Source organism: Sorghum bicolor, chromosome 5, assembly GCF_000003195.3.
Source record: "Sorghum bicolor cultivar BTx623 chromosome 5, Sorghum_bicolor_NCBIv3, whole genome shotgun sequence".
Classification (NCBI taxonomy): domain Eukaryota; kingdom Viridiplantae; phylum Streptophyta; class Magnoliopsida; order Poales; family Poaceae; genus Sorghum; species Sorghum bicolor.
The window spans coordinates 2,188,405-2,296,654 of record NC_012874.2 but is presented as its reverse complement, the minus strand read 5'-3'; the positions used below and the strand labels follow the sequence as shown (position 1 = coordinate 2,296,654).

General features: G+C 42.4%; 15 protein-coding genes and 1 long non-coding RNA gene across 23 annotated transcripts; 11 read left to right on the top strand and 5 right to left on the bottom strand.

The window, feature by feature from the left end:
• Window positions 719-3,951, top strand: LOC8083777 (dual specificity protein phosphatase 12). Its single transcript, XM_021460736.1, has 6 exons — window positions 719-1,237; window positions 1,627-1,679; window positions 1,768-1,832; window positions 1,922-2,000; window positions 2,809-3,105; window positions 3,398-3,951. Exons 1-6 carry the CDS (start codon window positions 822-824, stop codon window positions 3,550-3,552), a joined length of 1,065 nt encoding a protein of 354 aa, XP_021316411.1. The 5' UTR covers window positions 719-821; the 3' UTR covers window positions 3,553-3,951.
• LOC8083078 (splicing factor U2AF-associated protein 2) lies at window positions 4,559-9,459 on the top strand. Its single transcript, XM_002450176.2, has 13 exons — window positions 4,559-4,851; window positions 5,111-5,239; window positions 5,331-5,512; window positions 6,337-6,546; window positions 6,636-6,728; window positions 6,872-6,910; window positions 7,493-7,582; window positions 7,664-7,766; window positions 7,851-7,931; window positions 8,034-8,110; window positions 8,283-8,363; window positions 8,599-8,690; window positions 9,009-9,459. Exons 1-13 carry the CDS (start codon window positions 4,746-4,748, stop codon window positions 9,133-9,135), a joined length of 1,410 nt encoding a protein of 469 aa, XP_002450221.1. The 5' UTR covers window positions 4,559-4,745; the 3' UTR covers window positions 9,136-9,459.
• Window positions 13,747-16,044, top strand: LOC8069271. The gene is made up of 3 exons (XM_002450175.2): window positions 13,747-14,070; window positions 14,686-14,761; window positions 15,809-16,044. Exons 1-2 carry the CDS (start codon window positions 13,948-13,950, stop codon window positions 14,749-14,751), a joined length of 189 nt encoding a protein of 62 aa, XP_002450220.1. The 5' UTR covers window positions 13,747-13,947; the 3' UTR covers window positions 14,752-14,761; window positions 15,809-16,044.
• On the bottom strand, window positions 15,040-17,739 carry LOC8069270 (calcium-dependent protein kinase 25). 2 transcript variants are annotated; one of them, XM_021461353.1, is made up of 7 exons: window positions 16,719-17,739; window positions 16,495-16,610; window positions 16,236-16,403; window positions 16,002-16,129; window positions 15,801-15,900; window positions 15,477-15,586; window positions 15,040-15,355 (listed from the first exon to the last, which is right to left on the bottom strand). In XM_021461353.1, the coding sequence occupies exons 1-6, from the start codon at window positions 17,722-17,724 to the stop codon at window positions 15,488-15,490; spliced, it is 1,617 nt and encodes a 538-aa protein (XP_021317028.1). In that variant the 5' UTR covers window positions 17,725-17,739; the 3' UTR covers window positions 15,040-15,355; window positions 15,477-15,487. The 2 variants fall into 2 exon arrangements, with proteins under 2 accessions (XP_021317028.1, XP_002448943.1); XM_002448898.2 differs by lacking the exon at window positions 15,040-15,355 and having other exon boundaries at window positions 15,392-15,586.
• On the bottom strand, window positions 20,108-22,757 carry LOC8083077 (L-aminoadipate-semialdehyde dehydrogenase-phosphopantetheinyl transferase). Its single transcript, XM_002448897.2, has 5 exons — window positions 22,280-22,757; window positions 21,995-22,127; window positions 21,621-21,859; window positions 20,906-21,077; window positions 20,108-20,760 (listed from the first exon to the last, which is right to left on the bottom strand). Exons 1-5 carry the CDS (start codon window positions 22,405-22,407, stop codon window positions 20,602-20,604), a joined length of 831 nt encoding a protein of 276 aa, XP_002448942.1. The 5' UTR covers window positions 22,408-22,757; the 3' UTR covers window positions 20,108-20,601.
• LOC8083076 (cytochrome b-c1 complex subunit 9) lies at window positions 25,988-29,252 on the top strand. The gene is made up of 3 exons (XM_002450174.2): window positions 25,988-26,148; window positions 26,270-26,317; window positions 28,954-29,252. Exons 1-3 carry the CDS (start codon window positions 26,056-26,058, stop codon window positions 29,002-29,004), a joined length of 192 nt encoding a protein of 63 aa, XP_002450219.1. The 5' UTR covers window positions 25,988-26,055; the 3' UTR covers window positions 29,005-29,252.
• LOC8083074 (protein ZINC INDUCED FACILITATOR-LIKE 1) lies at window positions 36,260-42,433 on the top strand. The gene is made up of 17 exons (XM_021460992.1): window positions 36,260-36,587; window positions 37,870-37,910; window positions 38,122-38,182; window positions 38,264-38,366; window positions 38,460-38,562; window positions 38,636-38,689; window positions 38,778-38,840; window positions 38,913-38,962; window positions 39,047-39,122; window positions 39,646-39,846; window positions 40,401-40,488; window positions 41,172-41,257; window positions 41,344-41,451; window positions 41,556-41,600; window positions 41,709-41,797; window positions 41,956-41,999; window positions 42,090-42,433. Exons 1-17 carry the CDS (start codon window positions 36,434-36,436, stop codon window positions 42,188-42,190), a joined length of 1,467 nt encoding a protein of 488 aa, XP_021316667.1. The 5' UTR covers window positions 36,260-36,433; the 3' UTR covers window positions 42,191-42,433.
• Window positions 51,189-59,336, top strand: LOC110435661 (protein ZINC INDUCED FACILITATOR-LIKE 1-like). 2 transcript variants are annotated; one of them, XM_021461480.1, is made up of 17 exons: window positions 51,189-51,729; window positions 55,271-55,311; window positions 55,487-55,547; window positions 55,658-55,760; window positions 55,885-55,987; window positions 56,076-56,129; window positions 56,213-56,275; window positions 56,378-56,427; window positions 56,507-56,582; window positions 56,688-56,888; window positions 57,112-57,199; window positions 57,464-57,549; window positions 57,632-57,739; window positions 58,093-58,137; window positions 58,233-58,321; window positions 58,749-58,792; window positions 58,904-59,336. In XM_021461480.1, exons 1-17 carry the CDS (start codon window positions 51,477-51,479, stop codon window positions 59,005-59,007), a joined length of 1,569 nt encoding a protein of 522 aa, XP_021317155.1. In that variant the 5' UTR covers window positions 51,189-51,476; the 3' UTR covers window positions 59,008-59,336. The 2 variants fall into 2 exon arrangements, with proteins under 2 accessions (XP_021317155.1, XP_021317156.1); XM_021461481.1 differs by lacking the exon at window positions 51,189-51,729 and adding an exon at window positions 53,341-53,974 and having other exon boundaries at window positions 58,904-59,313.
• On the top strand, window positions 59,223-67,961 carry LOC110435630. The gene is made up of 4 exons (XM_021461384.1): window positions 59,223-59,249; window positions 65,974-66,174; window positions 67,374-67,574; window positions 67,914-67,961. The coding sequence occupies exons 1-4, from the start codon at window positions 59,223-59,225 to the stop codon at window positions 67,959-67,961; spliced, it is 477 nt and encodes a 158-aa protein (XP_021317059.1).
• LOC8083073 (protein ZINC INDUCED FACILITATOR-LIKE 1) lies at window positions 68,491-73,353 on the top strand. Of its 2 annotated transcripts, XM_021460859.1 has the most exons (18): window positions 68,494-68,936; window positions 69,468-69,508; window positions 69,654-69,714; window positions 69,882-69,984; window positions 70,174-70,276; window positions 70,415-70,468; window positions 70,586-70,648; window positions 70,729-70,778; window positions 70,871-70,946; window positions 71,192-71,362; window positions 71,443-71,530; window positions 71,691-71,776; window positions 71,907-72,014; window positions 72,224-72,268; window positions 72,427-72,515; window positions 72,741-72,784; window positions 72,931-73,142; window positions 73,183-73,353. In XM_021460859.1, the coding sequence occupies exons 1-17, from the start codon at window positions 68,792-68,794 to the stop codon at window positions 73,029-73,031; spliced, it is 1,428 nt and encodes a 475-aa protein (XP_021316534.1). In that variant the 5' UTR covers window positions 68,494-68,791; the 3' UTR covers window positions 73,032-73,142; window positions 73,183-73,353. The 2 variants fall into 2 exon arrangements, with proteins under 2 accessions (XP_021316535.1, XP_021316534.1); XM_021460860.1 differs by lacking the exons at window positions 70,729-70,778; window positions 70,871-70,946 and having other exon boundaries at window positions 68,491-68,936.
• LOC8069268 lies at window positions 76,521-82,638 on the top strand. Of its 2 annotated transcripts, XR_002453599.1 has the most exons (6): window positions 77,149-79,478; window positions 80,086-81,419; window positions 81,540-81,596; window positions 81,779-81,885; window positions 81,975-82,053; window positions 82,456-82,638. XR_002453599.1 is itself a non-coding variant. In XM_021461750.1 (2 exons), exons 1-2 carry the CDS (start codon window positions 76,851-76,853, stop codon window positions 80,185-80,187), a joined length of 357 nt encoding a protein of 118 aa, XP_021317425.1. In that variant the 5' UTR covers window positions 76,521-76,850; the 3' UTR covers window positions 80,188-80,649. The 2 variants fall into 2 exon arrangements, 1 of the variants encoding a protein (XP_021317425.1); XM_021461750.1 differs by lacking the exons at window positions 77,149-79,478; window positions 81,540-81,596; window positions 81,779-81,885; window positions 81,975-82,053; window positions 82,456-82,638 and adding an exon at window positions 76,521-77,105 and having other exon boundaries at window positions 80,086-80,649.
• Window positions 87,265-89,025, bottom strand: LOC8083072 (zinc finger CCCH domain-containing protein 18). Its single transcript, XM_021461379.1, has one exon. It carries the CDS (start codon window positions 89,023-89,025, stop codon window positions 87,265-87,267), a length of 1,761 nt encoding a protein of 586 aa, XP_021317054.1.
• Window positions 89,064-91,740, top strand: LOC8083071 (glutamate-rich WD repeat-containing protein 1). The gene is made up of 9 exons (XM_021461378.1): window positions 89,064-89,162; window positions 89,550-89,618; window positions 89,690-89,717; window positions 89,899-90,002; window positions 90,087-90,226; window positions 90,316-90,388; window positions 90,837-90,949; window positions 91,058-91,175; window positions 91,330-91,740. The coding sequence occupies exons 1-9, from the start codon at window positions 89,064-89,066 to the stop codon at window positions 91,483-91,485; spliced, it is 900 nt and encodes a 299-aa protein (XP_021317053.1). The 3' UTR covers window positions 91,486-91,740.
• Window positions 94,264-94,881, bottom strand: LOC110435574. Its single transcript, XR_002453332.1, has 2 exons — window positions 94,709-94,881; window positions 94,264-94,544 (listed from the first exon to the last, which is right to left on the bottom strand). It is a non-coding gene; the product is annotated as an uncharacterized LOC110435574 (long non-coding RNA).
• LOC8083070 (neo-calmodulin) lies at window positions 94,543-95,621 on the top strand. Its single transcript, XM_002450168.2, has 3 exons — window positions 94,543-94,767; window positions 94,912-95,287; window positions 95,393-95,621. The coding sequence occupies exons 1-3, from the start codon at window positions 94,683-94,685 to the stop codon at window positions 95,472-95,474; spliced, it is 543 nt and encodes a 180-aa protein (XP_002450213.1). The 5' UTR covers window positions 94,543-94,682; the 3' UTR covers window positions 95,475-95,621.
• Window positions 95,615-101,165, bottom strand: LOC110435572 (CBL-interacting protein kinase 32). Of its 4 annotated transcripts, none has more exons than XM_021461244.1 (15): window positions 100,786-101,165; window positions 99,360-99,606; window positions 99,060-99,122; window positions 98,840-98,911; window positions 98,594-98,701; window positions 98,427-98,507; window positions 98,201-98,254; window positions 97,991-98,116; window positions 97,819-97,908; window positions 97,233-97,355; window positions 97,027-97,137; window positions 96,631-96,744; window positions 96,457-96,513; window positions 96,299-96,373; window positions 95,615-96,077 (listed from the first exon to the last, which is right to left on the bottom strand). In XM_021461244.1, exons 2-15 carry the CDS (start codon window positions 99,528-99,530, stop codon window positions 96,000-96,002), a joined length of 1,323 nt encoding a protein of 440 aa, XP_021316919.1. In that variant the 5' UTR covers window positions 99,531-99,606; window positions 100,786-101,165; the 3' UTR covers window positions 95,615-95,999. The 4 variants fall into 4 exon arrangements, with proteins under 4 accessions (XP_021316919.1, XP_021316921.1, XP_021316920.1 ...); XM_021461246.1 differs by having other exon boundaries at window positions 99,360-99,601; XM_021461245.1 differs by having other exon boundaries at window positions 99,360-99,550.

Sequence of the window (108,250 nt, the reverse complement as noted above, 5' to 3'; positions counted from 1 at the left end):
CATATATCTTGATATTCAACCATAGAATGAGATATTTGCTGGTACATACCTTACCTCGTAGGAGGTAAGAGTTTCAACAAATCATAGCCTGAGTAACTAAAATATTAAAAAAATGAAAATCATGATCAACAATTAAAGAAACAAATCATCCTAAGATCATGTTTGTCATGCAGCGCCCCTGCCTGTTTTGCGGCCTTAGGTCGCGTGCAGGTGAGAAACAGTATGTCACCTAAGCACTTAGCCTCTTACCCCTGCATCGTGTAATATATTGTATTTTAGCGTTTAAAATTTATTTTCAAATATAATAAATTTTAGAGGAGAAAACTTACTTTTATATTAACATTTTCTATTTATCAATCAATCACCTTTAATCATATAGCGTCTTATTAGGAAATAAAACAAGTTCTCATGAAAACATCATCATAATTGTCGAAACACCTAACCCTACCGCCGTTGTGCGGTCTTTATCTTTGGCAGTAGCATGTGAGTTCTTTTTTTTCACTTGTTGTTTTCAACATGATCGACTGTGTTTATTTCGCTATGACTGTTTGCAGGCTGTAGCTATATGTTTACAGTGTAATCCAGTTCATTTTTACGGCCAAAGCAGCAGCTGCAGGAAGCGCAAGCGCCTAAATCATGTGCACGCAGTAATTTGGGGGTTGGGTTAATGATAATCACGATTGAAGTTAGGGGTTATACGGTAAAAACAAAAAACAAAATGATTCTTTGAAAAAGAAAAACTAGGTCTTCCACTCTTCCTCCACTCGGCAGATTTCACTGACTCCCACCGGCGGTCTCCGCCTCCTCCGCCGGCCGCCGCCATGCCGCACCTCGTCCGCGAGCGGCTCTACTTCGGCGACATCAAAGACGCCATCGCCGCCCTCACGGAGTCGTCCCCCACGCCGCACTTCACCCACGTCCTCTCCGTGGTCAGCTCCGCCTCCATCTCCTTCATCACCGACTGCCGCCCAGGCCCCTCGATTCCCACCGAGGAGGTCCGCCGCGTCGTCGCCGGCGAGAAGGGCGCGCCGCCGACCGCAGCCGTGGCCCCCGGGACGCTGATGCGGGTGGTGGAGCGCGCGGGCCAGGGGCTGCGGGTCACGCGCATGGCCGTGCCGCTGCGGGACACCGAGGAGGAGGACCTGCTCGACCGCCTCGAGCCCTGCCTTGATTTCATCGATGAGGGCAGGAAGGTCGGGAATGTGCTCGTACATTGCTTTGCTGGGGTGTCGAGGAGGTAGGCGTCTGCAGCGTTGTCATTTTCGATTTATTTTTTGGATGAAGTTAGGATTTATATTTCGGAACAGTCATGTTTAGCAATGGAATTAGGTTCGGCATGTGGTAGTGATAACATAGCAGTACAAATGTCGGAATGTGGTTTGCTCATTTGCAGATATGAAATTTGACCAAACCAATTGGTGTAAACTGAATGTACTGAATGTTTGTGACACAAACCGCTTTGAGTAGGCTGCTGCCTGCTTGACATTTGAGAATCAGAATTGGACTTACCCATGTAGCGTTTCTATCTAGTAAATTGATTTGCACAAACCTGTTCACTTGTAATACTGTCAACTCCTTTTTGCATCTTTGTGTATTTATTCATAATTTATTTCAAACTTACTGCAGTGCTTCCATCATTGTTGCTTACCTTATGAGATCAGAACAGAAATCTCTTGAAGGTCTGAACTCTCTTTTCCTGGAAAGAGAACATGTATCTTTTCATCTCCTGTACTTGAATTTTACTCATGTTGCCTTTTTTCTTCGCAGATGCATTAGAAGCTTTGAAGGAGATTTCAGAGTCGGCATGCCCGAACGATGGCTTTCTTGACCAGGTGAGATTTGCTCATGAGCTGCTGGCAGCAATGCAGCATATGAACTTCTGTAGTGTTTGTTGCTTAGCTGAACATTCTGTGCCCTGCAGCTGAAATTATTTGAAGAAATGGGCTTCAAAGTTGACACTTCAAGTCCTTTGTACAAGAAATTCCGCTTAAAAGTGTTAGGTTAGTCCTGATCCATTTTGTTTAGAGTGGTGTTTACTAGTTCTCTAGTTGCCGTGACAGAGTAAATAGGCCTTCCAGTTTCCACGGGGTATTCTCTATGTTTTATTTGTTTGATCCCTCCTTGACTACTCTCACTGAAAATAGTGTCAGTTTGCCCATGTGTGGTTTAGGTAGACCAATAGACCAATACATGCTTTCAAAAGTAAACTTGTTGACACTGAATCATGAAATGTCTTCCTCGTGTATTTCAATGGTGCACAAGTGGCAGTCGATATAAAATCAGTTTGTGTTCTGATACCTTTAGATTGAAAGCATGTTCTTCCAGAGCGATCCCTGATTCATGCTGCAGAGCATTCAAATGTTTTTTTCCTTGATAATTTGTCTTGTTACCAACGAACTTCTACCTGCACTTATGTATCAATATGAAGTGCTGTACGGTTAGGATTTTGTATATGTAGCTGCACCTGAAATGAATAAAAATGTGTTTCAGTATTTTTTTTCCTCTCTAAATAGTTGAGATCAGTCTTAATCTGTTAGAAGTTTGAGCATTCAACAATACTATCAGGTCATCAAATAAATTTGGTCATTAGTAAATAATAATCCTTATTCATTATGAGGCAGTAGTACGCTTGGTGCATCTTTTACCATGTAATTTTTCTTATTACGTTATTCCTTATAGATCTGTTTGCTGCATTGTTATGAGCGTGTGAGGACATTCTTGATTTAATGCAAGTACAAAAGTACCTCTAGTTTCAATTTATTTCAACAAACATGTATTCTGTAACCTAGCTTGTGTTTTCTCTTGCAGGTCAATCCTACAAATTTGGGGAGAAAATAAGCAGCTATATGTTTGAAGATGACCCTGGCCTTTCTCCACAGTCTGGCTCTTGTCAAGATTCTTCAAAGGTTGAGCAACGTAAAACAGCTTACCGCTGCAGGAAATGCAGGAGAGTTATTGCTGTAGAGGACAATGTTGTAAGTCATGTTCCTGGTGAGGGTGAATCTTGCTTTGATTGGAACCGAAGGAAGAGTGGTCATCCATACAACAACAAAGAACAAGATTGCTCATCTTTGTTCGTTGAACCTCTGAAATGGATGACTCCAGGTAGGCTGTTGTTATTACCTTCCTCGGGAATATGAATCTGTATGGCCTATGAAATAGCTATTTGTGTTGCGAAAAAAACATATCATAGAAGCCTTGCACATATGGTTGTTTCCCATTGAATAATATTCTACACCTAGGGTGTAGAATAGCGTTGCCGTGTGTGTGTATATATATATATACTTGATGTTTGAGCAGTTGTACACCTGTTTGGTCTTAGTTGCGCGATTTTATTGCCCCATCCTTTTGTTAACTAAACCTTACACGGTTTCACCTGCCTTTGTTCACCAAGCAGTAGAAGACGGTGCTTTGGAAGGAAAGCTATCATGCATCCACTGCGGAGCTCGGTTGGGATACTTCAACTGGGCAGGAATACAGTGCAACTGTGGCAGCTGGGTTACTCCTGCCTTCCAAATTGTTAAGAGCAAAGTTGATATCAGCACCATCTAGACCTCGGGTATAGGACCCTCCCCTACCATCAACAACTTTGAGAGACGAGGAGCATGGCACTACTGGCGCCTGTCGGCTTAATATTTTGTGTACAATATGAACTATACAGAATACAATGAAGCAGCGTCTTGTATGTTTTTCCATTGCTGATCAGAAGCTGTGTGCAGCGAACACCGTGTATTAGGGATTTGCTGATGTAACAAGTTGCCGTGATGTCGGTGATCTATATGGCTGGAAATGGATCGAATATAATTTGAGCAGAGAAAGGCACACGAACTAGTGCATTCAAATGCGTGCCCAATATGAATAGTATTTCATTCCTTTTTCAAGGTGCACATGTATCTTATTAAGATTCAAACTTTTTGTGATATGCAACCACCTAGTCTAACAGTTCTCAGATTTCCTTACTACCTTCGTTTTGTTGGATTCATTTCTCATTCTTTAATGTACTGAACTATGATCATGAGTTTATTTTCATGCATCAAATTTAAAACCCGTCTAGCAGCGCAATATGCACACAGATTTTTTCTATTTGAAAACATCTGAGTATTTTGGTAAAAAAAAAGAAGTACTCCCTTTATCCAAAAAAAAGAGTCTAGTTCTAGATTTCAACTAAGTCAAATTTGTTTAAGTTTAACTAAGTATATGCTCCGTGAAAAGTAGTATCATTATTTATGTTTTATCTACTATTATTTAAATGTATTCCATGGTTAATTTGACTATACTTATCTCATATTTTTATAAATGTTAGTATTATAATTTTCTTTTGTAAATTTAGTCATATTTAAAATTGTTTGACCTTACTGAAAAACAAGGATTGCATTTTTTTTATACGGAGGATGCTACAAAAGGTCGGTGTACAATGCAGATTTGACTTGTCAACAAAAAAAAAATGCAGATTTGAAAACGGAAATATAAATAGTGCAGGCGTGCAGATATCGGTAACAGAATGAACCCTAGCCATTGGATCGCGAGGGTCGGGGCCATCTGAGCCGTCCAGATAGGTACTTCTCGAGCCTTCGCCGAGACGGCGAGACCCGCCGTGCTCCCGGCTCCCGCCGCGCCCCTCTCCGGCCACCCGCCCCCGCATTCCTCCCCCGCCGCCCGCGCCGGTTTCCATGAACTAGCACCCCCTTCCTTCGCCAAGTACCCAGACGCTTCCTCCTCCCCCTTCTCTTCCGGCTTGGGTGCCCATGGAGACCAGCGGTGCGGCCGCCGTCGCCGCCACCGAGGTGGGCTGGTACGTGCTCGGCCCGAACCAGGAGAGCGTCGGACCCTACGCGCTCGCTGAGCTTCAAGGTGACTGTTTCCTTCACCCTCCTAGCAATTTAGTGCGTTTCGAGTTCTGAGTTTTCTCTGTGAGGTCGGCCTTAGGGTTCAGTCTGTCCTGAAAATCAAGCTTCTTGCCCGTTTTATTCTTGTTTTCTCTGAAGTTTAATAATCGGGTTGGGTATCTCGCCAAGAGGATTTCGTTTCCACTCTTTTCAAGGTGAATAATTGTGTTCCTTCTTTTCCCCAAATAATATTCTGAATGAAACAAATGTTGCTCCCATTGCAGAACATTTTGCAAACGGTTATCTCAATGAGAGCACGATGCTCTGGGCAGAAGGGAGGAAGGAATGGATGCCACTCTCGTCCATCCCTGAGTTACAATCTGCAGTCACATCAAAGGATCAATCTAAACAAGGTTATATGTTATTGCCTTGTAGTCTTGTATTGTACCTGTAATGGAAATTTTGTAAGGTTTTCTTATCATTCATTGAACTTATTATGTGCAGATGCTCCAGATGTTGATGATGATTTTGAGAAATTTCAGAAGGAGGTTACCGAAGCCGAGGCAGATGTGGACCAGCAAGATGATGAGCGGCCAGCAACCCCGCCGGATGGGGAGGAAGAATTTACTGATGATGATGGCACCATTTACAAATGGGACCGTACTTTGAGGGCATGGGTTCCTCAAGTAAGTACTGATAATCTGTCTTTTCCTTCCCTAGATAAATAAACTGCTTAGATCCATCAGTTGATTGCATGACTTTTCACCATGAATTCATGACAGTCTCCTGGCTTAGAGCCTTGATCTTCTGTACTTTCTTTATGAATTATCAGTGTAGATCATCTAATAAAAACTAGTATCAGATGTGTATTGTGTAGACTTACATATCATTTCTTCAATTTATCTGTTAATATGTGGTACAACAGACTAATGGAAAGTATCACCCGCCACATAGTAAACTCAGAAGTTCTTGTTAACTTATTTAACATTTGAAGCATTGTACTAGTTTGGAAATTTATGCTTGGAGAACCTTTAGTATTCTCACTCATGTGAGATTTGCAAGAGCTTTAATTGACCTGAGCTCTGTTCTTTACTGTCTCATAGCCTTGAGGACTGAAACCATCTATTCATATAAATCAACCTTTCTTTATTCTCGAGCTTACTATCTCATTGGTTTCTTGCGTATGACCATGATACTTGTAGTTTGCTGAACATTGAAGACACCAATGGGTGTGTTAGTTTTCACCTTTTTTGGAAGTTTTAATACAAGAAAAAAACAACTATGTTTGTCCCACCAAATACTAAGTTGTGGTTTTGTTGCTAATGTACTTAGCATTGCTTTGATCTATTGGTTATGTTGGCAATAATAATGGTATATACATTGGGAGTTATCCATTACATTTCATGTTCCGCTGTATTCTTTTGAGGAAAAACTCGCCTTCTTAATACTGTTTTCCTCTCATCATTTTTTACAACAATTTTCTCTTCCTGTATCCTGTATGTCTTTATAGAATGATGCATCTGGTAGCAAGGAAAATTATGCTGTTGAAGAGATGACTTTTGCACTTGAGGAAGAAGTATTTCAGGCACCAGATATCCTGGGTCCTTCTGCACTAGAAGAAATCAACACTCTATCTGAAAGCAAAAACAAGGGATCAGATAAAGCAGAAACAAGAGGAGACAAGAAGCGGAAATCTTCTGAGAAGCCAGCTGAGAAAAAGGTATAGTTTCCAAGTCATTCTTGGAGTTCTTTATAAGTTTGTGCATGTTAATTCTAGTCTTCATGTAACCTATTGAACTTCTGTGGTAGGAAGCTAACAAACCTCCAGAAAGTTGGTTTGATCTCAAAGTCAACACACATGTCTATGTAACTGGTTTGCCTGATGATGTCACGGCTGAGGAGGTAAATTGCTTCTATCAACTAATTCTACATTTCATTTCTCTTATGGAGATCATTTTGTTCAATGATCATGTAACAAATTCTTAATTAATTGGTTATTTAAAAATTACTTGTTCTGAACTTCTGATGCTGGATTTCTTTTGCAGATTGTGGAGGTATTTTCCAAGTGTGGAATAATAAAGGAGGTATGCTTTTACTCTGCTGTGTTGCAGAGAAAATTGTTGTGTTGTATCATTCATTCTTGATGTTGTTTTGATATTTTTCACCGTGAAAAGAATTAGTTTTTTCAGTATTTGGACTAATATATAGTTGCCATCTGAGAATGTAACTAATTGGAATACTGGCAAAGGAACTTTGTAATTTAACTTATCAGAATCTTGGGACCTTGGAACTTGGATTAATCATGTCACTGCTGTTCATTATTGCAAACTGTTCAACTCAGCAATTATGTATTTTACTGTCGAACCAAGCATTTAACGAATTTCAGTTGTCCTTGCAGCATGCATTGTACTAGATATTGGTACAGCTTTCCATTGGCCGTCATAGATGGATAATATTAATTGTTGAAATGTTGTGGATGCCTTAAATAAACTGAAAAAATACAATATTTATGTGATATTTTATTTCGAGTAGGTATTGCTTTATTAGTAATATGTTATATATGTTATAAAAGCATATGGCTTGTGCTGTGGCAGTTATATTTCTTTCCTGAACTTTGATGCATTTAGACACCTTTAAATGCTGATAAATGATAATTCATAATACAGGACCCAGAGACTAAAAAGCCACGGGTGAAGATCTATACTGATAAGGAAACCGGCAGGAAGAAGGGTGATGCGTTGGTGACATATTTCAAGGTATCACCTTGTTAACTTGCTCAGATTATTTGGACTCATTATGCATTTCTTTTGACGTGCCTTCTTTTTCCAATGATTTAGGAGCCTTCTGTAGCTTTAGCGGTTCAATTGTTGGATGGGACATCATTCCGTCCTGGTGTTAAGATTCCTATGTCTGTAAGTCCAGCCAAATTTGAGCAGAAAGGTATTGTTTCATGATACTAAAACCAAATACTCTATGTGCCATCAGCTACAAAACTTGTCACTGATGCCATCACATGTGTTTCAGGTGATGTTTTCATTTCAAAGAAAACTGACAAGCAAAAGAAAAGGAAGATCAAAAAGGTCGAAGACAAAATGCTTGGATGGGGTAATTTGGATTGCTGTTTTTTGGTAGTTGTTGTAAATAATGTAGCTGATTCAAGAATTGGGTCTAATTTCATTTGTTTTCTTGATAATTTCCTCTAACTAGGTGGGCATGATGATAAGAAGCTGATGATTCCTACTACAGTAATTTTACGGCACATGTTCACTCCTGCAGAATTGAGAGTAAGTAGCTGAAATATGCTTGATGCCTCCTGTAATATGTGCTCTTTTGATCTGAGACAGCACTTAATTGTACTTGGTTGCATACTGGATCATTCAGATTGTTCATATGAGGTTCATGCTTCATAGCAACTATATTTTCATTCCTATTGGATTAACGAAGAATATCCTGCAGGCTGATGAAGAGCTTCTTTCTGAGCTTGAGACTGATGTTAGAGAGGAATGCATCAAGTTCGGTCCAGTGGATAATGTCAAGGTACACCTAATCCCAGATATACAGCTTTTTTGTAAATTTGTCTAGAAAACAGATTTGACCAGCTGTTTCCAAAACAAACTTTTCATCATTTCAATAATAATTACGAGGTGCATATTTTAAAATTAAGCCAAATCAGCATGGATCAGCCATAATTTCCTTAACTGTTCCTGTTGCTGTTTTCCACTAACCTGCTGCAGTTACATTGATTAATGTGCTTGTTGTTTTCTGCATGCAGGTTTGTGAAAATCATCCACAAGGTGTTGTATTGGTGAAATTCAAAGATAGGAAAGATGCTGCCAAATGCATAGAGAAGATGAATGGCAGATGGTAAGTCAACAACTCAACACACACGATTCTTTCCCCCTTTTGTTTCTGATGTGGCGATGTTAGCGGGGAGGCTGAAATGGAATTTTTGGCTCACAACCTTGCACTTTTTGTCTGTTTCCAGCACAAACCATTTGTTATATCATTTCTTCATTGGCTTTCCTGTGAAATGTTGCGGAAAACTTGTCTGATTAGAGATGCCGAGTTGCCCTCGGAATTGTGCATGTTTGCTTGTCTACACGTAGAAGATTAATTATCTAGCATTTATGCACCATGATCGATCTGTTCTGATAGCATTTGTCCTCATTTCTTACCTTGCAGGTTTGCTGGGCGGCAAATCCATGCGAGCGAAGATGATGGCTCTGTTAACCATACTCTTATCCGTGACTACGATGCAGAGGTGTCAAGACTGGATCGGTTTGGAGAAGAGTTAGAAGAGTCAACATAGACGATATACACCTGGGATTGCTGCCTTGTGTGATAAGATAGCAGCAGTAGTTTTGTGTTTTACCTCATTCATAGGTTGGGTCTTTCCACTCCTAATTGACATCAGAAAAAGAAAAGTTATTCGTTATCAGTTATCAGCCATGAGCACGCCGTTTGTTGTTGCAAGACTGCAACTTAAAGAGATGCATTATTTCCCTAACATGTAACACCTGCTAGTAAGTACGTTTGCAATGCTCGTCATATCTAGCAAAGTAGCATCACACTGCTTTGTCAAAGATTGGCGTTTAATGAATGAGAAGTTCATTCAGATACCCCTCCCTATAAAGTGTCAGCATTTTTGTCCGAAATGTGGAAATTTTTATATTGTGCATAAACCACTACTAGCTAGTGCATTGCCTTACAGTCTAACCGAGAATCTGAAATCTGAAATTCCAATATGGCTGAAGTAGTTCCGTCAGCTTGACTGCAACAATTAAGCGACTTCCATCCAGACTCCAAAAGAGAGAAACGGCTGGGATATGTGTATCATACATATGCATATAGCATATACTCATATGTGCTAATGTTAGTTCAGCAGTAGCGCACGGAAATCTTTGTTCTGCATTTTTATTGCTAGTAACAAATATTGTCCGTGCGTTGCAATAGAAGAAAAAAAAACTATATTAATAAAAAAATGAAGACACATATATTATATTCTAAACTATAATTAATTTATAACAAAACATGGCAGAAATTTTATTTTTAGGTAGACGAAGCCGCCGATGTGGTCCTGAGGTGACCTGCATGCAACCAGAGAACACTATCTCAAACTAATTAAATTTGGAGTTGGTCAGCGTAATTCTAGCACAACCCTCCCTTGAAAAGAATGGTTGAGGCCCTCTCTCTCTCCCTCTATTTATATATATATATGTAGAGAGAGATCTACAGTCACACACACTTGCAGACGACGGAAGTTGTAGATACATCAAAGATGATGATGAGGTCGACTAATGCAATTTGCCTCGTTGCATTCATCGTCGTCGCCGCCGCTGCCACCTTGACGACGACGACGACAGAAGCAGCGGCGGCGTCTCCGGCGGCGGCGGAGTTCCTCCAAGGTCGGTGCAGCCCTAGCGTGATGCCAAAGGTGATCGCGCGGCACTGCTACGACTCCCTCCTGCCGGAGGCCGGGAGCTTCAACGGCAGCAGCATCAGGGTCATCGGCGCCGCCACGGAGCTCATGGTGGCCAACTTCCGGTCCTTGCTCGCCGAGCTGCGGAAGCTCAACGGCACCAAGCAGTACAAGCTGGGCAAGTGCGCGGAGCAGGCCGCGGAGTTCGAGCCGGGCCCCGGCAAGAAGGAGCCCGAGAAGCTTGCCAAGATCAGGGCCCTGGCCGCCATGGGCGACGACAACAAGGTGGAGTACGTGTACGACATCTCTTCGTGGATGGACGAGATGGACATGAAGTTCTCCCGGGACTGCCAGCCGGAGATGAAGGCCGTCCCCGACGCCGACAAGCTGCTGCCCACCAAGGCTGTCATGTACCCATCCATACTCGTCGTCCAGGGTCTCGTCAGCGGCTACACGCCTCCCCGCTCCGAAATGACGTATCCATAAATCGTCGTCGTCGACGTCTCATGCATCCATATATGGTCCACACAGTCACAACTTGATTAATCTCTGTTGAGTACTGTTTCACAGTTAATAACTTGTTACTGTAACAAATAAGTGAAACAAACGTTTGCTATTTATTTATTTATTTATTTATTTATTCCCTGTTTGGTTTGAGGAATGTTAATTTGGTATCTATTATTATTAGTTTTTTACTTCTCATATTTATATTTACTTTGTGGAATAGAATGAGTCACGTTCGCCTCTATATATATAGTTTTGAGGGCCTACTGTAAGCCCTTTATGGACTATCTTTTAATTTTGTAATATATATGACTAGCAAATATATATATGTAAGTCTCAACGGAGTCTAATATATATAAAAATCGGATTCCGTATGGTCACCAGATATGAGTTGTTTTAACTCGAGCACGGATCATATGAGTCCATGTTACATGAGATACGTACAACGACCCAATATATATTTTAATCGGTCTCGTATTCATTATCAATTTAGTTATAGATTTATTTAGATATTATAAATCTATAACTAAGTTATACATAATTCAATGAGTATAAAATTTATACTACAATTCAAATATACAATAATTAGACCATCATAAAAATTTCATCATCATTTTTGCCTCCCCAATCCCAAATATAATCGTCGATCATCTCATGCATGGTCCATGGTCACAACTCACAACATGCCATTCTTTTTTTTAAAAAAAAATGCTTCATGTACGTTCCCCTGCAGGGGCGGATCTAGAGTAGTAACATGGGGGTACAGCTGTCCCCCCAAATTTTTTTGAAAAACATCTAGTATATATATCCTTTAATAGCATATACATGTATGATACATTGTTATATATAATTGCTAGTCTGTTCAGCCCATACAACAATCTTAACACTTTACATTCACAACTATTTTATCACCATTTAGTGATCTAATTATGTTATGTCCATGTTGATGAACTATATCGTTTTCGTCCGTATCTCCACGATTAAAATCCTAGATCCACATGTTCCCGTGTCCACCCTTCGATGGAGGTTATGTTACTACTTGTGCCGTTAATTGAATTTAGAATAAACAATGAAATAACCAAATATCCTGTTGGAACAAGATATTGGGTATTTCTAGCTTTCCTTCCTTCAAAAATTCCTATAAGAGATTGAACTTCAAGAGCAGCTTGTTGGTCTAAAGGAAAGTTGTGAGCAATGAGCATTAGGTTTGTGCAGTGGCGGACCCAGAAACGGACCAAGAGGGGGGCTAAATAATATAGCTAAAACTTTTTTTTGCTCGCTCAATCCAGTACACTAATAAATATAGCTAAAATTGATAATTTAATATTGATTTAAAGTGCTCAAAAGTAAATATTCATAGAATAAACATAGAAAAATACCAAATACATGAAGTCTTTCACTAAAAAGAAAAATTGTTAAACATTTTTTGAGCCCAAGAGGGGGGCTGCAGCCACCCCAACCCCCCCCCCCCCCCCCTTGAGTCCGCCAATGGGTTTGTGCATTACCTCCATACCAAAGATTATCATGGTTGATGATGTCAACCCAAGTATTAATAATATGATCTTGGCTATCAACTACAAATTATTTGAAATTGAAACCATTTATTTAGAGTGAATGCCATAGTACTAATACTAAGCAGTCAACCAGATCCAGTGGCGAAGCTACATTATAGCTTGTGGGTGCAAATGCACCCACAAAAATTTTAAAAATCACTACTAAAATCATTTTTTTCATCATAGTTGTTGCTTATATTTTTACATATAAGACAAGTGCATCATCCCTTAAATTGCTTTAGCTTCGCCACCGACCAGATCCCTACTACGCCAAGCAGCCAATTAAGAAGTGAGTAATTTCCCCAACGATATGATGTGCAACATAATCTCTGTCGTTGAGTGTCACAATTAATAATAACTTGCTACCGTTACAAATAAAGGAGTATGTATGTTCTCCGTTGTGTGAAACGAGTATTGGTATCCAATCATTTTGTGTTTGTTTTGAGAAATGGGTGGTCTATTCTTATTTTTTTCACTCCTCGATCGTATCCTATCTATAATTTTATATTTACTTTGTGGAATAGAATGAGTCAGGTCCATCTCTGTAGTTTTGAGGGCCTAAGGACGACCTGTAAGATCTTAATTTAACTATCTTTTAATTTTGTACTCTTTTCATTCTAAATTATGAGTCGTTTTGAGTTTTTTTAGTAAATTAGTTTTGCTATGTATCTAAATATAACGTATGTTTACATACATAACAAAATTTGTGTAAAAAAAAAGTAAAAGTAACTTATAATTTGAAACTAACAAATATACTTGTACGTTACAACTGGATCCAATATATAGAGACACTATAAGAAATTTGAGGATCTATGATGCTTTTTCTGTGATGATGAGTCAATTCGTCAACACGTCATTCTGTTTTATGATGACTTATTGACTTTCATGAGCTGTTTTAGTTTAAGCTAATTATAAAGTTCTACTCTATTATATATTTTTTAAAAAATAATATTTTTTTAGAGTTGAAGCAGGATCCTCTGCCAAATGACCCTCTGTTCCTCAATGTCGTGTTCGCATGGCCCCGATGCAAGTTCCTGCCTCCCGTTACCTTTTGTCGAGACACTCTGAACCAGTGGCAGAGCCAGCCGAAAAATATATATGGGGTGGAGAGACAACAAACTAAACAATAATAAAAAAATTAGTCATGTGCCATATTTATACTGGAAACATATAATTAGAGCAAAGGAAAGTACTTAATTGTAATATATAAAAAAAATGGACTATTGGTACCTCTCTTAAAGAAAATTAAACAATATTTGTGCTAAAAAATAAAAAAAACAGTATATCAAATCTCAAAAAAAAAAAGCAACCTGGCGTCCTGGCCAATTAAAAAATAGCACTCGGCCTGTTGGGCGAGTCCGTCATGGGCAAGCAACCTAACGCGGCCCGGCCCACGTATTGGCAGTTCTGGGAAGCCCAAAACAATAAACTGCACTCGTCTTCAACCTCTGTCTGACTGGCCCGCCCTTCTCGCTCCGCCGTGCGACGGTGCCCAGCCCCAGCGCCAGGACCGTCCGCGCTCCGCCGCCGCCTCGTCTGCGGGTCCGGTCCTCGAGCCGTTCACGGCGCCTTTCCTTGGCGAGCCAGCCGTCTGTCTGGTGGTCTTGGCCCGACGAAGGGCGAGGAGGGAGGGAGTGAGAGCGAGATGCCGCACCGAGCGCGCCCGATGACGGGGCTGCTGGTGTTCATGGGCGTCAACCTCGCGCTCTTCAACACCATCAGCCCCGTCTACGACTTCGTCTGCTTCCACCCCTACTGGGAACGAAGGGTACCAGACGAGCCCCACCCTTTCTCCTTTCTCCTCACCCTCCCCCATCGCAGAGCTCAGTGCTTTAGGCGTTAGCCTTTAATCCTCCTTTACTTTACTAGTCGCAATACTTATATTCTCGCTGCCGAGCAATGCTTGATGCCACGGCTTTAATTGGCCGCACTCGCTGATCCATGTTGTATGGGGGCGTGTGCGTCATCTGTTTGCAGGAATGTCTGTGTGGCCAGGGAGGGGGCTGTGCCTTTGCAGTCTTTTCCCTGGATTAGGATTAACATTACCTTGCGTTTCTTAATTTCAGACCAAGAGCATTTGTGTAGATTTAAGTGGATTTGTGGTCTTCTGTTCCGTTTCCAGTTGCAAATGTGTGTGTCACCAACTGTTTGCTGAAATGCCTAGCTTGGGATGAAAAATGATACTATCCATAGTTTGCACGTTATTTGAAACTATAGCTCTGTACGTTCCAATGATCATACTTCAGGAGTTCTTGTGATATTTCTATCGGGATTCAGAACAATACCATTTTGTGGACACCTTTGTTCATCTGTGTACTCATTTCTTGATTTGATGTATGCATGTTATAGATTAAGTCATTTAACTTCGTGTTCAACTATATAGAGAGAACGCCGCCGAAGGGAACTTGAAGGTCTGCAAGCGAAGGGTTCTCTAGAAACTACTGACTGAATTCTCCTAGGTAAGAACAAGCTTCCCAGTTCCTCTGTTCCATATTTTTATTCATTCTGCCACATGCAAGAAACATGTTCTTGTGAAATAATTAAACTTAGAAGTTATTACCTCTTCCCTGCCACCATATAGACCATTCTTTTTTTTTTCCAGTGGTTGTCTTAAGTATGAAGATGTTCCTTGTACAATCTGTGGAAGTGCTCACAGCAGTAGCCTTTTTTTATATAGAAAGAAAGATTCCCCCCAATTGTATCTTGTGATGATTTGAGATCTGTTTTGACCATTCTATTTTTTTCTCTTATTTTTATTGTTTAATAAATTGACATCATTATGTGTTCTGTCATATGGTTACCTTATCAGTAGATCTCGTTGCATGTTGTTCCCTCAAATGTGTCTTCTATTTTTGTGCAAGGACAATGAGAATAATACATGCCAGCAGTAGCCTTCTGTAATATGCACTTGCTGAATCGTCATCCTATTGTTCTGTCTCTAGCAGTAGTACGTCAAGCTTCTGTTTGGTTCAGGACTTCCAGACTGATTAGCATGCATCATGCACTCGTCCATGTCTTTCTCAGTTCCTAAGTATGCATAGCATCCAGATTCCCTGCAATCAATAGCACAATGTACACAACCATCCATGAACTCATTCGCAAAAAGTAACTCCATTGCATTTGTGGATAGATGTACAAATTTGCTTGTTTTGAGCTGCTATACACATTACACACTTGCTGTTTCACTATAGGACTACGTCTCGCCTCTTCTTGTTCATTGGGTCAGCACCTGCTGTCCCTTTCCTCATCATTGCCACAAACTCCGAATAATCTATCCTTCCATCCTACATGTGCAAAAGTAAACATAAGTCTTTTGATTTAATAAGAAACTAAAAACACATATGCTCAGTACGAGGAACAATTAATCATGACAAGTTAGCCATTTGATATAGTGGATTCTATTTTTCTAACACCGCCACCTCACGAGTTGATAATGCTGCTGTGGTTTCTATAGTTTATTATATGTCAACTAAAATTTACATAATATTTGTTCCTTACATTGTCAGAGTCGGCATCTGAGATGACCTCTTTGATTTTGTCGGCGTCATACAGCCCTTGCTCCTTCAAGGCGTGCTCAAGCTCTTCTTTAGTGATGTACCTGTGAGATAAATGAATATATTATATGTGTTCTCTGATATATATGTTGTCCAGAATTGAGGTACCAGCTACCAGCTGTATCATTTTAACCATTCAACTTACCCGCTGTTGTCCTTGTCGAAATACTGGAATGCTGTGTAAAGGTGCTCCTCTCTGTCCAATTTGTTCATGTGCACTGTTGCGGTGACGAACTCGTCGTAGTCAATTAACCCGTTGCCATCAGCATCAGCCTGGAATTATATAAAACATTTCAAAACAGAGATATTGAGATTACCTCTTCACTTTGAGAGAATCACTTTTTTTTTAAAAAAAAAAGTCTGTACTCTGGAAACTCACTGCTTCCATTAGTTTCTCCATTTCACTGTCTGACAGCTTGGGTCCATGCTTTGCCAACCCGTGCTTGAGTTCGTCAAGCGTAATGGTCCCACTATTATCCTTGTCAATGTTCTTGAACATCTCCTTCAGCCCTGTGATCTCCTCTTCAGATAGGCACCCAGCTATGATCTACATTAGTTCATCAAAGGGCATAATGAAAATTTTTCCTTGTATACAAGCATTGTTGTTGAGAAGTTCTCCATTCTTATCAGATATGTACCCTCAATGCCGCTTTCTTGAACTGGTTCATGGCCCTGAACTGCTTGAGCCTGCCGAGAACAACATTATCAAGCGGCGTATCAGGTGCATCGCCATCTTCTTTGATCCATGGGTGATCTACAAGGTTTTTTTCAAATCCGCGTGTTGAGGCCAGCCACAATTATTGATCATGCATATTATGTCCATCTTCTATGATTGATTGGTGGTAACGATGTGGCTACTTACTGAGGACCTGGAACGCCGTAAGGCGCTCCTTAGGGTTGATGTTGAGCATCTTCTTGACGAGATCCTTGGCTCCCTGCGAGATGTGCGGCCATGGCTCGCTGGAGAGGTCGAGCTGGCCTCGCAGGATGGCGGTGAAGATGCCGTTCTCGTTCTCTGCCCAGAAGGGAGGCACGCCGGCGAGGAAGATGTAGAGCATGACGCCGACGCTCCAGATGTCGGCCTCCGGGCCGTACTTCCTCTTGAGCACCTCGGGGGCGATGTAGTAGGCGCTGCCGACGATGTCCCTGAGCATCTCGCCTTCCTTGAAGAAGACGGAGAGGCCGAAGTCGGTGGCCTTGAGCGGCGCGTCCTCGTCCTTGCTGAGCAGCAGGAAGTTCTCGGGCTTGATGTCCCTGTGCATCACCCCCATGGCGTGGCAGGTGTGCACGATCCGCACGATGGTCCGCAGCAGCGCCGCCGCGCCCCGCTCCGTGTACTGCCCTCTGGCGATGATGCGGTCGAAGAGCTCGCCGCCGGCGCAGAGCTCCATCACCAGGTGCACGCTCTGCTTGTCCTCGTACGCGCCCCGCAGCGCCACCACGTTCGGCTGCCCGGAGAGGTGGTGCATGATCTGCACCTCCCGACGCACGTCGTCCACGTCCTCCTTGGTCGCCAGCTTCCGCTTCGCGATCGTCTTGCACGCCAGCTTCTCGCCGCTCGCCCTGTGCGTGCACAGGTGCGTCACGCCGAACTGCCCGCGACCCAGCTCCTTCCCCATCGAGTGGGTGTCGCGAACGTCCTCCATGGGACGACCAAGCACAGGGCCAACGGCCGCCGCCGTCGCCGGTTTGCCGCCGCCGGTGGGCGAGGCCGGCTTCGTCGTGCCGCCGCCAGCCGCCGCGGACGACGAGGACGGACGTTCGTTGTTCGCGGACGACGCGCTGCGGCTTGCCGCCTGCGCCTTTGGTGCCGACTCGGCGGCGGCGGCGGCGGCCTCTCCGGTGCCCTTGGAGCAGCACTGGCCCATGGCTGCTGCTGCGGCGGGGAACGCGTGCTGCCGCCTGCTCCGACGGAGGGCAGGCAGCCACGGACATGAACGGCAAGAGATTTTTTTTTTTTTTTTTTTTTTTGCCTAGTTTGGAGATGCATGGTATTTTGCGTTACGATAGAAACAAAAAAAAAGGTTTCGAGTTTTTCAAGGGTAGGGAGGGAATGGCGGGAAAGAAGAGCAGATTAATTGGGGTGTCTCTTCTCTTGAGTCTTGATGACAGATATAGGGCTGCCTGCTGTTTCTGGCAAAATTGATCAACAGCACACAGCACAGCATTTTCAAAGTGTTTGTAGGTGTCAGCAGAAACAACTTCGAGTATTTGCAAACATCTGGACTACAAGTCAAACAGAAGTTTCTGCAAATTTTGCATGTTGCTGCATTTTTTTTTCATTGGCAGACTGAATTCGTTCTAAAACCTCCTCTTCATCTCTGTCAAACCTCTACAGATGGTACTCCTCTCATTTACAAGAGAAATTCCAATTTTCTGCATTCTTACGATAACATATACATAGAATAAGAATGAACAATATATATAGGAAAAATGAAGAAGCTCCCCTCGGCCCTCTCGCTCTATGTCCGTGCCTCACTGGGAGTCGTTCAGCCGCTGCTTTCTGTGTTTGCTCCTGCTCTGCCCCTCGCGCCATGTCCGTGCCCATCGAGTCAAGAGTCATTCTGCTGCTCCTTTACATTTTGCATGATCCTAGACTCCTAGAGTCAATAGTCATTCTGACTTTTGTTGCCATTCTACGTAGTCACTAGTCAGCCTGTTTTTTTTTTTCTTTCTTTCTAGGATGTTCTGATTTACGTCAAGAGAAAAAGATATCTAAGATCGTTCGTCACACGTACAATCATGTGTAGGCATTATTGGAAGTCCAATTAAGAGCTAAAATAATACTCAAGCCTAGGAATTTATTATCAAAATTGTAATTTATGATTAGTGCATCCATTTGTAATGTATGAGATGAATGGAGCAACATTGCACAAAATAAAGTATATTAGGAAAAATAAAAGGACAAAAAAGAGGCAAAGTAACATTAATAATATGCCATGTTGTATATGTAACATTGGATTTCTTTGGGACAAAAATTGTAAACATGGTAATATGTTGATGTTGTATGTCTATAACTTTCCTTTTGTCACACAAATGTACATCAATAAACCTTTATTTTTGCAGTTGATGAACACTGATCTGACAACTGAAAATGACCAGAGTAATTAACTAGTGCTAGTTCATCAAAACTTTTCAAAATTACTAGATTATGTAGCTAAATAGTACAAGTTCATTATTACAACGTCTATCATGGAACACCAAAGGCCCCAAGCTCCCATTTCTGTAACTGGAATGATACCTTTTTTTTAGCTATTCATGATGAACAAGGCAAAGATTCTATGTATGTAATGTTGTTTTATATTAGGAAAAAGAATTCCAAGGACATACTAATAGAACTTTTCATTTGGTATTATTGTGGTAGATTATTGTAGATTTGGAGAATGCTAATTACTCTTTTAACATAAAAGTTGTTCCACTTTTAACATAAAAGTTGTTCCACTATCCACAAAGTGAAAATTTCTTTTTTTTTTTCTCGAACACGCATGAGAACTGTGTATCATAGTCATAAGTAGACCCAAACCCACCTACTACTACTTCATGAACACAAAGTGAAAGTTTCCTCTGGAATAGGCAGCACAATATGTAAGGCCTTGTTTAGTTCGCGAATTTTTTTTTAGCTTTGGTTTGTATTTGACAATTATTGTCAAATCACGGACTAACTAGGTTCAAAAGATTTGTCTTACAAATTATAGACAAATTGTGCAATTAGTTTTTATTTTCGTCTATATTTAATTTCATGCATATGTCCAAAGATTCTATGTGACGGGTGGAAACTAAACTAGGCCTAATTGTTCCTCCACATTGACTAGATAGAACAATTTTTTGTGGCTTCTTACTATATCCTTTAGATGACCTTTTGCTAGATGTAGGTGTCTACAACATCCACTGGTTATGGTGATTAAATAAGCTTCACAAGACCACAAATGGTATGGTGTTGTCCATTCTCTATGCGTCACAAACACAAATTTGGGTTGACCAAAAAAAATACCTTTTTTGCAAACATAGTTGAATCCTAAATCTGCTCTTTCTCATAATCAAGTTACCCCAAACAGCCCACCCGAAATTTTGGGTTTAGACAAATATACAGATCATCACCAACAACTCCCCACTTCTCTCTCAAACCTTCCCCTCTCTAACTTGGATGACGAGAGATGGATGGAGAGCTAAGCAGATGAATTTTTGCATAGTTTGGATATGGTTTTGGTTGGTTTGTAAAAAGAAATGTTTTTGGGTCAAGGGTGGCAAGACTGATCAACTGACAACTGCACTTCATTATGAGCAGACTGAATTCATCGTAAAATAGACCTCCGCTGTCACTCATATTCATGTGTGTCAAATCTCTAAAGATGGTATATTGCTCTCATTTACAAGAGAAATTCCCTTTTTTTGTCAACGTATGGCACGCCAATGTCTATCCCCATGGCACTACATGACTGGAGGAATGGAGAGTAGGCCTACAAGGTCCTCCCAAGCCAATAGAAAGACCTCGTGCTCCTGGTATGGTCTTCTGTCATAGAAAACCAAAGGCTACAACACCACTTTCTGTAATAGAAGAGATGCATCTTCCCTAATTTTCATGATGAAGCTGTAAAACAAGACCTTCCATGGTTGACATGTGGCTGTATATTAGATTATTAGGAGCCTGGAGTGCTGGGAACATATTCAGACATCTATTATATGGTCCTGCTGTTGTAGGTGACTGTAGATGTCAAGAATGCCTGATACCTGTTAGCCAATTACCCCTATGATGATTGTGTAAGCTGTTCCACTGTACGCAAAGTAAAAGCTTCTTCTGGACTATATAGTGCAGAAGATAACTGTTTCTCTGCAATAATCACATTGGACAATGTTTTCTTGAAGCTGTTTATACCATCCTCTGGATGCCCTTTTGCTATAGATGCCTGCAATTTCCATTAGTGGATGGTTAGTAAATAAGCAGCCCTGAGAACAAAACTGGACAGAGTATCCATTCTCTATGCTTGAAATATACTTTTAGAACTATATATACTCTGTGTGTTAAGTTGATGTTACTATATCGATACATACCAAGTGTGTTTCATCAAGTTTGAAAAGCCAGAATCTCCATTTCTTAGACACTTCACCATCAATACAAATGGAAATGTTAGTCCAGTCTTCATGGTGGAATTCAAGTCGACGCAACCCAAACCCAATGCCAGCACCTACGGCTTTGACAAATGCTTCTTTGAGACACCAATACCTATAAAGAACAGAGTAATGCACATACTGAATTTGAAGTAACACCGAACGTCATCATTAATATTGACATGATATTCACACAATAAGTTAATAATCTCATCTGAAAATTAGATGGCATCATGCTTAGCGCTGAAAGTACAGGTATAATTTTTTTGGTAAACAGAGAACTATTGCTTTAAAGATCGGGGGTGGGGGGTGGGGGGGGGGGGGAGGTTTCTTCCAACTTTTTCTGATGTAGTTCAGATAATTGAATGAGGAGCCGTGTAAGAGGTACACTTTATTGGCAAAAAACAACGCAAATGCAAATTTGAAGCCACAGGTACCTCAACTGATTTGCAACATCAGGAATATTTAAGCTAGTTATGAAGAAATTTTAGAAATAGTACAGTACTTTTGTCATTATCGATATGGCATGGATGATTCCCAGGATCCACAGATAAGATGCTTTAGCTCCCAACACATGCGAAGCAATATACCATGACTGAACTGCTGATTCTGAATGCATATGTCATCTACCAATAAATCCCTGAACGAAACATAGTACCTGTAGAACTCTGTCAGCACATCCCTGGGAGTGCCAGCACCAACGATGCAGTTCCACTCATGGTCAGTGAGGTACGACGAGAAGTTGCTGACAAACTCGGTGGCGGTTTCTCCATGGGGCTCGGAAACAGATACAATATCAAGGCCAACAAGGTAAAGCTGTTCTGATGCAATGCCGACATAGTCTCCCTGGTGCGAGGTGCTGAAGTTGAAGTTCGGGAAGTCTGAACAATTATTCTTCTGCAAGATGAATCAATCCAGGAGTAGGTCAGTGGCAGGATACAACCGGCCAGAGTACCAGATAGAAACCTGCAAAGTTGATGATGATTGCATATATGATGGAATTAAGGAGAATTTGAAAGACAGTGTGCATACTAGGTACGGTTTCCCCTCGGCTGTGCGGCATATGTTGATCTGGTGGAACGGGATGTGGAGAAGATGGTGCACGAGCGAGTACTGCAGCAGACGACTGACGAGCGCCCGCTTCCTGTCGTCCTCTTTCACGAACCTGCAAGCGCACGCCTGAAACGAGCTCAATTCGATGCCAAGCTAACTGCATCGTGTGCAAATTGGTGGCGCGAGCAACAGTGAAGTTTTGAAGCTCCGATCATCAGTGGAGTTGAGGACGGACAGGTTATGGGGGGGCAGCAGGTACGGTACCTGGAGATGGCGGGGCGCTCGTGCGGCGGCAGGAGGGCGGCTGCAGCGTCGAACTGGGCGGAGGAGGGGCGCCAGCTGCTGATGTCGACGAGCCACCGCCGCACCCCGCTCTTCCCCTCCGCCGTCATCCCCCACCCCTAAGACCGAGAGCGGAAGAATCGTGAAACGCCGGAGGACCTCCTGTCGGCTTCGCCGGACCGGACCGCGCCGCCGCGATCTCGCCGGCCTTCCGCGCCGCGGCTGAAGCTGACGCCGTCTGGTCCAGCTCCCTGCCGCGCGACCTGGCCCCGCCCGCCGACGGTGAGCTCCCCGACGACCCCACAGATCAAGATGGCGCTCTTCAGCCAGCCCCCGCCTCGCCGGAGTCCGTCGGCGGAAGGACGAATGTCACGATTCCATGCGCGAGCCGGCCGAGCATGCCTGGTGGGACCGTGGGAGTGGATAGGAGGGGCAAAAGGGACTTTTTGTCTTTGTTGCCATTGTAATCTGTTTTGTGTCGCCGGAAGGATGATTAAAAAACACAATTTCTTTGTTTTTTAGCAACACTTGTTGTTTCAAGCTAAATCTATAAATTATTTAGTAGTGTTTTTCTTTCATAATAATTAGTGAACAGTAGCCAAACGAGCTGATAAAAAAAGAAAAAAGTGTTTTTCTAATCATCCTTCTCATAACACAAAAATAGTTTACAACAACATCAGCATACTCACACATATATGATTACACATGCCCGGTCTGTCAACATGCACCCAAACTTGTCTGCATCATTATAAACAAGTTACGGCTATCGACAGGAGTTTGAGATTCGGGTTTGTCCGGTCTAGGCCTTGTTTAGTTCTCAAAAAATTTTGCAAAATTTTTCAGATTCTTTGTCACATCGAATCTTTAGACGTATGTATGGAGTATTAAATATAGACAGAAAAAAAAAACTAATTGCACAGTTTGGTCGGAATTGACGAGGCGAATCTTTTGAGCCTAGTTAGTCCATGATTGGATAATATTTGTCAAATACAAACGAAAGTGCTATATTGTCGATTTCTCAAAATTTTTTAAAACTAAACAAGGCCTGACACAAATGAAACTGAAAACAAGTATTGATGACTAACTTCCCAGAATTAACAATTGAAGCCAAAACTGAAAATCAGAATACCGCTAGGTCAGTTGTGCTCAGTTTTTAAAAATGTGCCCTATCCTAATCCTAATTCTAAGGAGGAAATTGGTCGTAAAATATCGGACAACAAGTCTATATGTGATGAGTTTATCTCTTCTCTACTACTCAGACTTTGTTACATATATTGGCAGACGTAGACTCCAAATATGAGGACACATGTTACATTTGAGATATGGCGATGTCGTACAATTACTTGCCACCTTGTGCCATTGGCACTATTTTGATATGCGATAGTGAAGCCGCATTAGGAGAAATAATATTCCTTGTTCATTCTCCAGTCTTGTGCGGTGGAAAGAATCATCAATATCGCAAGACGCTTGACATGTTTTATTAATTCTCATGATGGATGGGTGAGAATCTATTTTGAATGTGTTCCAAACAAGACTTTGTTTTATCGGTAATGATTGAGGACGGGCGTCCGTCCACGCCGGACGGACCGCGCGCCCACTCTGCCCCTTTTCTTTTCTGCTGAATGTGCTCCATCCGCATGCAGTGCATCCTTATCCACTCGACTCTACTCTTTCTCTTAAAATAACAGCAGCCGCCTTCCTTCCACGAACTCCAGAGGATTCAACCTAGCCTGGTGCGATGCCCTCTCCCACACTCTGCCCACGCATGTTGCCCTTCCACCCTCGCTGATGCGTGCGATGCCCTTCCCCACCCCAAGCGCGGCGCCCTCCAACCCCCAACGAGTCAAGGCGCGGTGTCCTTCCCTCGCCCCAGTGTCTCCCCTGCCGTCCTCCCTCTCCCCCAGCACCCTCCCCCAGCACAACATCCTCCCCTGGCATGGCATCCTCTCCCACCAGAAGCCGCTGAACCTAGCGCGGCACTCTTCCCCACCCTCGCTCGGCATCCTCCCTAGTCCTGGTGGCATCATCTCTCACACTCTGTGACCCGAGCTCCCCCTATCCTGGTGGCCATGGTGCTCCCCACGTCAAGCTCGCTCTCTCTCTCTCTCTCTCTCCATGTTGCAATTCTATGTTTCAGTTGTTTCAATAGCTTCAGAGACATGTTGAAGTTGAATCATACGGATGTTGCAAAAGTAGATCGGGGGATGTTGCACTTGTTGCATATGTTGCAATCGTTTAAGAGTCATGTTGCAGTAGTATGTTTCGAGTGTTTCAGATATTTCAGCGGTAATGTTTCATTTGTGTTTTCCGAATGCATGTTGCAATTGTGTTTATTTGATATTGCAGATGTTCTACACATATGTTTGCATGTGTTCTATTCGAATGTTGCATATGGTAGCAATGGATTTTCAAGTGTGTTTCAGGTGTGTTTTCTAAGTGTTTCATAAGCGTGTTTCAAGTGTTTCAGCTACTTTTAGGCTATGTTGCAACTATTAAGTTTGGATGTTTCAAAATTAGATCGGTTTCTTCTTCCACCTTGTGCTGCGTCATCTCTTCTGGAGCCGGCAGGGCATCCGTACGGACGAGGGATGGGCGATGGACGCGATGAGCGAGCCGGCAGGGCATCTGTACGGAACGAGGGATGAGCGGTGGACGCATTGGATGAGCCAGCATGGCGTCCGTACAGACAAGGGATGGACGGTGGGTGCGATGGGCGAGCCAGCAGGGCGTCCGTACGAATGAAGGATGGGCGGTGGACGACGTGATGGGCGAGCCAGGGCGACAAGGGATGGTCGATGGGCGTGGTTGCGTGCGGTGCGGGTTTTTTTTATTGAAAAGCGTACGCTCGCGATTGAAGTGGGTGCGGGCAAACAGAAGTCGCGTCCGGTCACGTCCGGACGCAGGACTAGAGCCGGACGTCCGGGCGCTAGACTTGCCGTTGTTTTATTGCAATTGATGCTGCCAAAAAATTGGTTCGTGATAGGAAAGCTTAAAATTCTTCTACAGCAACATGAATCAATCTAGATAATAGCAGGATTTCCACATATGGTCGAAGTAGAATTCGACAAGGGACTCTATTTAGCACAATCCAAATTCACTCGTTTTTAGGTACAACGTAACTCAACTTCTAATTGTACGAGTCCTTTCAGTCAAAAAAATTGTACCAGTCTTGTATACCACCGCTATCCTAAAGAGAATGCAATTTTTTTTGCGAACGGAAAGATAATGCAATTCTAATTGCATTCTTGATTAAAATGTCTCAAGTTTAATAGAATATTAAGGTATAACACCAAATTATATTATAAAAATATATTTATTCCAATGGAATATATTTAGTATGATAAATCTTATTATTTTTTATGAATTTAGTCAAATCTGATATACTTTAATATGGTGTTATTCTAGAATTTCATGTTTTTTTTAGAGAGAGAGTACAATGACATGTACAACCCTGGCCTTTATCAACTTAAGTTTTATTATAACTAACTTAGGTTAATATTCAAGACTTCAATCAAACAGTTAGATACACATTATATAAAATTATTACTATTTAATAAATTAAATAAATACATATATTTTGCTATAAAGATAGAAAAAAAAAGAACTGGATGGGCCACTGGGTTCGGCCCAAAAGAAAGGAATCCTTATTATTAAATCAAGAAGGGGAAATATATAAAAACAAGACTTCTCCGAATCCGTCTCCGCCTCTCCCCTCGCTCGTTCTCCCCGTCTACGACCCGCCGCCGCCGCCGCTCGCCATGGGCCTCCTCGACGCGCTCTACCGCGTGGTGATGCGCCGCAACGCCGTCTACGTCACCTTCGTTGTCGCCGGCGCCTTCGCGGGCGAGCGGGTGCGCCCTCCCTCCCTCCCTTCCTCCCCCTCTCCTCCGACCCCCAGATCCCAGATCTGCCATTCCGTCTCCCCCAAAGGGTTGTCTCTTTGATTCCTAATCGGTTGTCTGTCGTTTGCAGGCGGTGGACTACGGCGTTCACAAGATCTGGGACATGAACAACCTCGGGGTAACATTTCTCTCCCCAGCTTCCCTTTCGCGTTGCTTTTCCATTCTTATCAATTTGTTGCAATTGTCATCAACCAATTAGTGAAAGGAAATCTAGGTTGTTCTGATGATTGAAACATCTGTTTGTTGTGATCTGTTCTGGATTAAGGTCGCTTGCGAGAGAATGTCAATCGTTATCTGTGCTCGATTAGGTGGCCTGATCGCATTTTGTCCTTGTCCCTTTTGGAGTGCCGTCCTCTCCTGTCACCCATCCGGCTGAATCTCCAATCCTGGACTGGAGAATACACCTGGTTGTGGTCTCCTTTTTTTCTCAACTAGGATTGTCCTGATGCCACAGATTTTAGATGTGATGATGCGGCATTGGTTGCCTTTATATATGGGCTTGTCTACGCAGATGAGTGACTACTTTGTTTAGTAGGTAGCGATGCTTGGAAGATATTGTGCTCATTTTCCATTTATCATGACACGGTTTTCCTTGATGAGCACATGCATGTAATCATATTTATTTGGCTCTCAGCAGTCACATACTGTCTATAAGTTATTTTTATTTTACAGTACAGAAAAGTGCTTTGGTACGACGAATTGAGCATCTACACGATGTGTTCTTTTTTGTCATTAGTTATTTAGGTCTCGAACAACCTTTCGGAATTAGCACTGTCACCACCACTTTCATTTATGTCTCAGTGTGTGTAGAGCACCTGCTTTCCAATAGCTTTTAAAGAGCAAGGCAAAGAATAGAGCATTGAGACTTGCTAGAAATGTGCATATTGTGTTTTTGTTGGTCTTGATTTCTTGTTTCTGTAGAGATTTTATCTCGTCATAATATGTGCAGAATGTGATGTAATGCAAGAATAGAACATTGGAATTTGCTAGACATGTACATATTGTGTTTTTGTTGTTCTTGATTTCTCATTTCTGTAGAGATTTCATCTTGTCGTAATATGTGCAGACTGTGATGTAATAATTTTGACAAACAACTGGAGTTACTTATTGCTTGACACTCAGTGGAAAACAGTTCAACACTATGAGTGCTAATTTTGAGTAGACCCCTTACAGATAAATTGATAAAATATGCATTTTCTAGAGTAAAAAATATTTAGCAGATGCCTGTTGTTTAGTCTCGAGTAATCTAACAATTATATTACAAGCATAATGTTTTTTAACGAAGTTACTTGAATAGCTAATGCAAATGGAGCAACACAGCCACACAGGGTCCTGATCTTGTTCAGTGATTGATGGCATAACACTTATCGTTGTATTTATCCTTAGAAGAAAGGATCCGGACTGATAATTTAAAATAGACATGTGTCACAGAAAAATGTGGATGTACTGATTTCTGAATCATCTTCATGGATTCAGACTTGACATGTGTTGGCATAAATCAGAAAGCTGGATTGCTCAATGTTTGGTTTGTTTGTAGTCTAAATTTGCATCTAATACATATAGTGCATCGTATTATTTTGGTTGAGGAGCCTTGCAGAGTTCTTTTCATTAGCAATCAGCCACTGCAGGCTGCATGCCTTTAGTTTCTATGTATGGTGCATAAGAAAGTTAGGCTGCACAATATGATAGTGCAATAAGCTGTTTACAGTTAGCTTTTAGAGAGCAGGGAATGGAGCACTGAGATTATCTAGACATGTACATAATTGTGTTTGTTGTCTTGGTTTCTGATTTCTGTAGATACTACATACTCGTAATATATGCGGAGTATGATGTAATAATGTTCTGCCAAACAACTGGGGTTACTTATTGCCTGACAGTGGAAAATAGTATGATTCATTGTTTCCAACATTACTAGGACATGTGTTTTGCTATTAACATCGATTTCAAAATATTCTATGACAATTTCTTTGTAGATCACATAGCACATAGGTAGTGATCATGACTATTTTATGTTGATGGAGTTATTTTGCTGTACAAATTATTGCTAGGCCTGGATAACTTGTAGCCCTTGCTTGCTTATTTAATTGATTGTAATGTGCAACAGGAAAGTTTTTAGCAGACTGGATGTTCTCAATTTGTACAGCAATTTGTCAATATACCAGTCTGAAGTCTGAACAGCATATATATAAAGATAACTGGAGTAGAACCCATTAAGACATCATATGCAGTGAAGATATACTCAGCATCTTGTTTAGCTCTGAAAGCTGACCTAACAAATATACTAGGAGCATAATGGTTTTTAACACAGAACTTGAATAGCTAACCTCAATGGAGCAACACCTGGTCTTGTTCAGTTATTGAATAATTTCTGTTCCACTCTTTACACCTAACAGAAAGGACATACAAACCAGACATATTTGACTGAAAAAAAATATGGGTTAACAGATTTCCAAATCTTCATGACCATCATGCTATTTCAGCTGATGAACATGGTAGGTTTCTTGTTATTTGTAATCAGCACTAATTGCTGATAGGATGCATGGCTTCTATTTCTTTGTGTGGTGAATAAATAAAAGTGTGTGTAGACATTTTCTTCTGTGTTTTGATTTGAAACCAAACCAGAAGCTGGCCTCAATGTTACTTATGTTTTCCAGCTGCATATATATAAAACTAAACTCTAAAGACCCCTCATTTGTTCACTTTACAATTGTTCGGGATTCTTGGCTGACGATTTTTTGTTGTATGGAATTTCAGAAAAGGTACGAAGACATACCAGTTTTGGGGCAGAGGCCAGCCGAAGAATGATAAATTTTGGTCGCCATTTAGCTCTGGTTTAACAGTTTCATTTTGGCGCAATAATAAGCGATGTAAACTTCTTACTCAGCTCCTGAGAGCTGCTTCTCATTCATTTACTCTGAAGATGCTGTGTGTGGATTTCGTGGTGCATGGCAGAAACCTGTTATATAGAGCATGCAAATACCTCTGGAGGATTCCTTTGTTATGTTTTTTCCCAGTTCCGCAAAAATGCGACATTATCCTTGTTTTAGTTTTAATCATGATCCGGAGCACGTACCCTGCCCTTCCAAAATAACAGTATAGCAGAAATTAGATAAAAACTCTGTTCACTTGTCCTATAAGCTGTATTTTTTTTGCTAGCTAATAATATTTTTCTATTATAATAAATCAGCGAAGTACTATAACTTTTCTCATAATAAATAACCATGACTTTTCTAACAATAAATCATGCCACTACGTCTGTTTAAAGATGCAACGTATTACACCATTTTATCTTCACTCCCCGTTTAAGTTAAGATAATCTTCACTCCGTCCGTTTAAATAAAGATAATATTTGTGTCGATGAAAATAAGATAATATTACATGCGACGTATACTACATTAAATCTAGACTAGAAGGCTAGTTTTTTCTCTCTTTTTTTCAAAAAAAAAAAAGGAAAGGAGAAGGGAATTTCTTGCTGCAAAAGAATAGGAAGAAATCTCGGAGTGGCAGCTAAGCATGTATCCCATGATTTTCACTTTTTTTCTGTTTTCATACACTCGTGTAGTTTTTTTTTTTTCTGTTTTCATACACTCGTGTAGTACTCGTCAGTATGAACGACCGAACAACTCTGTTTTCACACACTCGTGTAGTATGAACGAGTGAACAATGTTCCCCTAAAAAAGTCAAAAATATATGAGGGTATATCTAATATGTCCCATCAATTATTTTTTTTAAAAAATATGTACCATTAATTAAAATTATTAAAACCAATGGCAAATTATATTATTTTTAATATTAATCAGACTATATAAATTGTAATTTAATCGATTTCTATATAACTAGTGACGGCATTGATTTAAAATGGAGAATCATGTCACTTTTATTTAGTTAATATATATGAACAATGAATAATAATATTAACTTTAACATTAAATAAGAATATATAAACAAAAAATAATTAGTGTTTATTATATATCTAATGACATTAGTTTAATTTGGCTAGTTATGTTAGTGTTCAATAACATATATATTCCACTAAAATACATATACACATAGATAGATACAGAAAATCCACCATATCACGATTAAAATTCACTTGCCGTTTAATTTGGGAGCACCCAGCACGTAACGATACGACGCAATAAAGTCGGTTGGCGGGGAGGGATGGAGTTGGATCGGGATTCGATCGGGAGTTGTTCGGCATCCACACGCACACACACGCTTGCGGCGCGCGAAACCTCGCTGATGCGCCCGCGCAACCCTTTGCCCTACTCTTGCGCCGCCATATAAGCCAAGCCACCGCACTACCCACCCACAAGAAGCAAGAACCCAACCCACCACCCCGACACAAGAAACCCTAGCTAGCTAGCTAGCTACTCGAGTCCAGCGAGGAGAGAGCGCGCGGCGGGCGCGGCCACTCCACCGCGCTCCCCACCCCACTTCGACTCGATCCGATCGATGTCCAATCCCTCGCTGCCGATAGTACCCATGGCGGCGGCCACCGCCTCTCCCCTCCGGCGCCGCGCCCGCGATCACCCGGACGACGACGTGGAGGATGCCCTAGAGCTAGAGGCGGAGGGCCAACTGCGCGGGCACGAGTCCTTCGACTCCGACAGTACCCAGGACGACGACTACGCGCCCGAGGCCCGTCGTCTTCGTCTGCAGCACCACCGCTCCCCTCCCCGCCGCCGCCCCCGCCTCCAGGAGCTAGACGCGCTCGACATCCTCCTCTTGGGCCCCTCCCTGCTGCTGTCACCCACGCCGTCGGTCGAGTGCGAATCCGACGCGACGCTCAGCGACAACGACCACCACCACGGCCGTGTCGGCGGCGGCGGCGGAGGCAACGCCACCGGTTCCAGTTCCAGCGCGGCGGGGAACTCGTCGTCAGCCGCTGCCGCTGCCGCTGCTGCGGACGCGGTCGGTCGGGGCTGGGACGCCACCGGCAAGCGAGGATGGAAGGCTGGGGGCCGCCACCGCCGCCGGAGGGTGGTGCTATCTGATTCGGATTCTGATCTGAACACGATCTCCTCCAAGGGCGAAGGCCAGGCCGGGACTACCGCCAGCAGCAGCAGCTTGCAGGCCGCCCCCACCGCCGTCCACCACCAGCAGCCACCGCCGCCGCCTCTGCAGCAGCAAGCAGCTCAGCGGGCGACGGAGTACACGTGCAAGGTGTGCGGCAAGTCGTACGCGACCAACCAGGCCCTGGGCGGCCACGCGGCCGGGCACAAGAACAAGCAGAGGCGGGCCGCGTCCATCGCCGCCGCATTTCCTTTTCCTCTCGGCCGCGGTGGCGCAGGCGGCAAGGCGGACGAGCCGCACGAGTGCCGTAAGTGCGGCAAGGTGTTCGCCTCGGGGGTGGCGCTCGGCGGCCACATGAGGGTGCACTACACCGGGCCCCCGATCGTGCCCGCCAGGAAGAACAAGAAGAGGTGCCTCGCGCCGCCACCGCCCGCGGAGGGAGACATCGCGGTCGCGGCGCCACCGGTGGGACTCTCGCTCGCGCTGTCGATCAAGACGGACGAAGAGTCGCCCTCGACGCCGCCTGATGCGCCGGCCGGAGCTGCTGTTCGAGCGGTGCGTCTCTTTGGCATTGATGTCAGCCCGCAAGTGCAGCAGGCGCCATTGCCATTGCAGCAGCAACAGCAGGGCTCCCGCGGCACGTCGACGGAGGGTTCTTCGTCCACGGTTCAGCAACAACATTAGACTGTCATAGTATAGTGCAAAGGAAGGATCTCGTGTGGGGTCTCTCCCTTTTCTTAAGCTAGGAAGGTTTAAGTTTGTTCGGATAGTTATAGTAATTGGCAATTTGGCATATCACATTCGGTTTCTTGGTTTGGTATATGTAATCGCATGAGAAATTTTGTACTATTTTTGATTTGGTAGATAGATATATATAGATACCATGCTTAGCAGATATAGATAGAAAGTTCTGATGATACACATATCTTTAGTATATCCCAAATGAATTAAGAACCTCTACTTTAATTTGTACTACTGCTCAAGATAGACGAGAGGAAGTTTGCCTTTCAACTTTTTCAGATGTAATCATTCAACTATCTGAATGAGAAGTTGTGCGAGAGGCATACATTGCCCTATCTTGTCTGGGTGATTCAAGAACAAACTCATAGCTAGTCTGCGTTTTTATTCAGTATATATTCACGCGTACCTGTACACAGTACACACCCAATAAATCAAGCTCCGAGTTTGAAGTTTGGACAGAAACTGGTGCAGCATGCATGTCACAAGCCCACAACGCAACGGAAATGGCTGATTTGCATGGTTTGTGACGTACAACTGTACAAGATCGCCACCAGCTCCGAGTAGCGATCTTGTTCTCGCCTTGGGCTGGGCCAGTTCGGTACGTCCATGCGACAAACACGGGAGAAGGGGTGGTGTAGGTGGGCTGGGCCAAATTTAGGTGTTGGGGTAGGTTTAGGCCCGTCGTCTGCGTTTGAATTTATCCAAACTCAACATACCACATCACTACACTTGCAACTGAAATTTGGAACGGTTAACTTAAAAGACGACTTAAATCACATCACTTGACTTGGCCACATCTTTCACTAGCAACCGCATCAGGCATGGCATGAACCGTCTCGGGTTTTCAGGTCAAGCCACCTATGGGCCCCCTCAAACAGACGGCAGCAGCAAAAAGAACATAGACATGAGCCTATAATTGGAACCCAGACTAAATAAAGGATAAAGCAATGCAAATTATTGATGATTGTTTACAGATATCGTCTAGCAGCTTTCAAGTTATTAACACCAACAATATCCACTGATCGAAACATGCACATCGGAGGACTAATGACACAATAGAAACAAACATATGATGGGGGGCTGAATTAGGTAGCAGCAAATAAATGGATCAAATATAGCTCATTTCCATTATTACCTATATGTCCTGAAGATCAGCACATCGGTGAGAAGGGAAATGTCAACAGCAAATAAACCAATGAGCAAAACTGCTAGTAGTACAAATAAATACAGAAGCATAAGACGATCGAACAAGTACTCAAGTATCTTCCATCCAGGGAATGAACAAGAACGATGGAAAAGGTCATATACACCACTGATAAAAAAAAATATATATATGCATCACCGTGAACATGACTTGTGCAATCTGCACCAATGCCAACATTGTGCTAACTATACATCAGAATTAATAGCACAACAGAAACAAACATAAGATGCGTCCTGAACATGTAGCAGATGTCTCCAATCCAACTCATGCCACTCAGAAGGGAAAAATGGCAGCAAGTCAGCAACAGATGTAAACCATCGAACAAAGTTACAGTAGTGGTAAGACAGACTAGGCAGCCGCACCCGCACCACTCCAGGGAATGGACAAGAATGACCGAAAAGGTCATACACGCACACGCCCCTGATCAAAATATGCGTCACTTGAAAACAGGGCTGCAATCTGCACTAACCGTGCCGTGCGTGCATCCAACAAGGCCTAATGTCCGGATGACACCAGCGCAAATATCTTCGTGAGTGCAGTCTGCAGAGCAATTAAATAATTAATGACTACAATATATAAGCAAGAGGAGGGTGTCGATTTTTTCAGAAGACAAAGTGTACCTCATTATTAGCTATATCTCCCTTCTCCGTACTTCCCATTCTTTGCATCGCCAAGATAGCTCCTCGCTGCTATCTTCTACTACAAGTCGACATGAAGTGTCCATTTCCGGCAGCCAGCCTGTGATGCTAGGACAGGACCAAATTCTCAGAACCTCGAGGGAGACAAGGCTTCGCAGATCTGCAGGAAGTAACTGGAGGTTTGGGTAGCACCCAAAATGGAGCCATTGGAGGGAGGTGAGCAGAAGGAGCGCTCTCTCCTGTTCCTTCGTTAGGCTTACCATCAGGCTAGTTTCTTTTCCTTTGAGTACTAGGCATCGTAAAGACGTGAGCTGTTTGCAGAGAGGCATGGTAAGGACAGATGCGTCCCCAATCTCAAGGTCTGTTGCAATAAAAGCTGTATCCATGGAGGTAAGCCAGAGGAGGCATCTATCCATGAAGGACGTCAGGTTTGTAATAGACTGGAAGCCCTCGATCAAAGCAAGCGACTCACAAATCACAATCTCTAATTCCTAACTGTGTCAGTGCTTGCAGTATCCCAGCTGTAGAGATGTCAATTCTGGACTATCCCATACTACCAGTTCAGTTATGGCAGGGAGACAGGAAAGCAGACGGGACAGGACATTGTTTGGTAACTGATGGAGGAAGCAGTCCAATCTGATCTGCATCCTGTTCTTGCTCCTGTAGCTTTGGATCCCGATCCCATGCAGCAGAGCTCGGACGGTGAAGTCGACGAGGCAGCGCCGCACCCCCGCTCTCCTCCTCCTCCTCCTCCTCCTCCTCCTCCTGCGTCGATTAACTCCCAGTCCCAGCATGGAGGTCGCCTAGAATGGATTACCCTACTCACGGACGGTGGCGCGGCGCCCTCCGGCGAGCGGCGCCATTGACGTCCTGGTTGGGCTTGACATGCCAGGCCCATCTCCTCGTGAAGAAACATAGTAGATAGGGTAGAGTCGTGGGCCTGGCCCAATTCCTGGCAGGCCGGTTGTTCGGTGCGGGCCGTGGGCCTCGATTCCACGATGATGGTGTATGGGAGGAAGAAGTCCACTTTACGTCCCTCAACTTTCTCAAAAGTCTGATTTTCATCCCTGAACTTCAAAATCGGGTAAAATACATCCCTCAATTTTTGAAACCATGCATATTACGTCCCTGACATGGCTATGAGCGGTTTTGAAGGCAGTTTTGTTTTTTTTTATTTTTATTTATTTTGGCTGAATATTTGTAAAATTATAGTAAATCACATAAAATTCATAAAATAGTAAATCTGATTTTGTTGGACTCCAGATAAGTAGATCTACATAGTGAACATATAATATAGTATGCTTTAGTACAAAATTTTTATTGTAGCTTTAGATCTGTGTTTTTCTATAATTAATTAGAATAATTCATAGCTATAGTTTGTGTGGTCTAATTGTGGTGATTTTTTTATGTTAGACTAATTATTATATGTTTAAACTATGGTAAAAATTTCATACTCATTAGATCATGTATAACTTAGTTATAGATTTATTATAATTTAACAAGCATAAACCTAAATAAATCTATAACTAAGTAATACGTGATTCAATGAGTATAAAATTTTTACTATAACTCAAACATAGAATAATTAGCTCACCATATAAATTTCATCACAATTGGACCATAGAAAATGTAGCTATAATTAGTCTAATTAATTACAGAAAAACATAGATCTAAAGATGCATCAAAAAGATTTGTACTAGAACATACTATATTATATATTCAATGTGTAGATCTACTGATGTAAAGTCCAACAAAATTGAGTTTTTTATTTTATGATTTTTATGTGATTTATTGTGATTTTTCAAAAAATTCAGCCAAAATAAATAAAAAGAAAAAGGTAAAACCGCTTTCAAAACCAGGTCAAGGATGTAATGTGCACAGTTTAAAAGTTGAGGGATGTATTTTGTCCGGTTTTAAAGTTCAGGGACGAAAATTAGACTTTCGCGAAAGTTGAGGGACGTAAAGTAGACTTTTTCCTGTATGGGATATCCCTCGCAGTTGAACCGAGCCTGATTTGATTCTTGATAAATGAACTCGTTCCTGAAACTGAGTTAACGGGCTGAACTCAACAGATGCCAGGAGAGATTATCCAATCCCATTTCTTTTGAGGCTAGGTCAGTGATATTCCACTCTCAATTTACCAGACTTTTAAATTAAATATCTCAAATCTCAATTTACCAAGCTTTTAAATTATGAGGGTCAGTCCCAGATCCACCCCTGCCCGATCACGGTTGCTGACGAGCTTTTGTGAACTCTTTCTCAATTAAACTACTCTCTCTGAGACGCTGACCAAACTCTGTCGACGATGACAAGGGTCATTCATTAACAACAACAACAACAACAACAACAATACCATTCTATATACTAGTATGTGCAGATGAGACAACAAGTGCGACACACGGCCTCTGCATCCATTCGTCGTGGCTCCTGCAAATTAAAATTAAAATTCCTCTGCTGTCTGCTCCATTCCTGACGCTGACGTCGTGAACCCGTGACGGAATCGCTTTGGCAGCCCAACCAATCTCCTCTTGCTCCTGGCTAGCGAGTACGTTGTTGCGTGCGTTGACTTGCATTGGCGGCTCTGCTCCTCCTCCTCCTCTCTTGTCTTCTGTCTGTGAAGAGCGGCCGGCGGCCAATGGAGAGCGGCGTCACGTCGCCATTGCTGCCGCAGGAGGAGAAGGTGTACCACCGGGGCTGCCCTGGCTGTGCAAACGACCGGAGGAAGGAGCTCCAGGAGGGCTTGCCGTACAAGGAGTTCTTGTACGTCTGGATCATCTGCCTCGCCACTTGTAAGCAGCTTCTCTCTGTCCTGACCTCCCTGTACCCTATGCGCATGTCTCTTGGTTTGGTGTTGTTGTATGAAAGCTTCTGCTTGTTTTTCTGCGCCCATGACTGTCTAATTTGGGGGTGATAAGATATTATTCAGGAATGATCTAACTTTCCGGCAGATAAACCCAACTCTACTGATAGCAAGACAAAACTTCAAAGCTGAGTGCCAAATGCTGTTGCTAAGGGCTAAATTAGCTTGGTTTGTAGCAGTTTTGCTACTCTTGTTCTTCGTTTTTTTTTCCTTTGTTCCCTAGAGTGCCCGTGTGCACTTTGTACCCGGTTTCTTTTCCCTCCTCCTTGCTTTAGTCTTGTTAGCTAATGACTGTTTTTAGCTCCAGCTTTTAATAAATACCTGTAGGGGTGCAAACCCTCAGTAAGAAAAAACACACTGCAACAGCATAATCCGGGCAGTTGCCCATATAAGAGCGGCATCTTCACCGGGTAGTAGCACTATAGTACCAAGCTAAGGGCCCCTGCTTTACATAAGTCAGGGGTGTACTTTGCTGTACATGCACAATGACATGTAGACTCATTTGTCAACATGTGGACTCATTTATCTGGATGTGTTTAGGTAGTCTCCTAAAAATGCTAACATTGAAAGGTGCTAGAGTTTTATGGCAGTTTCATGAAGGAATGATTCTTAGTCATGAAAATTTATGCACAAACTCTCTAAAATCTACTTAAACACCAAAATATCAGTATTCACTATAAGAAATATCTTAGGACACACGCCAACTCATTTCAGAGGACAGGGAAAAAAAAAGGTTGCCTCCGTTAGTGCATAGGGACGCACAAGCAACACCTGCATCTATAAAAGGATTTTTAAAGACAAGGGACTAAAGAACCTCGCCTCTAAAAATCGATGCGGGCCTCTTCATCCACCCGTCTCTGAAAATATCCCACACCATTTATATTAACTAACCCTATCCCTTTTTAGAGAGTTTTATGGATAACTGAAATAAAGGTGCATGCACTTCCTCTTGCTTGTACATAAACTTTCTTTCTCTATCTTAATTGAAAGGCAGAGCTTCTGCCATTGTGTTCAAAAAAATAAAGGTGCACTGAAAGCTGCTGGAATTAGCCTTAGTGGATAAAATTAATATATAGCCATAAGCAGATATTGATCTGGAAGCAACGTTGTATTTTATAATTCTGAATATGCAGCTTATTGTATTCTTTTTGCACACATATATATAATTGCATATTTAATACTTCATATTTCCCCTGCCTATAATTTGTCAGCTCTACCGGTGTCATCATTATTCCCCTTCTTGTATTTCATGGTACGTATTTCATTCATCGTGTCCTCTTACCCTAATAACTAAATATATTTTTTCCGTTACTCAACAGTTATTGCTAATAACTAATATTACATAGCACTTGATCTGTAAATAGATTATTCGATCCGTTCGTGTTTTATCATACACATATACATGCACAGGTGCACATATTTGAAACATTTTTTGGCTAACAAGTTTATCACTTAATTACTAGATAAGAGACTTGCATGTTGCAAAAAGAACAGAAGACATTGGATTCTATGCCGGATTTGTGGGTTAGTCCGCATAGTTGTCGTTTCTCATTTGAGATGGTAGTATATGTGGTGTTTTGAAAAAAAATTTATGGATATTTTCAGGTGCTTCATTTATGCTTGGTAGATGCTTGACTTCAACTGTGTGGGGAATAGCAGCAGATCGGTTTGGGAGGAAGCCAATTGCCATACTTAGTGTTTTCTCTGTGTTAGTAAAAGAAATTGCTTTTACCACTATTGATCAAAGTGTTATTTTTTTCCTTTATTGTGATCCTCTAACTGAATTCTTGTTAATATTTAGGGTCATATTCAATACTTTATTTGGTCTTAGTACTAATTATTGGATGGCAATAGCTACAAGATTTCTCCTTGGTGCTTTAAATGGTTTGCTTGGGCCAATTAAGGTATTGTGAATTGAGATTTTGTTTCATGTGAGATGTATTGCACAACTAATATACTTTATTGTAAATTTCACAGGCTTACTCTATCGAAGTTTGCAGACCTGAACATGAAGCATTGGGAATATCACTTGTAAACAAAAGACTACACTGATGAAATCTCAACTTTTCTTGTTCTATTTATATTTTTTTATTCTAAAGTTCACTCCTTGTCACTTCAGGTCGGCACAGCTTGGGGAATAGGTCTGATCATTGGGCCTGCTTTAGGAGGCTACCTTGCACTGGTATAATAGATATCCAATAAGTTTAGGCTATGACAATTGGAAATGCATTATGACCTAATTATATTATGACAGCCTGCAGAAAAATTTCCAAAAGTATTTTCGCCTGACTCATTCTTCGGGAGGTATTCTTTCTTCAGTGAAGACTTTATTATATTGTGTAGTATACTTGATTTCTAGAATACTTACATTCAATAAAAACTTAACAGGTTCCCGTACTTTTTGCCATGCTTATGCACCTCACTCTTTGCTACTGTTGTTCTTGTGAGCTGCATATGGATGCCGGTACGTGAAATTGCATTAGTTAGAGATATTAGCTTTGGAATTAGAAATGTACTTAATGAAGGCTATTTACTGACCTTAGTGTAGCTTACTGATCAATCTACAACTTGTACATGAAGTTACAAACAAACTTATCTATTGTAGTTACAAATGATTTCATCTTACATTCATGATCAATCACAGTACAATGATCTATCTATCCAGATTACATAGAAAAACATTATTAGCTAACGCTATGCCTCCTTTAACTTTCATAAAAGGTCCTAACAATTCGAATTAGCCTCCTTGCAAAATAAGTAAGGATAAGAGTGTCTAGAAATTTCCTTCTCTAGACCTCACATTGTGTAGAAGATATCTGGCAGAAGCTGCATCCGTTTTTTCTAATAAAATGTAAACTGAAGTAAAGCCTAAACAATGAGCTAAGGGAAAATCACGTTTTAAAATATTTCATTTGTATGATGTGACCTTTTGTCCCTCAGTTTCATTCTTCCTCATTCTATAGTAAATTATCTTGGATGTATTTTAGGAGACATTACACAAGCACAAAGTTCACCAGAATGAAAGTAAAAATGATGAAGCTTTGGAGGCCCACCAGAGTGACTACAAAGAGAAGGATGAACAAATTTCAAGTTTGGATGGCAAGAAGAGTTTATTCAAGAATTGGCCCTTTATGTCATCCTTAATTACTTATTGTATATTTTCCTTTCATGATATGGCTTATTCAGAGGTACTATTCTCGATCTCTTTCTTATTGTTTTCTGGTACTAAAATGTGATGGCTAATTATGCATTCACAAAACATGTGCTAAATGTACAATATAATTACTAGGCACAGATAAAATGTGTGTAAACTAACATGATGCAGATAGATATCAACTTAGTATACAAAATATGATGTGTTCTTACTAGTACAATTATCTTTGGATGGCTACATTCACTATGGATATATGTAGTTAACTTTGGATGATTATGAAATTAATTGAACTCTTGAACCTTTTTTAGTAGCTTATAAGGCCCTGGGAGGGTTTCTTTCTTCTTAATATATTGATATGCAGCCCTCCTACGTGTTAAAAAAAAACAATTTTGAAGACACAGTACTAAGATGCAACTAGTATATGTCCCGGCCCAAGACCTTATCTCAAAAAACTTCTAGGCGCAAGAAAATTTGACTTGTGGTGTGCTGATAAATCTACTATATTAATACTACAATACATGTAATAATAAGCAAACCTTAGATTTTGTCAGTAGTTAGAGTATTGATATCATTTGAAATCAATTCCAGGTGTTCTCTTTATGGACTGAAAGTGATAAGAAGTATGGTGGGCTCAGTTTATCGTCTGAGGCTGTAGGTCAAGTGCTCTCAATTACAGGTAACATTTCTTTTACTTAGGGTGCATTTGGATCTGGATAGGATTTTACAATCCAAGAATAAAAACCAGAGTCCAATCAAAACAAGGAGGCTTCTAGGAGATTCTATTGTATGTTCACATAATCCAAAGCAATAATCCATTGTCCTCTCTTCATGAGCTTCTTGGGGATTGTAGTATGAGAATAGACGATTTTACCCCTGATTCAACCTTTGACTGCGTACATCATGTTGAAGGAGCCATGGGTATTTTAGACATTTTGCTTGTACAGTGTCAAAAATATAATATGAGAATCTAAACAAACTATATTATTACTATTTAGAATCCGGGTTCTCAAAATCTTTGTCTAGTATCCGGATTTTAACAACCCATTGAGTTTCCAAACGGGGCCTGAGTACATTCACCAGCCTTGCTAGTGTGATGTTCTCTATGTACTTACCAGTCAAACTTAAGTTGCTAGGAAATAATAGACCTCAACATTTCCGGCCTACCCCGCTGGGCCAGGCCCAGCCCGAAGGACCTTGCTGGATAACAGCAGCCCGAGCCCAGCCCATAACTCCAGCCCAACACAGCCCGTGGGTCTAGTTATCGCTTTTTCCTGTCATTTACACCTTACTTTTTTCTATTTGTTTTATACGTGTATCAGTACTGACAAATTGCAGTATTTTTGGCCCTTGCATTTCCAGGTGTCAGTCTTCTTATATATCAACTCACTGTATATCCTCGTACTAATAAAATTCTTGGACCTATCAAGACGTCTCGAGTTGCAGCTGTGAGTAAAAAACTGCTAGTATTCAGCTGCAGCTATGCTCTGTCTTGTGCCTGCATGTCCTAACTAAGCTGTGCCTGAACTTGCAGACTCTGTGCATACTTATTCTCTTTGGGTATCCCTACATGACATATCTGTCAGGAACTGGACTATCCATCATTTTGAATATTGCATCGATCTTGAAAATCAATCTTGCTGTGAGTATTTTTCCTTTCTCCATCACCTTGACAGATTCCATATAACTTGGAGAGCACCTAGGGATCTTTATGTTTATATTTTCATCCATGATATGTTGTATCAGGCTACCATCATTTCGAGCAGTTTCATCCTTCAGAATAATGCTGTGGTATGTCCTCATAAGTTAAGATGAACTGAACACGCCAATCTATAAAAATGACTGGTGCAAGAATTATGTAGCTGACTGATGAACGCCCGATTACATACATATTCACAGCCTCAAGACCAAAGAGGAGCTGCAAATGGACTGTCAGTCACAGTAATGTCCCTATTCAAGGCAATTGCTCCTGCAATTGCAGGCACTGTGTGAGTATTCTTAGTTATTACTAACCACTTTTGCGAGAATAAAATTTGGGCTTTTTGTAGCACCAAATCCCTAATTCTATGTTGACTCCTAAAGCCATTGCGCCAAACTTCTCTGGCATTTTGGATCCTCATGACTTATTAATTACCTACAAATGCAGGTTTTCTTGGGCACAAGCACGGCAGCATACTTTCTTCTTTCCAGGTCAGTTCCTTTTTTAAGTGCTAGAGGTAATTGATGCAAGATTTTTTACTGTGGTGTAAAATTTCGTGTTGTTCCTCCATATATACACAGGTGATCAGATGGTGTTTTTTCTTCTGAATGTCATCGAGTTTCTTGGAATTATGCTCACATTCAAGCCCTTCATGGCCGCACCAGAGTCCAGAGCAGCATAATACTTAGGAATTAGTCTTTTTTTTCTCCTCCTGTTTTTTTAGTTGAAGGGGAACATTGAATCATTCAGATCGATCATGGTGCATGCATATGATTTGTCGAGGGTTCTTCAAAAAAAATATGATTTGTCGAGATTACCAACTAGGCAAATTTTAGTCGGTGCTCGCTAAACTGGGATGTCATTGTTATAGCAATCTACCAGTTTAGCATGGGATAAAAAAAATACGTGGCCATCATCCCATCAACATGTATATAGCCATTAGCATAGTTAAAAAAAAAAAGGAGAATAGCCATCAGCATAGTGGGCTGTAGAGTCTGTAGGCATGAGCAATCCGGCCCACGCCGGAGATACAGGCAGCTGAGCTATTGACGGGCCTTCTTCGGTCTAAACACATCGCAGTGTTGCAGCAGTCAAATGGTCATAGATCTTGCTCAAAAAAAAAAGTCAAATGGTCATAGATAATCCTGTTGGCCATAGATCCTGTAAAAGCAACAAACCGGCTGGCCCAGAAAGCACCAAGACCTACCTGGCTGCGACCTCCAGTGATGAGCTCAGCCACGACGCGTGCGGCGGGGCGCTCGTGCAGTGCAGCTCAGCCCGCAGGAGCTCAACGAGCTTCTTGGCATATATGGGCCGCAAACTCCGTGCAGGTAGCTTCTCAATGTCAATGGTGCTCCCGCGTCTTTCACGACAGCTTAAATTCCTGCCATCCACGAGATCGAGTAGGGCCTTGTTTACTTCCCAGAAAATTTTGCAAAATTTTTCACATTCTCCGTCACATCGAATCTTTAGACGCATGCATGGAGTATTAAATATAGACGAAAATAAAAACTAATTGCACAGTTTGGTCGAAACTGACCAGACGAATCTTTTGAGCCTAGTTAGTCCATGATTGGACAATATTTGTCAAATACAAACGAAAATGCTACAGTATCCATTTCCCAAAAAATTTCGGAACTAAACAAGGCCTAGAGCGGCACCCGCAGCACGCCCCTGTGATCAGTGGAATGCCTGTGATCATTGGCGGACTTAGGCCTAGGGCCACTAGGGCCTTGGCTCTAGTCGTAGACTAGGTATTCTAGGTACAACTCTTTAATTTTTGGACCATTGTCTTATTAATTTGTCAGAGTTTAGGTCTTGTTTAATTTCCAAAAAAATTTAAGATTTCTTATCATATCGAATCTTTAGACACGTGCATGAAGTATTAAATATAGATATAAAAAATAACTAATTATATTGTTTGCCTACAATTTGCAGGATAAATCTTTTGAGCCTAATTAGTCCATAAAATTGGATAATAATTATCAAATACAAACGAAAGTGTACAGTAGCCAAAGCCAAAAAATTTCTCCAACTAAACAAGGCCTTAGCCCAATAGCTTTAATGCCTCGCCCTCTCGCTTGGATGCTTTGCTTGCTCGCGCCGCCACTCGTAACTGGTGCTCGTTGCCCGCGAGTGCTTCACTGCACCATAGTCGGGCGAGTAGGCGAGACAACATCATCACTGAGAAGAAGGGGCAGGAGAAGATCAACCAACGCTTCATCAAGTTCTGTCACGGCCTCAAGAAAGCCCTGATCCAATTTATGAAGTAATTGAATCACCTGTAACTCTTCTACTACATCTTGTGTCTAGATTTAGGCGTTACTGAAAATGACATGAAAAATGCGAATGTAGCATATCATTGCTAGGTATTTATTTTTGTAGTTCAATGTTATATTCTTGTTATTGCTAAGTATTTATTTTTGTAGTTCAATGTTGTATTTTTAAAAATTGTATGCAATATATAGTTGGAGAACTTCTGATCTAAAAAATTTTCTTTGTAATAACAATTTTTATACATAGATTATATAGACGACGGTGTAGTTTTTGGCTTTTCGCTACTAGAATTTGGCCCTAGTCCTGACCAAATCCTGGGTCCGCCACTGCCTGTGATGGTGGTGTCGATGATGGGGGTGGCTTCTCCTACTAGTGGCGAAGCTAGAGCAAATTTAAAGAGAGCATTTAGTTTGTAGGTACATAAACATCTTTCATAAACATCTTTCATAGAGTAAAATTTTAGATATAATTATAGCTTTTTCAATTTCTTAGGGTGCATTTACACCTCCTAATCTATACCTAGCTCCGCCCCTGCCTGCAGGCCATTATTACTCCCCTTGTCCGCTTGCTATTCGACCTCGCAGCTGCATGCAATGGCCCCGTCGCAACGCTGCCGCCTCAAGTTCCAGCCGGATCTGGCATTCTGGCTCAACTGCTCAAGGCGTTGAGCTTGCCTGCTGTTGCAGAACTGGATGGCCATAAGTGCCAGCGTCCGCAGTGATGCCCCCATGCGCCGCGTCGTCTACGGCTTAGATGCCAGGGTCCACGACAGTGTGTGTGGGCGCGATGCAAGTTGAGAAAATTAATGGCAAGCTAACGGAATGGTAAAAATCAACAACGGAGCAACCTTTCAACGCTATTTTCTCTAAAGTTGAATCTTTTCTACGGTGTTTTTTCAAAGTCAGGATCTTTTAATGGTATGAATCGCGTTGTAATGTGTAATTTTTTCTTTTAAAAAAAATCATGTTTGCATGCATGTCGATCTCCCGCTACTGTGCCAACCAATCAGTGTAAACGTGAGTAGTTGTTGGCCAAGTTTGCTTCCTCTGCATATGGGGGGCAGGGGGCTGGCCGGCGGTTCTTCCATCTTCAATTAGTTAGGTGTCTGTTCGTTCGGATGTACTCCTTCGTTCTAAAAATTTTGAAGAGTCAAAATATCTCAAATTTAACTAAATTTATATTGTAGGATAATAATATTTATGATATCAACTGAGTATTATTACATTTTTATTAATTATATTTTCATAGTATATCTATTTGATGTCATAAAATTTTATAACTTTTTTTATATAATTTTAGTTAAATTTAAGATACTTTAACTGTTCAAAATTCTTGCCAATTGGGACGGGGGAAGTAGTATATACGACGGCTCCGAGATCCGTCCGCGGACTGGATCGGATCGGATGCGAGTAATTGGCCATCAGCCTCTTAAGAGCAGACCGATCACAATCAGATCATCAGATCAAAACACATCCAGAAATTGAGATGCATGCATGCATGAATGAACGAATGAAGATGATGAAGAAACGAAACCACGGCGAAACAAGGGATACCCCGGCAAAGGCAAGATGCCAATCGAGCAACAAAGCACCTGTCAAACAATCAATGAAACCAAAATTAGAGCAGCAGCAGAAACGGCGCAACTGCAGTACCTACTCCGTACGTACCCGGCACGCAAACAAATCGACCTGACTGCTGTGTCTCTCGCTCCCCCCCAGATGATGACGCAAGGGATGACGTAGGCCACCGTTGGCACAAATTCGTTCGTGTGGGCTGTTAGCTCGTATGGCTGAAATTATTGTTGGCTGATTTATTGTGAAAGAAAAAAACATTGCTGACTGGCAGAAAAAATACGACTGATAAGACAAGCGAACGGACTCGCCACGGCCGAGGCCACTATAATATTCATATTATGTTGTTGAGTGCTCACTCAGTTTATGTATTTATTACGTTGTTCTAAGAAAACTTTATGTACTTACATAAAGAAACGACATTGTTAAAGCGTGACTAATCGCGACATTCATGACGTGCGCTCCTCATCCTTCGTATATCTCACGAATCCTTCCCTTTCCACTCCCTCCCAAAACTTCACAGAGGGCCATCGGCATTGTCCTCGTCGCACCCCTGTCCTTCAACCCCATCCACCCTAACCACAATACCTCACTGCTAACTATCATCGTGACGCCCTCCATCCCCCTACCATCCCCGTCCAAAACCGGTTGTCCCTCGGCAACTCACTACTATCGATTCTGCTACCCAATATATGGGGTGAGTTAGTGTTTAAGTGTTGTTTATATAGTCTGACATGGTCTCAAATAATACCAGACATTTAACCGAGGCGGTTTAAATGTGTGTCCGTCTCCAAGAATATTTTAAAATGCCTTTTTTCTTGTTAAAGATGAGGAACACCAAATCAAAACAAATAAGATCATAAAAGGTACCCAAAAGTCGTTAAACAGACCGCGTGGCAAGTCTGGAGAGCACCACCTCTCTCAATACAAAAAGGTCATCATACCACGTTTGGTTGGTTAGACTAACTCCAACAGAGTTGGCAAATCAGAACGCATATGTAAAATGCGTCGTCTACAATATTGTTTAGCTGGAAGAAACGTCTCCAATAGAAGATGCATAGGCAAAGCAGAACACAAAAAATGCATCTCTCCTCTCGCTCACACGCAAATCTTTGGCGCCTCTCTCTCTCTCTCTCTCTCTCTCTTTCAATCGTCCCCGGCCAAGCTCGCCCTGAGCCACGGTGCTCGCGTGCACCCCTTCAATCGTGTGGCCCGCAACCTAGCAGTGGGCCTACTCACGCATGCCCCGGCGGCTACCTCGACAAGGGTCACACTCACGTCGTCTGCGGCCAAGCTTGCTCCTGTCCCCGTCCTGCTGTGCTCCGAGCCACGGCTGCTTGCGTGCACCCTAGCGACCAGCGGTCCATGCCCTGGCGGCCGCACTTGCCTGCGCCCCCGCGGTCTGCACCCGTCATTTGCGCCCACATCCACAGCTTCTCCAGCGGGCGCGGCCCTCCCCTATGGCGGCAGGCGTTGCCCCGATGGTGTTCTGTCTCCAAAGCGCTTCTTGCCTTCGTACGCTGCTGTCGGAGAAGCAAGTTTTTGGGATGCGACTCTTTCACTGCGCATGATCCAGATGATAGAATAGGTCTTGTGTTTGGATCTTCGCCGTTAGAGATAGTCTTAGAACACGTGCACATGTCGCAATTAGACGACGTGGCATTGTGCGATTAAGAAACCACACTGGTTAATATAAAAACTATAGGTCGCTGATCGACGAGAAGAGCCTGGCCGGAGGAGGGATCGATCGGAAGCTGTGTGGAAGGGAAGGAAGTAGGAGTATGGAACTGCATGCAGAAATGGCATATGGAAGTATGGAACTGAAAGCCAAGCAGGCCACAGTAGATCGAGTAGCGATGGGCAAGTCGGATTTGGCATCTGCAATCCAACCGCGAGCGACATCATACAGAATCGTTTGTCACATGCACGATACCTAACAGCATCCGTGTCGTCCTCTGCTGCCGGCCGGCCGTGCCATCAAATCAAAATCAAAACAAACCTGGATCAGTGTGTGTGTGTGTTTTGTTGTGGGGGAGGGGGGCGGTGTTGAGCTAGCTTTTATTATTACCTGGCCTTGTTTACAAAAAAAAATTACAAAATAAGAATAGTAGCAGTTTTGTTTTGTATTTGACAAATATTATCTAATCATAGATCAACTAGATTCAAAAGATTTATTTAAACGCAAGTTGCAGTTAAACTATGTAATTAGATATTTATTTTATAGTGTTCTATATATGCGTCGGAAGATTTGATGTAATGAAGAATATAAAAATTTTACAAATATTTTGGTAACTAAACAAGACCCTAGCTCCAGCACATGCATGCATCCTCGTCCCCTCTCGCTGTTTTGGTCTAAGGTACTCATCATTGTGCTGGGCTGCTGGTTGCGCATGCAAGGCTATGTACTTGAGCGCTACGGAAACAGTCTCCGTCCCAATAAAAATAACGTTTTAGACTTCATACCATCTAATTTAACTATTTTGTCTTATTCAAATTTATTTATAAATAGTACTTATTTTATTATTAGAAATATTTTAATAATAATATATTTATTTTATAATTTGCAAAAAAATTAAACAAAATGAATGATCAAACATGAGTAAGGCCTTATTTAATTGAGGAGGTGATTTTTGATATCGTAGCACTTTTATTTTTATTCGATAATTATTATTTAATACTAACTATGCTAAAAAAACTTGTTTCATAAATTATAAATAAATTATATAATTAGTTTTTTTATTTATATTTAATATTCGGGTATGTTTTAAGATTCGATGTGATTGAGAATCTTTTAAAAAAAATTTCCTAAACTAAATAACAATAACAAAACCACCGCTTCAATGCAGACACGTGTGCACGTTGCTCCATCCAAGGAATTGAACAAACAACTGGAGTACTTTTTTTCTTTCTCGCTCTTTGTTAAGGCCTTTGTTCAGTTGCCATAATTTTTTAAGATTTTCTATCACATCAAATCTTTGAATGCATATATAAAATATTATATATATATATATATATATAAATTAGTTATACAGTTTACTGTAATTTAGAAGATGATTCTTTTGACAATAATTACCAAATAAAAACGAAAGTGGTATAATATTTACGTACTCCCTTTGTGTAGATGGTACGCCCGCCATGCCGTTCCATCTAGATGTTTCTACGCACATACCTATGTACGTACTCCCTTTGACTGTTCACAAATAAATATACACCTTATTTTTTAAAAAAAGTTAAAATATTTTTAAATTTGATCATATATATATATAATAATAATATTTATCATATATAATTGCATATATAAATATTAATATTATTTGATATATTTTTATTTAAATCTGAAAAAGGTTTGAATAAAAATGAGATGTATATTTATTTGTGAATAGAGAGAGTACGTGCTTACTTTGGATCGATATTACAATCTTATTTAGTTACAAAATAATTGAATGTGTGTATAAAATATTTAATATAGATAAAAAATAACTAATTGTACACGGATGGCATATTAGGAGAGCTGTCAAACAAAGAAAATTTATGAAGAGATCTCTTAGATGAAAACTGGAGAGAGGTTGTGTTTCCTAGAGAAGTTTGTGTTTCCTACTCCCTCTGTCCCACAAATAAATGTAATTCATGTTTGACTATTCGTCTGATTTAATTTTTTATGTAAATAATAAAATAAATAAATCATTATAAAAATATATCTAACAATAAAATAAGTCATAAAAATAAATAATATTTATTAAAATTTTTTGAATAAGACGAATGGTCAAATATGAATCATAAAAGTCAAAAACTGCGTTTAATTATGGAACGGAGGGAGTAGATGAAAACTGGGCGTCTACAGTTTGTTCAACTAAGGTCTTGTTTAGATGTAAAAAGATTTTGAATTTCGCTACTGTAGCATTTTCGTTTGTTTGTGGCAAATATTATCCAGTCATGGACTATCTACGATCAAAAGATTCGTCTCGTGATTTACGGTTAAACTGTGTAGTTAGTTTTAATTTTTATTTATATGTAGTGCTCATGCATGTGCCAAAAGATTCGATGTGACAGAGAATCTTGAAAACTTTATGGTTTTTGGGGTGAACTAAACAAGGCCTAAAGTCGTTGAAGCTAGCATTTTTTGAGAGCTAGAGAGAGGGCTTTAATTAGTTTCAGCTGTTTAGATCGTATAGGCTCACAATTAGCAGCTAATTAAAAAATAGCTCTTTATCTAAAATAGGAGGGCTTTAATTATGGGTATTACTCTAATTCTTAGCCAAATGTCATAGCTAGTTGTCAGCCTATTAGCCAAATACGTACTAGTAAATAATAGTTCGTTGTTGTTTAATGCCAAATAAAATTAACAAAAAAAAAATGTGCATCGTAATTAAACGACGCGGCATTCATTGTAATTAAGAAACCACACAGAATAATACTATAAAACTGTCGCCGATCGACGCGACGATCGATCGGGAATGGCCCAGAGGATCGGAAAGGTGTGTGTGTTGAAGGAAGTAAAGAATTCCAGCAAGCAAGCGAGGACGGAGAGGAGGAAGGAGGAAGGAGCAGTCTGCAGTCGCGATGGGCAACTCGGATTTTGGCATCCAACAGAGCGAGCGAGCGAGCACAACATCATATATATCGTCACATGCATGATATATACGAGTACCGACATAATAGGTACCCTAACAGCATCCGTGTCGTCGCCCTCTGCTAGCTGCCGCACGTGCGGTGCCTGGCCGCCGTCCACCAAAATCAAGCAAACAGACTCACATTTGTTTGGCTAAAAAGCTATTAGTAAAAAATAATATTTGCTAATTTATTATAAAAAAACATTATTGAATGATTAGCAAATTCGTTTGATAAATTTAAACGAATATGCTAAAGTTAAAAACAAACATGATTTGTTGTGGGGGTTTGTTTATGCCTTTCTAGCTAGCCAGCCAGTTGAGCTCCGGTACATGCATGCATCCTCGGCTCCTGGCCCCTCTGGGTCTTGCGTCTTGGCTGGCAGCTGTGTTTCTTTGGTCTAAGGCCTTGTTTAGTTTCTCAAAAATTTTGTAAAATTTTTTTCAGATTCCTCGTCACATCGAATCTTTAGACGTATGCATGGAGTATTAAATATAGATGAAAATAAAAACTAATTATACAGTTTGGTCGGAATTGACGAGACGAATCTTTTGAGCCTAGTTAGTCTATAATTGGACAATATTAATCAAATACAAACGAAATTGGTACTATTCCTATTTTGCAAAAAAAAAAAATGGAAGTAAACAAGGCCTAACAGAGACAATAGAAAATGTACGAATTTTAAAATAATTCTGTAATTTATATTATAAAAACATGTACTTTCACGGGCAAAATTTATTTTACCTTTTGGGCCTTGTTAAGTTCCGAAGAAATTTGGAGAATCGATACTGTAGCACTTTCGTTTGTATTTGACAAATATTGTCCAATCATGGACTAACTAGGCTCCAAAGATTCGTCTCGCCAATTCCGACTAAACTGTGCAATTAGTTTTTATTTTTGTCTATATTTAATATTTTATGCATGCGTCTAAAGATTCGATGTGACGAAAAATATGAAAAATTTTGCAAAATTTTCTGGGAACTAATCAAGGCCCATCTCCTGGAGCTTGCGCATCAGCATCATTGTGCTGCCTGCGCATGCATCAGGCTACAATATAGTACTATAATAATAAATACTTGAGAGCTACGGCAATCACAAGAATAGTAATCAAACCACCGCATGGATGCAGACACGTGTCACGTGTGGCCATGCACTCTAACTCTACTAGCGCAGCCGCAGCGGGCTCCATCATCCAAGCAAAGCAAATTCAACGAACAACTTCTCTCACAGTCTCTCGGTCACTCCTTTGTTAATAAATAAAGCAAGCTGGTCCATCCTCCCATATATAGCGGTCGAGCGAGCGAGCTCGTCGTCGTCTCAGCTTTTGCAGGCTTGCAGCAGCCAGGCAGTGGTAGGTAACAGGGCCACGGCGCCGTCTGATCCATCCATCAAGTAGGCAGGCACACACACAGCCGGCCGGCGGCATTCGATTCCATCGACAGATCCATCCATCCATCGAGCGAGCAGCAGGTAGCAGGTAGCTAGCAGCGGATTCGGATTGGATCGATCGATATGATGGGTCGGGGCGACTCGGCGGCGGCGGAGCAGCAGGCGTCGTCGACGGCGCCGTTGCTGGAGAAGACGTCGTCGGCCGCGGCGGAGGAGTCGGAGGCGGCGTCGGCGCCGGCGGAGGCTGGCGGCGGGTACTACTACTACTACTACGTGGACGGGTGCCCCGGGTGCGCCGTGGAGCGGCACAAGGCGGCGAACCCGGGGATCCCCTACGCCAACTTCATCTACGTCTGGATCGTCACCCTCTGCACAGGTACGCCATCCCATCGGCCGGTATATTCGCCGGCCGCCGCCGCCGCCGCCGCCGCCAGCGGCGGTCTAGCTTGTCCTTCAATCCTCTTTCCCCCCACACAACTACCTCCCGTCGTCGAAGCCGCCAGCGAATTGCGGCGAGCCATGCATCCACATAGGACGCCTAGGAGGATGGAGTAGATGGCGTCATGGACTGGGGTATTAAATAATTAATCTAATTGTGCTGGACGCATACAACAGCGCACAGAGTCAACAAGTCACGTCTCCTTCTCGTGAATATATGCAGTAGTACTTCCTCCGTAAAAAAAAAAAAACCCTCAACATTTACAGCTCTAAATAGGCGGAACAACGACGAAGCTAGAAAAATAATTAGAGAACCGTACATCGATTTAGTTTTACGATCACTTTTTGAAAATTAGAAAAAAATATAATAATTTAAAATAGTTTTATATTGAAAACATCGATAAAATTTACAAAATATATCATAAAAATTAAAAGTCTCATACCCTATACATTTATGTTTAAAATTGGGAAAAAAAACATTAGAACTCCACTAGCCTAGCACTGATGAGCCTCAGTAACTCCCTGCTGGCTCCGTGTACGAGGAGAACTACATACTTGTTATATACTCTAAATATTATTACTTAGTAGTATTTGAGTATATGTTTAGTCGAGGTTGACGCCTAATTAGTATATAATTAGACAATAATTGTTAAATAAAAACGAAAATGCTACCGTCGTGAAACCTTTTTCGCAAACTAAACAAGGCCTTATTAGTTGCTGCCATCTCCGTCCGTCCATATCCATCCATGCATGGCCCCAAGCCCAACTGCAATTGCCAGCTACAGTAAGAGTATCGTACTAGCACTTGTCAACTACCACCATCAGCATGCATGTACAACGACTCGTACATTCGTGTCAACCCGCATTGGAACTCCATACGGTGTGGGCCACTACTCCTGGTAGCAAAGGTGTATATACCCCTCAAAAAAAAGAAAAAGCAAAACAAGGTGTTATTGGTAATAAAAAGGATGTTACATACTAGTTTTGTACTATGGTCCTAAAAAAACTAGCAAGTAGTATATACATCAGTAAAAAGAATTGTAGTTTCTCAAAAAAGAAATTACATGAAAAGAAGAAAAAGAATTCTACAGATGGTGTTTTTCCCTCCTTACGCGGTGTAGTCGGATTCGCATCAATCCATATATGTTAGGATGAATTGGAGTAGAATTTAAACTAAATTTCAACGCAATCCACTCGGCCTTGTCGATCCCACTGCTCTGTCCAACCTTGTGCTTCAAGCCCAAAGCCCATGGCGTGATGCATGGGGCCCAGTCAGTGTGTGTCCTACTCCTCCAAGGGACAATGGTTAGGGCCTTGTTTAGTTCACCCTGAAATCCAAAAAGTTTCAAGATTCCTTGTCACATCGAATTTTGCGGCACATGCATGAAACATTAAATATAGACAAAAACAAAAACTAATTACACAGTTTAACTGGAAATCACGAGATGAATCTTTTGAGCCTAGTTAGTCTATGATTGGATAATATTTGTCAAATAAAAATAAAAATACTACAGTACTGAAATCCTAATTTTTTTCGGAACTAAACAAGGCATAGGTCCAGGGACCGGAGGAGGAAGAGAAAGCAAAGAGAGGACGCGCCGTCCGTCCCATTCCCATGCAATGCAGCCGTCCACACCACACGAATCAGCAGCTACCGCCCCGCCGTGACCGTGAGCCGAACGCGGGGCTCCGCGCCAGCTGGCTCTGGCCCTCTGGCGCGCCTCCCTCCCTCACCACGGCACCACCACGGGTGTGCCTGGAACGGAACGGAACGCGGAGGAGAAAGGGCCATGGAGTGGACGAACGACGCCCACTGGCCTCCATCTGTACTCTGTAGCACCACCGATCCATTGGTCTTCGTTCCTTGTCTGCCCAATCCATTTGCGTTCCTTGTCTGGTGGCCATTGTGCGAGGAGGGTGCGTAGCATAGGCGACGAAGGAAGGGAAGGGAACACCGCCAATGGGTGACGAGGAGGAGGAGCGCGATGGCGGCGCCGCGCGGCCCGCGGCGCCCTTGCTGCGCAGCAACGACGACAAGGAGGCCGAGGACGGCGACGCCGGGCGCCGCCCGGAAATGGAATGCCCCGGATGCGCGTACGACCGGCGGAAGGAGGACCTCCGGCTCCGCAACGCCAAGCCGTACCGGGAGTTCCTCTACATCTGGATCATCTCCCTCACCGCCGGTACGTACGTCTTGACCGCTACGCGCGTACGGCGTACCGCCATTATTATATCCTCAGATTAGATTCTTTCGCTCCTTGCATTGCTCTGCCTCTTACCTTCTCTCCTTACCCTGCTTCAGCCCTTGTTCCGAATGAACGAGTTACATAGAGACTTTACAGTATCTCTCTGTACACTACATTCTGGGAAAGATTCTTAATTTCCACCCAATTGCCCCCAAAATTCTGTGACCTGTGTACACCAATGTCATCTCCGTACATAATGCACATACTAAATTAGTTGGCAACACATGAAAACCGTACTGCGATAGGAGGGACTCGAATTGAAATTTCCCAATGGGCATGTTCTGGATACATATGTAGGTCCATGGTCAGTTGTGCTGAACTGTCGTATTCATTCACTAGCAGGGGGAGGGGGGGGGGGGGGGGGGGGGACTGTATGTACTGTGTGCGCGACAACAGTGATGCAATCTCTGTGTTTCTTTCTTTTGTTGCCATACTTGGTAGGCTCCTGCTTGTCCCCTCGTCGCTCTACAGTACAGCTGCAATAGACTATGAGTAAGCAAACACAATTGGATTTCTACTGTCTCAAGATATATAGCATCACAATGAGACAAAGATAGCGTCATCATGTCATACCAAGTTCGCTCTTATTTCCAATACCGCTAGCTGGCTGCACTATGGATGATTGGCAATATTAGGTATGGTAACCTGTCGCTATATGGTGTCATTAGGCGCTACCTAGCTAGGTGGTGGACTGCTCCTTAATTTTAACAAAGACAGCAAATTCATTGAGCTTTGGAGCATCGTCTGTGTGAGCAACTCATTTAAGTTAGCAGAAAACTTCTCTGAAGATTCACTGCCAGGGAAAGCACACACACCTTACAGAATGTTGTGACATTCAGTTTCCTTAGAAATGTAATGCCTGTTTAAAATTTTCAGATTGTCCCAAGTAAGTAACAGTTGTGACATAGTAAGAATTTTATGTGTACTGATACATTAATTCTTCATCGTTTCTCAATCCTTAATTCACGGGCGATTTTATACTCAATCTTTATTATAACTGAAGTTTTATGAGTGCATGAGCGCTTCTCTCAGGTCTTATTCAATGGTTTTAGTCACTATGTACTGAACTAGCTTTCAAAACATCTGCGCCAGCACTTGTGGCCGACGGAAACATGCATGATTGACATTTTTTCTATGTTGTTACATAACTGCTATCCTTTTCACACCCTTTATTCTTTCAATAAATATCACCCATTGTACTTTCTGTTTCTGATTTTTCTTCTTTGTTTTCAGCTTTACCGATATCATCGCTGTTTCCCTTCTTGTATTTTATGGTATGTATATATTTTGTTCTCCTTTTCTGGTTATTCTTTCAGAGCTTTATGTTATATCCCAAATAATAAATTAGCCAGTACAATGATGCTGATTTTTTATACCTCTCTCCTCTACCAGTGCAAGTTAAGTGCCTTTACCTAATAAGTGTTCATGTCTTCTCTTACTATTTTACAGATAAGAGATCTGGGGATTGCTAAAAGAACAGAAGATATCGGGTTCTACGCTGGTTTCGTAGGTTAGTTTGGACGAATTGCTCATTTAAATTCACCATGGTTTTGTTTGGTTTTCACAATGGTTAATGTCTTGTGATTGAGATGAGCAACTCCATATGCTGGATGTTTCCAGGTGCCTCATTTATGTTTGGTAGATGCTTGACTTCGACAGCCTGGGGAATAGCGGCAGACCGTATTGGGAGGAAACCTGTTGTCATGTTTGGCATTTCCTCTGTGTTAGTAACATTTTACCTACATTCTATGTAAAACTAAATGATGACTAACTGTGCACTTGTTTACTCCTGTCCTTTTCTTATTCAAATACTCGAGTCTCTGAGTTAAATCTTTTTAATGTCCCAGGGTTGTGTTCAATACATTGTTTGGTCTGAGTGTCAACTATTGGATGGCAATAACTACGCGATTTCTGCTTGGTGCTTTAAATGGTTTACTTGGACCAATAAAGGTATAGTGAAGTTGTGAGCTCTTTTATGTTAGAAGATAGATGTGATATACACATATCATTAGTAACTTGATACCCAATTTTTTTACAGGCTTATGCCATTGAAGTTTGCCGACCTGAACATGAAGCGTTAGCACTATCACTTGTAATATACAAATTTTATATTGATTTGCTACTATGTATTTTCTTATTTCAATGATTTGGAAGTTCACCTTCTTGTAATTTTAGGTCAGCACAGCATGGGGAATAGGTCTCATTATTGGTCCTGCTCTTGGAGGTTATCTTGCACTGGTACTTCTTTTATTTTTTTTCTTCAAATCTAAAAAAATCTCTTGTTTAACAATCTTAAATTATATCTAATTGTCGATCCTAATCTGGTTAACTATGTGGCAGCCTGCAGAAAATTTTCCAACTGTCTTTTCAACTGACTCAATCTTTGGAAGGTACCTTTTCACATAGCCAAACTAGATAATCTCAGATGATTCACTTACAGAGTACTTACTTTGTGTGGAAACTTGTCAGGTTCCCATATTTCTTACCATGCTTATGCACGTCAATCTTTGCTGCTGTTGTTCTCATAAGCTGCATATGGATGCCGGTATGTGGGATTGCTTTTGTTTATTCATTAACCATTTCCATACCTTTTGAACCAAATTTTGATTCCTCCCCTGCCCATCTTAAACCATCTCACAATGTATCTTAGGAGACTTTGCACAAGCACAAAGTTCATGAAAATAGAAGTCAGAACATTGAAGCTTTGGAGGCCCATCTGATTGATTCAAAAGAAAAGGTTGAAGAAAGTGGTAGTTTAGATACTAAGAAGAGCCTATTCAGGAATTGGCCATTGATGTCATCAATAATTGTCTATTGCATCTTCTCCTTCCATGACATGGCTTACACAGAGGTATTTGCTTTTTGTTTGTTAATTATGACACTGAAGTTTTTGAACTTTTGAGTACTATGCTTTGAAAAGATTAATGCATGTTATGAACATAATTACTCTATTAGAGACTAGAAGGATTTACTGTAAACTATGGTATATCTACTTTTCTAACTAGTTATTTGAATATTGCGTCTGTTCTGAAAAGTAGAATTTTAACATGGATCCTATTAAAAACTAACTCTAGGTGTTCTCTCTATGGGCTGAAAGTGACAAGAAGTATGGTGGACTGAGTTTATCATCTGAGGATGTTGGTCAAGTTCTTGCAATCACAGGTAAATTTTCTCACTGCTGTTAGTGTTATTAACTTGCAGAAACGCATTGTTGTCTAGAGTTTGTGTACTATATATAATTGGACCTACTCCCCTTTGGACCTGTATACGAAAAAAAGAGAAAACTTAATCATTCCCAGATGCTGAACATAATCTTCAAATTCTGTCATCAGTCCAATACCATCATTGTGGTTTTCAAAACTTCGTGCACCAACTTTTTTGTTATTTGTCGTACCAGCATACAGAAGTTTACATCTTCCATTTCAGGTGCCAGTCTTCTTGTATATCAACTCTTTCTATATCCTAGTATCAATAAGGTTCTTGGGCCTATCAAATCTTCTCGAATTGCAGCTGTGAGTAAAATATTTCGTTATTTAATTATTGAATTCTTTCTGTTCTCACTGCATATCTTAACTGCTGTGCTTGACCTTGCAGATCCTGTGCATACCTATCCTCTTTGCCTACCCCTACATGACATACCTGTCAGACCCTGGATTATCAATCATTTTGAATATTGCGTCAGTGATAAAGAATAATCTTGCTGTGAGTATTTCTTTTGTATCTTTTCATACTTGTTTGAACTTTCAGATTCAAGTAAGTACATAGACGGCAATTTTGGTACATTTAGAGAGTCTACAATTACTCTGCTCTGAAGAAAGGAAAAGAAAATAAACTCTGTAGTTACTGCAGATGGTTGGCAAATATCAGGCATGTAAGATCATGTGTACTTAAAAAAATTCCTAAAAAAAAAAATCATGTGTACTTGCCCATAACATAGGAGATCTCACCTTTTTTTTTTCCTTTTGAAGAGTAATGAGTTTTGCTATTTATCTTTTCTTGCTGTATTGAAATTTATTTGATTTTAACTATTTTCATCAATTGGTGTGCTATATTAGGTTACCATCATTACAGGCACTTTCATCCTTCAAAATAATGCTGTGGTATGTATCAATTTATTCAGCTCAATTTGAACAATATTTTAAAACATCTGTCCTGCTAATCTGTGATTGACTGATGGCCATGCAATTAATAACAGCCTCAGGACCAAAGAGGAGCTGCAAATGGACTGTCCATGACAGGGATGTCCTTTTTCAAGGCACTTGCTCCAGCAGGAGCTGGCATTGTGTGAGTATAATCTGTTCCTTACAGCTACCCTTAATTTTCTGTAGAACCCTTACGGTTACTGCTTTGACAACTATGCTTAAATAGAATGTGCTTGGAGCTTCAAAAGTAGAAGTCCTGAGGTGCAGTGCATTTTGAATTTAACTAGTGTTCCACTGTTGCAAAATTTAAGCTTCACAAGTAGGGAAGGCTGAGCTGCATTTGCATTTCTAATTTAGGGTCAGTTATGGCCATGTCACTGCAACTTTGCCAGTTCGAAAATTTAACTAGTGCTCCACAGCTGCTAATTTAAGCGTGAAAATTAGGAAGGCTGAGATGCACTGTGCATTGGATCTAGCAGCTCCCAACTTATGCTGCGCTTAGTTTGTTGGAGAATGATCTGCTGCATGTGAGACATGAATTGCACCTGATTGTTTGTGTATGAATTCAGGTTCTCATGGGCACAGAAACGCCAGCATGCCTTCTTCTTCCCAGGTAAAATTTGCTTACCTCTTATGAGAAGAAAAGTTCCAGATCCATTTGGGGTGTTCTTTTTGGCAGGGCGTATATTTCTCTCGCATAACTTTCCTTGCTCCACTCATACAGGTGATCAGATGGTATTCTTCCTCCTGAACGTTGTCGAGCTGGTTGGGCTTCTCCTCACATTCAAACCCTTTCTGGAAGTACCAGAGCAATTTGAGAGCAGATAATTGTCCCTTGAATGAATTACAAAATTTTTGAAATATTAAAAATTCATCATGTACGGTTGTACCAGTGAGGAGAAGGGTGAAAGCACGCCCTTACGCCGCGAAGGTCTACAGAGACCTAGGAAGGAGCAAGAAGTTGTGTACTTTTAACTGTAAGTGGTGTATGTAGTATCAGCATTTCTGCATAGGAAATGCCTATGTAGGTGGTAAATGTGGCCATGGATCTAGAGTTGCTGCACTGTACTGTAAGTAGTAATAATGTAAGGTTCAGCGACTCAATATTATTTATTGGAAATGAAATAAGTAGTAGTCATGTGTACCCTCCTTGTTTACCTGGTTGGATTCTCTTGATTCTTCAGAGTAATATTTTGCATCATGTCAGAAACACAATGAAGGGACTATGGGAGGACATTCTGATTCCTGAAAATGCAATGTTTTTTTTCCTTCTTTTAGATAGAAAAAGGTAGAGAATTCTAAAACTGTTGAAGCGAAAATTGTAGCTTTGTCCTTTTAGCAAAATGAGACCCAGCTTGGAGGCTTGGAGCACATGAGGACAGCCTTCTTCTGCAGCTGGGAGCACAACGAAGTTTCAATCTTGTTTGAAGTTGAGAAGTTCAATCCTAGTCGTCCATCATAGACGGGACGGCCCGTTGAATGCAAGCTCTGCAGCAGCAGTCTAGTGTCAGTGACACTGTCCACCCAAGTGACGCTACGGCTAGTCACAAAAGAAAAAGAAAAAAAAAATGTGACGCTACGGTTTCAGGCCTCATTGCCAAAGAGGCGGCACCAAAGATAGGAACCTCAGCATATATCAATGTTAATTTTGAATTATATCCAATAATCCGTGTGTTGGTTGTTATGCTTTTTGAGTTGTAATTTTGTTTATAGAAAAACTTCTTTCAATTTTGACCATGTTTATAAAACTACCTCAACACCTACAATATCAAATTAGTTTTATTAAAATAAATTTAATATATCATGAAAGTATTATGGATGTTAATTTTTCCTCTAAACATGTTCAAAACTAGAGGTCTACAATATCATATTAATATAAGGGCCCCAAATCAAAAATTGGTGGAAGTCAAGCCAAGCCTCTTCCACCCATCCTTCATGTTGGGCCAAAGTACAGTGTTCTTCCCGCGTGGGCTGATTTCCGGCTTCCACCAGGGAGGTTTGGCCCTGGCTTCGTTTTTTTTTATTTTTGTTTTCTTCTCTCCCCTTTCCCTCGGCATGTGTTTAGTTTTAATTTTATTTTACTTATCTGTATCCTTTTATTAATTTATTTCAAATGAGTCGTATTTTATTTATTCTTATTTTCTTCTAGAATATTATATTATTCCGATGAGCCTGCAACATTTCTTGCGAACCTAAATTTTTTTTCCTTGTGAGGCTAAAACATTTTGCTTATAAAAGCCTATTCGTTTGAGTTTATCTGTCAAGCAGTTTAATAGTATTTTTCTCTCATATTAAATCAGCAAATAGTATTTTCAACTATGAATATTTTTTCTTTCGAAGCTGGAATACTTTTTGGTGCCTCTAGAAGACTGGAACATTATATTTTCCTAGTCCTAGAAAAAGGGAAAAAAATGGTGGTACCCTTCGAGACTTGAGAGTGGGACACTGTTTTTCAATCTAGCTATCCACATCAGAATCTTTTGTTTGTACAATTGTACCGCAGTGTAGTTCATCTTTATCGTCGAACGATCGATCCTTTGTCTCGATCTTGAACCGACTATTATATTACAATACTCCAGATTAGTGGAAGAAGCACTACAGTTAAAACTATTGCAGATATATATGATGATCCACACATTATTAGAGGAGCCGTATCTGAGATGGGGTTTGTCTTCTTGCTGTTTAAGTAAAGTGATGATTCTATTATCATTACTATTTGGCATCATTGTAGTATGCAAGTTGTTAATTAAAAACTAATGATGCGCACTTGCGTGATTACTTTTGATTATAGAAGAAAATGCGACAGAATAATTTGCATGCAGCTGCAGGTCAGCACATTTTCCTGTAATCACAAATATAATTCCAACAGGGCCGCATAGTTGCATTCTTCGCACTTTGTTGACGAGCAAATCAAGAAAATCAGTGGACAGGAGCTACACCGATGTCGTTGTCGTACCAAGTAACACGACACCAGCAGTCCAGTCCATCCATCCATCCATCACGACAGAGACCGATGTCGTCGGCCCCGTTCACTTGCCTAAAAAAAATTATGATTGAAAGTATTATTAATTTATTACAAAAAAAATTACTAATGAATCACTGAGAAATTCGTCGTTCATCATCGTTGTGAGGAGAGTTTTTGGTAATCCAGTGCTACGCCGTCTTCTTGTCTGTGTTTTCCTACTTGAACTTTGTAAGTTATAGTAATTATGTAGTGCCAGCGTCTACACTAGTGGGTATGGGTTTTAATTTGCACTGTAGTTAGCACGTCAGAACGATTTGCATATTGTACACGTCAGGCGATTTGCACGATTTGCATAGGGCTGTTTAGTTCCTCACCTACAAAATTTTCATCCATCCCATCGAATCTTTAGACACATGCATGGAACATTAAATGTAGATAAAAAAATAAATTAATTACACAGTTTGGTTGAAAATCATGAGACGAATCTTTTAAGCCTAGTTAGTCCATGATTAGCCTTAAGTGCTAACTCACATGTGCTAATGATAGATTAATTATATTTAATAGATTTGTCTTGCAGTTTTCAGACGAGCTATGTAATTTGTTTTTTTATTAGCTTCTAAAAACCCCTCCCGACATCCTTCCGACATATCCGATGTGACACCCAAAAAATTTTCATCTCAAATCTAAAAAGAGCCTTATACCTTGCATCAGATCAGAGGTCACTTTCTTGAATCAAGACACGTACGGCGTCCATGGTAACCATGGTGGGTCTCTACTAGCACGCTGCCTTTTACCAACGCTCTGAGTTGTATATACTTCATCTATGTTTTTAAAGAAAGTCGTTCTAAGGTTATCTTAAGTCAAAAAAAATTAAACTTTAACTATAAATAATTTTTTATGTTAAGTTTAAAAATATAAAAAGGATATAAGTAAATTAATCTTAAAATGTAGTTTTATAAAATTAAAATATATATTGACTATATTCTATAAATATTTTATAGTAAAAAGCAGTGATCAAAGTTGTTTCTTAGACATGTCCAAAACAACTCCTTTTAGGGATACGAAGGAGAATATATAGGCCTGGTTGACCCGGCGTTTGGACTAGCGTGCATACATCCTCATGCATGTGATACAAATTAAATAGTACTATTAATACTCCCTCCGTCCACGAAAGAGCCAATTTCTAGAGTTGTCTTAAGTCAAACTTTTTAACCTTTAACCAAATTTCTAGAAAAAATGCTAAGATTTATGGTATCAAATTAGTATAATTAGATTTATCATAGAATATATTTTCATATAATATGCATTTTATATTATAGATGTTTTTATTCTTTTCTATAAAGTTTGTCAAACTTTAAAAAGTTTGACCGACACGGATCCTAGGAATTGATTCTTTCGTGGACGGAGGGAGCAGGAGATAATGGGAGATTAGTGGGCTTTGCACTGCAGGGTTTGGACTTTGGAAAGAACGCTTGGTACTGCAGTGGGATACATACAGCTCGATATATGCTTAGGAGGATTCCACTGCGATGATAGCTCGTCATATTATATAGTACTCCTCTATTCATTAACATGCTTTCGTCGCCAACATGTGGTAGATTATTGTGTCCTTTTTTTCCCCCAGAAAGGGTAGATTATCGTGCCCTGGGCTCGTGGGTGAGTATTAGCTCGGGTAACAAATAGGTGACGTGTTGTGTTGAGCCGGCCATTCTAAATTGTGATTAGAAAATTACGATTTTATCTGTAAATTTAATCAGTATATATCTCAAATTAGGAGTGTAGATATTTTTATCATAATATAAAAGTGGTTTCATGATAACATTCGTTCATTTTCTAGTACATCTACTTTTGTCCATAAAAGAATATAATTCTACTTTCTTGGTTAACATGCCTAAAGTTTGACTAAATATATAGAGAAGTTTATTAATATTTATGACATCAAATAAGTATAATATAAAAATATATCTCACAGCAAGTCTAACAATACTTATTTAAATATTATAAATGTTATTATTTTTACTTATAGTTGGTCAGACTCAAGGTTAATTTAATATTGTTCTAGAATTGTATTCTTTTGTGGGTAGAAAGAGTTTGGGTTAGGAAACTATATTATAGGGGAAAAATATTATATCTCGAGAACAGATCAATCGATAACATCCAAGATGCCACTTGTTTGTCACTTGTGATGAGTGGAGGAAGGAGTTAGGTCTTGTTTAGTTGGAGAAATTTTTTGACTTTGGCTACTGTAGTATTTTATTTGTATTTGGTAATTATTGTTTAATCATGGACTAACTAGACTCAAAAGATTCATCTCGCAAATTACAGATAAGTTGTGCAATTAGTTATTTTTTATCTATATTTAATGCTCGTGTCTAAAGATTTGATGTGATGAAAAATTTTGAAAATTTTTGGAAACTAAACAAGACCTTAGTTTATTTTCATTTTCCCATGAACAAGTCAAAAAATTTTGTGCTCTGTATTAGGACAAATAAAGTGCGCACTAGAGACCGCATGCACTGCGCGTGTGTAGGAGGTCGATCCCTGTGACAATATGTTGTTTAGATGAAACTTTAAGTTATCAATCAAAACTGGAGATATACTACAGTATATATATTAAATAAAAATAAATTCCAAATAAAACCTTATTGAAACAAGCCTAATGCAAGGCTAGGCAATAATCGTAATACTTTTTTTTTGTCTCTGAATAAATGTTTTAAGTTATTTTTTTAACTTTAACTAAATTTCTAGAATAAAAACATTTAAGGTTTATGGTATCAAATTATTATCAGTAGATATTATCATAACACACCCACTTTATATCTTTAGACGTTGTTCCTTTTTTTATATAAAATTAGTTAGACTTAAGAAAGTTTTGCTGATAAGAATTCTAGAGATTTATTTATTTAAGAACGGAGAGAATATAATGCTAAATCACTAATTAATATAAGACAAATAGATGGTTAACTATAACTAGTAACTAGACTAGCCTAGTTGAAAAGATGAGCTCAAAAGTTCACTGATTTAAGGCCTTGTTTAGTTCCTAAAAAATTTTGCCAACAATTTTAGATTACTCGTCACATCGAATCATGCGGCACATGCATGAAGTATTAAATATAAACTAAAATAAAAAAACTAATTACATAGTTTGTCTGTAATTTGTGAGGCGAATCTTTTAAGCCTAGTTAGTTTATGATTAGACAATATTTATAAAATAAAAACGAAAATACTATAGTATCCGAAATCCTAAAATTTTGCCAACTAAACAAGGCCTTATTATAAAAAAAAACACCATACCGTGACCGGCTAATAAGTTCAAACGAACAAGGCTTATTAGCCAGTCATGATACAGTGTTTTTTTCATATCAAATTAGTAAACTTTTAAGCTTCCTTTTTCAGCGAAAGGAACCCGGGGGGGTGTGATCGGCAACTGCAGCTGTGAGGTGGCTGTAGGCAGCAGGTGTCCTGTATAATGCAAGGCCCCGATGCATCCAGGGACGTGTGATCGGCAAGTGCAACTGTCAGTGGCGCTCAGCCGTCCTTGTCGATGTGGTGGTCCTCAAGTAGTCCATTTCCATTTCCATTAGGTGTCTGTCTATAGCAGAAGAAAGTCGACCGCCAGGAATTAATTTCCAGCTAGCACGTTCGACAACGATTTCTAGGACTGGACAATAAAGTAAAATATAGTACTGTACGGAGTACGTATTATTATTATTATTAGTATAATACCCGTGCTAACGCCATGGTTTTTTCTAGGGAATACTATAGTAATCTTTTTAGAGTTTTAATTTTGGGTAATTGTTTTTAAGTCTATATACATTTTATAAATCATCAGTACATAAAGACACCTTTACATTTTCTCTAACTTTTTAATCAAATATTGGATATCTTCAGGGATGTTGTCGTAGCACTCGTTTGCACGACTCGCCAAAATTTCAGCCAAGAACTCCGTCCTTAGTGATCTTTATATATATATATATATATATATATATATATATATATATATATATATATATATATATATATATATATATATATATATATATATATACATACAATGACATATAGATGGGAAGTAATTACTAATCCTTTTGCATTCTTCGGGCAATCATATGGTTAGTTTCCCAGGACGACATTTCAATACCATGCTCCCATTTGCTTGTGTCGAGTTTTTTGTTCTCTACTACATGTTTAATTATTCTTTCCATTCCTATTAACTGTTAAAACCGAGAGACCAGGTTAATTTTGAATTGTTTAGTTCAATAAGTTAAAAAAGTATGTGTACATCATATAGATATTATGTTATACCGTGTTTCGAAGATCTACACATTCTATCATTTGCATTCCAATAGAGTCCATCATCTGCATTCCAAAAGAGTCCAATACTTGTATATCTCGCTTTAAAGCATTCACGACTGCGAGGTACCACTCACAGAGTGGAATATTGATGGGTAGAAACACTTGCAGATATAAAAATTTATGCTCATTATATACTCTTATTTGGACGGTATAAAATTTATCATATGACAAATGTTATGTTTAAGCTTACCATATCAGCTTTTAAATAATCCTTTACCCTTGATTCAGCCGCGGCTTGTCTTTGAATCCCTAAATCTTCAAGATCTTGCTCTCCATGAGCTTTTAGGATCTTGCGTCGGCGTCACAAGCCAATTTTTTTCGCGCTTGAGGAAGGGATATATATGTAGATCAACTGGAATTCGTTGATCACCGTCTCTCTGCTGTCCAGACAAAATTTTTTTCGCGCTTGAGGAAGGGATACGTAGATCGACTGAAATTCGCTGATCACCGTCTCCCTGGTGTCCGCTGATCAGACCGTCCGTCCGTCGACGGCGCCGGTGTCACAGGCAAAAAAAATTTTGCGCTTGAAGAACACGCACCTGAGGGCGCTCCCTGGTGCGGCGGAGAGGCTGGCGCTGTGCAAGGCCGACCTGCTCGACTACGACGTGCTGCGGTCGGCCGTCGCCGGCTGCCACGGCGTCTTCCACACCGCGTCGTCCGTCATCGACGATCCGGTACGTATACGTGTAACCTATAATACTTGAATACGGATATACTAAGATCGATCTATGATCACGGTACATGTCACGTACTGTAACCAGGCTAGCCTTTGGAGGAAAAACGTTTTCTCATGTATGTACTCCAGTAGGGACCATATACAACACCTACTGGCTACTGCAGCTATTTATTATTTATTATTAAAAAAAGATCAACCAAAATCACAACAAAAAGATTTATTACTCCAGTAGTAGAATAATTTTGCGACAGAAACTGTCTCTTGCATGCATGCATGCGTGCAAAATTCACTCCCTGGAGCCAGATGCGTGTTTTGACTTGGCTATGGTGGAGATTAGTGGGCCGAATTAGTGGGCTGCGGTGGAGATGAGTTTGTTGGGGCGTGAGTTTGTCAGGTCTAACGGCCCAAGAAGTTTTCAATTATAGAGGAGAATACTCCAGGTATTTTTGCGACAGAAACTGTCTCTTGCATGCATGCATGCGTGCAAAATTCACTCTCTGGAGCCAGATGTGTGTTTTAACCTGGTTATGGTGGAGATTAGTGAGCCGAATTAGTGGGCTGCGGTGGAGATGAGTTTGTTGGGGTGTGAGTTTGTCTGGTTTAACGGCCCAAGAAGTTTTCAATTATAGTGGAGATAAGTTAAAAAAGTATGTGTACATCTTATAGATATTATGTTGTACCGTGTTTCGAAGATCTACACATTCTATCATTTGCATTCCAGTAGAGTCCATCATCTGCATTCCAAAAGAATCCAATACTTGTATCTCTTGTTTTAAAGCATTCACGACTGCGAGGTACGAGTGACAGAGTGGAATATTGATGGGTAGAAACACTTGCAGACATAGAAATTTATGCTCATTATATACTCTTATTTGGACGGTATAAAATTTATCATATGACAAATGTTATGTTTAAGCTTACCATATCAACTTTTAAATAATTCTTTATCCTTGATTCAGTCGCGGCTTGTCTTTGAATCGCTAAATCTTTAGGATCTTGCTCTCCATGAGCTTTTAGGATCTTGCGCTGGCGTCACAGGCAAATTTTTTTCGCGCTTGAGGAAGGGTTATGTAGATCAACTGGAATTCGCTGATCACCGTCTCCCTGCTGTCCAGGCAATTTTTTCGCGCTTGAGGAAGGGATACGTAGATCGACTGGAATTCGCTGATCACCGTCTCCCTAGTGTCCGCTGATCAGACCGTCCGTCCGTCGACGGCGCCGGCGTCACAGGCAAAAAAAATTTCGCGCTTGAAGAACACACACCTGAGGGCGCTCCCCGGTGCGGCGGAGAGGCTGGCGCTGTGCAAGGCCGACCTGCTCGACTACGACGCGCTGCGGTCGGCCGTTGCCGGCTACCACGGCGTCTTCCACACCGCGTCGCCCGTCACCGACGATCCGGTACGTATACGTGTAACCTATAGTACTTGAATACGGATATACTAAGATCGATCTATGATCACGGTACATGTCACGTACTGTAACCAGGCTAGCCTTTGGAGGGAAAACGTTTTCTCATGTATGTACTCCAGTAGGGACCATATACAGCACCTACTGGCTACTGCAGCTATTTATTATTTATTAATAAAAAAGGATCAACCAAAATCACAACAAAAAGATTTATTACTCCAGTAGTAGAATATTTTTGCGACAAAAATTGTCTCTTGCATGCATGCATGTGTGCAAAATTCACTCCTTGGAGCCAGATGCGTGTTTTGACCTGGTTATGGTGGAGATTAGTGGGCCGAATTAGTGGGCTGCGGTGGAGATGAGTTTGTTGGGGCGTGAGTTTGTCTGGTCTAACGGTCCAAGAAATTTTCAATTATAGCGGAGATTATTATTATTTTAAAAAATTTCCATTATTAGAGAATATAATTAATGATCCCTACAACATAGTACACGTACCCGCGTGTCCTTGGGACGCAATTGTCACGGTTGTGTAGTAGTGTACCAATCGCCTGGACCGACCGATGGAACGACCGCCGCCGCCGCCATTGCTGGATGCCGCCGGCGCCTAGGACTGGACACGCATGCGCGCACACCATTGCTGGATGCTCCGCGTGACATTCTTTTTCCCTGGCCTGGGTCGATCGTCGTCGTCACGGCGTCGCCCGGCGCGCCTCTCTGGTCTATCGTCGCGCGCGCTGACGACCGACGGCCGACGTGGACGTTCGTGCTTCCACGGCCCGCAGGAGCTCGCCGCGCGGGCGGCCATCTGTCACTCGCGCCGTGGCGCCGGCGGGCCCCACGCCGTCCCATCTCTTAATAACCTCTTGTCGTCATCCCATCTCGTCTCATCTCGTCTCATCTCATCGCATCTCTCGGCCGCCGCCGCCGCCGCCGCCTCCGATCCGCCCGTCAGAGAGGTCATCGCACACATCTGGTAACGCGGCGCCGGGGCCACCGTCTTGCATGCAGTGCCAGTGCACCGCCCTTTCTTGCTTCACGTTTCCTTCCACGTCTCTTCCTCCAGTTTCCACTTCCCATCCTGCCCTCCCTCCCTCCCTCCCTCTCCCCACCTTCTTCTCCATCCTCCCCGGCCTCCTGCTCTTCTGATCGAGCAGTAGTAGGCTACTAGTCAGACCGGACGGACAGAGCCGGCGGCCGGGTTGGTCGAAATGGGGGAGGAGTCGACGCCGGCGCCGGCAGCGAAGGTGTACTACGAGGGGTGCCCCGGGTGCGCCATGGACAGGAAGAAGGAGACCCAGTCCGGCGTCCCGTACAAGGAGCTGCTCTTCGTCGCCACCACCACCTTCGCCTCCGGTAAGCTACGTCCACTCCATCCACGTACTACTACTACTACTCTCGCTGCATGCTGATCGATGCTCCTCCTCTGCTCTGCTCCTTCTTCTACTAGTATTTCTTTATCGATCCATCCATTCCAACTGCCGCCACTGCCAGACCAGACCATGTCGTCGTCCGAGGAAGGACGACAGACAGACAGATATGGTCTTATTTTACTGCCTGCTACATACTCTCTCTTGTTCGATCTGAGTATTCTATACTAGAACATACTCCTCCTCCTACATGTGACAGTAGTTTCTACGAGATTTGCCTCTTTTTTTTTGACAGTAGTTTCTACGAGATTTGCCATTTTTTTCTTTTTATTATGCTGGACTGGACGGACATTCTTTCAATCTTTCTTGCCGGCCAGGCCAGGCCGGCGGTGCCATGGCAGCTACTCAAACTGACTGATGCTTCTTCTGATTCTTCTGAAACGTTTATACTCTGACAGTCTGATAGCTGCTCAACTGATTTCTCAACGCCACTGCTCTTGTCCCCCTTTTTTTTCAGCTCTGCCAATCACGTCCCTGTTCCCCTTCCTCTACTTCATGGTAAGCCCTGCCTGCATGGCATATTTGTCCTCTCAAGTCAGAAATCATCTATATATATATATATATATATATATATATATGAAATTTTTTAGCACATATGTAAAAGATGCCGATTTCCCTTTTTTTTACCGCCGTGATGAAACAGATAAAGGACCTGCATGTCGCTCCAAGGGAGGAAGACATTGGATTCTACGCTGGTTTCCTCGGTACGTAAGTATATGCTTTTCCTGTCACTCACTCACACAGTCACACTCAACTCAACCTAACCAATGGCTCACAAAAAAAAGCGTGTTGTGTTTTTTTTTCTCCTTTTCTGGTGCAAGTGAAATCTCTTTCGATCTCCTCCTTTTTTTTCAACCGTCTTTTTCATCAGGCGCGGCGTATATGATCGGCAGAGGTGTCGCATCGGTTTTCTGGGGTGTGGCGGCGGATCGTGTTGGCCGAAAGCCTGTCCTCGCCTTCTCTGTCTTTTCGGTGTAAGTTCTCGATCCATCGATCAGCTTTTATCTTTCTAGCTTCTTTTTTTTTCTCACCATAACAAAACAAACAGCTACAACAAAATTTATCCATAATTAATCAAATGTTAAGTCTTAGTAGTAGTAGTATTTTGATCCCTTTATTTATTTATTTATTATTTATTTATGTATTACTAATTGCTAATTCAGCATTGTGTTCAACACTCTGTTTGGACTGAGTGTCAAGTACTGGATGGCGATCTCTACAAGGTTCCTTCTTGGTGCTCTCAACGGCTTCCTTGCACCAGTAAAGGTATGTACGTTCTTTGTTATGTTAAAAACTTGAAATGTGAATGTCGCTGTCAGTTGCTGTGCCCTGATTATATTCCAGCAAAAGTCTAAGTCAATGATGTAATGTGAATGTGAGTGTGATTATTGCCTTCTGCTTCAGGCTTACTCCATTGAAGTTTGCCGACCTGAACAACAGGCTTTGGGTATATCAGTTGTAAGCATATAACATTTAGCATCTATAACACTTGCTTGTACTGCATATATATAACATTTGTAATTACTGCCTACTGCAATATACTCTGTTTGATCCATTTCATTTGATTTGATTTAGGTCAGCACAGCATGGGGAATGGGTGTTATAATTGGCCCGGCACTTGGGGGCTATCTAGCACAGGTATCTGACAAAGATTACTGTTTGTCAACCGTTTGGATTATTTAATTTTCACCTTCTCTGTCTTCCTTCCTTGTTACCAGCCTGTCAAACAATATCCACATCTGTTTCATGAGAAATCAGTGTTTGCGAGGTAGATTCCTTTCGGCCGGAATTATTTTCTTTTAACACTAAGTTAGAATGATTTTTTTTTTTACTTTATCTTCTTGTTCCAACATCATGCAGGTTCCCATATTTATTGCCATGTCTATGTATATCATTTTTCGCTACCTTGGTTCTCATAAGCTGTGTATGGCTTCCGGTAAGTACAACCTGCGCTATATATCAGTGTATGCTTACAAATTTATTGTTGTGTTAATAACACTATCATGAAGAACTTTTTTATGTGTTTTATGATTTTTCTACGCATAAACATGTCTTGTTATTGGCACACTTAAATATACAAGTCCATGTGAATACACAGAAAAAAAATCTGTTGGACAGTTTTGCACTTTGATGTCGGCTTATTTCTATACTTGTCATTCATTGAGCAACTAAAATAAACAGGAGACCCTACATAAGCACAAAGGCCTTGAGAGAGCAGTTGAAATGGTAGAAGGTACCACAACTCAAGAAAGTGCAGAGCCACCTAAGAAGAGCTTACTCAGAAACTGGCCACTGATGTCCTCCATTATATCATACTGTGTCTTCTCCCTTCACGACACCGCATATTCTGAGGTACCACTTACCGACCACAACAGCTTCTACACTGAAATGAATTGTTATAAAAGTTGGATAATATTGCGATTCAACATCAGATATTTTCTCTATGGACCGTGAGTGACAGAAAATATGGCGGGCTTAGCTTTGCATCTAAAGATGTGGGCCAAGTTCTTACGGTCGCAGGTAATTCCATTCCAGCCAATTACTTACCTAAAAACTTTTTAAAAAGTCCAAGGCGTCCACTTGATCAGTTGTTTAAGTTTTATGGTTAAAGTCTGTACACTGTAGTAGTAAATGCAATTTCTGGATATATCGTCAATACTTATCCTCTGCTCAACTGTAGGTGCCAGTCTTCTAGTATATCAAATCTTTGCTTACCGTTGGATCGATAAAGTCCTTGGTCCAATCAATTCAACCCGAGTTTCATCGGTGAGTTATTAGTCACCATTATTGTTTGACATCTTGCAGTGTATCCATAGTTCCATACTGATGTTTCCCTATTGTTATTTCTTTTCAAAATTGTTTATAATTCTTATCAATTGACCAATAAGCATCGCAGGCACTATCTATACCAATAATTGCTGCTTATCCCTTCATGACACACTTGTCAGGAATAAGACTTGTTGTGCCTCTATACATCGCAGCAATGCTCAAAAGCGTTTTTGCAGTAAGTACTTCACTATGATTAAGCTCTGAGATTCAACACATAAAACACATCACCAAACACTAAATGGTTAAATACACACACTGCTGTGTAGACTTAGAAATTCCGGACAAAAGATTGCTGGCCATGTATTTTGCTTCTACTATGCTGCCTTTGTGCTTCATTCAAATGTTCAGCTTTGGGATACTAATGCCTAAGTATATGTTGATCAGATCACTAGAACTACCGGCACTTCGCTCCTGCAAAACAATGCTGTGGTACATGCCCAACTTATGCTAGTTATATTGATTATCATCCGATGCCCTTCCAAGAACTGATCACTAATTGTTTTTTGCAACGTAGATCAGTAGTTGTTATCAGTGTTGATGTCAACATGTCAAATAAACCTAACATCTGAACCGGATGCTATCTGCAGCCACAAGAACAAAGGGGCGCTGCAAACGGGATAGCTACAACGGCAATGTCTCTGTCCAAGGCGTTTGCTCCAGCCGGAGCAGGCATCTTGTATGTGCAAAACTAGCAGTGCTGCCTAACCCTCTTAGTTATTAGTTTGATGTTCATCGCAGTCTTGAAAATGTTGCTAGTTAGTCTATCATTCCTAGCTTATCAGTGATTGCTTTGTTGAGTGATAGGCATGAAAGCATGGGCCAGGCAAGACAAGCTAGTGTATGTGTATGTACATGTTTTTTTTGAACAAGAAGCTCACTGCTGAAACGCCTCTGGTTGTAGGTTCTCATGGGCACAAAAGCGTCAGCATGCCGCGTTCTTTCCAGGTAAATTTATATATATGCAGTTATGCACTATGATCTTTCAAGTAGTTACTGCAATAAAACCACATAGAGGATTCAGATCTGAATGAAAGCTTAAAAAGGGATTGTGATTAATCCCCACATCTTTTTTCTTATATATATACATGCAGGCGACCAGATGATATTTCTGCTCTTGAATCTGACAGAGGTCATCGGGCTGGTGCTCACCTTCAAGCCTTTCCTTGCAGTTCCCCAGCAGTACAAACAATGAAACTGTGAAAGCAAGCTGCATGCATATAGAGGTATAGCTAGCTAGTGTGGTAACATGAAGTAGGAGTGTGCCGTAGCGTGCCAACCATGCATGCCGTCAGTGCATACATACATACATACATACATACATACATACATACATACATACATACATACATACATACATACACAAGACTGAAAACAGAGCCAGGTGTGCAACGGAATTCAGTTTGGAGTCCGGTTTGATGCCGCTGTTGTCGACTTGTGTAGCAGACCCAAAAAAAAAAGGAAATCTTTTTGACTAGTTCGGTAAATGGGTTACTTGGTGTACTGCCTCGATTTCACTCTTTTTTTTTTTTGAAGCGATTTCTCTCTGTTGTTGCCTCGAGTTGTACTCCATAGTACTCGGCTGCCCCGTCCTAACGTAGATCAACTTTTAGAGTTGCTTATTAAGTCAAGCTATTTTTCTTGTTTTTTTTACCAAAATGATATAGAATCTGCTCTATAAACTGCACATGCATGCCACCTTTTCTGCTATAGTGGTGGGACTTGGCAGGTCTCCTAGTCCTGAGAGTTAAAATGCAACGGTGGTCTTTAAACTTAACAGAGGATGACATCTAGGTTCCAGTTTTTTTAAAAAGAGTGCATCACAGGTCTAAACTAGACACGTTTGTTGATGTGGCGATCCAAGTTTGTTGATATGGCAGTCCAAGTTGGCACCATCAATGCTAAACTAGCCTCTAAACTTTCACACATCCACATACATAGTTTAAAATATATGGAGGACCTTGCCGTTCCCTTGATGGCACTATACGGGCCAGTATGGAGGCCCAGGCACGGATAGGTGGCAGGCCGGTCTAGGTATAGGCATAGGCACGAGAAGGCTGTGCCACACCGGGCTTGGGCTGTGTTTTTGGGTCTGGACCCATGGTGCAGTGAGCCTAGCTCGTTTGGCCAAGTATATGTGCCACCACTAGATCCCCACCCATGTTGCCGCCACCGTCGAATCCCCGCACGCATCATCAGCGTTGCTTTAATTTCTACAGTAGGCTAGGCATATTTACATAAAAAACGAACTAAATCGAATCGAAATGTCAGTTTTTTTGTTTTAGCTTTGTTTGAAATCCTAGAAGTTCAGTGTTTGGTGTCGCCTTTGGTTTTGACATGAAACTGAACTGTAGAGCCCAACAATCGAGCAATCACCGAATACATTGGCTCCCAGCGTCCCAGCCTCCATGACCCCACTCTGTGCGATGAGTCCAACAAGCCAGTAAGCAACCCACCACACCACGGTTGGCTCATAACATCGTGCCCTCCTTGTCCCCACTCCCACTCAAGTCAAAACCTAATCCATGGAGCTGCAAGTAGTGGCTCAGACTCCAAAGTGTAGCGGCGCCGTGACGCATCTGATGAGGGGGGCAGGCTTCGCGCACGTTAGGGCGGCGTAGCTCGTGAGCCCTCGACAATGAGGTCACGCCTGTGCAGGCGTAGCGGTGGCCAGCAGGGGTACGCCCGCGCAGGCGTAGGGGTAGTGTGGTTGCTCGGCGGGCGGTGGCGAAGCTAGAGAAAAATTAAGAGGGGTGTATTTGGCTTATGGATGCATAAACTTGTGTTATTTGGGGTGCATATATAGTGAAAATCTAGAAAAAACCACTGTTTTCTCAAAATTTGGGGGGCGGGGTGCATTTGCACCCCCTAATTATTACCTACCTTCGCCCCTGGTGGCGGCTACTCAACGGTAGAGCACTCGCGGGTTAACGTGGGGTGATGGCCGCTGGGGCTCCTTTGTCGCGACACCACAACGGGCTGGCGAAGCGACTCCTCTCTTCCCTTTTTATGTCTGTTGTTATGTTCGGTTCCAACCGAAAGCCAAACTAAACAACCCGAAGCCGATATTGTCTGATTTTATGTATTATGACAAACCAACCGATTGTTTGATGCTAGAAATTGAAGTTTTTGAAAACAGAAGAAACCAAACCGACTTTTGGTTAAAACTAAATGCCAGTCCTAACCCTTACCCACTGGTGTTTCCTCTTCTCTTCTCCTTCGCCACTTATACTCTCTCCTCTTCTCTTCCGACAGGCACATGCTTGTCATTTCCCCATGGCGGCGCCAAGGTGAGCTCGAGCTTCCTAGTGTGCATGGCGGCACACAGGCATGGTGGAGTTAGCTGGTGAGATCAAGGCGTGAGCTATGATGTTGGCAACAAACTCGGACTGGATTTGGTCCATGTCACGGGGACTGGGTCGGCGGTGACTACCACGATGACCGGCGATTGGCTTCCTCACAAATGAGGAATCAAATCAGCATCGTTTCCACGCCTTAGCAGCCAAGTTCCCGGAACATAGGGTACGTGGTACGGGAACGTGGTACGCGGTACGACATTCTCATAAACTATGGAACGTAGGGGGTATATAGCTTCGTCTCGTTCCTTTAAGTTGCGGAACACGTTCCACTTTCTAAAGGAACGTGTTTGGGACGTAGTGGTTGGCTCAGGTAGTTTTACGTGTTGTTTTGAATCAAATGAGTTCGATTCCTAGCGTGATATAATTTACTATTGTATTTTTGTTTCATTTAGGGCTGTCCAACTCCAACCTCAAGGCTCATTGCAGGTCTAGGCCAATGAGTCAATCACCATCTAGATTTTTCGCCGACCGCTCACGGACGGGCACGGCGCAGTATGCACACACACCACGAAGTTCCATAGTCGCTTGGGACTGACGTTCCTATGATTGCTCCTATATATGATTCGTGTTCCACCGCATTTAGGAACAATGTTCCATGATGTTCCCGTTCCACGTTTCGGGACGAAGTTCTCGGAACAGAGAACGTGCCCATGTTCCGGTACCCCGGCTGCTAAGTTCCACGCTCTAACGTTCACACAGCAGGGCTCACACACACACACCATGAAAGTTCAAAAGGTGATATCTTAGTGAACTAATTCAAAGTAAATGTAATTTGGCTACTGTTGAATCATATTTATTTATTGAGTGTGCTATGAGTAACTCGATCTTACAATTTGAAAGGAAGTAGTATATCTGTCAAAACAAATAACATTTCTCCTTACATCGTTGTGTTTGTTTGGGCTTCACTGAGAAGCAGTAGAAACAATCTGACAAAAGATATAAATATAAGTTTATTTTTATGAAACCATTTTTTTTTAAAATGTTTGCTTTTAAAACAGTGACCTAACTTTTCAAACTTGCTTCCCAGAGGAAACTCTTTTTAGGCCATGTTTAGTTCACCCTAAAAACCAAAAAAAATTTAAGATTTCATGTCACATCGAATTGTGCGGCACATACATAAAGCATTAAATACAAAAAAAAAAATTTAATTGCATTGTTTACCTATAAATCGCGAGACGAATCTTTTAACTTTATTTAGTCTATAATTGAACAATATTATCACAAACAAACGAAAGTGCTACACTAGCCAAAACTTTTCGTTTCAGCAACTGAACAAGTCCTTAATTTATTTCTATTGCTTTAAACAGTACGCTCTCATGCATGTTATGTGAATGTGATGAAAAAGAAAAGAAAAAAAAGGAAATAGTAGACGACAGAGACAGAGAGCACGTGAAGGTGAAGCCTCGGTGCCCGTCGCCCCGCTCGCCCAGCGCCCACCCGCACCTGCGCCCGGCGACCAACCCGCGCATCCCCACGCCGCCGCCGCCGCCGGCGGCTCCGTGTTCCAGCTCTACGCTCACACACTCACATTCTCCCACGCGCAGCACTCGCGGCTCTCCGCCCACCTCTCGTAAGCTGCTCTGCCTCACCGATAGAGGCGGATGCAGCGCCGCCCGTGCCTCTCCGCGCCGGGCCAGTAGCCGCCCCCTGTCGGCATGTCGCGCCGCGCGAGCGCCGCCCGTGACCGGTGCCTGGAGCTGGAGCGCGTCATCGCGGACCGTGCCAGGTCGGGGAGCCTTGGCATCGACGACGCGCTCAAGCTGTTCGATGAATTGCTGCCCCACGCGAGGCCTGCCTCGGTTCGTGCTTTCAACCACCTGCTTAACGTTGTCGCTCGCGCCCGATGCTCTTCAACCTCCGAGCTCGCCGTCTCCCTCTTCAACAGGATGGCCCGTGCCTGCTCCAACAAGGTGCGTCCAGACCTGTGCACATACAGCATCCTCACTGGTTGTTTCTGTCGCTTGGGTCGCATAGAGCATGGCTTTGCCGCCTTCGGCCTCATCCTTAAGACGGGCTGGAGGGTGAATGAGGTAGTCATCAATCAACTGCTCAATGGCCTTTGTGATGCCAAGAGGGTGGATGAGGCCATGGACATATTGCTCCGAAGAATGCCTGAGTTTGGCTGCATGCCGAATGTAGTTTCCTGCAACACACTTCTCAAGGGTTTATGCAATGAAAAGAGAGTTGAGGAGGCACTTGAGCTTCTGCACACGATGGCTGAGGATGGAGGTGGAAACTGCACACCAAATGTTGTGACATACAACACGATCATCGATGGCTTGTGCAAAGCTCAGGCAGTTGACAGGGCCGAGGGTGTCCTTCAGCACATGATTGATAAAGGTGTTAAGCTGGATGTTGTGACATACAGCACGATCATCGATGGCTTGTGCAAAGCTCAGGCAGTTGACAGGGCCGAGGGTGTCCTTCAGCACATGATTGATAAAGGTGTTAAACCGGATGTTGTGACATACAACACGATCATCGATGGCTTGTGCAAAGCTCAGGCAGTTGACAGGGCCGAGGGTGTCCTTCAGCACATGATTGATAAAGGTGTTAAGCCGGATGTTGTGACATACAACACGATCATCGATGGCTTGTGCAAAGCTCAGGCAGTTGACAGGGCCGACGGTGTCCTTCAGCACATGATTGATAAAGATGTTAAGCCGGACATCCAGACATACAACTGTCTAATCCATGGATACCTCTCTACAGGAGAGTGGAAAGAGGTCGTTCGAAGGCTTGAAGAAATGTACGCACGTGGTCTTGACCCAGATGTTGTTACTTATAGTTTGCTACTGGACTATCTCTGCAAGAATGGAAAATGCACAGAAGCCAGAAAGATTTTTTATTGCATGATTAGGAAGGGCATAAAACCTAATGTAACTATCTACGGCATTCTTCTTCACGGGTATGCTGCTAGAGGAGCCATTGCTGATTTGACTGATCTCCTAGATTTGATGGTGGCAAATGGTATTTCACCTAATAATTACATCTTCAACATAGTGTTGTGTGCATACGCTAAAAAGGCAATGATAGATGAGGCAATGCATATATTTAGCCGAATGAGTCAGCATGGATTGAGTCCTGATGTAGTCACTTATGGAATATTAATAGATGCACTTTGCAAGTTGGGAAGAGTGGATGATGCTGTGCTTAAATTCAATCAGATGATCAACGATGGGGTGACTCCTAACAGTGTTGTTTTTAACTCCCTGGTTTATGGACTTTGTACTGTTGACAGATGGGAGAAGGCAGAGGAATTATTTTTTGAAATGTGGGATCAAGGAGTCCGTCCTAACGTCGTGTTCTTCAACACCATCATGTGTAACTTATGCAATGAAGGACAGGTTATGGTAGCCCAGAGGCTCATTGACTCAATGGAACGTGTAGGTGTGAGGCCTAATGTTATCTCATATAATACATTAATAGGTGGCCACTGCTTAGCTGGTAGAACTGATGAAGCGGCACAGTTACTTGATGTTATGGTCTCAGTTGGCTTGAAACCTGACTTAATCTCTTATGATACATTACTTCGTGGCTACTGTAAAACTGGAAGGATAGACAATGCATATTGTCTTTTCCGAGAAATGTTGAGGAAGGGAGTTACTCCTGGTGCTGTGACTTACAGTACTATACTGCAAGGTTTATTTCACACAAGGAGATTTTCTGAAGCAAAGGAACTCTACCTCAATATGATTAAAAGTGGACAACAGTGGGACATTTACACATATAACATAATTCTAAATGGGCTTTGCAAAACCAACTGTGTTGATGAAGCGTTCAAAATTTTCCAGAGTCTGTGTTCTAAGGATCTTCGACCTAACATCATTACTTTCACCATTATGATTGATGTTTTGTTCAAAGGCGGCAGAAAGAAAGATGCCATGGATTTGTTTGCTTCTATCCCTTCCCATGGTTTAGTTCCGAATGTGGTAACCTATTGCATAATGATGAAAAATATCATACAAGAAGGTCTGCTAGATGAGTTTGACAATCTATTTTTAGCAATGGAGAAGAGTGGATGCACTCCAGATTCAGTCATGCTAAATGCTATAATTAGGAGCCTATTGGGTAGAGGTGAGATAATGAGGGCTGGGGCTTACCTCTCCAAGATTGATGAGATGAACTTCTCACTTGAGGCTTCCACTACTTCCTTGCTAATATCACTTTTCTCGAGGGAGGAATATAAGAACCATGCAAAGTCCCTACCTGAAAAGTACCTTTTTCTTGAGGAGGTCAACTAATGAGGATTATGTCAAACAAAATAAATCATCAGCTGAGTGGTAGTGTCTACCTCATTCTCTAATTTGCTGGATTTGTTTGATAAATTCTCTGGGGAAGTATTGTGCTGTTAGTGCATGTCATCATCATGTTATTTCCTGTAAAGTTATCTTGTCTTCAGTCCTAGTTTTCTCGCACTAATATCTACTGTTAACAGTGCGTGCTGTTCCTGTTTGTAGTTCCATGGATCAGCTAGATCTAATACTCCCTCTATTTCAAATTGTAACTCGTTTTGGCTTTTCCAGATTCATAAGTTTGATTATGTATCTAGACAGAAGTGTATATGTAGATGCATACCCCCCACAGGTCAAGTTTTTTATATGTAGATGCACAGCAAAAGCTATGCACCTAGAAAAGCCAAAACGACTTACAATTTGGAACAGAGGGGGTATATACTAGTGTTTTCTGATGCTTTTGTGGTCCATTTCCCATAGCTTGTTTTCTTTCTTAGCTACAATCTCCTGTTCCTATGCCTTCACTTTTTATTAGAGGAGCCCATGCTGAACTAAACTACCTCAAATTTCGCTTAACTTTTGTATTTACTTTTGTGTTAGACAATCCTCCTTTGGCTTGCAGTTTCCTGACATCCATATCATTGATTCCTTGCAGGTCTATGTCTATAAAGAGAGGTCAAGCATTGGAAGTCCCATCATGACCTTCATTTATGGTGTCAACACTTCTAACCTTCCTGGTTATCTGATTCTGATCTGAAGCAGTTTGGTTTGATGAATTGCATCTCGAGGCTGGAGCGGAGGTTCTAGCAAAGGCCTGAGTGTTTAACATTATTTTTTGTGCATGACCTTCAAACAATAGCATACAAAGCCATCTTCCAACTGTCAGATCATTGCTTAGTAGAACTCCCGGTTCACTGCATCATTTCCAACTATCACTATTCTAACACTCCTTAAAAGTTTTAAATAGAATTTTGAGGCACTTTGGGGATCCCCCCCACAGTCTTTTTCGTAAAAAAAAAAACATCAACAAGAGAATGAAATCTAGAGGCCCGGTAGTACCATTAGTAGTAATACATTACTAGTGTCACCTAAGATATGATATATTTGTAGTACTTAGTCGAAAGTACTCTGCTTTCTATAAGAAGGCTTCCTGAAACTTTAGTTGAAAGTACCCTGTATCAAGTATGAACCATGACTATTATTAGTGTCACCTAAGATATTAATTGTATTTTCATAGTATATCAGTTTGATGTCATAAATATTTGTTTCTCTCTATAATTTTGGTCAAATCCGAGATGCTTTGACTCTCCAAGATTCTAGAATGTCTTATAATTTGAAATGGAGGGAGTATTATTTTGGTCCCCTTTGCTCTCTTCTTCTTTTTTTTTTTTGAATTTTTATCCACTGTGTAGCTAGTATGTAAATTTGTTGAGTGTCTATTCAGTTCCTCGCGTGCTGTAATGTTTTGCAACCGTGCTGTATGGGATGATTTGAGTGATGAATGAAATTCTGTAGAGAAAGAGAAACGTTCTCTAGTTGGGGAATTTCGTATGTGCAACTCTTATCTTTTCCCCACTTGATTATTTTTCCCCCCTTTGATTTGATTGACTGATTTTTGATAATAAGGAAATAGATCAACCTTTTTAAACTTTATGGGCTGTCAAATGTTCCGAAAGGAAAAAAAAAATCTTCCTGGGCCGGAGTGCTTTTGAGACCAATGTCCACACCACACGGCCCACCCCACAGAAACCCTTACCTGAGGGAACAAAAGAGGCCGCCGCCCCACAGTACCCGCGCGCTCCGACGGTCGGAGTCCGGCCACCGCCCTTCCACCTCCGCGTACGACCTCCCCCTCCCCTCTCCCTCGCAGTCGCAGTCGCAAATTTGGCCGGCCGCCAGCCAGCCACCGGCCTCCACTGCGGCGCCCTGTACACCTCATTGATGGGTCGCAAAATCAAGAGGAAGGCCGGAGTCAAGAAGCAGGCCAAGGTACCGTAAACCAGACGCTATTTGTTCTTCGAGCTCTGATCGATGAGGCTCTTCGTCGTTGTGTTCAGTATGTTTTGTGCTCCAGTTCCCACCTAATTCTGTTCTGTTTCCGGGCTGAAGAGGATTGCACCTTCCTCGTCATCGTCTAACCCTGCGGTTGCCTCTGGTCCGGCTAAGGTGCGTGAGAAGAGAAATCACTGACCCTATTCTTCTTCCTTTTTTTTTTCAATTAATCCTTGACGTCACGCATCCGAACTAGAGGTGCTTTCTCATAAAGTTACGCCTAATTGAATTGCCTTTTCTGCTTGAAAAAAAAGTGTTTCCAATTTGTTAGTTACCTCTTTAGTGTTTCGTTTTAGGTCTGGCAACCGGGTGTGGATGCACTGGAAGATGGAGAGGAGCTCCACTTTGATCCTGAGGCTTACAATTATCTCTGAGGGTTCGGCATTGGCTGGTCTTGCTTGAGGTAAAATTTGTCTGCGCAATTCATTACCTCTGTATCCTAACTTCAGGCCAATACGTTGTCCATTCTCAATGAATAACTTTCTGTCGCAGTTTTGATGTTGTGCACGATCAACTTGGACTTGTCCGATCAGAGTTCCCCCACACATTGTATGGTGTTGCAGGAACGCAGGTTGCAATACTTGTCACACCTTCAAAAACAGGAGTATTAATTAATATTAGTTTCTGAATTGCAGGAAGATTGAGTTTGTACTGTTATTCCTGTTAAGTTCCTGTTGCTAATTCTATTCTCAGAAAAACCATGCCAGAAACTTATTGTGATTGATTGCTTGCACTTATATCTTGATTGTTGCTAGAAGTTGTGATGGGATTGTTATGATAGTAAGATAAGATAATCATAAATTCAACAACTTTCTTGATTGGTTTCAGCTTAAATAATGGCATAAGACTGGTGGACTTATAAATAATCATTTCATGATAATATACTTTAGTTTATCTCTAAGAGTTAAGAGCTAAACTCGTATTCCATGATTGAGGTAAAATCTTACTTAATGACGGAGCTTACGCTGGACAGGCTGATAAGGCTTCAAGGAATTATATTGGCATTTTTAAGCTTTCTAACATAAGCGGGAAGAAACGGGAACCTATACCATCTTCAGCCATTGATGGTGACAGTGACACTGATGTGGATAGTGAGAGCAGCAGCGATGGAGAAGATGAAGAAACTAATGAGGATACAAAGCCCATCCTACATGTATGTTCTTTTTAAATCAACATAGTAACTCTAGGCTTTGCCACACACACACACACAAAAAAAAAAAGGTATCCAGCATGCTACACTTATATGTAGCTCACTAGCTTGTGGTTTGTTCTGTTGCTATATTTGAATGTACCAGCTAAAAAAGGTGGCTCATGCGGGGTGTGTAAATCGGATACGCTCGATGACTCAAAAACCACATATATGTGCTACGTGGGGAGCTACTGGTCATGTTCAGGTAATTCAGTTCATACCTCGCATCACTTTTCATCTGCTGTGATCGTTGCCTTCATAAACCTGTGCAACAATTTTCTTTTATATTTTTTTGAAAAGAACTGGCAGGAGCTCTGCCTTTCAATTAAGATAGGAAAAGGAGTTTATGTACAGCAGTTCCCCCTCCTCCCAAAGAAACTGGGGGAAAGAAAAGCAAAATACAAGACCACTAAAAACGATTATACGCTCAAAATTTGGGCCATCCTCCACTGTAGGATATCTTCTTCTGTTCTCGCAACCACCTGCAGCGCCGTCTCAGGCGAGTTGGAGAAAATTCTCCTGTTCCTTTCTTTCCAGATGTTCCAGATGGTGTAGATGACTAGTCCATTGAAGCGCCTCCTGTCATTCTTGGCAATTCTAGATTGTGTTTCCTCCCACCATGTGAGGAGACGGGTTGGTTCAGTTGCCGGAAGTACTTGGGCGGCATCAAAGTTCTCCCACCGAAGGATCTGCTCCCATACTGATCTGGAGAATGGGCACAACAGGGCGAGGTGGAGGCATGTTTCTAGGGGTCCATTGCACAAGCTGCAATGCTCTTGGTGTGGCCAACCCTTCTTCTGTAGGTTATCTGCCGTGAGAGCCTTTTCCCGTGCCATGATCCATGCAAAAACCTTGCATTTGTTCTCTGTGTGCGCTTTCCATATGAGGTCTCCTCTGAAAGCTCTATAGGACCCAGAAAATTGGATCCTATATGCTGATCTGGTGGAATAAGCACCACTAGCTGTCCATCTCCAGATGATGGTGTCAGGAGTGCCCGACATTAGGTGAACCTGTTGTATCCTGATCCATAGCGAGATGAATTCTTCTACCTGCTGGTAGGTGGAGATTCGCCCCCTCAGTGCAGCTATCCAGGCATTGTTTCGGAGCTCAGATTGCACGTTCCTGTTTTTGAACCTGATGACCTCGAAAAGGCTGGGAGCTAGGAATTTTGGTGCCTCGCCATCAAGCCAGCTGTCGTGCCAGAATCGTGCCTTTCGACCATCCCCAATGGTAACTCTAGTAGATGCCATGAACAGGGCCCGATCAAGATCGTTGCAGGGGACCGGCATTCCCACCCACGGCTTGGAGGTGTCCACCCATTCTTGCCAAAGCCATCTCAGCCGCAGTGCCCTGCTGAATTTCTCGAGGTCCGGTACCCCGAGCCCCCCGAGGTCCTTTGGTCTAGTTACTGTTGGCCAGTTGACGAGACAGTGTCCCCCGTTGGCGTTCTCCTCTCCTTTCCAAAAGAAAGATCTTCTGATCTTGTCTATGCTTTTGCGGGCCCAAACAGGTAACGGAAATACCGTTAGGTGATATGTAGGCATAGCGGAAAGGACGGACTGGACTAAGGTAAGTCGTCCAGCTCTGTTGAGCCACTTCCCTTTCCATCCGGGAAGTCTCTGTCCAATTCGTTCGATGAGTGGCTGTATATGAACCTTCCGTAGCGCACGCGTGTGTAGTTGAAGTCCGAGGTAGCGACAAGGGAAGGTGCCTCTGATTCCGGTGAAAGACCCAAGGACATGATCAAGGTCTATGTCTTCACATCTGATCGGGTGGACGGAGGTCTTATCCATATTAATGTGGAGTCCGGAGATATTGCCAAAAGCTTGGAGAACCACTTGGGTTGCAGCAATGTCATCCTTTGTAGGGTTTAAGAAGATGGCCGCGTCGTCCGCATACAAGGATACTCTCCATCCAGCAATGGTCGAGGGTAGCGGGGATATAGCGCCACTTTGGGTTGCTAGCTCAAGCATACGCTGCAAGGGGTCCATGGCGAGGATAAAGAGCATTGGCGATAGAGGATCTCCTTGGCGAACTCCCCTGGCATGGTGGAAGCTCGGACCTTGCAGGCCATTGATTAGCACCCTTGAGGTGGCAGTGCGAAACAGCATGGATACCCATTCGCACCATCTTGTGCCGAAGCCAAAAGCACGCAGGACGTCAAGCAGGTAGCTCCAGTTTACTGTGTCAAAAGCCTTGTGTATGTCAAGCTTCATGAAGAGCGCCGACGTCTTTTCTCGGTGCATTTTCTGGACTGTGGCCTGAACGCATAAGAAATTGTCATGTATACTCCTTTTCTTGATGAACGCACTCTGGCAGTTTGAAACCAAGGAGTTAAGGTGGGGAGCTAATCTGTTGGCAAGGAGCTTTGCAAAAATTTTGGCGAAGCTGTGCATGAGGCTGATCGGTCTGTAGTCCGTTATTTTGAGGGCGTCTGTCTTTTTTGGAAGAAGGACAATGTCTGCGGAGTTCAGGAACTCAAGGCCTTGGGAGTTGAGGTGAAAGAGGCTATTTATAGCCTCTGATAAATCATCCTTGATTGTGTCCCAACACGCCTTAAAAAAGGCTCCCGTGAAGCCGTCTGGGCCTGGAGCTTTCTCGGAGGACATTGTGTGAATGGTGCACCGAATTTCGTCCTGGGAGAAAGGCAGCTCGAGGTGATGCAGGTCTCTTGGAGTGTAACCTAGTTCCTGCCAATTGAGGGAGAGAGTCCTCGCTGTGGCTGTGCCCAGGTGCTCACTGAAATAATCTACGGCCACCTTTTCTTTCTCTTCCTAGGAGAAGACCAAACCTCCGTCTTCCTGTAAGCAGTGAATGTAATTTTTCCTTCGTCGGGCGTTTGCTTTCATGTGGAATAATTTTGTGTTGGCATCGCCACTGCGGATGTAAGTGAGTCTAGACCTCTGTCTTATGCGCGATTTCTCAATGACTGCCAGCCCCGTGCTGCGTGCTTTTAGGCGCTTTCTGAGCTGCAACTCCGGAATGGAGAGGGGCCTTGATTCCTGCGCCATTTCCAGTTGCAGAAGGATCTCCTTGGCGATGGCTAGCTGTAGCCTTGTGTTCCCTATTTTTTCTTTTCGCCATTTCTTCAACCTCTTAGCCAGCCTTGCCATTTTGATGTGGAAACGCTTGATGGGTAGCGTGGTGTTGGCTGGTTTGCCCCATTCCGCTTGCACGACCTCCTGGAAGCCGTCCAGTTTTGTCCAAAAGTTCTCGAAGCGGAAAAAATTGTTACTGAAATGGTCAACATGAGGGATGGGAGGGAGTGCAGGAAACAAGATGGGAAGAGTAGCTCCCATTCTGGCGTGCATAGAAGCCTGTCAATCCTAGTCATGGTGGGGTTAGCCTGCTCATTGGTCCAAGTGAAGCGGCGACCATTTAAACTGATCTCTTTGAGGCCTAGCTCATCAATTGTTGCCTTGAAGGAACCCATGAGGCGGCGATTCAGATTTGTGTTATTCTTGTCTTGCGCCTGGTAGATCAGATTAAAATCCCCCAGGATTAGCCATCGCCGGTGGGGTGTGGGGGCTGTGATGGACTTGAGCTCCTGCAGAAACATGACCTTCTCATCATCATTTTGTGGCCCGTAAACGACCGTGATTTGCCATTGGGTGCTGGTGTCCCTCATGGTGATAGTTGCAGTGATGGCGTGCTGGGAGTACCGAACGTCGGAAAGGCCGAAATAGCCCTCATTGACTGCAAGCAGGATGCCCCCTCTTGTCTGGACTGCCGGGAGCGCCGCGAAAGAATTTGCAAAACACTGTCCAACAGTTTGCATAACAATGTTTGCATCTATCTGTTGCAATTTTGTCTCTTGCAGGCAGACTATGGTGGCTCCTGTGTCCCTTACCAGCTCACTGACAGCATCACGCCTTGCTGCGTCGTTTAGGCCTCTAACATTCCAGTTTAGCAATTTGCAATTTCTTTGAGCCATAAAGACTGCTTTGATGTCCCTGGGATGTGCACGTTCGCTTGCATGCTAGAACTTAGGCTTACTGGCGCCTGCATAAGGGAATTCAGGCTAAGGCAAAGTTGCTGGATAGCAGGCATCAGGCTGTTGAGCCAGCAAAACGAACACTGAAGATGAGACACAGGCAACCAGGCATTCAGCGAGCACAGCAAGCAGCAGAAAGCTGTTTCTGAAGATTTCCACTTGGGGAGGAAAAAACAAATATCCAGACTCACTAAACTGGCGGCACCGGGGGAGGAAGCACAGCGATCCTTGCCGGCATTGGAGCAAAATGTGCCAGCCCCAAGCGAAGGTGATTTGAGGCCCCTGGCTATCACCTTGCCTGGTCGGGCGATACAGACGTCACTGGGACAAACTTGTTGCAGCGAAGGAAGGCGACGACTAACAAGACGACACATGAGAACTAAACTGACGACTAACATGTTGATACATGAAGTTCCCCTTGTGGATGACAGTTCTCTAAACTTGGCCGATCTCCAGGTTCGGGGGGTCCTCCAGGCCACACAGAGATGTCAGAGCTGCAATCGCCGTGTCATCGAGGTGGCCCTGGAAGAGCTGAACGTAGCGCAGGAACTGGTCGTCGGTGAATTGGTCATCTTTCTCCTCCATGACTCCTAGGCGTTTCATGAGGATCTGTCTGGCACAGTCCACAGTGTTGCCCCTCGGCCATGCCCTTGTCGCAATGCGGGCGCTGCGACGGACTCCACGATGGGCTGGCGGTGTCTTGCGGCGACGACGCGCGTCCCCCCTGTCGGTTGGAAGACGAAGTAGGGCGGGGGACACCGGCCTTGCAATGGTGGAGAGGAAAGCCTCCGCCCGTGTGCCTCCCTTGGCCTCGTGAGGCGCGGCGGAGGCCTGTGAGGTGCCGCGACGATGTGGCCTGACGCCACCAGGCCCGCGCGGCCTGCGGGTGTAGTGGCGTCCCGGCTTGAAACGGGTAACAGCCGGAGGGGCGGTGTAGGGCGCTGTGATCGCGGCGTCTTCAGGTGGCGGGGGTGTAGCCGACGCCTTGTCGTTGCGAGGCCTGCGCGTGAAGACCCGTCCCGGCTTGAAACGGGCAAAAGATGGACGCAATGTCTCCCCCCTCTCGTCCTGATGGGGAGCCCTGCAATGCACGAGGGAGTCAGCGGGGGATGTGCCCGTGCAGCCTGAACGCGCAGCGCCTGCGGACTTGGGCTCGGGGAGCGGTCCCTGTCGTTGAAGTTGCTGCACCTTGTGTCGCGTAGCCGGGGGGAGTCAAGAGCCCTTGGTGGTGAGCCGTGGTCCTGCTGGCGCGCGACATCCCTGGGCGGCGAGCGCTGGACATGCCCGCCACGCCACGGGCTGCTGCGCTCCACGCTGCGCCCGCGCTGCGGTTCAGGTGCTGGAGCAGGAGTTTGCACCTCCCGGCACGCCTTGTTGAGGCCGGAGGGGGACCCCTGCGAGGATGCGCGTCGGCGCCCCCCCGTCGAAGAAGCAGCGTCGTGGCGGCGCCCCTGGCGAGATGCGGAGCGCTCCCGCTCCCTATCCCTGTTCGGCGCGCGGGATAGGCTGCGGAACATCCTGGAGCCCCAGCCCCTGTTCTTGTCGCTGCGGCGGCCGCGTCTGTCGTCGTCGTCGTCGCGGCGTCGGTCGCGGCTGGCGTCTGGTGGAGGGTCGCGGCGTTCCCGCGGGATGCGTTCCCCATCGACTACGCCATAGCGCCAGTCGATTGTCCGCGCGATGGAGTTACCATACTCATCCGGTGGTGGCTCGACGATGTCGAGGTGGACAAGGACCCTGAAGGTGAGTCCACACCGTCCTCTTGGTGGGGCGGCGCCCTCATGCACCACCGCAGAGCCTCCTGTAAGTGTCAGCCACGTTACCTTGGGGATGTCGGAGGGATCGTGCGTCCACGCCCAGAGATAAAGCGCACGGGTGTCGTCGCGGCGGATCGAGCGCCCCTCCATGTAGTCGATGTCGCAGGCCCTCGCAATGGTCCTCTTCGCGATGCTCTCATTCCATGCGTGGGCCGGGATTCCCTCAAGGCAGAGGCGGACGTGGTGGCGCAGCTCGATGCGGTCGCTGTAGGGGAGGATACGCCAGGGAAGGAAGCGTATGCCGATGCTGCCGACTTGAGGCCGCCTCATGTCCAAAGCGGCGTCACGGTGGTGCTGGTGCTCGAAGACGATGAGGAAGTCCTCTGGGCGGTGTCGCGTGACCTTGATGTCCCTGTCTAGGACACCCAGCTTGGTGCAGAGCATCCGCTTGACCTCCTCCGGGCTGACATCATCCCGCTCCCTGCATAAACAAGCCACCATAGCGCAGCGGGAGAGGCGCTGCAGCTCCTCCTCCATGGCGGTGTTCGTGGCCGCCGTTGCCGCGGTCTCCATCGGGCGAAGCTGAGGAGCTCCCGGCAGCGCCATTGCCGGTGAAGGGAGCTCTGGGAAGTGGGAACGCAGCGATGTCCTCGGGGTGGGGAGGTTGCTTGGGCGCGGCTTGGAGTCGTGGCTGCTTGGACGGAGGCTTGCAGTCCCTGGCTTTATGGCCGATGCGCCCGCAGGTGAGGCATCGGACTGGGTCCCTGCAAGCAGCAGCTGTGTGTCCTCTGGAGAGGCAGCGGAAGCACTTGCCTTTGACGATTTGATGAATGGCCGAGCGGGGAGCTGTGTTGCCGGTGGGTGAGCGCCTTGAATGTGCTTGGTTGCCGCGTCTCCTGTTGTGCCTGTAGCGCACCTCTGTCCAACCTTCAGCATCCGGCTCAGATCTCTGCCGGTTCGTCCTGTCTTCACCTTGGGAAGCAGCAGACGGCTCCGCTGCGCCAAATCGTAACAGAATGGATACATATGTGTTACATTTCTTTTTGAAAACATATGTCCAGAAACAGAGCGCACCATGCTGACTAGTTCTTTGTGAATTGCTAAACTGTTCCTGGTTGATAAATTTGCAGGTGTGGGACTTGAGCTCCATCCTTAATTCTTTAGCAGAGTCAGCGACACCTGCACCCAAAGAAGATGACGTAATCCACAGACAGACACCTGTGAAAGTATTTAGTGGCCATAAAGCTGAGGGATATGCAGTTGATTGGAGTCCACTTGTTACTGGAAGCTTGTTTCTGGTGTGTATATGATCTTGCACATTTCACAATATTTGTCATCTGCTGTGATGTTTAAAATGTTTCCATAGTTGAGAACTTAACACGTCATGTCTTCCTATATTCCGTGCTCATAAATCATTGGTACCATTTAGTTTGGCATGTACACATTTTCATGGATTAAATTAATTCATTTTCTATGCAGGTGACTGCAATAAGAGCATTCACCTGTGGGAGCCGACTCCATCTAACTGGAACGTAGATGTGAATCTATTTGTTGGACACTCAGCCAGTGTTGAAGATTTACAGGCATGTCTGAATGCTGTATCATATATCTATTCACATGTTTCTTTGAATGTGATTGTCTGAACTATTACATTTATGTCTTTGCAGTGGAGTCCCACAGAAGCCGACGTATTTGCCTCTTGTTCCGCCGATGGAACAATATCAATATGGGATATACGTACAGGGAAGGAACCTTGTATATCTATCAAGGCTCATAAAGCTGATGTGAATGTTATCTCATGGAATAGGTATATCAAGTCGAAAAATCTATTGATTTCGTGAGTACTATAACTTACTGGCGCATAATGTTTTACTCGCATTTTGACTCGCAAGTCAGGCTTGCTAGCCGCATGATAGCCTCAGGGTGTGATGATGGCAGTTTCTCAGTTCGTGATCTTAGATTTATTCAGGTATTTTTCTTCTTGATAAGCCACAACCTTTTGTGCTTGTGAATCTCAGATGTAACCAACTCAATGTTATTTTCTTTTTGTTTCTATTTTGTTTTAAGTTGGGCTTCTGTTTGCCTCTGTGTAATATGCGGTAACAAAATTACACACGACTTGGTGTTCTGAAGATATTAGAAAGTTTTCAAAAGTGACTCATGTATAAAGAAAAATTGATGAGCTATGCTTTTGCCGCGAGTTTTTCTTTAAGTTAGGTATCCTACACTAAATATGTTCTATTACTGCTAGTATGTGTATGTCACAGTGTGCAAATTGGTGCAGCTGACTAACTACCATGGTTATACCATATTGCCCAATTTATCTTCTGCTGATAGTAATTTTGGTTTCGTACCTTTTCAAGTATTGCTTAATAGTTGTCAATCTTTTTCTCCTGTCCCCTGTATCGTACTGATAGGAGGACTCGTTGGTTGCGCATTTTGAGTACCACAAGAAAGCAATTACATCAATCGAGTGGAGTCCACATGAAGCTTCATCATTAGCTGTAACTTCTGAAGATCATCAACTAACGTAACTTTCCATCCTTTTCCTTGTCATTCATGTTTTAGATGCACTAGATTACTTGATTATTTTTGCCTGGTATTTGCTGACACATCTCCTGAATTGTTTGGGTTTTAGAATTTGGGACCTTTCATTGGAAAGAGATGCAGAAGAGGAGGCTGAGTTCAGAGCAAAGATGAAAGAGCAGGCAAATGCACCAGAAGATTTGCCCCCACAACTTCTATTCGTTCATCAGGTAGTACAATTAAATTATCCTCATTTTATTATGATGGCATTGGACGCTACTTGCTTTTGGCTCCCATCTTTTGTGGGCATATGATTTGTCTTATTCTTTTTTTTAATGGTTACATGAGAGAAGGCGAACTTATGACATCTGTTTGTATGAGCAGGGCCAGAGAGATTTGAAAGAACTGCACTGGCATCCACAGATACCCTCGATGATCATATCAACGGCAATTGATGGCTTCAATGTCTTGATGCCTAGCAGCATTGATACAACCATTCCTAGCAGTACTGATACAACCGTGGCATCTTCTGAGCCATAGGTGCTTTTGGTAGCATTTTTTTTTTGACTGTCAGTAGCAATTTTCAACTTACAAGTCCTGTCATCTAGGTTTACACTTGCAGTCGTGTGTATATTGCATCCCAGTTTAGCTTGAGTGCAATGTTACGTGTTCGGGCATGATGAGAAATTTGATTGTCAGAGATTCTATGCTATATACATAGATGATAAGATATAGAGTAAAATTAAGGTGTATGGATGCCTGGTGAATCACTTCAAAAGTTTATGGACCTAGAAATGCACTTTGAGAGTTGATGGACCTAGGTGACACATCTGCAAAAGTTAATGGACCTAGAAATGCACTTTGATAGTTGATGGACCTAGGTGACACCCCTGCAAAAGTTAATGGACCTAGAAATATAGGTAGGGAACTTCCCTGCCGTTTGCGTCAAAAAAAAGAAATGCACTTTGAGAGTTTTTTTTTTGTTGTTGTTGAAAAAATGCACTTTGAGAGTTGATGGACCTAGGTGACACCCTGCAAAATTTAATGGACCTTTGGTGCATTTTACTCTATAGATGTAATAGTCACATGCTTTTGATAGTATCTTGGATGGCAGCCCTCTCTGTCGAATGCCGTTTGTTTCTTCCCCTGATAATTCAGTTGGATGTTGGTCCAGCATAAAGCACCTGACACTGTGGTGTTGCTTCAAGCTAGCAGCAGCTTTAGGTGGTGAAAGGACCAATTTGATTGGTTGTCATGCTACGTGGTTAGATTTGGTTGATGCTATTCGGTAGCAATCAATAGGCATAGACGGGAAGGACGACGACAGCCTGGTCGGCGGTCTGATGCTGGCTTTGTTTGTTTTGGAAAATTTGGCAGCCGTCCATTTGTAAATGCTGCTGAGTATGTGCTCACTTTGTACATAGATAGAAAATTAAATATATCAGGTAGGCACATATTCTTTCTATTAAATAATGCATATATACATAGCATAAGAGAGATTGAAAACAGGCGAAAGAATAGATTGGTCTGCGGTTGGAAAAATAAAAACGTGCTCGAAAAGAAAGGTTGGGACTTGAGAACATTTGTTATCTTGTGAGATTTTGCATAAAGTAGCGCGTGCCTGTGACGAGCAGTAAAACAAGCAGCCAACCGTTTTGCAAATAAGCTTTGCATTCATGTATTTGCAAAAAAGTCTTAAAAACACTTATCCAACGGTTTGGCATTTAGACTTTGCAATTTTGTTAACTTGGCAAAAAGAGAGGAAGGATTGGCATATATGCCAAACCTGTTCACACTTGGCATTGGGAAATTGGCGCGAAGTGGTTAATGCCAAACCATTGGAGATTGCCTCTTTTCACCTTTGCCATATTTTTTTGAGACTTGGCAAACTCCCTCATTTGCCAAACCAATTATGCAAAACGGTTGGGGATGCTTTACTTGGTCAGTTTGCATAAAGAAGCATTGATAAGCTATACAGTTTTCTATACTTCCAAATTAATGGCAAACAAAAAAGAATTTTTTTTCTATGCCAAGAAAGGAATACATAATGTCTTTGGCAAAAATAAATAAATAAAATAAAATAAAAAACGGTTATGTTTTTGCGTGCGGGAGAATGCTTATGTTTTTTTAAAAAATACTTATCTTTTCATATAATTTTGGGATGTGACTTTAACCACTACGAGCAACTCCAACCATTATGCAAATGGACTTGGCATTTACCAAAATGCATAAAACTCCAAAAAAACCCCTCCAATCGTTATGCATTTGGACTTTGCATTTTACATAGCTATGCATTTAGAGGGGAAAACTTGGCATATATGCCAAAGGAGTCCGGCTATGCAAATAGAGATCACGGGATTCTCGGTTCCACCTCGCGGGCCTTTTTCTTCCCTTCGCGCGGTTTCCCTTCGCGCCGCCACCACTTCGCGCGATAGGAGAAGCATCGCGCGTCCTCCTTCGCCAGCTTCGCAGCGCGCGTTTGGACGAAGCAGCGCACAATAGGACGACACAACGCGTCCTCATCAACGCCGGCCAGGTACGCGATGGCGGCGACCTGCCTTGACGACGAACTGATGGCGGCGACCGGAAACTGATGGGGAACAGGACCTGATGGAGATCGGTACTGGAGCCAAGGGGCGAACCTGTACGACGACGAACTGATGGCCAACAGACAACGAACTGGTACGGTGAACGGGAACTAACGGAACGGGAGATCGTTATTGCGAACGGGAACGACGAACTGCGCAGCTCACGATCAGTACTACGCGGCTGTTTGGCGCGGGAATTGGTGAACGGGAGACGACGGCGGGCTGTTTGGCGCGGGATCGATTGGCCGCGCGGGAAGGAGTGCCGCGAAACAAAATTTTCGGAAAAAAAAGATGATGGATTTGGCATTTTGCATAACAGTTGGAGATCATCCGATTTTAGCCTTGCCATTTTCATTTGGGGGTTTGCAATTTGCCTAAAATGCATAACTTCAAATGCATAATGGTTGGAGATGCTCAGTAAAATGCACTTATATTCTCATGCATTTATGGTGTTATTAAGTTTCCAAACTAAACGTATTGTAGAAGTTATATACATATTAATACACTAAAATACTTCCTTTATTTAAAATTACAAGACATTTAGGTTTTTCTAGATACATTGTTCATATTATGCATCTAGGCATAGTATGTATCTAAATACATAGCAAATAGCAAAAAGGTTTTTATCAAGAAAATACTTATGTTTTATTTGAATAAATTTATAATTTGGAATGGAGGGAGTACCATTTAAATGCATTAGATTTATTGTGTACATGCAGTTTCGAACTCAGACTAAAAATACTTATGTTTTATTAGAACATCATAATTTACTAATGTTTCTGAACTCATAGCTACCCAGAATCAAAGTTCCAAAAGGTTTTTCTGGGTAATAATAAAATAAACCAAAAAAAAAGGTTTGTTATTTGTGAGCAGGTATATAATTCGCCCAGACTCCTTATTTTAGCCAAACGCAAGAGCGCGAACACCAGAGCAACAGAGAGGGGAATTTCAGCTTGGCCTTTCCTCGATCAACACGAATTTGCCTCCGCCCGTCCAGAGTTGCCTGTGAATCTGTGATTGAGGAGAACAATGCGTCGTTCATCGATCATGAGGCGTCTCCAACGGGACTAAAGAGACCGATCGATCGATCGATCAGCGGTGGATTGAAGAATAATTGAGAGCGAGGAGGGAGGGAGGGAGGGAGGGAGGATGGAGGAGGTGGAGCAGACGCTGACCAAGAAACAGATCGAGGAGTTCCGGGAGGCGTTCAGCCTCTTCGACAAAGATGGCGACGGTACGGCCGGCCATCCATTTTCCTCATCTTCTAGAATCTTTGCATCACATTGTTCGTTCTTGCTCGCATCGCATCGCATTGCGTTCTTGGTCGATGGATTGCAATTGCAACGGCATTTGACAATGGATGGATGGATGGGTGCAGGGACGATCACGACCAAGGAGCTGGGCACGGTGATGCGGTCGCTGGGGCAGAGCCCGACGGAGGAGGAGCTGCAGGGGATGGTGGACGAGGTGGACGCGGACGGCAGCGGCGCCATCGACTTCCAGGAGTTCCTCACCCTGCTGGCGCGCCAGATGCAGGAGGCCAGCGGCGCCGACGAGGACGAGCTCCGGGAGGCCTTCCGCGTGTTCGACCAGGACCAGAACGGCTTCATCTCCCGCGACGAGCTCCGCCACGTCCTCCAGAACCTCGGCGAGAAACTCTCCGACGAGGAGCTCGCCGAGATGCTCCGTGAGGCCGACGCCGACGGCGACGGGCAGATCAACTACAACGAGTTCACCAAGGTCATGCTCGCCAAGTAAGTCGTCCTCTGTCATCCACTCATCCTGATCAATAGGAATATGAATTGTTCATGCATGATTTGTACCTGGAGTCTGAAATGTAATGTTGGGTTCTTGTGCAGACGAAGGAACCAGGAGCTGGAAGACCATGGGAGTGAGTCAAGTCACTCCAAGAGACTCTGCCCCTCCTGTACAATCCTCTGAAACTCTACTCACTCTGCCACCTTAGTTTCTAGCTGTCAGGATAAACAAATGTAACTAACAGCAAGCAAAGCATGAATCTGCATGATTCGCGGTGTAAATGGAAAGAAAATTACTGAAATGATGACTGAATACCAATTGAGTTCCCAATTAAAGTGTCTCTTTTTCTTTTTCTTGAAAATGGAAGGCAGATTAAGCCCTTCTGTTCAGTCCTGAGAACTGGGTCAAGATGGCAAGAACATTCTGGGCTTCATTTTTGCAGATTCTGATCATAGTGTTTCAACATGACTCATAGGCATATACCGATATACAAAACTCATACTCAAAACCTACTGAATGAACTTCCCTTCAACTACAGCAAGCAACTCAAGATGCAGCATTTACAACAATGGTGGAGTACCAGCGCAATTTCCTGGGTCATCCACTATTACATGCAGAATGCAGTGCTGAGTACAGACTACAGAATCGGAATCTGCTTGGAAGGATGGTACACAAAATAGTTTGCCATTCTTCCTCTCCGAGGTTCTGCTAAGCAGCATGTAGCATTTGAGTATCGTCGGATTTCCAGACGACGTCCTTTAAGGTCTTGGAAAGGTTCTTGTAGAACTGCAGAGAATTACAGCTTACACATTTAAGTACATACTGTTCAAACAAAAGATGCTGAAATAACAAACAAACAATGAATTCCAGTAATTTAGTGAATCCAAACTACGGGTGATTGGACAAGCAGATGGATAGGGATTAATCAGATTGTTCAGCTTCTGAACTGTAGTACATGAATACATTTGTTTCTTTATTGGCTTGATCTTTGCATGCCTCATAGTTACCTTATGAAATTCCAGAGTGTCACCTTTTGCTTTTCGGACTTCTACCATATGAAGGGAGGGTGCAACTTGCAGTATCTGAATCAACATGAATAATAAATGTTAGGCAGAAGAAGTTCACAGAAAGAAGATTGCAGTTAGGGAAAACAATTAGGCATTACCTCAGTAGCAACATTGAGGTTCCCCTTCCTCCCTGCCTTAACCTTTTCGAGCCTCAACTGATCACACAAAGAAAAAGAGAACTTTTAGCATGCAGAAAGATATATTTAAAGTTTGTATTCATTTCGTGAAGTCATGCCATCAAATAATTAGTTATTAGAGTTACGTGTAGGAACCTTGTAATTTTTCTTCTGAACATCAAATCCTAGAGGTTTTGCAGCTTCCTCAATCTTGCGGACAATTTCTTTGGGTGGACATTTTGATGTAAACCTTGTTTCTCTTTTGAACTCCTGCAGATAGAGTGACTAAAAATTAGAGTAGAGACTACAAAATAGTAAGGTTGTAAAATCATGATGGGAAATTCTAAACTGAGAAAAAAAATCGCAAGTACTGTTGGAACTACTGACCACATAGGCATTATAACTAGAATTAGCTTGCAACATCCTTTGTAATTGTGTAACTTGCTTTTACTGGCATGGCAATGTCCTTAGAAAGTCGTGATGATTTAAGGTATCACACGTTGCAATTTAGAAGTTCTAGGTTACTACAGAGCACTCAGGAACATCCTTTACCTGCTCTGAGTCGAATAAGTTTCCAAGGTTTAGGCCTGCTGACATTGAGATCAGTTCAAATGCGTTCAGAGCTACTGGTTCTTCTTCTTTCTTTTCTGTCACATGGTGCTCCTGAATGATGGCAAATAACAATTGTAAAACTTGTTGGTAAGTACAATCTGTGACATTATGCATGAGAAGGAAAATAAAATGCGCCATTTACTCACTTCTGAATCATTGAAGACAGCATCCACATCATCCAACGTGGTGTCATATTTTTCATCAAACTCTGGGCGCTTGTAGCCCTTTTTGAACCATTCATCCTCTAATATTTCTGGGATTGTTATTCTCTGCCATGATTTACCAAAATGTGAGTTGAATCCAATGGAGTAAGATAAAATTATGGAGACTCATTTATTTTGAAACCAGACTCAGGCTCAGCATATTCTCAACCCATCCTTGACTGGAAGTTGCAAATTTGCAATTTTTTACTGACACAATTTTGAGATATGTGCATTGCCAAATTGCCTATACTTTTCTCTAATAGAAAACTGATTTTTTTTCCTCAACCGTAACAGTTGCTGCATACTCGTATGTACATTAGGAACTTCTAAAATTTGTGTTAATTTGAGTTATATTACAAATGCTGGATCGATGGGAATACCATTTAATACCAGATATTGGCAGCATCAGGTGATCTATGAGCCTACTGTGGATATATTATATGGTGAATGCAGATATGTTCTGTTCCATTATCTTAGGATTGTTTCACTAGTATATTTATTTTCAAGCAGTTTTTGTGCTGTGGCATACCGTCATTGGATTTGGATCAAGGATTCTTGTTAACAACCTCTTGGCAGGAAAAGATGTCCATGGTGGAAATGTAAATTCTGCATTTGATATCTGCCAGGAAAAGAAGGGTAAAGTCAAATAAGCATGAATAAGAAAGACTACAGCAATGACCTAAAAGCCATGAAATTCTCACTTTCTTATACAAAGTCATGAGATTAGAGTCCTCAAATGGCAAATACCCTGCTAGCAGAACAAACAGGATAACTCCACATGACCACAGATCAGCCATTGCACCGTCATAGCCTTGATCTTCAAGGACCTATAACGAAGATATTTAACTGATTGAACATTAATCTCCATAATATGCATTGTTGGTTCATTTTATTTACTTTTCTGGCATTACCTCTGGTGCAACATAGTTTGGAGTCCCACAAGTTGTGTGCAGCAGTCCATCATCCTGAACAAGATAAAAGAGACAAGAAACATGCTTAAAAATATGTTTGAGGGGTCTGAAGATTTTCAAGCTTGAAGGGCTATGGTTATTTGTTGAGCAAAATGTGTGAAACTTTACCCTGTAATTACTCAAGTATCATTGGTAACTTGGAGGAATACAAGTAAGAAGTCGTTACCTTCATCTGCTGAGATAGCGCACTGAGCCCAAAGTCAGAGACTTTCAGGTTTCCATATGAATCAAGCAGTAAATTTTCAGGCTGCAAGTATCATAGTTTAGATTCTGAAATAGACCTCTCAATTGCAGAAACACACACACACACACACAGAGAGAAGTTGAGCTCACTTTTAAATCCCGGTGGTACACACCCCTGCTATGACAATAATCAACTGCATTGATTAATTGTTGGAAGTACCTCCTTGCCTCATCTTCCCTCATCCGACCGTGGTTAACCTTTACAATGAAGAATACATTTAATTAATGAAAATCTGTTGGTGATACATCGGAAAATTCTGTGGGCACTGAAACAGTAACGAAGTAGGTATAGCAGAAACTAAATAAACTGTAATGGGCAATGTGTATATCACTTACAATTGTGTCAAAGAGCTCGCCACCAGTAGCAAATTCTAACACTATGTAGATCTTTGTTTTACTTCCCATCACCTACAGATCAATGAAAACATCGATTTGTGAAAAAGATCAGCAATTGCCTGAAACCTGGTCCTAGTGAAAAGAAAATGTGCAGGCTAGGGAATATTCTGACTTGGTTCTCTTCTGATCAATGACTTTGTAAGATCACCAAGAAAGGTACCTCGTATATGCGGACAACATTAGGGTGCTTGATTAACTTCATCGTCGAGATTTCCCGCTTAATCTGCATTCAATCAAACATGTAAACAAACATTTCACCAACAAGGAACTGCTAATTCAATGCTGAACAAAGTTGCTAAGCCCATAGTGGACTAGTCAAAAGCAGAGACACTACCGGGGGGGGGGGGAGGGGGGCAGAGACAGACCCCACAATCAACGAGATGTGAAACACCACCAAACTTTAGGAAGAAAGAAAAAAACACAGCAATAATACAAAGTACGTGACTGAAAGTGACCTCACCTGCTCGACCATCTTGTGCTTGAGTACCTTATCCTTATCTAGGATCTTGATGGCTACGGCCTCGCCGGTCACCGTGTCCCTCGCGAACCTGACCTTTGCGAATGTGCCCTCACCTATGGTGCGGCCGAGCTCATACTTGCCCACACGTCTCTTCACCTTGGTTGTACTCATTCCCTGCCTTCTCACCCCCCCTGTGGAATGGAACACCAGGAGATCAGGAATCTTCTATGCGTGTGGTTTCACTGTCCTGCGTGGAAAAATTTTTCACCCAGATTGTTACAGGGCTTACTGTACTGTACAGCTGACAGTGAGAAAGATGGCAGCAGGATAGATAGACACGAGTTGAATCAGGATGCTGGATGCGTGATGCATTCAGCATGCTGCATGTCGTCTACCTACTCTTTGATGAAACCACGGAAGGACAATGATATGCAGTGGTCAATTGTTATGTTGGCCTGCAGAACTAGAATAGAAGGTTGCCCAATTTGAAAGAAAATCCACGACAGTCGACAGGTGAACAGCCGTCGGTTCAGCCTGTTTGTTATTCATTCCTCTCCGGCTCTCCCACTCCCCACAGGAAGCAAGCAAGTCATCAGGAAATTAGTGAACAATTCAGTTCATGCATGGGGCTGCTAAGTACCTAGACAAGATCTCACGAAATCGAAAAGTTTTTTTTCCCCTCTTTCTCTCTCTCGCTCACTGGAATAATCTAATCAATTGGGAGTCAAAGAGAAGTTAGACCATCCTTTGGCTTTGGCTTTGCTTCCTTGGGATCTGGACAGAATATTTTGTGGCAATATCCCAATATCATCAGACATGACAGGATGGGAAGTGCAAAGAATAACCAAGCTATATGCACTCCATCGAATTGAATATTCAGTCAGTCATCCACAAAGGGTAAGATAGCAGGCGAGTGGCATATTCATATCCATATTCCCATTCTCCATCCGTACGAGTTGAGGCAACAACTATCCCAAGAAACATGGTCAGCAGAAAAAAAAAAGAAAAAAAAAGAGAGGCATTTTTCAGGCTGGGGGAATGGAGATGAAGCAGCAGGAAGGACGGAGGCAGAAGAAGCTCTGCACTGCAGCAAAGGCTAACAACAGCAAACAGGGGAGGCCGTGGACGGAGACATTCAGCAGAGGCCCGCCAGATTTCAGGTGGTGCTGCTGCCTGGGACGACGCACGGGCGAAATCATCAATCCAAACACGAAACGAAATTCCAATTTAGGCCGTGGATGGAACTCGAAAAAAGGGAAAGAAATTCCTTTTTTTTTTGTTAATCCACAAACACCGAAAGGAACTCAATTGGGGAGGGAGGACGAGCGCGCGCGCACACAGAGAGCAGGGCCTGGTTGCAAGCAGAGAGAAGAGGGCGTCGTCAGGGCCGGCGGGCGGCGGCCAGGAAGGGGGAAGGGGAACTTACAGGCAGGTGTAGCTGATGGAGCTCCGGCAGCTGGACTGGACGAACCAAGTCAAGTCCGAGGCAGATTGCGCTCTGTTCTGGACCTGGTGGTGGTGAAGACTGAAAAGGATCTCGGGAAGCGGCTGCTAGGGGCGACGAAGAGCTGGGTGGCGCCTCGATCAGGAGCAGCAGGCAGGTAGCTAGCTGCTGTCACGGGAGGAGAGGCAGCTTGGATGGCCTGGCCTCTAATAGTGGTAGTGTCAGCAGCAGGAGGAGAAAGCAGGGAGGGAGATGGAGATGGAGATGGAGAGAGAGGTAGGGGACGAAGACGAAGGACGGCCGGAAGGGAAAGAATGAATGAAGAATTCCAAATTTCCAACTGCATCCATCCACCACATGGACTGCATAAGCTGACGAGAAATGGACAAGCTGCCACTGCCAGCCAAGTCTTTTTCTTGTTGGAAAGAAACAAGGAAAAAAAAAAGAAAAGAAAAAGGAGTGGCCTGTGATGTCAGTCAGAGGTGGCGGTGAGCTCCGTGGCAAGCAGCGGCGGGGCGTCTGGTACGGAGCCGTCCACATCGGGCGCCGGACCGGAACGGACGGGTGCCATCGCGTCGTCGCGCGCGCCGTCGTGGTGGAGCACTGTGCGTGCGGCGTGCGGTGCATGAGCCATGATTGGTCGAACCGTCGCCGGACGCCACTCCGGCCGCCGCGACGGCGATGGAGGCGTGGAGGTGAGCTCGTTTATTCACTCGCGACAGCGGCGCCTGCTGGCCGCTGCTTAATGTCGCCGACGGCGACGGTGACGCCGACAGTAGGGGTCGGGGTCCGGGTCCGGCCGGCCGCCGGCCTCGGTGGGCGGCAGCGCCACATGCACGTATGCTGCGTAGAGTCTGCACGCATGATGATCGCCGAGTCGCCGTTGCCACATCACCGCCGGGAATCTCTCGCACGGCAGGCAGCAATCAGAACACTGCAGCGCTGAAAAAAACGAAAAAACTGAAATTAACCTGAAGGAAGGGGGAAATGACCCTTTTTCTGGTAATAACTGAAATGAGCGTGAAGGAAACGAGCCCTTTTTGTAGGGGAAAAATCAAACTGAAATTAAACTGAAGCAAATAAAAGGGGCTTTCTAATCAGCACACTTCAGCGCCAAAAAAAGAGCTTTTTTTTCAAAACAAAAAAAACTGAAATTAAAAAGAACCTGTTTTTCTTGAAACAGAAAACGATGTTCAAGGAAAAAAAGTAATCTTTTTTAAAAAAACTGAAGGAAAATGAGCCTTTTTTATAACAAGCTAGTCTTTTTTCCCCAGTATATATTGTAACTGAGATGAACCTAAATGAAAAAAAAGAGCTATTTCCCCCTTTGTAATAACATCTGTTCATTGAGCATGACTGAAGAAAACTGGACAAAAAAGCTCATGGGCTGGCTAGGCTTGTTAGACTCGTTTAGTTCGGTATGAAGTTAGGGCTTCTTCTTGCTAAATTTTAGTTAGCTAAACTTTAGTCACTTTATTAGCTAAACTTCTAACAACACGACTCAAAGGAAGTTAAAATAGTTTAGTCCCACTAGTCACCTAATCAAGAGTAATTAACTAAAATAGTTTTAGCTGACTAAAACTTAGCAAGAGGAAACAAACATGCTCTAGCTAGGTCTCAAATAACTTGGGAGATCTTGGTAAATAAAATTATGTCATTTTTCTAAAAAATAAAAAAAGTACAGTTGGCTACCCGAAAGGAACCGGCCATGCATGCATGTCGTCGACCTCGCGCCATGCACGAACCATGGCGAGCACAAACGTACAGCACACACAGTACGTCGTGATGATGACTGATGAGCGCGAATAACCCACATGACCGTGACATATCTTGTTGCTACTCCAATTCAACCTTACGGCTGGATACACGGCGATCGAGCGTTTGCTCATTAGATTCTTTGTTTGAAACTACAGCTAACAAATAGCGAGTCGATCTGTTTGCTTCAATTTCCCGACCTGAGAAACTCAGGCCTTGTTTAGTTCACGCCAAAATCCAAAAAGTTTTCAAGATTCCTCGTCACATCGAATCTTGCGGCACATGTATGAAGCATTAAATATAGACGAAAACAAAAACTAATTACACAGTTTGTTTGTAAATCGCGAGACGAATTTTTTTAATCCTAGTTAGTTTATGGTTGGATAATATTTATCAAATAAAAACGAAAATGCTACAGTAGCGAAATCCGAAATTTTTTCCGACCTAAACAAGGCCTCACATGTCCTCCGGCAAGGCATATGATGAGTCTTTTTGGATCATGTCAGGGAATCAAATAAAAGCTTTGCATGTGTGCACGGCGGCGAGTTATGTATATCATGTATTACTTTTTAATAAATATTTTTTATAAAAACAAGAAGTCAAAGTTAGATTTTGAAAATCACACACCGTTGTCCTAAACATAGGCGGACCCAAGGCCCGGCGACCCTGGGCGCCTGCCCGGGCTGGCACGCTGCGCTCAGGTGTATATGCTTGTTATGCTGAGCTTATACGAGTATTAGACAGGCAATAAATTACGTAGGTTTGTATGGAAAAACACAAAGATGCAGCAAATCATCTAGTATAGAAGGCAGCCTGACTCATAAATTGGCAGCCATTGCACTGAGTGGTTGTGCTATCTTTTCTCTTTGTAGAAATATGTTTATACAAATATATTATCACTTATCAATGGCCATATTTCGCCCGGGCTCTAGAAAATCTCTAGGTCCGCCACTGGTCCTAAACGACTTCCTTTATGGGTATATATGGGTATAGAAGGAGTAGTATAGTAGGTACACACATGTTTGTTAGTTCAGGTGTGCACTGGGACGACGACACATGCATATTGTAGTTTGGTGAGTGTTTGGGAGGAGGAGCCGATTCACACCTAATTATTAATTAGCTTGTCTCAACACCACATGAAATAAATTTCTGGTCGCATATACACACGCATTATTACGTACGTACTCTGAAATGTAAACAACCGAGGCCCTACAATACACTCTGTCAGTCCAACAATCGTGTCAATCGATAATTCAAATCATAACCAGCAGGGTGGTTGTTGAATTGCCACCCGCCCAATTAATTAGTGCCATGTTTTCTAATTTCGTTTGCATTCCTATATTACACCCGTCATTATTGGTTGTGTAGTTAGTTTTAGCTTGTCTCCTGCTTCAACACAATGCTAAGTCATTATTGCACTGCTAAAAGAATGATTTTACGAGACACTACCCAAACATTAACCAAGATGTTTATAAAAATTCAACCGACTTGGTTAATGCCCGACAATTAACCAAAGTGGTCGTTTTATTTTAAGACAACCACCTGCAAAAATGATATATTTTCAGAAATGGTCATCTTAAAGCTCGCCTCTGAATATACTGAGCCTAGGCAAAGCCCAAATCAGACTTCTACCGGGCTTATATACAAGCAAAAGTCAGGGTTTTCTTCCTTCCGATCTCTCTCTTGGTCTCTCCCTCTCTCAATCTCAGTCGCTGCACCCTCCCTCTCTTCCCCTGATCTCGTGCGTTGCTTCCTCCCCTGTGCAGCGCTGCCCCTCCCTCTCCTTCTCCCTCTCCCTCTTTCTCTCCATAGCGGGCAACTAGGGTAGCGTCCCTCCCTCTTCCCTGTCGCGCTGCTCCCTCTCTCCCCTGTGTGGCGCAGGAGGAGCCCCTCATTCTTCCCCATGCGGCGCTTCCTCTCTCCCCCATAAGACTCTACCTCTCCTTCTCCCTCTCGACAGCCGACAGGTAGGGTGACGCCTCTCCCTATTCCTCTCTCGGCGCGGATCCGGCGGGGAAGGGCCTGATTTACCACCATGGCGGCGAGCGCGGGCCCGGCACCCCTACAACGAGTGGCCACAGCGAGCAGCGGATCCGATGAGGGTTCCGTCAGTAGCAGCAATAGCTCCTAGATCCAGGCCGCAGCAGTGGCACGAGGCCTAGATCCCGACCAGGTTTGGGTTGCAGTTTTTTCTTTTTTATTTGATTTACCGAGGTGTGCATTTGAACCACCTTAGGAAAGATCGATTTACTACGACCTTTGGATCGAGAAGGTTGTGATGCTCGCCTTGGTTAATCTGTTTTGCCCCCTCCAAAAAAGTTTGTGTAGTAGTGTTGGTCCAACCTCAATGGAGGATTTCATGTCCTAGTTTCTAACACATCTTATTTTGAAACGGTGCAGAAGAGTTGAACCACCTTGTTCGCTTGAGCTTATCAGCCCAATCAGCCAGCTATTTAGCAGTGTTTTTATCTCACAACAAATCAGCCAACAGTACTTTCTGCCACGACTTATATCATCCCCATGAAACTCTCTCTGCTCTCATGCTCCAGTAAAACTCTTATCATATCTCACTTCATTAATACAGTACCACATCAACATATTTAATGTTCATAAAACTATGATAAAATCACATGAGACTGACCTTAGTGTCAACCTCAAATTCTTCTTTGGAATTGGAGGTGGTCTTCGTTGCTGCTTCAACTAGGATGGGAGTGTCACACAGTTCACGTAAATTATCTTTTTCTGGTAATAACTGAAATGAACCTGGAGGAAAGGAGCTTATAAGGGAAAAAGCTGAAATTAACCTAAAGGAAATAAAAGGATCATTTTAATAATCCGAACACTTCTGCGCCAAAGGAAAAGAGTTTTTTCTTAAAGGGAAATAAGAAACTGAAAATTAAGCTGAAAGAAAAAGGACCTGTTTTTCTTGTAACTGAAACCGAGCTTGAAGGAAAAAAGAGCCCCTTTTTAGGAACAAAAACTGAAATTAAGCTGAAGGAAAATGAGCTTTTTTCCCCTGTATTGGTGTAACTGAAAGGAACTTGAAGGATTTTTTTTTTGTTTTTGAAAAAGCGCTGAAGGAAAAAGGAGATATTTTTCTGGCAATTGAAATGAACCTGAGCTACATCGTCCATCCTAAATTACAAAACGTGATGATATTTTTAGATATATAGCGAAAGCTATAAATATAAAAAAGTCAAAATATCTTATAATTTAGAACCTTTTGTAACATCAGATCGTTGTTTGTTTTACAGCTCGGCGACCGGGCCTTGTTTAGTTCTTAAAAAATTTTATAAATTTTTCAGATTTTCTGTTACATTGAATCTTACGGTACTTGTATGGAGCATTAAAAGTAGATAAAAAATAATTAATTATACAGTTTATTTGTAATTTACCAGACGGATTTTTTGAACCTAGTTAATTTGTAATTAGATAATATTTATTAAATACAAACGAAAGTGCTACTGTATCTATTTTGTAAAAAATAAAGTCCGAACGAAGCCAGAAGGATACATGCATGCATGTCGACCTCAGGCCACGCACGAAGCATGGCCATGAGAGCAACTCCAACAGATATGCTATCCATGATGTCTAGGCTATTTTTACATTTTTAAAGCAAAAGTTAAACTCCAACAGATGTGTTATCTGGTTTGCTAAAATAGCAAGTTTGCTATTCCTAAACTTTCACTTGTCATATATAGCATGTCGTCCTCACTAGCTATCCTATACAAAGGCTGTTGTGGAACTCTATACTTTGAGTGAGTTTTTTATTTTATACAATAGCTAAATCTTGTAATTTAGAATATAATTTTAGCTAGTCTCTTGGAGATGCTGTGACAAACGTATAGCACAGTCGTGTGATGATGAGGGAAGTAATGACTCGGCCACGCACATGACCATGACATCTTGTTGCTACTCCGATTCAATCTTCTTACGGCTGGCTGTGGATACACACACGCGTGTGGTAGGAGCAGGATGAAAACAGTAGCGATATTTTTCGATATTTAAATCGAACTCGTTTAACGAGGTTTAAATCTGACTATATTTGAATCTAAATATTTAATATCCGATATTGTATTCATATCTAAATAGTTATATATTTATGATATCGATATCCAATCATATCTTATCCGACATAGTTAATATTATTCATATTCGAATTTAAATTCGATCAAAAATATAAAAATAAATATAATATTAATAATATTTGTCCGTATCCAATCCGTTTTCATCATAGACAGGAGGAGCGTTTGCCCATTCAGATTTCCTTGTTTGAAACAGTTAAAATCGAGCTTGTTTTGCTTCCCAATCTGAGAAACTCGTTCCATTATTCCAGGCCGGAGTTGGCGGATCGATCTGCCTGCCACAGCCTTCCATTCCATGTCAGGGTGTGAACAAAACAAACTTTGCATATGTGCACGGCGGGGAGTTATATGTCGCCATAGATATCTACTGTATCATGCATGCATGTTTAGTTCAGGTGTGTACACTGACGACGCACATTATCACGTACTACTCTCGGACGTAATAAATAACCGAGGCCCTACATACAATCTGTCAGTCCGACAATTGTGTCAATTCAAATCCATAACCAGGGTGGTTGCCACCTGCTCAGTCAGTGCTGTTTTTTAGTTCAGGTGTGTTTTTTATATCCGTCATATATTATTGGTTGCGTACTACTTCATTCGTTTTTATTTATATGTCATATTAGTTTTGTCTTAAGTCAAAAACAACTTTGACTATCAATTTTCAAAAATTTATATAAGTTCATGACATAAGATTTATGTTTAAATCCACCATAAAAATACTTTCATAATCTATAATTCTTATATTCTAAAAGCATTTTCTTAAATTGGATGGTAAAAACTAGTAATATTTGACTTAGGACTAAGCAAATGTAACGTGTAAAAAAACAGAAAAAGTAGCGAAAACCAATACTAAAAGCAAAAGACCAAAATGCCCCTTAAATATTAGGAAAACAAATAGATATATTAGAAAAAGAGATACATTATTGGATAGTGAGAAGGTCAAGTATTTTAAGATAAAATCTGAATGTTATAAGATCAGCTGTTTTGAGACGGAAGGTCTAAATGGGCTATTTATTACTAGACTCAAATACACATAACGTCCTGCTGTTTGGGATCTACCAGCTAAACTTTAGCTAGCTAAATTTAAATGTTAAGGATTCAACGGTCTAGGTAAAATACCGGCTAAAGTTAGCTAGCCATCTTATGCCTTGTTTAGTTTGTGAAAATTTTTAGGTTTCACTACTGTAGCATTTTCAGCTTTATTTGACAATTTTTATTCAATTATAGACTAACTAAGCTCAAAAGATTCATCTTACAAATTATAGGTAAACTGTACAATTAGTTATCTTTTTTATCTATATTTAATACTTCATGCATGTGCCACAAGATTTGATGTGACGGGGAATCTTGAAAAATTTTGGAAACTAATAAGGCCTATATTATATTATATTATATTATATTATATTATATTATATTATATTATATTATATTATATTATATTATATTATATTATATTATATTATATTATATTATATTATATTATATTATATTATATTATATTATATTATATTATATTATATTATATTATATTATATTATATTATATTATATTATATTATATTATATTATATTATATTATATTATATTATATTATATTATATTATA

Bases quoted from the DNA above. Each gene is read 5' to 3' on its own strand.
- LOC8083777 (XM_021460736.1), top strand. From the start codon at position 822: ATGCCGCACCTCGTCCGCGAGCGGCTCTACTTCGGCGACATCAAAGAC. The intron at 1,833-1,921 runs GTGAGATTTGCT...TGTGCCCTGCAG, and splicing joins ACGATGGCTTTCTTGACCAG to CTGAAATTATTTGAAGAAAT. The intron at 2,001-2,808 runs GTTAGTCCTGAT...TTTCTCTTGCAG, and splicing joins ATTCCGCTTAAAAGTGTTAG to GTCAATCCTACAAATTTGGG.
- LOC8083078 (XM_002450176.2), top strand. From the start codon at position 4,746: ATGGAGACCAGCGGTGCGGCCGCCGTCGCCGCCACCGAGGTGGGCTGG. The intron at 5,513-6,336 runs GTAAGTACTGAT...ATGTCTTTATAG, and splicing joins TGAGGGCATGGGTTCCTCAA to AATGATGCATCTGGTAGCAA. The intron at 6,729-6,871 runs GTAAATTGCTTC...TTTCTTTTGCAG, and splicing joins ATGATGTCACGGCTGAGGAG to ATTGTGGAGGTATTTTCCAA.
- LOC8069271 (XM_002450175.2), top strand. From the start codon at position 13,948: ATGCCGCACCGAGCGCGCCCGATGACGGGGCTGCTGGTGTTCATGGGC. The intron at 14,071-14,685 runs GTACCAGACGAG...TCAACTATATAG, and splicing joins ACCCCTACTGGGAACGAAGG to AGAGAACGCCGCCGAAGGGA.
- LOC8069270 (XM_021461353.1), bottom strand. From the start codon at position 17,724: ATGGGCCAGTGCTGCTCCAAGGGCACCGGAGAGGCCGCCGCCGCCGCC. The intron at 16,611-16,718 runs GTAAGTAGCCAC...AAAACCTTGTAG, and splicing joins TACGGCGTTCCAGGTCCTCA to ATCACCCATGGATCAAAGAA. The intron at 16,130-16,235 runs GTGAGTTTCCAG...ATATAATTCCAG, and splicing joins TGGAGAAACTAATGGAAGCA to GCTGATGCTGATGGCAACGG.
- LOC8083077 (XM_002448897.2), bottom strand. From the start codon at position 22,407: ATGACGGCGGAGGGGAAGAGCGGGGTGCGGCGGTGGCTCGTCGACATC. The intron at 22,128-22,279 runs GTACCGTACCTG...GTGCGCTTGCAG, and splicing joins GAGCGCCCCGCCATCTCCAG to GTTCGTGAAAGAGGACGACA. The intron at 21,078-21,620 runs GTACTATGTTTC...TGTTCTTTATAG, and splicing joins GTGCTGACAGAGTTCTACAG to GTATTGGTGTCTCAAAGAAG.
- LOC8083076 (XM_002450174.2), top strand. From the start codon at position 26,056: ATGGGCCTCCTCGACGCGCTCTACCGCGTGGTGATGCGCCGCAACGCC. The intron at 26,149-26,269 runs GTGCGCCCTCCC...TGTCGTTTGCAG, and splicing joins GCGCCTTCGCGGGCGAGCGG to GCGGTGGACTACGGCGTTCA. The intron at 26,318-28,953 runs GTAACATTTCTC...ATGGAATTTCAG, and splicing joins GGGACATGAACAACCTCGGG to AAAAGGTACGAAGACATACC.
- LOC8083074 (XM_021460992.1), top strand. From the start codon at position 36,434: ATGGAGAGCGGCGTCACGTCGCCATTGCTGCCGCAGGAGGAGAAGGTG. The intron at 38,183-38,263 runs GTTAGTCCGCAT...GGATATTTTCAG, and splicing joins ATTCTATGCCGGATTTGTGG to GTGCTTCATTTATGCTTGGT. The intron at 42,000-42,089 runs GTCAGTTCCTTT...ATATATACACAG, and splicing joins GCATACTTTCTTCTTTCCAG to GTGATCAGATGGTGTTTTTT.
- LOC110435661 (XM_021461480.1), top strand. From the start codon at position 51,477: ATGATGGGTCGGGGCGACTCGGCGGCGGCGGAGCAGCAGGCGTCGTCG. The intron at 55,548-55,657 runs GTTAGTTTGGAC...GGATGTTTCCAG, and splicing joins GTTCTACGCTGGTTTCGTAG to GTGCCTCATTTATGTTTGGT. The intron at 56,130-56,212 runs GTAATATACAAA...TTGTAATTTTAG, and splicing joins AAGCGTTAGCACTATCACTT to GTCAGCACAGCATGGGGAAT.
- LOC110435630 (XM_021461384.1), top strand. From the start codon at position 59,223: ATGGATCTAGAGTTGCTGCACTGTACT. The intron at 59,250-65,973 runs GTAAGTAGTAAT...TCCGCTGATCAG, and splicing joins TAGAGTTGCTGCACTGTACT to ACCGTCCGTCCGTCGACGGC. The intron at 66,175-67,373 runs GTACGTATACGT...TCCGCTGATCAG, and splicing joins CGTCCGTCATCGACGATCCG to ACCGTCCGTCCGTCGACGGC.
- LOC8083073 (XM_021460859.1), top strand. From the start codon at position 68,792: ATGGGGGAGGAGTCGACGCCGGCGCCGGCAGCGAAGGTGTACTACGAG. The intron at 69,985-70,173 runs GTAAGTTCTCGA...TTGCTAATTCAG, and splicing joins GCCTTCTCTGTCTTTTCGGT to CATTGTGTTCAACACTCTGT. The intron at 71,777-71,906 runs GTGAGTTATTAG...TAAGCATCGCAG, and splicing joins ATTCAACCCGAGTTTCATCG to GCACTATCTATACCAATAAT.
- LOC8069268 (XM_021461750.1), top strand. From the start codon at position 76,851: ATGTCGCGCCGCGCGAGCGCCGCCCGTGACCGGTGCCTGGAGCTGGAG. The intron at 77,106-80,085 runs GTGCGTCCAGAC...GATTCCTTGCAG, and splicing joins CCCGTGCCTGCTCCAACAAG to GTCTATGTCTATAAAGAGAG.
- LOC8083072 (XM_021461379.1), bottom strand. From the start codon at position 89,025: ATGGCGCTGCCGGGAGCTCCTCAGCTTCGCCCGATGGAGACCGCGGCA.
- LOC8083071 (XM_021461378.1), top strand. From the start codon at position 89,064: ATGTCCTCGGGGTGGGGAGGTTGCTTGGGCGCGGCTTGGAGTCGTGGC. The intron at 89,718-89,898 runs GTGTGTATATGA...TTTTCTATGCAG, and splicing joins TTACTGGAAGCTTGTTTCTG to GTGACTGCAATAAGAGCATT. The intron at 91,176-91,329 runs GTAGTACAATTA...TTGTATGAGCAG, and splicing joins AACTTCTATTCGTTCATCAG to GGCCAGAGAGATTTGAAAGA.
- LOC8083070 (XM_002450168.2), top strand. From the start codon at position 94,683: ATGGAGGAGGTGGAGCAGACGCTGACCAAGAAACAGATCGAGGAGTTC. The intron at 94,768-94,911 runs GTACGGCCGGCC...GGATGGGTGCAG, and splicing joins CTTCGACAAAGATGGCGACG to GGACGATCACGACCAAGGAG. The intron at 95,288-95,392 runs GTAAGTCGTCCT...GTTCTTGTGCAG, and splicing joins ACCAAGGTCATGCTCGCCAA to ACGAAGGAACCAGGAGCTGG.
- LOC110435572 (XM_021461244.1), bottom strand. From the start codon at position 99,530: ATGAGTACAACCAAGGTGAAGAGACGTGTGGGCAAGTATGAGCTCGGC. The intron at 97,909-97,990 runs GTGAGAATTTCA...TTTTCCTGGCAG, and splicing joins TCATGACTTTGTATAAGAAA to ATATCAAATGCAGAATTTAC. The intron at 96,745-97,026 runs GTAAAGGATGTT...CTCTATCTGCAG, and splicing joins ACTTATTCGACTCAGAGCAG to GAGTTCAAAAGAGAAACAAG.